Source organism: Equus przewalskii, chromosome X (assembly GCF_037783145.1).
Source record: "Equus przewalskii isolate Varuska chromosome X, EquPr2, whole genome shotgun sequence".
In the NCBI taxonomy this organism is placed as follows: Eukaryota; Metazoa; Chordata; class Mammalia; order Perissodactyla; family Equidae; genus Equus; species Equus przewalskii.
Window position 1 is genome coordinate 109,136,279 of NC_091863.1, and position 144,179 is coordinate 109,280,457.

General features: G+C 44.0%; 2 protein-coding genes and 1 long non-coding RNA gene across 31 annotated transcripts; 1 reads left to right on the top strand and 2 right to left on the bottom strand.

Moving 5' to 3' along the window:
- Window positions 1-7,272: 7,272 nt before the first annotated feature.
- On the bottom strand, window positions 7,273-10,555 carry LOC139081010 (uncharacterized). Its single transcript, XR_011535941.1, has 2 exons — window positions 8,752-10,555; window positions 7,273-7,967 (listed from the first exon to the last, which is right to left on the bottom strand). It is a non-coding gene; the product is annotated as an uncharacterized lncRNA (long non-coding RNA).
- A 1,716-nt stretch (window positions 10,556-12,271) lies between these two features.
- On the top strand, window positions 12,272-71,182 carry FHL1 (four and a half LIM domains 1). Of its 24 annotated transcripts, none has more exons than XM_070604401.1 (8): window positions 12,272-12,488; window positions 33,378-33,448; window positions 66,197-66,378; window positions 66,884-67,058; window positions 67,676-67,845; window positions 68,318-68,504; window positions 69,065-69,264; window positions 69,658-71,182. In XM_070604401.1, the coding sequence occupies exons 3-8, from the start codon at window positions 66,223-66,225 to the stop codon at window positions 69,739-69,741; spliced, it is 972 nt and encodes a 323-aa protein (XP_070460502.1). In that variant the 5' UTR covers window positions 12,272-12,488; window positions 33,378-33,448; window positions 66,197-66,222; the 3' UTR covers window positions 69,742-71,182. The 24 variants fall into 24 exon arrangements, with proteins under 24 accessions (XP_070460502.1, XP_070460508.1, XP_070460517.1 ...); XM_070604402.1 differs by lacking the exon at window positions 12,272-12,488 and adding an exon at window positions 13,362-13,529; XM_070604403.1 differs by lacking the exon at window positions 12,272-12,488 and adding an exon at window positions 31,707-31,792.
- A 4,435-nt stretch (window positions 71,183-75,617) lies between these two features.
- MAP7D3 (MAP7 domain containing 3) lies at window positions 75,618-107,603 on the bottom strand. 6 transcript variants are annotated; one of them, XM_070605890.1, is made up of 19 exons: window positions 107,191-107,603; window positions 100,627-100,725; window positions 100,452-100,532; window positions 99,168-99,331; window positions 96,087-96,201; window positions 95,146-95,250; window positions 92,289-92,384; window positions 90,776-90,901; window positions 87,795-88,531; window positions 86,827-86,951; window positions 86,344-86,549; window positions 84,973-85,105; window positions 83,582-83,720; window positions 82,494-82,598; window positions 81,435-81,488; window positions 80,051-80,153; window positions 78,821-79,016; window positions 77,632-77,903; window positions 75,618-77,026 (listed from the first exon to the last, which is right to left on the bottom strand). In XM_070605890.1, the coding sequence occupies exons 1-19, from the start codon at window positions 107,255-107,257 to the stop codon at window positions 77,019-77,021; spliced, it is 2,931 nt and encodes a 976-aa protein (XP_070461991.1). In that variant the 5' UTR covers window positions 107,258-107,603; the 3' UTR covers window positions 75,618-77,018. The 6 variants fall into 6 exon arrangements, with proteins under 6 accessions (XP_070461991.1, XP_070461994.1, XP_070461992.1 ...); XM_070605893.1 differs by having other exon boundaries at window positions 88,251-88,531; window positions 107,191-107,562; XM_070605891.1 differs by lacking the exon at window positions 81,435-81,488.
- Between the last annotated feature and the right edge of the window lie 36,576 nt (window positions 107,604-144,179).

Genomic DNA, 144,179 nt, shown 5'->3' on the forward strand with positions numbered 1-144,179 from the left:
AATGATTTTATAACCACCATAGCAATAACTGATTCAGGCAAAACTCATCAATGGATGCTAAAACCATGAGGTGAAAGCATGTTGAGGAATAGGATATTCACACAGTCTCAAAATATCACTTCACAGTTTCCTTATTAATTACAAGGAGAAAAGGAACCCTTAAAATGGAAAAGTCTGGTGGAAGCCACCTGAACCAAGTGATGAAACCTCACATTGCAATAAGGAGACAAGCTGACATCATGTGCCTTCTGATGCGATGGACTAAGAAGAACACATCACGTAGGGACATTGTATTCCTGCCAAAATGTAAACAGTCAGGCAAATCCAAATTGAGGGACATTCTAGAAGAAAAACTGACGGGGACTCTTCAAAATGTCAATATCATGAAAACAAAAACAGGGCTGGGAAATAATTCTTAATCAAAGCAGACTAAAGAGACATGACATGCAATGCTTGATTCTTGATTGGATTCTCGATTAAAAACAGCTATAAAGGGTATAATTGGAACAACTAGGGAATTTGATTGTGGCTACAAATTTAATGAGATTATATCAATGTTAAATTTCCCAAGTGTGACGATAATTGTACAGTGATTATGTAGGCATATACCCTAATTTTTAGGAAATTCATGTTAAAGTATTTAGGGGTGAAGTGTCATGTCATCTGCCACTACAACTATCAAATAGTTCAAATAGATAGAGATACAGACATCTACAAACAGATAAAGCAAATGTGGAAAAATATTAGCAACTGATGAATCTAGGTGAAGGGTACACGGGTTTTCATTATACTGTTTTTGCAACTTTGCTAAAGGTTTGAAATATTTCAAAATAAAAAGCCAAGAAAAACAAACAAAAATACAAAAAACCCCAAAATTTCCAAAGATAAAAAGGGAAATTAGCACACATATAACTATAATAATAATTATGAAATCAGAACATGCAATAAGAAATCAATTGAAAAAGAGAAGAAACCAATTAGACAAAGAATAGAAAAACAATGTAACAAAACAAAAAGACATTTCTTTGAAAATATCAACAAAATTTAAAGCCTTCAGTTGGACTGACCAAGGGAAAAATATAAAAGACTCAAACTACTAAAATCAGAAATGAAGGAAGGTACATTACTACTGACCTTACAGAAATTAAAACCATTATAAGTGACTACTGTAAACAAATATATGCCAACAAATTAGATAACCCAGATGAAATAGAAAAAAATCTAGAAAGACACAAACTACTAAAACTGACTCAAAACAATGAGGAAACTTGAATAGAGCTATGATAAGTAAAGAGATTGAATGTATAATTTTAAAAATGCACACAAAGAAAAGCCCAGGACTAGATGGCTTCACCACTGAATTTTTTTTTAAGATTTTATTTTTCCTTTTTCTCCCCAAAGTCCCCCAGTACACAGTTGTGCATTTTCAGTTGTGGGTCCTTCCAGTTGTGGCATGTGGGACGCCATCTCAGCAAGGCTTGATGAGCAGTGCCATGTCCACGCCCAGGATTCGAACCTGTGAAACCCTGGGCTGCCGAAGCAGAGCATGTGAACTTAACCACTCAGCCACGGGGCCAGCCCCTTCACCAGTGAATTTTATCAAACATTTAAAGAAGAATTAATATCAATTCTTCAGAAACTCTTCCAAAAAATAAAAGAGGAAGAAGCACTTCTTAACTCATTCTATGAAGCCAGTGTTAGCCTGATAATAAAGCCAAACAAAGACACCACAAGTAAAGAAAACTATACACCAATATCTCTGATGGATATAGATGCAAAATTCCTCAACAAAATCATAGCAAAGTGAATCCAGCAACACATAAACATATGAAAAGTGTTATACACCTGACCAAGTGGGATTTATGCCAGGAATGCAAGGTTAATTTAACATCAGAAAAACAGTTAATGTAATACAACATATCAATAGAATCAATAGAATTGATATAGAATATATCGATAGAATACAGGATCCACGATCATCTCAATACACTCAGAAAAAGCATTTGACAAAATCCAACATCCCTCATGATAAAAACACTCAACAAAACAGCAACAGAGAGGATCTTCCTCTATAAAAAACCCACAGCTAACATTATACTTACTGGTGGAAACCCAAAAGCTTTCCCTCTAAGATCAGGTACTGGACAAGGATGCCCATTCTTACCACTTCTGCTCACCGTTGTACTGGAGGTTCCAGCCAGTGCAATCACACAAGAAAAAGAAATAAAAGGAATCTAGAATAGAAAGAAAGAAGTAAAACTATCACTACTTGCAAATAACATGATCTTGTATGTGAAAGATCCTGCAGAATCTACAAACAAACCTATAAGAACTAATAAACAAATTCAACAAAACTGAAGGGTACAAGATCAACATGTAAAAATCAATTGTAATTCTTCACACTAGCAATGAACAATCCAATAGTGAAATTAAGAAAACAATTCCAGGGGCTGGCCCCATGGCCGAGTGGTTAAGTTCGCGTGCTCCGCTTTGGGGGCCCAGGGTTTCTCCGGTTCAGATCCTGGGTGCGGACATGGCACCACTCATCAGGTCATGCTGAGGCAGCATCCCACATGCCACAACTAGAGGGACCCACAACTAAGAATATACAACTATGTACCAGGGGGCTTTGGGGAGAAAAAGGAAAAATAAAATCTTTAAAAAAAAAAAAAAAGAAAACAATTCCATGGGGCTGGCCCCATGGCCAAGTGGTTAAGTTCGCACGCTCTGCTTTGGTGGCCCAGGGTTTCACTGGTTTGGATCCTGGGTAAAGACATGGCACTGCTCGTCAGGCCACATTGAAGCAGTGTCCCACATGCCACAACTAGAAGGACCCACAACTAAAATATACAACTAAGTACTGGGGGGATTTGGGGAGAAAAAGGAAAAATAAAATCTTTTAAAAAAAAGAAAGAAAACAATTCCACTTATAACAGCAATCACAAGAATAAAATACTCAGGAATAAATTTAACAAAAAAAAGTATAAAACCTACATGCTGAAAACCATAACATAGTGCTTAAAGAAGGCCTAAATAAATTGAAAGACATCCCATGTTCATGGATTAGAAGACTTAATTTGTGAAAATGACAATACTTCCCAAATTGATCTACAAATTTAATACAATTCCTATCAAAATCCCAGCTCATTTTTTTGCAGAAATTGACAAAAATTATTGGTCATCAGGGAAATGCAAGTCAAAACCACAATGAGATACCATTTCAGACACACTGGCATGACCACATTAAAAAAGACAGACAATAGTAAGTGTTGACAAGAATGTGGAGAAATTAGAACTCTCATACATTCTGTTGGGTACGGTACAGCCACTTTGGAAAACAGTTTGGTAGTTCCTTAAAAGCTTAAACATAGAGTTACCATTTGACCCAGCAGTTACACTCCTAGGAATGTATCCAAGAGAATCGAGAACATATGTCCATACAAAAACCTGTACACAAATATTCATAGCAGCATTATCCATAATAGCCAAAAAGTGGAAACAACTCAAATGTCCTTCAACTGATGAGTGGATAAACAAAATATCCATACAATGGCCTATTATACAGGAATATAAAGGATGAACCTTGAAAACATTATGCTAAGTGAAAGAAGCCAGACACGAAAGGCCACATATTGTATAACTTCATCTATATGAAACATCCAGAATAGGCAAATACACAGAGAGGAAATGTAGATTAATGGTTGGCAGGAGCTGGCAGGGGCACTTGGGGGATGGGAACTAACCGGGGAAGTGACTCCTAGCGGGGCTTCTTTTTGGGTGATAAAATTGTCCTGGAATTAGATAGTGGCGATGGTTGCACAATTCTGTGAATATGCTACAAACCAATACATTATATACTTTAAAAGGGTGAATTTTAGGGTAGTTTAATTCTATCTTAAATAGAAAAACAAACAGGTGTTAGATAAGGCTGCAATGGCAATCATATTGCAGTACATAAATGTATCAAGTCAACATATTGTACAAAAGCAACATGCTGTGCAAAACAAAATAAAAAACTGGAACGAAAATCACAAACAACAAAAACACGAGAGCAGGGGGTGGCGGTGGGAGACAATGTTTGGGAGGAGGACAGAGATACTCATTGCATTGGGCTAAATGATATAAATAGAATGTATAACTTGTAAAATGATGGTGGCGGGGAGAGAAAGAGAGGAATAAATAAAGCCGTGATGTTGAGTCAAACGGATAAAACTAAGCTACAGAATGATATATACTAATGGCAGCAGTAGTGTACTTTAAATATAAAATCATAAACAAAACCAACTCATAATAGCTGTTGACTCAGAACTGGGGTGGAACTGAAGGCAGTGCCAATATTAAATATTTATCTGTAATATTTAATTTTTTATTTGCCAAAAGAGAGACCTAAAGTAAATATGAACTGTTAACAGCTGTTAATTCTGAGCTGTGGGAGCATGAGTGTTTGGTTTATTATTCTTTGTACTTTTCTTTTTTTAACGTCTGAAAGTTAAAAAAAATACAGAGGGAAATGTCCTGAATTAGATTTTCAGCCCACTTTTATTGATTTCATGTGTAGTCTTGACGAAGTCACAAGCTTTTTTTAACATGCTTTTCAGACGGTAAAAACATTATCAATTGTACTTGTATAAAAATGGGCATGTCAAGGCAGAAAGGTGGGGAAGGAATCAAATATTTGCTGAATACCCAGTATATGTCTGACATCGTACTAGGTACTTTACGTGTAGTAGGTAACATAATTCCATCCTCATATTAATCCTGTGATTTAGATAATGCCAGTCCAAAATTGCAGATGTCGAAACTGGGACGAGGTAAATTAAGTCAAACTAGGTTACAAATATTATTGGAGATACATGAAGACTTGCCAGGAGTCTGTGGGCAAATTCAGTTGTAAAGAAAATTAATTTCTAGACAGGCAACTTCTTAGAATTGATCTCCTGAGAACACTGAGTCTCTGGCAAGCAGGTTCTCCTTTTCCACCTCCTTTTTCTCAGCAACCCTTCTCTTAGTTTACAAAAGAAAGACAATCCTCTCCCTGGTCCCCCACCCCCACTCCTCTCCGTCGCTAATCTGACTTTGGTGCGTTGCCGCGGGGCGCAGAAACCTTCGGGTACCAAACAAAGGGACCAGCCAAAAGAAGGGTGTTGAGGTGGAAAAATGAATGACCCCACTCATTACTTAACGAGACCTTTTGCAACACAGGTGGTTTCTAATTCTTTGCTTTCAACACAGTTGCTGAAGGATCTAATGGAATTGTCAGCTAATAAATCATTAAAATTAATTTTTGATGACAGATCACGATGGGACTTTTGGTACATAACTCAGAAGAAATACAAAGAATTGTGTGACAACGCTGTGAGAAAAGTTTTTCATTTCCTTTTACCTATTTCTGTGAACAAAGCTTCCTAGTGTTTACATTTTTAAAAAGTAAAAAAAGAATCAAAATAAAATTGACACCAAACCCTGTCTCATTCTAGCAATAAGTAATATTTATCCACAGATGCATGAACTAAGTGAAAAAACCTTATTCATCTCTAAGAAATACATTTCCAAAACATTTTTACATTGTATATTTAAATTGTATTTCAAATTTTATAAAATATTTAAGTTCTTTTGATCAATTGTGTACTAAGGATAACTTTATCCAGAAAGCTTTTTTTTTTAACACAAAGAGCCTTATGGTGATAGGAAATTTTAAAAATTAATTTTAATTGCTCTGGCTATTAGTGGGAATGTAAACTGGTGCAGCCACTGCGGAAAACAGTATGAATATTCCTTTAAAAATTAAAAATAGGGGGCCGGCCCAGTAGCACAGCGGTTAAGTGCGCACATTCGGCTTTGGCGGCCTGGGGTTCGCCGGTTCGGATCCCGGGTACGGACATGGCAGCGCTTGGCACGCCATGCTGTGGTAGGTGTCCACATATAAAGTAGAGGAAGATGGGCACGGATGTTAGCTCAGGGCCAGTCTTCCTCAGCAAAAAGAGGAGGATTGGCAGTAGTTAGCTCAGGGCTAATCTTCCTCAAAAAAAAAAAATTAAAAATAGCACTACCATACAATCCAGCAATTCCACTTCTGGGTATTTATCTGAAAAAAGTCAAAACACTAACTCAAAAGGATATATGTACCCCATGTTCATTGCAGCATTATTTACAATAGCCAAGATATGGAAACAACCTAAGTGCACATCCATTGATGGATGAAGGGATAAAGAAAGTGTGCTATATACCTGCAATGGAATATTATTCAGCCACAAAAAAAGGAATGAGATCTTGCCATTTGCGACAACATGGATGGACCTTGAGGATATTATGCTAAGTGAAATAAGTCAGAGAAAGATAAATACTGTCCGATCTCTCTTGTGGAATATAAAACAAAACAAAACAGAAAACCAAGCTCCTAGATACAGAGAGCAGCTTGGTGGTTGCCAGAGGCAGGGGGTCAGGGGTGGGAGAAATGGGTGAAGAGGGTCAAAAGATAAAAAGAAAAACAATTAATTTTAATTTATGTCCATATTTTTGTTGCAGAGAAGCACATAGAGTGATCACAGACTCATAGGCATAAAGTACATTACACTGGGACAGAATTCTGTGGAAGAAGTGTAATGGAGATATGAGTTTAAGGAGAAAAAAGGAATGATGTAAAGTGTCCAACTTTAATTTTCCAATTAAAGACATTAATCGTGTCTTTTTTAAATAGCTGATGGTAGGTATGAAATGACGATTGTATTCAGATTCAATTGCACGGACTCAAAAAAGTGATGTAACCATTTTATTTTGGAATGTCAATATTTACTAAATACCACAAATAACTTGCCAGGTAACTATTTAAACACGAGATGAAAATGTTTAGACATCAATTTACAATATGTGAGGGGTAAACAGGTTTTCAAAATTATTTTAGGGAGGATGTGAGCAAAACTTTTTTTTCTTTCTAATCTTTTCTTGTTTTCATTTTTACTATAGTCAACAGCGAAAAAGTTTGAAGACAGCTGAGTTTATAACTTGCCCTGGGCCACACAACCAACAGGTGGCCTAGTTTAGACTTGAATCCATGTCTGCAAGATTCCAAAGCTCATGATCCTTTGGCTATCTTGAGGGGAGCCAAAGGATCCTGTGAATATTGATTTTAATTAAATTCCATTCAGTTTAGAAACAATTTATTTGGTTGCCTAATATGAACAAGGTCCTGTGCTCGGTGCCACTAGATACACAATAGTGATTAAGGCATTTTACTTACTTCAAGGAGCTGAAAAAATTATACAAGAGATAGGGTGTTTTCCCAAAATCTTTAATATAAGATTAAATGTAATAACAGCAAGAGATCTTTATGAAAAATGCTATAGGAAAAGAGAGAGATTACTTTGAGCTGGGGTATCACAGAGAAGCTCGAGCAGGTTCTGGCATGAGATAGATGGGTCTTTGTAAAATAGAATTTGCCTGGGGGAGGTGTGGGTGACAGAAGGTAGGGAAGATTCATTCATCCACTCATCCATCCATCCATTCATTGAGCCATTAACTAGAGACAAATCAATCAAATATAATAAAAGAGGCTTTAAAAATATCCTGGTTGGAATAGACAAACTGTAAAATACATTTGGGAGACATCTGGGGAATTCTAAATCCTGAGAGGGTATTTCTTGATATTAAGGATTTTTAGTTCATGGCTTTGAGGTGTGATAATGATATTGCACTTACGTTAAAAAAAGAAGAAAGTCTTTCTCTTTTAGCAGTATATACTCAAGTATTTCTGGATGGAATGATGTGATGTGTTACATTTGCTTTAAAATAGGCCAGGGCTGGCCCAGTGGCACTGCAGCTAAGTTTGCACGTTCCGCTTCTCGGCGGCCCGGGGTTTGCCAGTTCAGATCCTGGGTGCGGACGTGGCACCGCTTGGCAAGCCATGCTGTGGTAGGCGTTCCACATATAAAGTAGAGGAAGATGGGCACAGATGTTAGCTCAGGGCTGATCTTCCTCAAAAAAAGAAAAGAAATATTAATTTAATGCCTACCACGTGTCATGAAACTGGAGGTAGAAACAGGAAAGACACATTGCCTGCCCTCAAGAAGCCTATGATCTGATGGGGAAATAGACCCCTGAAATCATCAGGTCTGTAGATGATTACCTGCTGTACTAACAGCATAAACCAAGTGCCACGAGAGCAACTAATTCTGTCTGAGTTGGTCAGGGACGACTTGGAAGAGGAGGAAAAATTTGACTATTTCACAAATAAAATTTGCAGGACCTGGGGATCTTTTGGATGTGAAGAAGGGCCCGAAGGTAAGGGAAGCTACCACCTTGGGCACCTGGGCGGGTGGCATGCTATTAATGGAGACAGGAAGTACAGGAAGAGAAACAGGTCGGGGTGGAGGCAGGAAGCGGGGAGATACCCGTGAAATGAGGAGATGTCCCGGAAGTCGCTGAAACTGTGTTCTAGGAAGAAGGAGCCCCAGTAACAAAGGTTTCTAGAGGGGAGTGCACAGGATGCGTGTCAAGATCCTCCTACACCCTAGGCTGACGGCCCATAGGGAAGAGGTGGGAAGTAAGGCTGGCCGGAGAGGTGCATGTGTTCAATGGCAGTTGCGCAGGGCTCCACCATTGCCACCATGTGTGACGAGCATGAAATGGAATAATTGTCTGTAGGCTTGAGGCCCCTTGTAGGAGGAGACACTTGAACTCTGTGGGTTCCATTGACAGTAGTAAAGCCATTGAGAAGAAGGACTCAGCATCACTTTGAAAAAAAAAATCACTTACCAGAAAGAAGCAGCCACTTTGGAGGACCGCAGTAAAAGTGATGAACAATTTGGAAGCGTAGTATATTGGTTTGCATTGTGGGCTCTGGAGCCATGTTGCTTGGTTTCAAATTCTGACTCAAAGTTACTTAACCTCTTTGAGCCTCAGTTTTCTCATCTGTACAGTAGGGATAATAGTATCTGACAGGAAGAGTAAATAAAACGAAGAGTAAATAAAATGATGCATGTCTGGTTAAGTAACACACTTTCAATCACTTAGAATCATCTGTCATCATGGTACTTTTGGAAGAGGAGGCAAAGGCCTTGATTACTTTATATGCTGATAAATGCTTCATATTTCCTTCTAAGGGTGCTTTAAATTCTGTTAAAATCTAAGACCCTCTCCTCATGTCTATTTTCTTACTCAAACAGAAATGAAAAAGATCAGATATGAGCTCATACCATCTGATTGTAGTCTATTTAATTTCTTTTTGCTTCTAGATGCTAAAAACATTACCAGAATGTAGCACACAAGTTCCCAATTTGGGCAGCCTCTTTCCTTTTATCCGTTTTGCTTAGTCTGCAACACAGTCCCCCATATATTTCAAGTGGAACCATGTGTTTCCATGACCCACAAAAGTTGAGTTCAAATCCAAGGAGATGAACTGTTAAGAGGCAGATGGGACTGGCCTTGGGTGTAAACCAAGCAGGGGCCAGGTGAGATCCGTGCCTTGAACCTACTAGGAACACACTGGAAATATCTGCAAAAGGGAGGAAGAGAGGAAGGAAGTGGGGGAGGTGGGAAAGAAGGTGGGGGGCAGAAAGGACGGGGAAGTAAAGACGGAAAAGGAAGGGGGAGGAAGAAAGGGATCTTGTGAACAATGAGCCACAACTAACACCGATTGAGCACCAAAGGATGGACAGAAGGTTCCCTGGGAGAGGGCCCTTCATGCAGAGCCCTCCATCTTGGGATCTGGGTGCTTCTTAGCTATTTTGGGGCAGGGCACTGGGCTGGTATTCTCTTCAGGGAGTTGCCTGAAGCGGAGCTGAACATTCAGAGCCTTCTCGAAATCAGGGTGGGGCACACGGCCTTCTTCTTTTCCTCACAAGTGTGAAGTTCTTGCCATCCCCCAAAACCAAACTTCACTGCTGCTGAGGGCTTGGAATGGGAAAAGGGAAGGCCCAGGCCCCTGGTGCCAGGGAGAGAGGAGGGAACTTTGCAAGGGCTTATGCTCTCTCCTAAGCGAGGCCAGTGCCCAGTTTGTGCACCACAGGCGAAAACAGGAGTCATCAGACTGGATTCGCTTGATCTATACATACAGCCGGCCCCCTGATCAGCATAGACATCCATGGTCCTTACAGTGAAAGGCCTTTCAGCAGGTGGCGGGCCTATCCTCCACGTGGAATCCAGCTCTCATTTCATCTCTGCTAGGCAGGGACTCGACTCCTTTAGTAAGCCCTTCTCTCATCAGCAGTCCCACCCTACTGATTATTCCTCAACAGGCTCTCATCTCCCAAATTAAAAGAGACAGGAACCTCCTGTTGTCTCTACTTCTCCTTCTCATTCCGCTCCACTTCTATTCACCTCCACCATGAAATGTCTCAAAACAATTGTCTACACTATGCTGCCTCCACTTCAACTCCGATTCCCTCTTCAAACCTGTTCCAGCAAATCTTTCCACTTCCCTCCACAGGCACCATCCTAATGTACACCATCAGCTTTGAGAGGGACTATTGGGCAAGCCTCCTAATTAGTCCCCCTGTTTCGATTCTCAGTCTCCTCTGGACCTTTCTCCACATGGTAGCGGCAATGGTCTCTTAAAGATATAAATCAGACCTGGAATACGACTCAGCAATAAAAAAGAATGGACTATGGATGCAACAACTTGGAAGAATCTCAAGGGAATTAAGCTGAATGAAAAAAGCCAATCCCCAAAGGTTGCATACTGTATGATTCATTTACATAAAACTCTCGAAATGACAAAACTATAGAAATGGGAGACATTAACGGTCACCAATGGCGAAGGACTGGGGAGGCTGAGGAGCTGGCTGTGGGTATAAAGGAGCAACGGGCTGGATCCTTGTAATGATGGAACTATTTTGTATCTTGACTGTGATGGTGGACACATGAGCCTACACCACGTGATAAAATTGTACAGAATCATACACACACACACACACACACAGAGTACAAGTAAAACCAGGAAAATCTGACTAAGATGGGTAGATTTTACTGATGTCAATATTCTGGTTGTGTTCTTGTTCTAGTTTTGCATTGGGGGAAACTGGGCAAGGGGTACATACGACCTCTGTATTATTTCTTACAAATGTGTGTGAATCTACATTTATCTCCCAAAAAAGAAATTCAAAAGAAATATAAATCAGATCATGTCACGCCCTGGGATAAAGCCATTCAGTCAATGGCCTCCCGTTGACTTTGGAATAAAACGGTCTGCTTATTGACTAGGATGTAGTCCACGATCTGGTCCCTGCCAACCTGTCCAGGCTTACAGTATGTTATTCTCCCCTGCTCTCCTGGTGCCAATCACAATCACCACCTCTTAGTTCCAAGGCATCAAGATTGCCCACTCCTTCTGGCTTTCATACAGCTGCTCCCTCTTTCTGGAAAGCTTTTTTCTGGCTCTTCCCATGGTTGCATCTTTCATAACTTTAGGGCTCAGCTTAAATGCCACCTCCTCCTTTGCTAACTACACAATTTGCACCCTCTTCTTTCCTGCACAGGCCTTATCCCAAATGTCATTATTTTTTCAATTCTTTTTCGTCTGCCTCCCGCACTAGATTGCAAGCTCCTAGGGCAGGGTGAATAGTGTTCTGCTGGACTCTGCTCTGTATCCCCAGCACCTGGCACAGTGCTTGGCACATGGTGAAGGTTCAGTAAACTGGCTGCTGAGTGAATGAATGAGTAGCCACGTGCCGCTTTGCCATCCGTGCTTTTCTGATGTAAAGCCCTCTGGATGGTGGCGTTGGGCTTATGGATGGGACTCCTTTCACTCCCTCCAGCTTGTTACTAACGGGAAGGGTGGCCGGTGGGTCCTTCGGCGCTGCTCCAAACCAGGGGGCTCCGCAGTCGGGGGCTGAAACGGGATGCGCTCCCGACCCAGGCCGATTTGCAGGGAGTGCGCAGGTTAGCCGAGGCCCCCGGAGAAGCCACCTTCGCTCCACTGTCTTTGTTGCTCCCACCTCCCCTGCCCCGGCCGCCGCTGCCTACAATGACTCGTGACTCCCTGCCGGCCTCGAAGGCTGCGGCGCGAGGGAGGGGGGCCCCGGGCGCCCACAGCCCGCCCTCCTCTCGGCCTCCAGGCGGGAGCCGGCCCTCCGGGAAGCGCTCGCCACCGCCAGCTCGCAGCCACCTTCCCCGCGCGCCCGCGCCTTGCAGGCAGCCGGGCTGCTCCCGAGGCGGGGGCGCGTGGCCGCGCGGGGTGCGTGGCGCCCCCGCCCCCGGCCGGCCGGCTCCCGCGCGCGAGCCCCGCACCGCAGCCCCCGGGGGCAGAGCCCGGCTGGCGCGCGCCCCGCCCCGCCCCAGGCCCGCCGCGCCCGCCCCCGCCCCCGCGCGCGCGCCCTCCCTCCCCACCCTCCCCGCCTCCCCCGCGCGCCCCTCCCCTCGCGCCCCTCCCGCGCCCTACATCCACCGCCCGGCCGAGGGGGCTCAGTCCGCAGCCGCCGCCGCCGCCGCGCCTCGGCCTCGGTGCAGGCAGCGGCCGTCGCCGAGACAGCTGCGCGGGCGAGCATCCCCAGGCAGTAAGCCCGCTTTCTCTCCGCGTGTGCGTGCGTGTGTGCTCCCGCCCGCCGGCCCGCGTCCCGGGGGAGCCGCTGCCCTCCTGCCCCGCCGCCGCCGCTCCCGGGCTGGCCCCCGCCGGCCGGCTGCCCGGCCTGCCAGGGCGGGGTCCCTGCGGCCGCGGCCGCGGCCTCGGCCACCGGGCGGGTGTGGGGGCTGGGGGGCGCACCGGGCTGCGGGATGGCCGACCGTGGGGTCCCCGTGGTGCGTGCCTCGGCCTCCCGTGGGCTTTCGCCACTGGGGTGGCGGGCGATGGGGATGGGCAGCGACTGGGGAGGGAGAAGGGTGGGGTGGGGGGGCGTGGGAGTGCAAAGGGGGCTCTCCCTGTTTTCCACTGCGGAATGGTGGGGAGTGGGATGGGAGTGAAGGGGGCCCTTGGCTTTCTCACCAAGGATGACGGGCAGTGGGGGTGGGGCGAGGTGGGGGCGCCTCTTGGTTTTCTCAACCAGAAGAGCTAGCGGGGGTTGTGGGGAGTGAGTGAAGATGAAGTGGGGGGCTCCCCTTGGTTTCTCATCCAGGATGGCGGGGACTGGGGAGGGAGTGAGGGGGGCCCTGCCTTGGTTTGCTCCACGAGGGTGGCTGGGGTCGGGGATGAGAGGGAGTGGAGGCGAGGGGGCTCCTCTTGGTTTACTCGACGGGGATGCAGGGGGAGGGCGGTGGTTGGAGGAGTGGGGGTGGGGTGCAGAGAGAATGAGGAGGGAGGGGGAGGGCCCGCTGTGGCTCTTCTCTCTAAGAGGGTGGTGAGGGGTTGGCGAATGGGGGTGGGGAGAGCGAGGGATTTCAGCTCCAGCGTGGAACCTAGAGAAGCAAGAGGAAGGTTCTATCACGTGGGCTGAGCCTTAGATGGTGGATTTTCAAAACTACAGGGTGTGACCTCTCCGTCTCAAAAAGCACGCAATCCCTCCAAGGTGCCGTCTGTTCTAGGCTCTGGGAGAGAGGTTTCTGCTTTCGAAGTTTCTTTCTCTTCCGTTCCTCGCGGCCTCTTCTCAGTCGTCCGGGACGAGGTAGAGGTTTGAAAATCAGCGAGGGAAGACTGTGCGTGGCTCGTGTTCAGTGCTAGGTTATTTTCTGCATTTGGGACTGTGCGAGTTTCTCAGGGTTGTTTTGATTGCCCTTTACAACAAAAACCCTGTACGGGAGACCCCTTGGGAAAAGAAGAGACTAAGCTTTATTAAGGGGACCAGCTTTGGTTTTTGAATTTCCTGAAGGGCGAGAGATGCATCGCAGTACCATTTCGCTTGGCTTTCAGAAGAGGTGGAAATAGAATAAACGCATGTCTTTGCTGAAGTCCTCTATAGTCACTTAAATTATTCCATCGGGATTATCTGAGCCCCCTTTGATTTGAATTTGGAACAGATCCAGTTTTCCTAATTGGAGCCATCATTTTGTAATTGCCTGTAATTCTTCCCTGGGTTATCAAATCTATGGCAAGTTTATAGAGCAGCAGGAATAATTTTTTTTGTTTATCTTGATTAAGACAGTTTTAATGTAAATTTTATGTTGTTCCTTGGAAGTGGGAACATTTGCAGAATAGAAGTTTAAATTATGGGCCCCTTGGACGTTTGCAAAGCCTTGCCCTCCCCAGCTCACCTTCTCCAGGAGCAGAACCCTCCCGGTTCTTTACCCCGAGGAAGCGAGGGCTCCTGGGACGGAACTGTGGCCTTTGGAAACTCGTGCTCACATTTGCTTAAGAGGAACAAGTGTTAAAAAGGCCTAGGTCGTTAAGGTGGTGAGGCTATAGTGCTTTCCCATTTTGGTTACGGAAGGTTCTAACCCGGTCTTTATCTTCAGTCTTTAAAAATGCTTGTTTAACATTTTTAAGAGCAGAATATGATCTTTATGCACCAGGAAATTGGTCAGAGAGGTCATGATTTGTGCAAACCGCCTCGAAAGGTGTGTAGTCTAAGACTACCATATAGATTCTGTGAGCATAGATGGCTTTTGAAATTCCAAGCCTACCATTCCCATATTGAGTTTTTGGAGATGGAACACGTTTTTCTCAACCAAGTCTAGGTTTTCGAGTAAAACTTAAAATTTGTGTAAGATTTACTTGGGCAAAATTCCTCTTGTGTGATACCAGTGCATTGGAGCTAATTTAGTATGTATCAATCTAATGGACCGCTTAAATAAGATTATTTTATTTGTTTACTGGCGATGCTAAACTGGAAATACAGATTTTTGGTCTCAAAGATAGACGAAAATGCATTTAAATAAGCACTGTTGTATGCACCATTTATAATGTTAATGTGATACGCATTCTATACACACACAGCAATCTAAAAATAGTGCATATAAAAATACAATTTAAGTCTGATTGTTTTTCGCTTCTGAGTAGGATGCTGAGAGGGGTGAAGTCTTTTACAGAGAGAAGCCTGTTGATGAGTGGTGGGCTTTAAGCTTCTCCAGACAAAAGGAGTAAATGGCGTGTCTGTCACCCAGCTTTTTGAGAACCTGTTGTTTGCCCTGTGGGAGTGGAGGGAAAAAAGATGAACAAAGTTCAGAAATGAACAAAAGTGCAACCGAATATCTTTCAAAATATTCTTAAAGATTTTGCTACTATCCGTTAGAAAAGTAATTTGTAAATCAAGCCTCTGTGTAAGAAATTGACCACCACTCCTAAAGTTTTAACGTTTAAAAGCAATGACAGTTAGTGGGAGGGATGGAAGTTAACCCTCTGCTCCCGACTCCTGACTCCTGCGTTCGCCTACCTCCGGGTCGCCTTCCCCACCCCCCTGCCTCTTCCCCTCTGGTGCCAGCAGCTTTGGCTTTTATAACCTTGTGGGAGTTGAACAAATGTTCGTGCTCGCTTGAACTTTAGGCCTTATCTATTTGGCTGCTTTCCCCAACTTTTGCCTACAAAATTTTTTTGGTTAATTGAACTTTCCAGTTGTTTGGATTTGGGGTAAAAGAGAGTGGACTGTAATTATTTTCTCTTAAAAGATCTTTTCTTTCAGCTGCTGTTGGACCAGAGCACAGAAAGCTGCTTTTTTTGGTCACCGGAGTATTTAATTAAGCAGAATGTATGACCATTCATTTATTCAACAAACATTTACCGAGTGCCCGCCTCCGGTGGAGGCTGAGTGCTGGGTGCAGGATACGCAGAGGATAAGAAATGGCTCCTGCCTTCTGGTGCGGTTATGAAAATGGAAACTAGGCAGTGAATTTATTTGTTGTGAATACTCAAGAGTTGTCCGGAGTCTTTTCGACATTAACATAACACTTCACGTGCATTACCCATGCCTCACCCGCACAAACAGTGAGTCGCTTCTTTCCAGGGAATTATTCACTGCGTGTATTCTCTCTCACCTTCCCAACTAAGACATACTTTTTCATTTTGGGTAATAACGCGGTTTATAAGTCATCTTAAGGCCTGTGGCCTTTTTTGAAAAGATAAGTTTTATGTAAAGTAGATAGGACATAGCAGATTTCTTGAGATTTAAGTTCAGCATTTTGTGTCACTGTATTGAGCCATGAGAGGAAGATGGCCAGGCCAGCATTCCTTCCTATGACTTAAAGCGTCTGCTGACAGCAAATTGGGCCAAAAGAATTATTTTTCTGTGACCAGCTTTGAATTGTGGATAATAATGGGTGATGCAGGGGCCGTCCGGGTGGTGCAGTAGTTAAGTTCGCACGTTCCACTTCTCGGCAGCCCAGGGTTCGCCGGTTCAGATCCCGGGTGTGGACGTGGCACCACTTGGCAAGCCATGCTGTGGTAGGGGTCCCACATATAAAGTAGAGGACGATGGGCACGGATGTTAGCTCAGGGCCAGTCTTCCTCAGCAAAAAGAGGAGGATTGGCAGCAGTTAGCTCAGGGCTAATCTTCCTCAAAAAAAAAAAAAAAAAAGGGTGATGGAGCCCAGAGAGCAAGTAATACTAAATAGTAACTTGAGTGAACCTTTGCCTTCCTGCAGGGCCGCTTCCTGAGATCTTTGAGGGTTCCCCTGTTTGTGGAGAGTGCTAGACCAGTGATTTTTAACCAGGGCAACTTTGCCCCCCGGGGCACATTGAGCAATGTCCGGAGACATTTTTGGCTGTCACAAGCTTGGAGTGGGGCATGCTACTGGTGTCTGGTGGGTAGGGCCAGTGCACGGGGCAGCCTCCCACAACAAAGAATGATCTGACTCAAAACGTCAATAGCACTGAGGTTGATGTAATTTCCTCTACAAAATGCAGTAAAATGTAGGGGCCAGTGGCATAGTGGTTAAGTTCGCATGCTCCACTTCAGCAGCCCAGAGTTTGCGGGTTCAGATCCTGGGCATGGACCTGGCACCGCTCATCAAGTCACGCTGTGGTGGCGTCCCACATAAAGTAGAGGGAGATTGGCACAGATGTTAGCTCAGTGACAATCTTCCTCAAGCAAAAAAAAAAAACGAGGAAGATTGGCAACAGATGCTAGCTCAGGACCAATCTTCCTTAGGAAGAAAATGCAGTAAAATGTATTTTAGGAGAGTGGAAAACAATAACTGTCTTGATGTGACTGAGAAGTTGACTGGAGTCACTTCACTTGTCTTAACAGTAACTAGTTATTAATTAAAAGACCAATAGCAGCTATCATTTATGGTACTTGCTCTGTGCCAGGCACTTGTATATATTGTAAATTCTCTCCATTTTATAAATGAAGAACCAGGCTCAGAGAGGTAAAGTAACTTGCCCTAGGTCTCACAGCTGGTCCAGGCTGAAAGTAGACATCAAAGTGAAGATTATCTTACTCCTTAGAAGTTCATGGTTTTGAGCACAACATCATACTGTCTCCCTTGTGGCATGCTCCATTCAAAATTTTACTTAACAAAATTAAAATGACTGCATGTCCTATATACCATTGAGCTTGCTTGAGAGTAATTAAAACCACGAATGTTAAATTTGGTCATACTTGGAGTGAGTGGCCAGGAATAGGGGGAGAAAGGGAACGGACATTACTCGAAGGCCTACTGTAGTTCTAGAAAATATGCTAGTTGAGTTTACACTTGTTATGTAATTTGATTCTCGCAGCAACTCTGCAGGGTGGGTATGATGCGCATTTCACAGGTGAGGTTAGTGAAGTAACTTTCTAAGATTGCACAGCTGATGCGCAGCAGAGCTGGGATTTGAACTGAAAAGTCCCGCGACTGAGCCACTGTCCCTGGCTGCTTGCTCTAAAGCTTGGGGGTTGCCGGAGGGGGTTGAGTAGAGGAGCATGCTGCAGAGAGCTGAGTAATTGGTCCTGGATAAAAAGTAATTTCAGAGGTGACGTGTGGGAGACGATGGAGTATACGCCGGGAGAGAACGAATGGAGAGGTGAGTCATTGCACCTTCCTTAACTGGTAAGAATTGAGTTCCACGTGGACTTTGTTCTAGAGATCTCCCCAAATTGAGACCGCGATTGTCACTTTGGAGAACTTCATTTACTATCGTACTTGAATTTTTCAAACACTGTTTTGATGACCGTGAACCTGAAAGTTAATTGACTGTGTGTGTATCCTTCCAGCAGCTTCCCCTTTACCTTTTTTTACGACTGTCCCATAGAACTTAGTGACGACAGCATTTCGTTTTGTCGTCTTTTTACACATTTTAAACATTTGTGTTTGCCATGTCAGTTGTTTTTATAATAAACGTCATCAAATTCATACTTGTGTTTTCCATATGGGGGATGTGTTTTGTTTTCAGAGCTAAATATTTACTTTAAGTTTTGATGTGTTGTGTTTTACAGCATAAAAAGAGGAAAAATAAAAAGCCCAATAGCAATCATATTTTGTCTGGCAAGCTTTTTTTTTTCTTTTTGTGGGTAGAAGAAGGACCTCATGTTTCATTTCATTTACTTTAAATTGTGAAGGAATTTTAACCATGATTCTCAAGGGCCAGGATGCTGGGAAAAAAAGAAATGTTATTTAGATAAAATGCGTGCTTTGATTTCCACACAGGACTGTGAGCCCTAGATTCTGATTATAATAATGGTTCCGACTGCAGCAATCAGCCACTTGGGTAATCAGCCACTGGGTATGGACACGCATTGTGATACAGCCTGATTTTTTACCCCCACCAATGATTTTAGAATAGACTTGAGAGATCTGATAAAACTTGCAAGAATGCACTAATCCTTTTGAAAATCTAACTTTTTAATGATATGAGTGGTACTTTTTCATTGGAGGGCAATTCAGAAAATACAGAAAAGCCTAAAGAAGAAAATAAAAATGAGTTATAATCCGTCACCCAAAAATTAGTGACAGTGTTTTGTATAGTCATACGTTGCTTAACGATGGGAATGCGTTTTGAGAAATGTGTTAGGTGATTTTTGTCGTTATGCGAATGTCATGGAGTGTACTTAGACACACCTAGATGGTGTAGCCTACTGCACTCCTAGGCTGTATGGTACTCACTTATGGGACGACCATCGTATATGCGGTCCGTCATTGACCGAACCGTCGTTATTCAGTACATGAGTATTCCTTTTTAAAATACAGTGATTTTTTAAATGGTTGACTCAAGTCCATTGCAAAATCTCCAACTTAGAAATGTAGTCTATGTTATTTTTTTAAAGTTTACCAAAAGATTTTCTGACTTAGTGCTGCATCTCTAGATTGAAGACAGGGTCACAAGGAGTGAAATGGGAGGCCGCTGGGAAGTTAGAAAACTATCCTGTGACCTCCTCAGGTGAGCTCCTTAAAATTCCTCCTCCTCCAACTTGAGTAATAGAATTTCAGTGCTAGAAGGGGCTGTCAATCCGCACCCCCCTTCATTTTACACGGGAGGAAACTGAGGCTCCAAGAGGTCAAGCCCTTGCTCCAAGGTCATAGTATTTGTTAATGACGGAGTTCTGGTTTGAATGTTTAGGTCCTCCATACCTAGGTAAATTTTTATTTCCTGATTAAAAAGTCGTTACAATCAAGAACTTTTTGTTGGCCTGTCCCTCAAAAGAACAAGCTTTCACGGTGGAAGTATTTAACTATACTAAAGGAAACCAAAAAGGCCAAGTATTTCCAAATTTCAGAAAATGACCAGAGCAGTTGCGAGCCGTGCAAGAATTTTTCATATTATTTGCTTTATTGAAATTGAACTTTCGTGGTAGGGAACCTCTTTCGGGCATCTAGCCCTCAGTTTCATTTCCTCCAGCTCATGGGGCAAGAACCACCTGTAGTCACAGAAATGAAAAATGACTCTCTAAGAGTCTTTACACGTGCTAGCCTGGAAGACCACGATTAGAGCTATTCCAGCATGAAAGTATTTTTTTCTTTATAAAATGAGGTGTCTGTTAAAATTGTGGGCAAGAAATTTTAAAGATTGCTTCTGCTTCCAAACTTAGAAAGTTAACAGATCGTAGCCCATGCTGGCACTATGATGCCATTAAACACACACATACACATGGTGGTGGTTTTAATCTGGCACTATTAAAAAATAAGTTCTTAAACTTTCCTCCCTTTCTTTCCCTGCCCCTCTTTGTTTCTTTCTGTAGCTGTGTGGGTCATTCTCTCTGTGTCTCCTTTGTGTGTGTGTGTGTTTGACTCTGAGTCCCTCTTTTTCGGTCCAGCTGACTGCCCGCTTTCCTTTTTCCGGGCTCTGGGTGTATCCACATCATCATGTGCATCTGCTGGTACGTCTTCCCCCGTCCCCATTTATCAGCATGACAGTTACCCCAGCCTGGACTGGGGCGGGTCTGTTTTTCAGCCTAGGATGGGCAGGAAAGCTGTTCTCCCCCGAGCAGGTGTGGGGTGAGAAGAGCTGGTGTTCCTTGATACGGAAATGTCACTGATAGAATAGACTTAAACAAGATATGCACAGAGATTACACAGGCTGCATATACATGTAAACCTGTGAACACAAAATCATCCCTTCTCTGCAGCCAGGGCCCCAGCAAATGCTAAAGCCACGTGAAATAGTGAATATGGATGCTCATTGCCAAGGGCTTACTATTCGAACAAATGAGAAAATTGTAGCCTCGCCTAGGGGTGTGTTCTTCAGTAGGTTTCGCTCCTGTTCTTCATTACTGCCTGCTAACAAATATGTGCACTGTCAGCGAGCAGCGAGCTCTTCCAGCTTCCCCTACTACACTGTCTTTCTCTTCTAAAAATGGGGTATCCTCTCTATTTCAACCACTGGGATTTGCTTGTACTTCATATTTGAGCTACTACGGGTATCCAGTGCACCGATAGAAGATACAAGTGTACTGCTTTTTTTAAAGCAGTGAAACCTAGAAGAAAAGGACTATCAAACTAAGTCTTTGCTGTCAGCATTTTGCTGCTTGTAGAATTTATATTTTATTTTTCCACATAAAAACTCTCTGGATCTTATATATATTCCAAGACATAAAATGTTCCATGGACATTCTAATCAAAAGAATTCGTAATATCCACAAGGTTTTAAATTGACTTTTCAATACTGAGGGAAGTGTCTGCTAGCAGGGAACGCAGAGGTTTATCATCAAGGTTGTATTGACTAGGATGGTACAAAACTAGATTTCTGTACTTCATAAATAAGTTTTGTCATTCACTTTCAGTTTTAGAGTGTGGGTGAGGCTGCTTGACTCCTATCAGATTTCAAATGTGTGATTTATTAGGAGGACGTTGAGGATTGGTTTTCCAGTGAATCCATGCCAGCTCCGGTTTTACACATCATTCTTGTTTGTGAAGCTGATGGCTGGCGTCTGCCAATAGACATAAGCAGTTGTCTGCACTTGCAGCTGGCCAGGTGGACTGAAGTCACAGGTGTCCCCCCAGGTTTCTTTTTTTTTTTTTAAGATTTTATTTTTCTTTTTTCTCCCCAAAGCCCCCCGGTACATACTTGTATACTTTTAGTTGTGGGTCATTCTAGTTGTGGCATGTGGGATGCCGCCTCAGCATGGCCTGATGAGTGGTGCCATGTCCACACCCAGGATCCAAACTGGCAAAACCCTGGGCCGCCGAAATGGAGCGTGCAAACTTAACCACTCGGCCACGGGGCTGGCCACAAACCCCACCCTTCTCCCGGTTCCTTAGGGACTAAACAGTGTGCACAGACATACACAAACAAATTATAAAGTCTCCAGATATTTATATCACTAAGCTATAATATTGGATTTAGACATTTGAATTAACAATTTTTTTGTGTTTTTCAACAGCTTCAAGAAACACCCTGTAAATAATTGTAGTTTAAAATACATAAAATGATAAAGCCCTTGACCAGATAGCTTCTGGAACCTAAGGAGACGCTAAGTTCCTTGTCACAGATTCTGCATCTCCAAATGCCAGGGTCAGTTCACATGTTCACATCCTAGGCCCGTCCCTTCTAGGCCACAAGATGCTCTGGCCCTTGTAAGAAAGGAACTGGGAAGGAATTGTCCAACATAGTAAGCACACCTAACCCCGCTAAAGAAAGAAACCAAGTGACAAACTAATAGGAGGCGGAAGTTTATACTTGCAACTCTAGATAAAGCAGTCAGTCGGCCCTGGTTAGAGCCACTTCTTCAGTATCCACTCCCCCCACTTTATTAAGGAAGAATTACAAATATAATTGTATGTATTTGAAGGGTACAATGTGATGATTTGATTTACATTATGGAATGATTGTCAAGATAATTTAACGTCAACTTTATTGCGTATTGTTTATGTACAATAAACTGCATCCGCTTAAGGCATACAATTTGATGAGTTTTGGCAGGTGTATGAACACAAGAGACCACTGCCACAGTCACCTGTAGAAGATTTGGATCACTCCCCCGAAGTTCTCATGTGGCCCTCTGCACAGGGCCCTTCTTCCCTCTGCCCCATCCACAGGCCACCAGTGATCGGCTTTTGTGGGAGAACGACATTCTAAACTTAGATTTGAAAGTTTGTGGATCCTTCTCTCTCCAAAGACTAGATGTATATCTAAAATGCAATTTTCTTCTCTATGTTTAAGACAAAATAGTATTACAAGGAGATTCCAGGTAGGACTTCCTAGAACCTTTTCCTGATTGCCTAAAGATGAGTACTTAAGAATTTTGCCTGCAAGTAAACTACAGCATCCTTATTAAACAGACTCATTACATACTTGGATGGAGAGAAGCAACTCTGATAAAATGGAAAAGCGGTATATGTTCTTCTGAAGTAGTTACAGTGAGATGTCAAATTCCCCAAGAACAGGACAAATAAAATAATTTGATTTGTGCTTCACACTTATTCATAAAGTAAAAATGAAAAATGAGAATAAATATTTTACATCTATATATATCTATACCTCCAGCTAGCGTATGCGTATAATCATTACACAGGAATAACCCTATCCCTTGAAGCTTCCAAAAGATTTGAAACAGGTTTCTGTGGATGGGAGGTGTACCATCTTTGCACATGTGCAAATCAAGCTTTTAATATGCTAAATGTGGGGCCGGCCTGGTGGTGCAGCAGTTAAGTTCGCACGTTCTGCTTCTCGGCAGCCTGGGGTTCGCCAGTTCTGATCCCGGGTGTGCACATGGTACCACTTGGCAAAAGCCATGCTGTGGTAGGCGTCCCACGTATAAAATAGAGGAAGATGGGCATGGATGTTAGCTCAGGGCCAGTCTTCCTCAGCAAAAAGAGGAAGATTGGCAGTAGTTAGATGAGGGCTAATCTTCCTCCAAAAAAAATGCTAAATGTTACTTTCTCATTGACATATCCAATTGAAGGAATAATTAGGCAATTTAAGGGCTATAGTATTGAGACGCAGTTTGTCCCTTCCTCACTCCCTCAAAGAAATTCGTGTCACTGTTTTTTGTGTCTAGTTGGCTCTCCGTGCCATTGCTGTTGCTGTGTCCTGCATCTAGTCTCCATGTGTCTTCCTGATTTCTACTGTTTCTGCCCTCCCCTGTCTTCCTTTCCTGATTTTCTTCCTCTTCCTTTCTTTTCTTCTCCTAATGCTACTTCTCTTACACTGCTCTGCTTTCTCCCGACAAAGCTGTTTTTCTAAACATCTTCAGACCGAGCCATCAGCAGACAAATTCCAACATGTCAGATAGCGTCTTGGGGGCTCTTTTCCTTTTTGTTTTGTGGTCCAGTAGTTTCTTGAAACTCCTTTCAGGTTTGGAGCTGTGCTGGAGGTTTGAGAGTTGTGAATCGTTGGTTTTCAGATTATCAAAGTTAAGTATGTTTGTGGGGCTGTGTTGTAGACAGTCTTTAAAATGGTGAATCATTAAAAAGAAATGAATGGGGAGCCGGCCTGGTGGTGTAGTGCTTAAGTTCGCAGCCTCTGCTTTGGTAGCTCAGGGTTGGCAAGTTCGGATCCTGAGCACAGACCTACACTGCTTCTCAGCCATGCTGTGGTGGTGACCCACGTACAAAATAGAGGAAGATTGTCACAGATTGGCTCAGGGCAGACCTTCCTCACCAAAATAAAAAGGAAAAGAGAAGAAAAAGAGAAAGAAATGAATGATTTACATTATAATGTTCCTGTGATAATTCCTTTTACAAAACTAAAGCAATTAAAATTGTATTGAAGTAAGGTGATTTATTGCTCCTCAGAATGTATTGTAAAGGGTTTTCTTAAAACCCTTCAGCATTTATCAAAATCTATTGAACGCACAACACAGAGTGAATGCTAATGTGAAGTATGGACAGGTCAGCGTGAGCACTGGGTTGGGACTTCATCTGCCACCACTGGGGCATCATGCCATCTTTGCGGTGGAGTGGAGCCCCAGACTTGACAAATTCCCTCCCCTACAACCCAGTGAGCTCTTTTGCCACTCTTGCATTTGTGGTGACACTAGCAACAGTGACAGTTGATGAGCTCATGCCAACTCTTTGAGCCAATATCCAGGTCGGAGTTTGATCGCTTTGGGCCAAAGGCTATTGCATAGCTGGTAGTAGCAGAGACCTAACACCAGAACTCGGTGTAGCCAGCTCTACAGTAGACCCGTGTGAAAAGATGAGGGTTTTTAAGGTCTTATTGTAAATAGTTTCTGTATATTGGAATGGGGTGATTATTGTGAGCAACTACAAGTATCTGTTACTCTCTTGAGCTGCCTGTGAAATAGAACATTCTTTGGTAGGCGGTGGTAAGCAGAGAGGGAATCAGGTCTGAGAGGAATGTTGAGACTGAGGGAGACAAGCAACCATTACGGTGATGATAAAGTCCCTGGAGGAGAGAAAACTGCCAAGGCACCAAGGGTTGGAACATAAATGAGGGCGATCGCTCAAGGGGTGGATCTCTTGGGGATGTGGTTGCTCATGGAATGTGTCCCTCCGGTCTGCGGTTAGACCCAGGCTGAAAAACTTCATCCAGTTACCTGAAAAAATACTAATAAAAGGGTGAATTGGTTATAGAGTTCGCTTATTTAACTTACTAAATTTCCTTTGTATATCAGAATTCAACTTTTGTGTATGGATCTGTTATGTATACTCATTGTCACACCCGTTATTAGACAAACTTTTATGTATTTTTTCTTGCTTTCACTGCTTGCCTGATTGACTATGCATGTGGTCCTCCCTCTGTTAGAGTCCGCGGACGTTAACAGGGGAAGGAGAAGAGAAGGGACAGAAATAACCTCTCCCTCGAGTCACAATCCATGATGGAGGCTGGGGATTCCAGTCCCATTGCCAAGATCACGGGTTACTCTGTGCCGGTGGTGAACCACACGGTGGCACAGCCAGTGCATTCCTCGTGGTCGCCTTCACGATCGACACCAGGCTCTGCAGCTGATTTCATTGTGCAGCAGCTCCTGTCCATTGCAGAGAGAGCAAAGGTCACGGTCTGACCAGATCATAATGTATTCGCATCACAGGTATAGACAGGCTCAGTCAGCCATGAGGCCTGGCATGGTCGTGCTCCTTCTCCCCCCAGTCAAGCTGCTGGAAGGCCCGGGGAGGTCTAGTGGCAGTGGCATACTGTGCAGGTATGTGACAACATCCTCTTGCCACTTGCTGCTCACCCAACTGCTTCTCACCACCCTTTGGCCCCTTTTTGTCTCTCTTCCCCTCTTTACCTTCAGTTCAGTTACTTGTGTATTTTCTGTTAAGGAACAAGGAGGCAGAGCCTCAGCACAAAAACGTTGGAGGACCATTGGCCTAAGTATTCAAACCACCAGCGAAGTGTGCTTTAGACTTTCCTAACTGCCAGGTTTTTACTGCTGCGCTGGCTTGTTAGGTGTAAAATGGAACTTAGGGTACTTTGTAAACGTTTTCTGACACACAACTTGGAAGTTGAATTGTGTCACCTTATAAACATATCACTCCTTCTACTTTTGTTTTTTTTTTTTTTTGGTGAGGAAGAGCTAACATCTGTGGCCAGTCTTCCTCTTTTTGCTGACACCACGACAGCATGGCTTGATGAGCGGTGTGTAGGTCAGTGCCCAGAATCCGAACCTGTGAACTTAACCACTGCACCACCGGGCTGGCCCACTCCTTCCACTTTGAAAACTCCTGTAATTTTTCTTCATGTGTTTGTTAGTGTCCCTACAGCAGATGCAGGCAGCGTGCGTGCTGATGTAAAGAATTTCCTCTATGGCTAATGGATTGGAGCAGGGCTGCCCAATTGCCAGCACTTAAGGAAACAGTTCATGCAGTGCCAAACCCAGCTTATAAAGTATGAGGCTGAGAACTTCATAAAATGAGATCAGCACGTTTATTGAGTACTTACTCTATGTGCAAGGCACTTTGCTAGGCCTGCAGGATGCTGTGGGGAATATTAAAAGCAAAAGTGATCTATTCAAGCAAGGAATGTCCATTCTAGTGGGAGAAGCTGTTAGAGACGCGTTAAGGACGTGGTAGAAAGAGTCCTGAACTGAGGGGGAGGAGGAGAGTCAGGAGTTTTGTATCTTAGCCCAAGTTCTGCGAAGAACCATCTGATCCCTTGGGCAAATCACTTTCTCTCTCGGGTCTCAGTTTATAAAAAGGGAGTCGGACTAGATAATCTGTAAGACACTCTGTGGGTTGGTTCATAAACAGATGTGTTCAAAAGTTAAACAACAGTACAAGGTCATAATAGAAGAGATTCCAGACCATGGCACATTCCCTTTTGCCAAATGAAGTGTACATGTAAGTTATTATTAGACATATATGGTACATATATTTATACTATATCATTATGCTAATTACAACTGAAGACCAGTAGTTCTCAAAGTGAGGTCCTTGGACCAGCAGCATCAGCATCACCTGGGAGCTTGTTAGACCTGCAAACTCATGGACCTCACCACACACCTACTGGATCAGAAACTGGGGGGATGGGGCCCAGCACTTTGTGTTTTAACAACCCCCTCCCCCTAGGTGATTCTTTATTTTTTTTATTTGAGTAAGATTATCTCTGAGCTAACATCCACTGCCAAGCCTCCTCTTTTTGCTGAGGAAGACTGCCCCTGAGCTAACATCCATGCGCATCTTCCTCTACCTTATATGAGGGAGGCCTGCCACAGCATGGCTTGATAAGTGGTGTGTAGGTCCGCACCCAGGATCCAAACTGGCGAACCCCAGGCTGCCTGAAGTGGAGTGCATGAAATTAATCGCTACACTCCAGGCCAGGCCCCCACTAGGAGATTCTGATGCTCCCTACACTTTGACGGCTGTGGGCTGTGGTAATTTGGGGCAGTGGTTCTCAAACTTGGCTGCATACAACATTCATCTAGCGGAGCTTGTTGCGGGGGGGTGAGGGAGTGCACCCAGATGTCACTAGTGGCTCTGGCTCCCCGGGTGCAGCCAATTTGAGAATCGCTGGTTTAGGGGAGGGTGGCATGAGCCAAAGTACCTGTATTCTCCAGTGGTGACAGACCTCAGAGGCAGGGAGGCAGCCAACACCAGAACTGAGTATGGGGAAGCTGAAAAGTGGGTTTGAGTCTGATTGGAAGGCCTTAAATTTCATGCCAGAAATGTGGCCTTTAGATCACATTGGAGGGAGGTTAGGGGGAAAGGGAGTGATCTGTTTGAAAGATGATTCTGGAAGCTATATGAAGGAGGGCGCATGTCCATAGTTAAAAAGGCCGATGAAGTAGTCTAGGTGTGAAGTGATGATGGGCCAAATTAGGATTGTTGAAATGAGATTATAAGGAAGGAAAAGTATGAAAGCTCTTTGCAGGACGAACGGACAAGATTGGGTGATGGTTTGGGAGTGAGGGCCGGGTTAGAATGTCCTTGGCTGAGGGGTTCATCTGAGACTTCTGGGGTAGCCGGTGCTGTCTAGATGCATCTGTCAGAATTGTCACGTTCTATGGATCTGTACTCATCCTTTGTCCCTCGTTGCTTTGATTGAGGAGTTCTAATTCGGGGAGCGGGTAGTCCCCAGTGAGTTATATAAAAATACAGAATTGTATTCACCCAGAAAGCTACCCGCGGTCATCATGGCAGGGAAAAATCCTGTTTCCCTTAACGAAAGAATGCTTGGAGCTGTGGGAAAGTTGCAAACTTGGCAATGACTAATTCAAGCCTATCAGTCAATTAAGTGAATTTTTATTTTGTCATTTGTTTTATTTGGGAGCTGCTGTAATAGTCATTGAAAGGACATCAATCTCTGTATTTTTAAAACAAAACAAAAATACCACTGAACATTAGGGCAAAGGACAAGAATTTCAAGGTTTTACCTTTTGACTTTAGCAAATATTTGCCGCTCCATTTTTCTTGCTGGGTTTTGCCATTTGGTTTGTTTTTTTGTGTTCTCATTTGTTCCTAATGCCTGATAATTTTATGTTCCTCTATTCTGTTATTGATGGCTTTTTTATTCTTAGGTATTCTTAATGTTGTATTTTTTTGCTTTTCTTCATTCTCATAGAGCTCATTAGCCAGCAATTATGCAACGAAATATATGGAAAAGTAACTATAGTCTTTTTTTTTTTTAACCTTTTGCCTCCCTTCACCCGTTTCTCCCACCCTCCCGCCTCTTGCAACCTGTTCTCTGTATCTATGGGCTTGTGTTTTTTAGATTCCATATATAAGAGAGATCATACAGTATTTGTCTGTCTCTGTCTGACTTATTTCACTTAGCATAACGCCCTCGAGGTCCATCCATCTTGTCCCAAAGGACAAGATTTCATTCTTTTTATGGCTGAATAATATTCCATTGTATGTATATAGCACATTTTCTTTATCCATTCATCCATCAATGGACACTTAGGCTGTTTCCATATCTTGACTATTGTAAATAATGCTGCAGTGAACATGGGGATGTATATATTTTTTCCAGTTAGTATTTTCGTTTTCTCCAGGTAAATACTCAGAAGTGGAATTGCTGGATCATATGCTAGTTCTATTTTTAGTTTTTTGAGGAACCTCCGTACTGTTTTCCATGGTGGCTGCCCCAATTTACATTCCCGCCAACGGTGCACAAGGATTACCTTTTCTCTACATCCTCACCAACACTTGTTATTTCTTGTCTTTTTGATAATGGCTGTTCTAACAGGTGTGCGGTGATATCTTACTGTGGTTTTGATTTGCATGTCCCGGGTAATTAGTGATGTTGAGCATGTTTTCATGTGCCTGTATGTCTTCTTGGGAAAAATGTCTATTCAGATCTTCTGCCGATTTTTTAATTGGATTGTTTGTTTTCCTGCTATTGAGCTGTATGAGTTCTTTATATATTTTGGATACTAACCCCTTATCAAATATGTGATTTGCGAATATTTTCTCCCATTCTGTAGGTTCCCTTTTCATTTCGTTGATGGTTTCCTTTGCTGTGCAGAAACTCTTTAGTATGATATAGTCTCACTTTTTTATTTTTGCTTTTCTTGCAAAAGTATTCTTAATGTTTTAATACTCCAGTTAAAATATAAACAAATATGTTTTTATTTCTTATCCCCCCCTTTATGACCAAAAACTTATTTAAATCTGCGTCCAGAAGTGGCTCATCGAAAGAGCTTCTTAATGTTTGCTTGGAGCACAGTGGGAACACCGTTCGCCTTTCCACCTTGTGTTAGTTCATAGCTTGTGCCATATCCAGAAGGAAAGACACTTGTTACTTACTAGTTTGGAAACCTATGAAAGCAAATTCAATATTTTAAAGGGCTATATATATATTCCAATGCAAGGTTTAAAAATGGCTCACCACTCTAACTCAGGTAAAACTCTGCTTTTTGGATTTCTAAAGGAACTGTAAAAATCTAGACAGATCACAACTTTAAATGTGTAGTATATCAAGTAGATACCTTGTAAAAGTATACCCTGTCTTTTCCCAAACTGAATAAGGATAAAACCTTTCTCTTTCCAAATTGTGAAGAAGGTTATGATTATATTATATAAAATTAAATGTAGAAACTTGCACAGAATAAATGATCTTCCAGACGTACTATAGAGTATATCTGGTGATATACTCAATATTAAATCTTAATATAAGAACATAAAATTAGATTTTATTGTGTTTCTGTAACATAATATCCTTTTGTTTTTATTTATTAAGTTAATATATTGTTAAAGATTTGATTATGTTGCAGATCTTGATTATTTTGAAATTATTAAAAATGTATGTTTCATCTGAACCATTTATTTATACCAATAAATCATTTTGCTGAATGAGAGCCAGTTTATCAGTTGTTCTGCTGAAGGAAATGAGCCAGTGGCCATCTCGTTTGTATTTATTATTGTGTTTTATCATAACATTTAAATGTGTTTTGAATGGTGCATATACCAGTTTTTCTGACTACCACAGTAGCGTAAGCATTTGAATAAAAGTATGAAAGTAGGAGAAATGAGAAGTCTGAGCCATCCGTAACCATCACAAGTGTGCCTAATTAAGAAGATATTTGGGCTTCACCACCCTTTGGTGTCTTAGGTGGGAGAAAATATTCTGAAGGACATGATTAAGAAACGGTTACCATGACAATCACATTCAAAGAATTTAGAGGAGTTGATGAATCTGTGGGGCTCGTCCATTTTGATTGATTCATCTGGTCTTTTAGGTTCATTCAAACAGCTGCTGTCTCTGGGTTTTATTTTTCCACATAATTCGCCCAATTGATTGGTGATTTGGAGATTGTTTAAGCTTGTCTGTCAGTAGTGATGGGGTCGCCAGTGTCTGTGACCACAATACTGTTGTTAAACCTGAAAGAGAACATTGTGTATGTTAAATGTCGCTAGAACATGGCTACTGGCTTCTGGAATAATGTAAATGGTTTATCTAATTTCACTTATGATAATTCTGTCAGGGTGGGATGCGATTAACATGATTTATTTTAAAGCATGACCCCGACCCTAAAGCGTTTGCGTTTTATTTTGGATTTCTTTGCTGTCATCATGTTTTACCCAGTGTGTTTGGCTGCTGTTCTGCTTTTATTCTTTGACTTGCGCAATATCGTCAGCACAATTTGTGTTATGTCTAGTCAAAGCCACAGTTACACACTGCAGATCGAAAAGTATACACAACTTTACCTGCCACGAGTGTCTTGATCCTCCCAACTCCAACGAAATGTTAAGTGGGCCACAGACAATAAAGTGAAACGGAGATACAAATGCTGGTAAAATCTCGCTGTACGTTTTTATCGTTCTTTGTGACTAGTTCTTAATGGTGAATCCATGAACTGTGGAACACAAGACACCTCTGACAGGGTCCCAAGTTGGACCCCAGTGTGAGAGCTCTGCCCGCTCAGCCTTTGGGCCTTTCTCTCTTCTGCCCTCTGGAGGGTATCAGGGAACATGACATGCAAGGACTTCCTCTGGAAAGGAGAGCCCAGGCTCTTGGTGTGGTTACTAAAAGACAACTTCTCTGCCCCTTCCCCCGCTCCCCACTGCCGAGGGACCTCGCAAAGCCTGGACTTGGAGAGGTGGGGAGCAGACAGAGAGGAGACGGGAAGGTGCTGGCAGGGCTGGGCTCTTAGGAGGAAGCCGTTCTCCTTCTTTAAGTAGAGGATGGGATTCCTTCAAGGAAAACCCGGTAGGGATCAAATCTATCTCCAGGAAAAGTCAATTCTGGAAGGGTGAGCAAAATGAAATGGTATATTAAGGGTAGAGTGTGATGGAGTCAGGTTTGAAGTTCCAGTTGCATTGAATCTACAGAGGGGTATATTTGGTGCCAAGTGTTTGTGGCAGCATGTGAAATCGTTATCCAAGTTTGATAACATTTTTCTGTGAGCCTGCTATAATAATAGTGATGATTGCATGTCTGCTGTTCAGTGAGTACCTTTTTTTTAACTTTTTATTAAGATTATGATAGTTTACAACCTTGTGAAATTCAGTGAGTACCTTTTAGCGTGGGGCACCGGGCAGTGCTTACAGGCGCTGCCCTCTTGTCCCCTCACAGCCTGTGAGGTCGGCTACCATTATGAGGCGAGTGTGAGGCTGAGGCGGGGCCAGTCTTTGACCCCCGGCAGTATGCCTCTGGCACCCTTGCTGTGAACAGCTGTGCCATGCTGCATGCTCGCCGCAGCTGCATGAAAGGGTGTGGCACCTTCTAGAAACAGTGAGTTCCCTATAAGTGGGGTGTGGGAGGTGGGAGATAAGACTCGGAATAGCCTTTTGTATGTACATACCATGCTAAGCACTGGGAGATAGAAAATAAATAAGGGATTGCTGCCCCTGCCACCAAGAAACTTAAAAGTCCTGTGAGACCAAGGAGACCTAACATGAAATAAATAGTGCATGTTCATATGATAGAATATGAAAGTATTATCTCTACTTAAGTAAAGGTGGGAAGAGGACTAGAAGGTGTTCTTTTGAAGTCAGTCACTTTTAAACATTCGCTTTTGAAAGTTAGCTCTTCGCTCCTGGCACAAATTCGACTTCCCCTGGGCTTTTGACCTGGCAGACAAGAACCCTGTCCTTATCGTCAGCAGACTTGGCCATTTTGAGTTCGGAAGAGTTGTTTTCAACTATGACAGTTGTCATTAAGCTCTCTAAACAGATGAACTCATTAGCCTGTTGAACTAAGTGGCCCAGCTGTTTCTTTTCCAGTACATTAACATTTTTTTAAACTCTAACCACTGCTTGTTTGATGATCAGCCTGGGAGCGGTTGGTTCGGGTGGGGGGCGGCTGTGAGCCTGTTTGTCCTCCTTGGCTTACGTTTGTCCTGTTTCCTTCCATAGATACTCCTTGAGAGCCTCCTGTGTGCCAGGCACTGTTCTGGGCATGGGGGATAGAGTAGAGGACAGCACAGAGCCCCCCCCCCCCACCCCAGGGAGCTGTCTTTCCCTCAGATTTCATTTGCTTGTGTACATTTCACAGTTGATATGAAAGTGCTTTTGGTATGAGTTTCAGGATCTCACACGTTGGGCATAATACAGTGATCACACTTCCCTTCTCTTTAGCCCCAGCCAGTCCTTTCTGAATAATGGGGGGCGGGTGAGGCAGTGGTTGACTGTGCCGTGGGGAGGCCCCGTGGACACGGGGAGGGCAGCACGTCAGGGTGTACTGTCGTTGTCGGTGATGGGAAATGCACAGGGCACACCTGTTTCCTAGTGATGCCGAACCATCCGCACCAGGATGAACCTGCCCAAGCAGCCTGCATCCTAATCCTGTTGTTGATTGGAGATAACTTCAGCAGTCACAAGGCACCTCGTCTCCATGGCAACGCCTCTAAATATTCCTCTGGTGACTTGTGCTCTACATTTTGTCTGGATCTGAGCCCTCCTGTGGCAAAATATTCTAAAGATGTTAAAAGAGGGGAAAAAAGGGCTCAACTAATAAATCTATTCTAAACGACTGAGTCATTTGTTTTGATTACCAGGGTGATTGCCAAATGTTAATTTAAAACCGAAATAGGCCATGAGCTCACTCCGCTTAACAATGCTGAGTGTTCGAGCTAATACAGCTTGATAATGAGGGGCCAGATCCACTGCCGGGGCGAATGTTATATGATAAACAGACATTTGGGGAAATACGCAGAACATCTTGGCAGTTTTCCTTTAACTTTAAAAGTTGTACATACAGGGTAGAATGTGTTCCCATGAGCCATTTCAAAGGAAGTTGACTGATTTTTCTTCGAATTTCTAACTTTTCTTCTGAAAAGGTAACTTTGCCTCTTGATTCTCGTTTTTTTCTAACTTAGGCACGTCGGAAGTTGTCAACCGTATCCAGCCCTTGCAGAATACATCCCATTCTCCACACATCCAGTGTGAGGTAAGTTTTACTAATTGCCACAAATTCCTCCGCTGATCTCCAGCCTTCCAATTTGTGGTGTTAAGGTCGAAATTGAACGAAAAGCTTTATTTGTACAGTAGTTTAGGAGGGTTCCTTTTAATTGACCCAACCAATATCACTGTTTACCCTAAATGTTAACTCTCTGGGGGAGGCCTTTTCAAAGGAAAAAAAAAAATCTCATTTGCTTTTAATTTGAGGGCATGAAAACTGAATGTGCCAAGCACAACAGAACTGTTAGAAAGTCTGCTTGAAAATAAAGCTCTGCTCATGTCGCAGGCTGGACAGTAGGGAGCAGGAAAGCTGCATGGAGCAAGTCCTGGGGTGGAGGGAAGAGACTGCTGATAGCCGTGAGGAGGTTGGGCTCACCAATCAACTGTCAGCAACCTGTATGCCTCGGGGTGAAAGAAGCCAAGGTGTGGGACTGCCACTGCAAAATCTGGTGATGGGAACCCAAAGAGTGACGTGAGCATGGGCCAGCACGGTTTTTTCAGATTAGTGCTAAAGTTCAGGGCATTGCTGCTCTCACTAGAGATTGAGCAGCCCTTTCATTTGCCATGCAGTGGGTAGGCCTCCTCTGTCCTCTTGGGTTAGCCACAGTGGCCTGTGGATACTCCGTGACGCTTGAGGGTTGCTCAGGTCTCTCTTTGAGAGATGGGACATTCGCCTTTGAAAGTAATGAAAGGAGGGACTCGCATCCAGGCACAACGTAAGGGGCCGCAGTCTCCATGTATTTACAAGACAGGGTGTACCATTTGCCAGCGCCAGACCAGTCAGCATTCCCAGTTTCAGCCGCCAAAAGGTGGCTACATTTGTGCCTTCCGCTCCACCCTGCCCCACCTCCATGCACAGTCCCTCATTCAGTGTAGGTCTTTTTAGTTCTCTTACGGTGGATGCTCACCAGGTGATGATAATTGGCTTTGTTACGTCTGCTTGCTGCAGAATTCTTCACAGATTTTAAAAATATATATATTCAAATACCTAAATATATTAAACCTTAAAGAGTAAAAAAACGTAGGACAGATTTTTGGAAGTGTTTAATCTGAGTTTTATCGGTCTCATCCATGGTGGGGGTAGTCAGAAGTCCTTCCCAGAGCCTGGAGCTTAAACTGGCCCGAGGACAAAAGCTTCAGCAGTTTCGTTCAGCTGCCAGAGAGCGACTCTTACATCTTGAGGTCTAAGCTGTGACATAGCTATCCGCCTTTACGTAAAACGGTTGTTTTCAAACTTTTTTTTTTTTGGTGAGAGAAACCTGTCTTCTGATCAAAGCTCACACCTAACCCCAGCAGAGAACACCAAAGCCGAAGTGCCGTGGCTCGAGGAGGAGGCTGTGACGCGCACTCCTCGGTGGCCCTAGGGCACAGCTGGAAAGCACGGTGCTCTGTCTAAAGAGCGGAGGTTTCAGCTCTGTGCCCTTCAGCCCTTCCACAGCTCTTATTTTGATTTTTCCACGGAAACAGGCTAGATTGTTGAAGGAGATACGCAGAAGGGTAAAACGTCCTCCCACCACCTTCGTTGCAAACGCTGGCCGGCGGACCGAGGCCATTCACGGGCGTTGTTTGCCCTTAGTAATTCCACAGCCATCTGTAGCTTTGACACACTTCATCAGTAGAAAACTTCGATAGAAACTGTGTGTACAAGACTGTATTCTTGTAAAATGGAACGTTTCAATTGAAGTTTTTTGAACACGTTTGAAGCGGTTTTGTGATACTAAGAATACCCCAATGATAGCTTTAATTTGACCAAAATTTAGCATCATTGGGTTTTCTTTTAGAGCAGTGAGTTTCTCAGGGGAGTCAGTTAAATAGAACCTGTTAAATTCTGTTTCCCCGTGACAGAGATGTATGGAACGGATGTAAAATGGTTCAACAGTCACCATGCCCTTGTAGCTTGAGATCTTTCTTCCTTTTAGTTATTCATTCATGCAGCCCTACTATGTTCCAGGCCAGGAATGTAGGAGTGAGCAAAACAAAAAGAGTAATACATTTTGGTCTGATAGTCTTCAAGTATAGGGCATCCCTAGATTATTTTCCCTTTGGCAGATGAGGAAACTCAACATTGATTTTCCTTTTTTAATTAAATTGCCCAGTATTGAGCACACCAGTATGGGTTCATGGGTACAATTCAGAGTTCCTGTCTCCAGTGTGCTCTTTGAGCCTGTGATGTATGCCACCTCCATTTAAGCATGTGCAAATAATAAAATATGCGATAATTGCTGGGGATGCAGCTGTGCCTGGCACCCAACTGCTCCGCACACAAAACCAGATGTAAGCTGTGTATTTCACACTCTATTTTTTTAACGTTTGTTTGGAATAATTGAACAGTTTAGGGAAATGGACTTTGCGGTTTCCGCATGAGGATATTTTGGTTTTTTAAATGATAACGTATCCCATTCTGTGTTTAATGCAGCGTTTATCACAGGTAAACTTTACAATTCAGGAACATGAAATTATTCCATTTGGCTGCCCTTTAGCTACGGAATTATTTGGAGCAAAAACTTGAACACAACGTAATTCTTAACGCATACTTGAGCTGGGCGCTCTGTGTGTTTGTTTCTGTAGTGGTGAAATATTGTTCATTAATTGAACAGTCTTCCACACCTGGGAAATATTTGTATCCCTGACATATGGTCAGTTTCATTATTGATTTGACACTTTTTAATATTCACAAAACACAAAATTTTAAAATACAGTGTTCATAGTGATTCGACTTGTGCCATTAATATTGAGGTGACCTCTCTTCTTGGTGCCCTGGCAGTAAGCATGAAAAATCTGCACAGATGGTTTGCCCAGGCTTAAAGAGTTTGGAAATCATCAGTCTAGAACCAGGGTCTCAAACTGGTGGGCTGGATCTGGCACGCAGAGGTGTTCTTTTAAAATTTTAAGTGAATTGCTAGCATTTAAAAATTGAGAGATGTCGCATTTTGAAGAAGTCCAGGTTTTCAGCTTCTCTTGAAATATCAGAAGATCTGGCAATATTGAGCCTGTGTTCCTGTGGCAACAAAGGCTGGAGCCAAATAGCTGCTGTAATTAGATGGAACGTGAACTCTGAAATGTGCCACAGTCTCCACCACTCTCTGATACTCCTTGACACCAAGGACAGGGTCGCTTGCCATTATCTGAATGTTTTACTCCTTTATAAGACCTGCTTGGCTCTTACAGGCATGCGAGTTTTCAACCCCAGGTCTAGATGAAATTGAGGCTGCAAATTAAGAGCCATCCTTTCTCTCAGAATACCTGCTCATTGGAGCTGGCGTGGTGCTGTAGTGGTTAAGTTTGTGTGCTCTTCTTCAGCGGCCCAGGGTTCAGAGGTTCAGATCCTAGGTACAGACCTACACACTCATCAAGCCATGCTGTGGTGGTGTCCCGCATACAAAATAGAGGAAGATGGGCACAGATGTTAGCTCAGGAACAATCTTCCAAAAGAAAAAAGAAGAAGATTGGCAATAGATGTTAGCTCAGGGCCAATCTTCCTCACCAAAAACAAAACAAAACAAAACAAAAAAACAACCCCACACAACTTGTTCATACTCAGGTACACGATGTTGGGTGATGTTCATTTTAAGGGGGTGCATTCAAAGGGTCGAGGGTAAACATTTGAGGAGAGGGATCCCTCCTGATGATGTCTGATTCAGAGAAGGAACATCAACAGAGTTTGGAGGAATCCTGCGGTCTACCCCAGTGCTTCTCAAACTTTAACATGTAGATTCTGATGCAGCAGGTATGGGGGAGGGCCTAAGAGTCTGCAGTCCCAACAAGCATCAGGTTCGCCCACTACTAGTCTGACGACCCCCCTCTCTGAGTAGCCAAGGGATTCGACCCTAAAGCAGTCCTAAGAAAGAGCAGTCATGCGGTGATGGTTGTAAATATCTTTTTCTTTGGCCTGAGACAGAGGAGAGCCTAGCCAGGCTATTTTGGGTTGAACCATCATAGATAAACCTGAGTTCAGTTCTAGTTGCCGCAGGGTAAGTTAAAAGACTCAATTATTTTTAGTACAACCAAGCCTATGTAAAAGATAAATCTAACTTGTATTTTAAAACTTGTTTTAAATTCAGGGCTTCTAGTAAAAAAGCTAGATGTGTTGAAGCTCAAGAATCACGAAGTAGGGATTAGAGCTTTCAATTTTATGATTCTGGGAGAATATATTTATGAGACTCTTAGAAAACTTACAGGGTAAGACCACAGAAAATAGGATAATTATCAAATCCTTGCATATGAGATACCTTGTAAGCTACAAAATGATAGAAGAAGTCAGAAAGGAAGATCAACAGGTTTAAATATATACCAATTTGCTATGAGAGTAGATCTCAAGTGTTCTCACCAAACACGCAAAATCGGTGACTCTGAGGTGATGGACATGCTGTTTAACTCGATTGTGGTAAGCATTTCACGGTGTATACATACGTCAAATCATCACGTTGTATACCTTAAATATATACAATTTTTGTTAATTTATACTTCAATAAAGTTGGAAAAAATAAATAATGAAAACACACCAGGGAAAGTTTGCGGTAAATTTGGCAAGATAATTGATTTCCATATGATGCACAGAACCCATATAGATTGTAAGGCCTGGCACATGGTAGATGCTTCATAACTGTTAGCTGAATGAGTTCTTCAGTAGTTGGGCCAGTAAAAGACATTCATGTTTTATCACAAAGTAAGTAAATGCATGGAAAAACGTTCAGCCTCACTGGTATGCAAAGACAAGCATATTCAGACAGCAACAGGGTACATTTTTCAACTATTAAATCAACAAAAACAAAAAAAACAATGCTAATATGATAGCCTTGAAACTGATAAACACTTACTCATTGCTGGTAGCATTATAAGTTGATAAAAAAGCCTTTTGGAACATTATTTGGCAATATATGGCGAAAGTCACAAAGATTGGTACCCCTTGATCCAGTCATCCTATTTTGGGAAATGTGTTCTAAGAAACAAATTGTTCTAAGAAAAGAAGAAAACAGCTGTCTGTTATGGGTATTCCTCACAGTGTCCTTTGTAAGGACAAAAAATTAGAAAGAATTGAAACATCCAGCATTAGAGAAATGGTTCGTTTATTCAATAGATATTTTGAGTTAAGTAATTATGATACATCTCTGTGGTGGAATTCCACGAATCTGTTCAAAATTATAATTTTGACACTTACAAAACAATATGGAAGAATTTGTATAATACAGCCTTACTAAAAAATGCAGGATGCAAAATTGTATGTGTGCTGTGATTATAACCTTGTAAAGTGGTAGGTACATATGGACAAGAACTAGAAGGCACGTGGACAAATGTAAGTAATACTTCATTTAAGGTTTTATTCATATTGTTTGTACGTTTGACCATAAGTGTATGCTCGCTTAGTGGTTGGGAATTGTCAGCTTCACCTACTTCACTCAACTCCATTTCGCAAGCAATGATATTCCCACTGCTCACACAGTAGGCCTGCAGTAAACCACTTCAGGGACTCCTGCCCAGAGCGTCAACCTGGAGTTCTGACGATACGGTGCCCACTCGCTGCTTTGTTCCATCATCCCGAGCTCCCGTTTTTCTTCTTCTGTTTTCTGTGGTTGGGAGGGAGGCATCCTGTTAGCCCGCGTGACAAAGTAGAAATATCTGTCTCAGAGCTTTCTTGAACGTGTATCGGTGCTAGGGAATGAATCTTCGCGTCTCTGGGTGCTGTGTACACTTAAGTAGAACCTTAATGGAGCTGCAATTCAAGGGCAGGGCCTGTTTCATCTTCTGGTTTCATTTAGATAAGTAACAAAAACTCCCTTTCGTGCCCTGAGCCTTCTGCGGCCTCGCCTCCCCTCCAGTTGTGTTCCCTGTCTCACGTATATTTGTTTCCCTGCTATAAGTATACTTTTATCCTTTAATTAGGTCAGTTACTTCATGTCTGTTTTTCTTTTTTGACATGGTTTCCTCTGGCTTGAGCACCACATATTTTCCCCATATGTCATTGCCTCTGGAGCTTCATGTTGCAATCGTTTTTCAAGGGGAACAGAGAGCACATTACTAAGGGGGTAGCTCTTGACTCCTTGCCTGCCCTTTGCCTGCGTGAGCGCTCCTATTTCTTTTGGGCCCAGTTCTGTTTGGTTTTGTAGTCTTCATCGCCAGTTGTGTTTGGACTCAAAGATACTTAAGTAAAAAGCATGGTAAGTCAGAGATATATCTGGCAAAGGTGCCGCGCAGTTGTTAAGGTTACTGGTTTCTTTATCTTCCCTGTCTCCATGGTGACTAAAGCCGGGCTGGGATTTAGTGGACTCATTTTGACCTCTGGTACATCTCCTAACTTTCCCAGCCTCTGAGATAGAAGGAATTCATTTTGACTTTAGAACAGAAACTGCCTCACTTAGAGAAACGGTCCTAACCAGGCTCTTGCAAAGTGGAGTCTCCAGAATCTTGATTCGTATGCTGTCTTCACTCAGAGTTCATATAGCGCTTGTAAAGAGAGCTGAGAAGTCGTTTAGATAAACACACACGTGCACACAACATTACTAATGGCCACAGGAAATGATTTTCTTGTCAGTGAAATAAAGTATTGTTTAATTAAGTGTGAATGAACTGTCCATGAGAACTTTTTTTTTCCCCAAAGATTGGCACCTGGGCTAACAACTGTTGCCAATCTTTTTTTTTTTCTGCTTTTATCTCCCCCAACCCCCCCTGTACACAGTTGTATATCTTAGTTGCATGTCCTTCCAGCTGTGGGATGTGGCACACCGCCTCAACGTGGCCTAATGAGTGGTGCCATGTCCGCGCCCAGGATCTGAACCCTGGGCCGCCACAGCGGAGCGCACAAACTTAACCACTCGGCCACGGAGCCAGCCCCATGAGAACTTTTTATAAGAGGACCTTTTGTAAGAATATAAATCAATGGAGACATTGATGGGATATTATAAATTTTTTTTTATTTTTAAAAAGTAGCTCCTTTATCCATTGCAGGATTATAAATTTGTATGCATCCAAATGTGCAAGCCATATTTCAGAGTTCAAGTGCATTAAACTGTGCTGTGGAAGTCACAGTAAAGGCTGGGTTTGACTAGGAGTCCCATGGAAGAAGTGAGATTTGGATCTTGAAAGTCAGATCTGGTGTTCCATCTCCGCCTGTTGATGTGAGATGAAGACGGGTATCTGACCTCTGAGGTGGCTGGCATCAAACCATCATGGTTCAAATGACCCTTTAAAGCTTTTTATCCTCTCCCATATGATTCTTTGAGGCTGTATACAAGGATTCTCCAGTTTTAGGAAATTTAATGATTTATCCAAAATCAAGACAGTGCTTTATTTAAGGCTAGTGTATACTGTGTTAGTTTACTCATGGATAATTTATCTGTTTGCAAGTCCTTTCATCTTCTGTAGGAGCAAACTCACATATGTGAATTTTCTTTACAACCAAAGCAAAGGAGACAGTAAATGCTTAATAGGGATACACAAAAACTGAGACGAGGGAAGCAACATAAGTGCCCATACATCCTTATTCCCCAAGAAGATATTAGAGTTCAGATCAATCATCAAGTTCAGCTCAAGTCCAGTAGGAACTTGTGAATACTTAATGTTTTTATTGAGATTTTTTAACATCATAAAACTCAACGGATAAGGTGTTCTAAGGTTTTTTCCATCGTCAACTCTTCTATCTATAGGACAGACTTGAGAAGCCCAACAACAGATGCTCACTTGTGAAAGAGATCGATCTATACTTGTGAGATGAATGTTGGATACTCATTAAGTTCTGGGTTTGAAACCTTGACTCATGTGTCGTATAACCGTGAACTTAGACAATTTATTAGATTAAAGTCATAGCTAAATCATATAAATTTTATTATGGTCAGTACAGTAAGCATAGCTGAGGTCAAAGGTTTTACAGAAGTCAAAACGTTAAGGCCTGAAGCCCTTAATGATGCTTGGGAAAGAGTAGCACTTTTATCATCATCATTGTCATTGCCATCATCATCATCATCATATCAGTCTTATGTGTTGAAAGCCCAGTGTGGAGAACTGTGCTAATAATAGTTATAGTTTATTTCATTATTTGTTTAATTTTTAATGTTTCATTTAAACAGCTCTAGGGATCAAATCAATTTAAATAAAACAAGATGAAATCTATAAAAATATATTTAGAATAGTAACTTCATTCTCCTCGCAGCCAGATGAGCTTCACACTTTGTATGACATCTCTCACTGAAGGATATCCATTTATTGGATGAACTCTTAGCTTCTGTAACGGTTTCTCACCTAAGTAGTAAAGCAGTGGTCCTTAGGTTAGTGAGAATTTGTGGTCTCTGTGAGTCTGTGGACATCTCTTAAACTGTACAATATGTGTATGTGCTGTGACCACTTTTATACATTCTTCAGGGCTATGAATTAATAATTTACTTAAGATATTCCAAGTGTTTCTTTCCCAGAACCAGTGGAGCTTTTCCTGTGGATTCTGCTGAGGAGTCTGCACACGTAGCTGTTAGTGTACATGGGCTAGGAGAGTCGTGGTCCACAGTGCCTTTTGCTCACTAAAGTGGTTCAAATGCTGACTAATTGGAGAGGATGAGTTCCACCCTTGGCAATGGGCGCACATGACTGGTTTGAGCCTGGAAACAATACAACATGTTCCATTATTTTTAGCCCATCCTTTATGTTCCCAGCTGCGTCCTCCGTATTGTCAGTCCTCACAGACTTTACACAAGATCTTGACCCAACTCCTGTGGTCCTTTCCTGGGCATTTTCAATTTTTATTGCTGGGACAATCTAAGGCACAAAGAGAGTCAAGGACTTGGTTGGGGTTACTGTCTTAAATTGTTCTCTGCTTTCCCCAGGGAACTGGAAGCTCCTTGGGAGCTAGAATACCGATGTTTTCTCTGGTGTCCTCCATATCATTTATTATTTAGTGCCAGAGGCTTAGTTGGCATTTACTGGAGATACAAACAATTGAAAGAAAAGCATTTTATAAGTTACAAACCATAGTATTATTATGGTATTACACAGGACAATCTGAAGATCTTTGTCTAACTCCCTTTTCCTCTAATATCAGTATTCTTGACATCACTGGAGTATATTCTCAAATAGAAGAGTCCCTCTGACCTCATTATAGCATGGCATCATTTTTTCCAACATCTTACTATAAAGTTTTTCAAACAGAGAAGTTGAAGTTATACAGCGAACACTCATATTCCCACCACCCAGATTCTACAATTAAATGTTTTACTGTATTGGTTTTATCACATATCCACCCATTAGTCCATGTTAATTCTTTGGCTGCTTTTCAAAGTAAGCTGTAGGCATCCGTACACTTCACCTCTAGACACTTCAGCATGCATATCATTATGTGGTTTCAACTTTGACATTCTTAGAGCTGCTGTCAGATTTGCTAAGATTCCAACATTTGTTTTGGTGGTGGCCAAGAAGAGGTGGTAAGTTGAATGTGAAATAAGGTCCGTTTTCAGATTCTGGGAAGTTTTCGTTTGTTTCTAACTACCAGCAAGTATACAAGCACACATATATCACTGCCCCTTTCCACGCTTCTTACACCATCACGTGCTTTGTATTGTTGGAACTTGGAAGGCCAGCCTAGGAAATAGACTTGAGGGGCTTGTTTATGTGAGTAAAACCAGAGAATTGAGGTTGAGGATAGCGAGGCAAAAGGTTAGTGTTGGATACCGTAAGGGATGGGGAAAGAGATTCAGAATCAGGAAGTTATCAGCTTGAGAGCACGCACTTACGCAAAGTCTAGAGAGAGTTCGGTGGCTGTTTACATTACCTCAGGGTCATAGATTTACTAAACACTAACAGTACAAATGTAAGGTTTTCACATTATAGTCCATGGAACCCTGGAACTCATAGAAATGTTTCACCGATGTTTGAATTAGATTTTTTTAAGTGTATTGAACTATTAAAAATGATGAAAAACAGTAGACATAGCCAACTGTGTTTTGTCATAAATTTTAACCGACTGGAGAAGACTTACTGATTGGCTTTAAGTAAAGGTTGTGAGTGTCAACTTAAAATAAAATTTTGAATGACACTTATCTGTCATTCATCAAAGCTGGGGTAGTATTTCTGTTGTGGGAATAAAGACAAAAGGTCTTCAGCAAGACCATTACACTAAAGCCATGGTGTTAAGGCACTGGCCTGCCAGAGCTGAAGTTACACTTTGGTTTCTTGTTACCATGAGCACTTACCCATCAGTTATATTTAGATTTTTTTTTCTAGGACCTTTAGGAATCTGGAAACAGATAAGTGTATGCTTTCAACTTGAACGGACCATAAAAGGGGAAAGGTAGTTAAGAGGCTGGAGGCTGGCTCTGGTGTCATCCCTCAGCTGGGGCCGTGCAGATGGCCTGGGGAACCTTCAAGAAGGCCCATAGCTCAAACTGCTCAACATAGGTCTGCCAATGTAGGTGTGCAGTATTGCAGTGCATCATGAGATTTTGGGGGCTTCTTTGATTCTGCCTGAAAAGCCTTACAATGGCTTTAGCAGATTTCTTTCGCTTGGAGGCTGTGCTCCTCACTTTGGTCCCTTTGTTCTGGATTGTGCCACATTCTGTGCCCGTAGTCTGAAATGCCTCTTGGGAGCCAGTACTTGCTTGGGTGTAGCTGCAGTCAATTTTGAAAACGCTTGCTTATCTATATTTCATTTTCCCCTAACATTTTACTGTGAAGATTTTCAAAGTTGAAATAATTTTGCAATGAACACCTGTATTCCCATCCTCTAGAGTCTACCATTGACATCTTACTCTACTTGTCCAATCACAGATCTATCTATCCCTCTACTTATCCATCAGTCCATAGTGTTTTGGGATGCATTTCAAAGCATATGTAGTAGATTTCACCAGTTAAATAACTTCATATAGTTTACACACTTAGAGTCTGACTTTTCGAACATTACACAACTGTGCATAAATTGGCATAGATTCCTGTGAAAGAAGATGTAAAATAAATACCCCAGTTTTACTGGGAAAGCATTTATGAGCCTTATTTTAAAAGGAACAGATTTTTTGGCATTCTGGCTTGGAGTTAAAAAAGAGTACTGGCTTATTTTTAAATCTGAACTTTTTCGTGACTCAGACGTTGCTGACCCCTAATAAAGAGAGGGGTCATACTTGTAAATTTGTTTTCATCATTGAGACAGGAGCCAGATAACTTTCAGTTCTTATAGAGAGGCAGGATCATCTTTAAAAGTGTTATAAACATCCAGTGTTGCTCACTCCAGCAAAATCTATTGGCTTTGGAAGGCAGAGGAGCAGTTAACTGAGGACGAAATTGGTCTATGCTGGATCCGATCCCAAACCCTGGTGTCAAGGTGTTAAGTGCAAATTATTTTTAAAAAAACCCTCACTCTTGTTACAATTGGAACAGTGAGAGCGGGATGGAGATGAAAGATTTTAGCATATGGCTCTTGCCCCTGTTTATGTGGAAAGCACGCCCTGCATTCTTGCAAAGCTGTGTTGTTGTTCCCTTTATTCTCAATCCCCAGAATTGCGTCCAAACGCTCGCCCTTGGCCCAGGGGGTTGGCTGGGTATATTTCCTTCTGGAAATCTTCACTCGCACTCTTGAGTTAGCTGGCAGCAGAGCCCTTAGAAGCATTTCCAAGCCATTTCCCCCTCCCTATAGGGGCTAATCCTGTAGTTTCCACGTCAGTTCCAGCTGCTGTTGCTTGGGTGGCAACAGGTCTCTGCTCTGTTGCCAATCTCTGGACCTTCTCAGAAAATGTAATGTGTAAGAACAAAAAGTTAGGATAGCAAATCTTCGGGGCAGGCATTCAGTGGGGGATTTGCTGGGAACTGGGTGATCAGATATATTTTCAATATGTCAATAGAACGTAAGTTTAAAAAAAACTATATATTGGGAGTTGTAAAAAAAAAAATTACCCACCTCCTCGGACAGACACATTACACTTGAAAACCCATAAGAACTCCTTGGCACCATGGAAGAGTATATCCTTCGGTCTTGGAAGAGACTCTTAGGTTGCAAAGGTTTTGGTTCCTCCCTCACTGGCTTACTCTCTGATCTCAGAATGTGACTGACTTATTCTGTGATGGTTTCATAAGCGCCGATAATAAAACTGATTTACTGTATATAGTACAATAGAGGAGTTTAAAACTATATCTGGTTTCTGTTATAGCCCCAGATTTTAAGTTATTAACACTTAGATAGTAACATTAATCAGATTTAATTTTATTTGGAAAAAATCGTTCTGGGTGTGGCTGTATTCTGTAGTTCATATGTACAGTACCACCTTTTATTATTAGGTGATATTTTCACAAATCAGTTGAGAAGATTAATTTTCTTACTGCAAAATGTATGTTTCAAACACAGAAATTGATTAGACTATATACTTATTGCTAGCGGGAAGGCGGAAAGGTTTCTAGATTTATGATTGGGACAGGTGACAGTATTTGAGCTTCTATTCTTAGTTTGACCTCGCCCCCCTCTCTTAAGGCAAGACACTTAATCTCTTTAATGTCTCAGTTTACCAATCTATAACACCTGTAGTCTTATTTCATGAAAACAGTACCTGGTTTACATTTGATGGCATTTGCGGACTTGATGTAGAAGGTGGCACGGAGGTTCAGATTACTAAGTAGAAATTATTTGTATGTTGAACGATAATCTTGACAAATTACTAATTGCTACATTTAGAAAGTTACAACTCTGGAGGGAATTGATATTTGATATTGTTGTCCTGTGTTTTCTAAGTTACCATCATAACAGTAGGAAAATAAACCCTGTCTTGGCCGTGTTACAAAGGGATTAACTCACTTCTTCAAGTTGTTACTAAATCTCTAGCCCTTTCAACAACAGAAATAAAAAATGCTCCTTGTTTCGTTTAATTTTTCCCGAGTAAAAGTCTTAAAGCTAACCTAGCTTAATTTTTTCTTGTGTTGAGAGCCTTCCAAGTTGCTCTCTTTGTAAAGAATGAAGGAGAAACCATGTCAGTGACTAAAGCAACTGAAATACGCACTACAAGTGTGCAGAGGAGGATGCTTTTGATTTTCAGATCAAAGCAAAGAATCAAGATTATGTAGAGCTTGCTTATTATACGCTTGTTTCCAGCTACTTGTGCCTTTGAAAAGAATTAAATATTAACTAAATATCAAGAGGATTAAATAGCTAGACCCTAAGAAAAACTAAAATACCCATATTACTGTTTTCTAAATTCTGTATCCTTGAAAGTTGGGGCTAAGGTGAGAGAGAGAATCCCTATCATGGAGATTATCAGGCTTTTCACAATGCTCCGCCACTAGATTTTATGGTACATGATAAATGTGTGTGTGTTTATTGCAAAAATGCGTAAATCATGTGGAAAATTAAATCCACTTGAAAAATTAGAAGACACTACCAACTTAGGTACAAAGCCTGATTTATGTATTTTTTTTCTTTTACAAATATATTCTCTTGATATAACTTTTCAGTCTGTACAGTACTTGGACACATACGATTTAATTTGGACCCTAAAACAGTTCTATAGGGAAAGCAGGTCAGGTGTGAATGTCCCCATTTTCTTGATAAGGAAGAAAAATTAACTTGGCTAGTGAGCATCTCAACAGAGTCAGGGCTTCTGTCCAGGATTTTTGATTCCACGTCTGTTGTTCGTTCCTTGAGCTATAAAACAATAAAGTCAACAAAAAACAGTCACTGTTCTTTTCATTAAACGAAAGCTTAAAATGAGTTTAAGTTTTATACTGTTGTCTCAATTTATTTTTATAAAGCTAACTTGTGATTGACTTTGAACTTGCTAAAAATGTCTTAAAAGTAAATATCCTATTTCACAATTCCTGAATTAATCTCTTCTCTGTACATTTTGTAGTCCGGTATGATCATTTATACACAGGCTTTAGCATTTATTTGTGACATTAAATGAGTAGACAGTTTGAAGTGGATTAAGATTAATTAGGTGGTGTGATTTTTATAATACTCCTGGTTTGCCACACTGAATTGCCACAGTTGGGGCTCCCTGTTTTAACGTCTAACAAAAACAGCTGGCAGACATACTTTTAAAATGGTTTACATCCACTGAGCTGATTTATAAACATCAGCCCCTTTTCCTGAAATCCAGTTACTTTTTCACCTGTTCTCTGTGAGATTGGAGTAGGGGTGCTAGTGACATTTTCTTGTTTATCCATAGCAACAGGAGAGTATAGTCTAAGTTGGTAAATTGGTGACAAATTGATCACGAGCCGCCTGGCTTTAGTTAGTTATTCGACCTTTACAGAACAAGTGCCCATTTCAGAAAAGACTGATTTTCAAGACCACAGACATTGGGCTACTCTTCTGCTTCAAAGAAGGAATACTGACAGGGTGAATTTAAAACTCTGATACCGATATAGTTGAAAAATCCCCGACAGGTTTCTATAATGAACGAGTATGGTGTTTTGTTTTCCCAGCATGCAAAGTGAAGGTCAGCCCTGTGACTCAGAGCCGTGCACTCCGTTGGTGTATGTGTCAGTGACATGTTGCCAGTCTAACAGTCCCAAAGGGCTTGTGCCCAGCTCAGGTTGCTCCATTATAATCCGCAGCTGAGAAGCCACCTTTCATTTTTTAAAATAGATAAGGAAGAGAACACGAGCATTTGAAGGTCAAATACCAGATGTATTTTCTAGATTTTCAGCCTAAAGACTTGATGAACACTAAGTGCCTCCTTAATTTCAAGGCGTAAACCGTCCAGGGCCACTGACCCATCATAGTGCAGCACTGCATGAGCATGTGTGTGTTGTCAAGAAAAGTGTTTTACTCAGTTTATTGTTTTGTAATTCATTGGCCAGGCATTGTGGTTTGGTGCAAAGAGCACTAGACTTGGAATCAAAAGCCACTTCCTGTCTGGGTGGCTTATTAACTGAGGGTAACCTTAGCATAGTTGGTGTAGGATTTCCAGATGGTGTCTTCTCTGCCTGAACAAAAATAATCGGCTATTTCCGTAAGCTTTGGTGGGTGCTGCCTGGTTCACTTGAGATCCTTCCATCCTGATCCTTTTCCTCTCCCCCTTCCCTTGTAGATCTTGGCTCTCGCCTCTTTAGTGCAGCTGACCTTTGTTGGGTGCTAGAGGAAGGCAATCTGATTAAACTGACTTCCTACATTTTTTTTAGTGGTTCGTTCCATTGTTTTAAACTTTGTGTGTTTCTTACAGCATTGTTTGTAGTAACAGACTGCAAACAGCTTAAACGTCTGTCACTAAGGGCCCGGTCAAGCCAACTGTGGCATATCTACACAGTTGAATATTATGTACGTGTTAACAAAGTGAAAGCTCTTTATTTACTGACATGGAAATTTTTCTAAAATCATGTTAAATAGAAAAGGCAAGATGTAGAAGAGAATGTATGGTGTGTTTCCATTTAGGTTTTGTAAAAAAGAAAAAGAAACAGTGTATATAGCCTCCTGTTTTTCGTATGCCCAGTATCTCGGGAAACATAAAGAAGACACTGGTGTCATTGGTTACTGATGGGAGAAGTGGGTGTCTAGGGACAGGCCAGGGAAGGAGACTTTTCGCTATATATTCTTTTGCACCTTTTCAAAAATACCTATTTAAAAAATCCACACACAGAAAAGAATGTTCACAGGAGCATTATTCATGATAGGTAAGAAGTAGAAACAACTCATGTCCATCAACTGATGAATGAGTGAACCAGGGTGTGGTGTGTCCATACAATGGAATATTATTTAGCTATGAAAAGAAATGAAGTACTGACACATCTGCAGCACGCACAAACCTTGAAAACGTGATGCTGAGTGAAAGAAACCAGGCACAACGGTCAGCCACTGTCTGAGCCCGTTTATATGAAATGTCCAGAATAGGCAAATCCATAGAGACGCAAACCAGATAGTGGTTGCCGGGGGCTGGGGGGGGGGAGGAATAGTGACTGTTAAGTGGTCCAGGGTTTCATTTTTGGTGGTGAAAATGTCCTTGGTTATGGCCGCACAACCTTATGAATCTGCTAAAAACCGCTGAAGTGTACACTTTAAAAGGTGTACACCTTTTAAAGGGTGACTTTTATGGTGTGTGAATTATATCTCAATAAATAAAATAAAGTGAAAAACAGCTTGGTGAGGTCATGAACGTGGAAACTTTTAAGAACCACCGTGAACGTGTTCAACAATGGACAACTTGTTGCATTTCCACCTGAGACAGATTCCCATTGTAAAATATTTTTTACACTAGTATCGCTGATAACGCCAGAGACTTCATATCCTTTAGCTCCTTTCACTAACACCAGTGATCTTTTCATTTTATAGGAGGATATTCTTAACGCAAAGGAAGCCTTGATTGATAGAATCTTAGGCAAATTAACCAAATAAAGCATTTTCAATTATATGGGATTGAGGCTACAGGCCTTCCCCAGACCCTGCCACTGGGAGAGAGGGATGTGGGAGTTTTCACGGGAGTCTCAGAGAACCTTTTGGACCAGTCTGCCCTTCCTCTCCTCACAGCCGACCCCAGAGCCGCCCCTGCTGCTATCCTGCCGCCGTGGGCCCGTGAGCTGGCCCTCTCCCCTCCCTGTGTTCTCTTGGGTTGAGCTGAGTCACAGGGTTTAAGGAGCCCTTCCTAATCGGAGGGGATTAACTTTGGGGCCCTGGGATGAGATTGGTGGACCTGGCAATGTAGCTTCTCTTCTAGTCCCTAACCGTTCATGGCAGCTGGGTCATTGTGGATTGTTGTCCAGCAGGACAGTTGCCGTCATAGCATCTGGCCTGTCCATGGCTTGGTCGGATGACAGTCTCCTGTCAGTCTTCCCAACTCCAGGTGCTTTAACCTGAATTCATCTTGGGGTGGGCATGGGGGGTTGACCACAATATACCTGTGGTCAGGAGTGGGGTAGACAATGCGTATTTTGCTTCTGCCACCCCTGAGACCTTAGGTCTTGTATTCCCTGTGCTCACTCAGGCTAAGTCTTTGCAAAAGCTTTCTTACCTCACCTGAGCTGCTGAGTCCTTCCTGTAAGTGGCCTAGTAAGACAGGGTCTTTCAGATCCGTGTCCTTGGCATCCACTCAGAGTTAACTCACATTGTGGAAAACTAACCTACACTCTGGCTGGAGCTGCTGTCCCTGATAGTGTGGATAGCCTCTTTTCATTGTTGGTCTTCCTAGGCCAACCTAAGATCAGAGATGCGAACCATGGGTGGCCTCCCTCATTAATTAGTCTCATCAGAGCAAGTCCTTATTCGTCGTGTTGGAAAGTCTAGTCCATGGGGCTCACTGGGCCCTTACTCGGTAGGAGGGAGCTAGCGAAGATCCTTCCCCACTCCGAGGCTGAGCACGTGACCTAGGCCTAGTGGGTCTTTTATTTTCACTACAGGATCAAGAGAACAGAGTTTCGTTCTCCCTACGTCTCTGTCCTCTGTTCAGAAACCCTCCTCATCCATGTGGGATACACAGCTCTCCCCTCTGGGCTGTCCTGCTTCTAGAGGCTGATTCCTCTGAGTTCTGGGACTTTCAGAATTGCTCTCTGATGCCCCAGTCATTCTCAGGCCCATAGTGCTTACAGCTGTGGTCTTGGCTGAGAGCCTGAGCGCTTCTCTCTTTTCCGTGTATCCCCTGTGAGCTGGTCAACTTGAAGATAAATTCAACTTTTGCGGGAATCTGCTGCTTGCGACATGCACATTTTCAGAGTGTAATTGAATAAATAATAATATATTGTGCTTACCGTGTGCCAGCCACTGTTCTAAAGGTTGCAAATATTTACTACTTCATTTCTCATGACAACCCTATTAACATAAGTTCTATTGTTAGCCCCGTTCTACAGATGAGCAAACTGAGTCACAGAGAAGTTAAGTAAAACTTGCTCGCATACAACCAGTAGGTCGTGGAGGCAGGATTTGATTCTAGACATTCTGGCTCCAGAGTCCATGCCCTTAGCCACCACACTGTATTCCCTTGAAACTTTATAAAATGGATATATCTGTGTTAAACTCAGGGCAAATTCTATATTATTTGTCTTAGAACAAGGTTCGTTGTTCAATCTCATATAAAATTAAGATTTGAATTTTTTTCACGGAAGCCTTCAGAAATAGTTATGGTCCAGCCTAAACCATGTTATCTGAATTCCTTTGAATGCAATAGAGTAATCACCATCACTCTTTGTTTAGTTTTCCATGCCTTAGATAATCTGGTCTTATTTACACTAGGTACATACTCAAATATTTGTTCTCTTCGATTATCACACTGCTTGCAAATGAACAAGAAAGGTTGGGATTTGTGGTAAATGTGATGTAATCTTTCTGATCGCATGACCTGTGGTGGCTTCTGCCACTCTAGTTGCAGACTCCTCGCATTCTATTCGCTGGACTTCGTGTTCCTGTCATTCTGTGCACGTACTCGCTGCCTGGCATGGTGAACCTATTGCTTGGCTTCAAGAGCTTTGAAGCCACTCACTTGTGCTCTTTGAGTGTCAGCTGTGTTAGGCAGACCTTCCGCTCTTCCATCAGCCTGGTCCTTATGTCTTGGCTGTCTGTCACTTACTGCTTCCCACTTATCTCAGCTCAAGTTTTTGGTCTCTTTGACTAGACTCTTGGACGAGAGAATCTACATAGTGTTTCGTCTGCAAATCACACCGACTGTCCCTTAGTCTTGGGGTCTGTGACCCAGACACCTAGCATCTGCTGATGATTATCCAAAGTCGAGGGACCTTGAACCCCAGTTACCATAAATCGCATTCCCAGGTTTACATTGTCATGAGTAAAGAGCCCTCAGTGGAAGCAGCTTGATAAGGGGCAAGGAACAGTGCCTTGGGAGTCCCGACACCCGGATTTAGACCTGCAGCTGCCATTAATGCAGTGAAGCAGGTCATCTTCCCATCTGTCTGCCTCAGTTTTCCCATCTGTAAAACGAGGTGGTTGGAGTAGACGATATCTAAGCTCATTTCGCACTCTATCATTATGCAGTCTTTATGAAGGTGGAAACACCCACAGACCCCACCCATTGTACTTTGTCCTCACCATGCACAGCCTGGCAAACGGAAAACAAGGAAAACAAGCTCCCCTTTGGGGCAGTAACGCATGGCAGGCCACACCCAGTAAGATAACACTGGCCTTGACTCTGCTCTTGCTGCTGGGTTTTCACGCGGTGGGCCCCGTCCTTTGTGAACCGAGTGGCCCTTTCCACAGACACTTCATCCTGTTTGCTCTCAGACAGGAATCACCATGGACCACCACCCTTCTGAGTCCGCCTGTGAGTATCTGCTTCGAATCTGGATTGAGACACTGCTCAGCCACACAGATAATGGCCCTCAGGGAACCTTGGCAGATGGAGACCAAGTGAGGTTTTCACCTTAGGTACTTTCAATCCTCCAGAACTCCGGATTGCCCCTGCTATCGAACAGTCAACCTTATTGCCTAACAACACCTAGACTTCCTGAGTGACACCCAGGTCACTGCTTGATCTCTTTCCTCCTCCCATGCTCCCACTCCCGCGTCTGTGCTCCGTGACCAAATGCCACAGACCACTCATGAGTGTTCCCACTTTTACCCTGAATTCTGGGCTAGCCCCTGTTTGGGAATTGAAAACACCAGTGCATAATAAGGAAAGTAGTAATCACAGTCCTTTGGTGAGTGAAGACAGGTTATATGTTACTAGTTGAATCTCTGACCAGGAAGCAGGGCTCCTAGGGTATTATGATAGCACCTCTGGTCCAGGCAGTCGATCTCAGCAGTTTTAAGAATAAAGAGATGGAAGCTTATTTGATTTGTTCTTCTTTCCTGTTATGGATATTAATCAGCTAGGCAAATTATAGACTACGGTCCTGGAATGTTTAGCCCTCAAGCATCTATCAGAGGGTTGAAATGTCCATAACAGGTGGGCTTGGTGGACGCCAGGACTTAGCATGATTGAAAGGGTGTTATGAGTCATGGCACATGGCAACATGGAAATAAAACCGATATCTCACAAGTGGGTGGTAGAAATAGACTGGAAGAGAATTTTAACACCTAAAATATGACAAAGATTTATCCCTTACCAGCTTCTCAGTTTCATGAAACAACCATTTTTCCCTTGACCTGAGATTCCGTATTCGTAGTATATATTTCCTTCTAAAACTCTTTCTGCTTTCTCTTTTTCTTCTCTCATTTTTCTCTTTTAAGTGCCACTTCGAACTTCTTTAAAAATCTGAGATCATCGTAGTGGCTTGCTTTGAAAGTCATTTATTCAGTGTTGTCCTGATGGTGATTTCTGGTTAGAGGCCCATAAAAATATCTATAGGGTGTGGTTGGGATCGTTCCTACATCTTGGTGAGAGTCTAGTGGCAGTATGGGAAGGGGCAAAATTTGGGGACAGGAGACATTTAAAACTGTTACTAATCGTGGAATGACATTTCAAATATCAAATGGCAGAGGCCATGGCACGTGTTTAAATTCTTAATCTCTGAGTGAGTATTAGAAGGGAACCTTCTAAGCCCTGGTTAATTGTCAAATGAACAGGTCTTCATGGAGTGAACTAGCCTTTTCAAGGTGCTTTGTTATTTACAGGGTCTTCTATTTCATGTATCTTACCTCATTTGTAACAGGTCTTCTCTCATAGCGGCCCTTTTCCTTGCTCTGAAATTCAGAGACCCTTTGGGGAGGAAGAATTCCAGGTTTGCTTTCATTTGGATCTTGCATGATGAAATCACCCCCATGTGGTTCTGGGGGGGCTCTCTCGTTTTACTCTTTGACGAGTATGTCCTGAATTGTGACATTTAAGCAGTGACTTTGCAAAATTTGATTTGTCAGTAAGAAAAGGTACTCTTCTCACCCTAAAGATTGACAGGAACATGAGATGGTTGAAGCCGTACTGGGTTTTTTCTGGCAAGAGGACATAGGACAAGCAATACTCCAGCAGGCTCAACATTGAATCACGTGGCCAATGCCTTAATCTTGCAGTTGGAGTCACTCAGTGAAATTGTTGGCGGAGGGACTAGTAGCCTGACAAAGTTATATTGAGAAAAAACTTGCAGTGTATTAATTTATTAGTAGTACGCATGAGGAGAAGGAGAAGAATGTAAAGGAGAAAAATGAAGATGAAACCACAAAGACCCCACTGCAGGCTGTTATCAGTCTCCTGCCTCCGGCTGTGACTAATGGCCAGTTAATTATCTGAATAAGTTTTCAACCATTTGGAAATTTCTTTGGTAGAAGAAAAATATAGGAAAGGGAGAAGGGTGACCACAAGCCAAGCTGTGAACGAGGAACTCCTGAGCTGTGGGCCAACTGGGTCACTGAATTTGCCGGGTTTGACTCTTAGGTTGCACCACTTTGAACTTTGGAATTTTGATCCTCCCAGTGGGGCTTCTGAGGGAGAGAGTCTGGGATTAGATTGCAGTGAGAGAATCCCCACAAACGTGATTCCACCGTAACCTCACCATTAGCCCTATTTCTCTCTCGACCTGATAGCTTGGATCCCACTAAGGAGCTTAGTTATTGACGTCTCAGAAGAACCTCGTTATAAAGCCCCAAATAAAGTGCCACTCCTCTCGCCACCAGCTCCGCCTCCTCAGTCCCCCATCAGTTCCCCGATCACGCAGAATCACAACTTCAGAGGGGTCACCAGCTCCCCCCCTCTGATCCATCTAACCTGTCTTTTCAGTGCTGCCCCACAGTGTCCCCTACATCTCTTCTTTCCTTTCAGTGCCCATTGCCATTGTTGCTCTCATTCCTTCAGTCCTGTCTCATGTCTCGTCTGGACAATCGTAGTACCCTTCCAGACTATCTCCCCGCCTCCAGCCTCCCTTCCTCTGAGATCCACCCTTCTTATCACTGCTTGCATTACTCTCATCTCACCCTTCCCTTGCACCAATTGCAAAAAGGCCCTCTCTGCTCTGGCTTTCCCTTCCTTTCTAGCCTTTGTGCCACTGCTTCCTTATCCTGTGCTCCTACCCCCACTCGGCTGCCTCCTGCTTCTGGGGCAGGCCCTTCTCATGCCTTTGCTCACTGTATCTTTTCTTGGAATGCCCTCTCTCCTTCTGTTGTGCTCCCCTTACCCATTCTTCAGGGACCAAGTCAAATATCATCACATCCATCAAGCTTGTGTGCTCCGCCAAGCCTTATATTCTCTCTGCCTGGGGTAAATCTCCATACCACCTCATGTCTCTCCTGTAGTACTCGCCATGTCTGCCTTGCATGGTAGTCATTTGTATATTGACCTTGGTACACTCGGAAGGACGGACTGTATCTTATTCTTTGTGACCAGCAAAATATCTTGCACTACATAGTAGGACATCTGTTCAATAAGTGTTCATCTTCTAAAATAAATGAATGGGTGGGGTGGTATCATCTACAAGTGGAGCCCAAAGGTGGGTTAAAATATAACTGCAGGGTAGTTGGAAGACGTGAATGTGTAGATAATGGCTGAAGTAAATGGTTCTCAGAGGATCACATGCAAGAGGGAACTTAGGGGCTTTGATGCGTAACACCCGCTGAAAAATCCTCCTGATGCATGTACGCTAGAGCGTGAGAGACTAATGGTCTGAAACGTGGCCTTCAGACACTGAAGAGCTCTGTTCACCAAACACCAGCCAGCCCCAACAGCAGTATATCAAGGCGCTCTGTAAACAGTGCAGTGATTACTAAGGACACTGTTAAACATTGTACTGTTAATGTGTAACGAAGTTGACTCAGACGCTAACGAAACCATCTGTTTCAGTGACCGCTCGGGTGTCTGCTAAACAGCCGTCAAGGTTTCTGAACCACTGATCCAAGACAGGGCAAAATTACCAGCTCTTCTCACCGAGCAGGGCTTTTTAACCTTGCAAAGGGCCTTTGCTATCTTGGTTTTGTGAAAGGTGTAGTTTTATGGCTTGAGGACGTGGGCAGAGGGGACAAATGTCAGAGCAGGCAATGGCCGTGCTTCGTCAAGTTTTTAGGAAGGCAGAGTTAATGGTTGCTGTAAAGTGCGGATGAAGTCAGTGTGTGTTTATACCGCCGAGCTCCAAGCTCACACTGGCTGCTCCTTGTTGACTAGTGAATTAATGGTCAGAAAGTTATTCTCTTGGTTTTGTATTTTCTCTTGTGTTTCAGGCAAAATCGATTTATGTTTATTTGCTAACTTCGTAAGGATATGAGTCTGTCCATATTCTGTTGTCACCTTTCAAAATGGTCAGACAGCTAAAGGATCGACTATACTTGGCAGAGGAACGCTCCTCCTGATGTCCGGCTTGAACTAGAGTTGACTCCCCCAGGAGAGCATTGGGCAAGCTCTAAGCTTATTGTTCAGAGCAAGCCCAACAAGAGGCGCATTTAAAAATACCTTGTCTCTATACCTCACCACACTCTAAAACTTAGGGTTCATAAAGGTTAGTTATCTAATCAAATCAGTGCATTTCCTCTACGTGAAAAGCTTAAGTTTATTTTAGGGGTGCGATAGTGTTCAAACGGGGCTCACCTCCCTGCCGTGATTTATCAGGCTGGATAAGAAAGAGGCTAGAGGGGTGTGGAGGAGAGCACCGTATCGCTTCCCTTCTTTTCCCAGTCTTATTTTTTGCCCTTAATATGTAATAAATTTGCCTGAAACATCCTGGCTTGGATGGGTAAGCAACTCCAGCTAACTAGGAGTTACTGACAATTTCGGCTGTCTTTGAATAGCTTTTCATTAAATGTTTGAAGAGCATAAGAATTGTGAAGCTCGTTCATTCATTTATCTGTGAAGCATTTATTGCTTACCTCCTGTGTGCTGGGCATAGGAAGACAGGTAACACGTGCCCCTGGCCTTCCCCCTGGTAGGGGAGAGGTGTGAAGAGGGCCAAAACCCGTGACACGCGCTAGGCAAGACCCTGTGTCTAAGGTACTGAGCCCAGGGCCTGTTCCAGAGTGCAGGTCGGCTGCCCTCCTTGAAGTTCAGTGGCCAAAGCCACTTTTAGAGTTCCAGGGGGGACTGTGTTTGGTTTTGTATGAGGCTCGATTAACACTTTCTGCTTCTTTTCATTCTTTCATCAAGTAGTTATTGTGGCGAATGAATTGAGGAGAAGGGTAGGGAAGCGGGAGCGAGGAGCACGGTTGCAGTATTAAATAGGGTGGGCAAAGACGACATCACTGGAAGAGTGACTTGGAGCGAAGCCTTGAAGGGAGTAGAGGAGCAGCCGTGCAAGGCACTGTGCTGAGGAAACCGGGGTTGGGACCCTAAGGCGGGGTGTGTCTGGAGGGTGCGGGGGACAGTGAGAAGGCCAGTGCGGGTCCAGCAAAGGGAGTGAGGGGGGCAGGGATGAGGCCAGAGAAGAAACAGAGCAAGGGTCATGGAGGGACTTCCAGGCCATCCTCAGGACCTCGCCTTTTCCTCGAGCTCCTTCTGGATGACCAGCCTCCAGCCATCAGGCGGCCAGTTGAGCTGTTGTAACGTGTTAGGTTGCCGTCTTCGTTTTCATCCATATTTTTACTGTTATTCCTGACAGTGAAAACCAGGAGGTTTGATTTGTGGGACAAAGTATCTTCCTTGTGTACGTAACGGGTACATGTGTGTATGTCTCTCTGCCCTGTCCTGCTCTGTCTGACACTAAGGTCCATCTCAAGGAGGATGTGGATAATGCCCTGAATCTCTGTCTTCATCGTGTCTAATCCCTTTTAATTACACTGGTAACATGTCTATCTCTTATAGTTACTTTTATTATTGACGGCACCAAAACAATTCTTCATAGGGCCAAATACAAGCTCTTTGGGCACATAAAGTGGATTAATAAGGGTGGCTCAGCGTTAAGCTATGCCAGAGTGGAGTCCAAATTTTATTCTAGTACAGGGATGACTTTCTATGTGGCCTCTCTGGCTCTGGAGCTAATTTGGATGCTGAGTAGGCCCACAGGTATTTATATGTAGTGTTTGGTATTTTTACTGGGTCCTATTCTTCTCCCTTGGATCACCTAAAATGGTTAAGAATTTTCTAGTGGGATTAAGGTTGTGATCTCTGGGGAGGGGTGGGCCATCTGCTCTCGGTTATTTTTGTGTTAGCCGCTTCCCCTTAAATGTATGTTCACAAATGAGCCACAGCCTTATCAGCTGGGGTCAGGGGAAGACGGGTATAGGTGCTGCTCCTGAACTTGCTCTCTGAGCCATGGCTTCCCACAGACACTCAGGTAAAAGCTGCCTGTTCTTTGTCTTCTGTCGAGCACCGTTTTGTTAGGGCAGTGAATCCATCATTTGCCTAAAAGATACTTTGTGATGAAATGATTTTAGTCTTGGCTAAATAGTAAGTCACAGCTTGTCTCTGTTCTGTCCTTGCCTTCGAACGCTGTTTCAAAGACAAAAGATTGTTCTTATTGAAGGAAAGTTAGCAGTTTGAGTGGCTTATTTTCTTAAAAATAGTAGACATATTACTGTGTTGTACGTTTTTCAGGACATCTTATGAAACTGTCAGAGATTGTGTGAGGAAAGAAGGTGTGTGTGTGGGTTTTTGCTTAGGAATTTTTGGTTATTTATCAGATACAGATCTTCATCTTAACAGTGCTTTAAAGCAAATTTAAGGTGTTTAGAAAAGGTCAATCGAATATGGAGCTGGAAGGAGGAGTATTTATAACTAAGAGAGTCCATAATCACTCACCACATCCTCCCTTTTTCTGAACAGTGTTTTTAGTCTTCCTGAAGAAACAGCTATGATCTTTTCAATGTGACAAGGAGGTTATTAATTGTTCTTATCCGAAAAAGGGGCAAAGTTTTGGAACCTCTCGACCATCATTCCCATGAGAGTCTTCCCCTTGTTTTGCAACCTGGCACTAAGGAAGCCCTTTGGCCATGGACAGACAGCCGTGGGATGGGGGCCGCGGGACCGAGGATGGGCGCTTTCCCCAGAAAGCCGGTCCTCCGCAGTCAGCCTGCTTCCCCTCCGACGCTGTCGCTCTCTTGCTCCAGTGCCCTCTGCCTGAGTAACGGGCCCTTTGCTTAGAAACCAGGCGCTTTGCCCTGTCTCCTGGCTTTGAGGTTAAGGGACAAAGTAATTGTCGGTGGCAGTCTTTTGGAAGAATTATTTTTGAAAACTTGTAATTGCCTGTCGATATTTAAATAATGGGAATACTTTTTGAAATTTCTTGTGTTGTTTTAAAACAAGTGTACTGCAATGGAATTCCCTGCTTTAATGAATTTGTATGCAACGTCTTTCTGGTTCCCGAGTGTTGAAGAGCTGTATGGTTTTTCCCCTCACCGCCCAGGAGCCGTTTTACAAACATGGCACCACATGCCTGAGACTGTGGTAATTGGCCACCATACACATTCTCCGGGTGTAGGCAAACTATTCAGCTGTACCAGTTGTTCCAGTGGACCTTGAACACATGTTAACTGGTAGAGTAACTCCCCATTTTATTTATTAAATAATTGACAGAATAGGGAAATGCATTTAAAAGGTGACATATTTATAGTACACTCAACCTTGGGTTTTAAATTGTACCAAATCCTGACATTATTCTTGCTTCTCTAAATCTGGGGGCATATAACTGTGACTAAACTAGACAGATTATTGACACTTTTTGGATGATTTTTAAAATCAGGAACTATCATCTTGTATTGCGTTAGCTTCATAGGCCCATGAAAGCAGATGAGAGAAAAGTCCTCACAGGAGGAAAATCCACATTGCTCTGAAATGGGCTTTCTATGGACAAAATAAAGGCTCGGGGAATTGGATCAGAATCCGTTTTTAGTGACCATCCACATGCTGAGAGGACATTCAGAGGGCAAGAATTTATACTTGCGTTATTGAACACCTACAGTCTGCAAGATTCTATGGATTCAATTCCTTTAGCCTTTGGCCTTTCACGTTGAGGACCGGGTTGTGCGTGGGGGGGGCAGTAAAAGTGTTTGCCGTGTTATCCAGCCATGATTCCCGTCGCCAGCGCTGCCCAGTGTTGTTACACACGCCCGGCAGGCTTTTCTCAGGCCAGGGATGGAAAATGAAACGGGAGTGAGAGGGAGTAAGCACACTGGACTGGCTTCTTCAAGTAGCCGACAAATGGTAGTCAGAAGATTTGATCGAGGGTGAAACTAAACGTTTTGTTCTTTTACTGACCACCAAACGACCACCTACTACTTCACCACAACTGGAGAAACTAAAAACACGCGTTCTGTTGCTGCCAGGTCAGAAGCACTTTTTTCCCTATATGACAGACAGAACGTGCTGCACGTAAGGTGTGCAACGTTAAGAAAAGCTTCATCTCTGGACAGAATGGTGCTGGAATAGAATCTGGCTTGGCGGCAGTTCACCGGCACATAATTTTTCATGTAACAATCTCTATCCAACCCTCCTGTTACCAGATCGAATCTAAAACTGTGGTACTTGTATATCAGAGACCCAAGAGAGATTTATAGGGCTTTTCCTAAATGCAGCGTACAAGTGAAGTTGCTAATAACATTGCATCATCCTGTACATGTTGTGTTTTTAAGGGGCAAAACACTTTCTGATTTTCTATGAAACCCTATGAAAGGTGACTTTTCAGCTGTGACTCATGAACTCCGTCTCATTGCAGCTACTTAGGTATTTATTCCCAAATGTCTGCCGACACCTCCAGGAGCATTAGCATGTCTGCTGCACAAGTGTCCTATTCATCGGCTAAGGCTTCGTTCCGTTTGTTGAATGTTCTCAGGAAAGCAACATACCCTTTCTTTAGAAGCCAGTGTTTATATGTGGAATGACTAACGTACTGGTATGTTGGGTTTAGCAATTAACAAACCAGAAATAACCTGCCCTTTTTTTTTCCATTTGGGTTGCTGGTGATTGTTTACACTATACGTTATACCACTTAGGGAAAGCACATCGTTAGAAAAATGCTGCTTAGTCATACTATTCACTTTTTCCTCAAATATTCTTATTTTGAGCCACTTGGGCACAAGGGGAAAAAATGAACATTAGCAAGACATACATGGGAAAATATACATAAAAACACAAGCAAGATTATTAACTACAAATTGAATCTTCTCTGATGAGAGTTTATAGTACAAAAATGAATTTTGCAAAGTGATATTTCTCATACGTGTATGTGATTAAATCTAAAGCCACAACTTTTTATTGAGTTACGTGTAGGCACTTCTTAGCATGTTGGATATAGTTTAGGAATTTTCTTAAAGAGAAAACTTGTTTAGTAAGTGAAGGATGGTGCGTCTTTTAAAGCAGGTGTAGCAAGAAAGGCCGCCTACCGTCTTGGAATAAATACAGTCACGCACCACGTAATGACGTTTCAGTCCACCACGGACCGCACATACGACAGTGGTCCCATAAGGTTAGTAGCATGTAGCTCAGGTGTGTAGGAGGCTATACCATGTAGGATTGTGTCAGTACACTCTATGATGTTCACACAATGACATCACCTGACAGCGAATTTCTCTCCGAAAGTATCCCCGTCGTTAAGCAGTGTATGACTGTATCTGAAATTTGATCACCCGGTCACATTTCCCACTGCATTCTACCGTCCTCACTCTCTAAAGGACTGTGGGTTAGATGTGACCCACATCAGCACTTGAGGGTCACAGGAGCTGTCCCCTGATTTTCTAGACAGAAATCTTTATTATAAGATGCTTTTAATAAAAGAGGTTTTAGAAGCTTAATGGTGGTGACTTATCTCCAGCTGTCAATCAACAGGCACATGCTGTGTGACCCATGTATACAAGGTTCCCGGGGCTCCTAGTGTATTCGCAAAGTTTTCTGTGGTTGAGAAACCACATCACTACATAGGGATGAGGGCCACGCTGTGAGGTTAAAATGAGTCAAAGGGCTACCCCAGGGCGAACATGGCCTGGACAGAGACAGGCGGGAAGGGAAGTGGCGTTGTAACTATATGGATCCAGAGTTTCATTTAGTGATTGATGACATGCCCTTTCCCAGGTAACAGCAGTAGGTCAAGGCAAACAGATCTGGAAGGTTTGGAAGGTTAAAAGGCTTCATACTTCATGTACTTAGAAATTGCTAAGGGGATAAAAAGTTGTTCCCTAAGAGAGAAATGCCTAAGTATATGTAATTCAGTAAGATTAAAGAGTGCCCCAAAGAAGAAGTGAAATGCCAGCTTCATGTTTCTCTATTCTCTTATTTCTAACAAAGGGAAAGAAAGGAGAGCGCAGAAGTTTTTTATCCTCATAAAGTTAAAGCTTCACTGTCGCTCATTTTGGTGGAGCCCACAAATCAGGGTATTTGCTGTCTTTTAGGAGCTTCTGTCTGTCTCAGCGTTGTCTTTTATAACCTGTTTTCTTAGAGTTGTTAACCTCTTTGAAGATAAGTACTCACAAAAGATTTCGCTGTTACACACATCGTCCATACCTTATGCAAAGTTTGGCATGGTCGCTATTCTCGGCAGCAGGAATGTGTTGCTCAGACTTCATCCTAAGCATATTACGTGGAGGTTTGAAATAGTTTTGGACCAAATAATCATGAGGTTAGAAAAACACGAAGTAGGCTAATTCAAGTTGCCCAAAGTTCCGCTTAATTGGATTTATTGCCAAAAAAAAATTACTAAAGTTCATGCATTTGACATCGACATTGTTAACATGCTTTAAGTGTTTCCAGCCTGTTTACTTATTAGGCAATAAAGCCAACATTCCTAGAAGTGCCTACTTTATCTTGACAAATAAGTGTTTCCACTCCCATGAAAAAGGCTTGAGTCAACCGTGGAAATCAGTTCTGAAAGGATCTGCCCTTTGAAATCTGTCTCTCCATCTGGATGCAGACTCTGGGTTTCACTATCAGTGGTAGGGAATGTAAGATGACCCTGGACTTTTCATACTACAGAAAGAAGAAACAATGCCTAAAGCTAGGACTTGAGGACACCGAGAAGTGGGACTCTCCTTGGTGGTACCATTAATTTGGAATTGATTCATTTAATTTTCCTTTTGCTTGGTTTAAGACCCTGTACTATAGGAATGATAAAGTGGTGAGCCACTTCATTGCCTGACTCCATTTTCAACACACTCTGGTACTTCCATGTTCATTGGTGAGCCATGGATTATGTCATCATCTGGATGCCTAGAAACTCTTGAGTGAGTCATGTTCTAGAACTATGAAAGTGACCGGTGAAGAATTGGCATGGGTGAAATAATGGTTTGAAGGCATTTGGTTTTGAAGTGGGGCAGGCTTGTCAGGTAAGATCTCTCTGGTACTCTGAGCCATAGTGGTTTTCCTTTGCTCCGAAACCTCTGAATCCCTCTAAAGCAAATTCACTGTGTTTTCTAGTGGTTTCTTCTTTGTGTGACACTAATACCTGTATTTTTATCATAAAGCTAAGACTTGAAAATACCCCGAGATGGGAGTCCCCTCAGGTGGGACTCTAGATGGTACTTTAAAATAGAAATATTTGAAATTCATTTCTTCTTCGAAAGACATCAAAAGAGAGTGATATTAAAATGAGTAGGGTTCAAAGCTTTATTCTAAACAGAGACTTTGGTTAAGGGAGAAGGAGGGCTTTTCAAGTATGGTCCAAGAAGATAGTCTCTGAAAGGCGAAACCAGCTGTGGTTACCAGCCACGCAGGAAGCCAGGACTGTCTAATCTTACAAATTCTGATTTCCTGCCAAATGGCATTTAGGAGCCACTGATAATTTCATTTCCTGGCATTTACTGTAACGGGAGATTTATTTGGTTTCTCTACTCAGCTCTTAACAAGAAAGTAAATCTTTGTTGAGTGCACAGTTTCAATATGGAAAAGCTAATAAGACAAGGATTTTATGTGACATGTGAAAAGCCAGCAAGAATGAATTGGGGAGAGTGAGTCTCAACATGCCTTCACTGTGGCAGGCGCGTTTTTGTGTATACACAGAGGGGCTAAAGGCAGTTTCAAAGCTGCCGTACGTAAACAGTGTGTAGTTCAAGGAGACAGACCCTGGTTCATTGCGTCTCTGCTTTTCTTTTGTAACCCACCTATGTAAGGGAACATTCCAGTTTTCTTTTTGGGCAGAAGTACCAGTAAGAACCATTCTCTGGGCTCATTAAATCTCTGAACTGTGACACAACTGTCCCAAGCAACTGTCTTTGCACAGGACTGTCGCTCCCTTGCTCCGATGGTCAGGTTTCGGGAGACGAGGGGGTCTGTGTGTGTGTCAACACGAGCAGGAGCCGTGGCTGGCCCGGGTGTGAGGCCGCTCAGTGGTCTGATTCCCTTTGATCGGCAGCTGCTTCTGGAACGCAGGGTCCTGAGTGAGAGTTCACAGCCACAGCGAGGCGGCTTCTGAGACACGGGTGTGGTTTCCTTAGCTCACTCTCTGCTATTTGGTTGCCTGTGGCAACAGGATCCAAACAACTTGGACATGTGTTTGTATAAAAAAAAAACCTGGGAATGGGACCCAAAGTGGGAGTTTGGGGCCATTCAGTTAGTGGAAGAGCTGCGGTGAGTATGGGGCAGCCGCTCCTTTGTTTCCCTCGTTCTTGCTGTCAGTGTCGCCGTGTCGCCAGGGGTACTTGCTAGCACAGTAACCGTGGGAGTGGGGTGGTGGTGGGGGGGGGGGGTGGCTGGAGAAAGCAGTGTCCATCCGCGTGTTTCCTGCGCGAATTCAATAATTGCTGTCTGTTTACTCGTGTAGGTTTCTTGTTCAGGGAGAGAGGAACAAATTAGCGTATGTTTGAAGATGTTGAGAGCTAACAGAAGCTCACATTTGGTACCTTTTTGGTGGCAGGATTCACCAGCCTTTGCAATGCTGGTGATCACGGCCATGTGGTCTGGGGTTGGGGCGGGTCGGGGACAAGGGGAGTTGTTCATAAGAAGGCAGTGAAAGGGGGTTCTTGGAATAATCAGCGTAACAGTTTTTAAAAGTCATTTTTCTCCCCAGTTTATCCTTTAAAATTGCGGTTTTTAAAACAGCAAATGTCCTAAATGGTAACACCTCATTGACTGTGTCGATCCTCACTTGCTTGAACAAAGGGGGATAGATTTTGGCATGTCACAAAACTGCACGTCATTGTGACAAATAATTCACAGTTGCCAAACTTGCGGGTCCCAATTAAGAATGCCATTTTTATAAATCCTCTCTTGCTTCATTGCTCAGGCCTCAAAAGTCAGCAAACTGTCTGGGACAAGACTCTTTCGGATCCATTCAGGGATTTAGAAGTATTCTGCCAGATTTAAAGTAAATGCAGATGTTTTCAACAAATTAATAAGGATCGCTTACATGCCCAGTGTAGTCTAGAGTCAGTAGTAAGTTTTTGTTCAGACGAACTGAATTCTACAGATAGGAGGAAAGTGAGGTCTCAGGAGGATGCTGCCTTATCCCCAGTAAGGAGTTACAGAGGGAGAGCCAGAAGCTGGCAGGGAGGTTTCTGGCTCGCCATCTAGAAGGCAGCCCTTGAAGCAGAGGGTCTGGGCACCTCCTTCCTCCACGAGCCAGGGTGGGCCCGCCAGCCTGTGAGCGAGCGGAGCAGCTCTCCTCCGAGGGGCTGCCGCGTGCGGACAGTGCCCACAGCTGTGTGTCCTTCTGTGTAAACCACTGCTTCTCTCTTGCCTGCTCCATTACACACCTGCACTGGTTCTCATCACTGCTCAAAGCCACCACAACCCCAGAACCCCTGTCCAGCCAACACAGGCTCTGATCCACTTGTCCCCCTCAGCGCCCTCTGTGAAGCAGTACAGTAGGATGTCCCAACAGGGATTTCTCCCAAGTCCCCAGGGACTCACTGGTCATTGGCCTTCTGGCCCCTGGGGAGCTACACCCAGGGGCTCTTTATTCCCAGGAGTCATAGTAAAGTATCCGTTACCTTGGCACCCGTGGCCAGCCAGGCTCAGGTGGCAGCTGGACCCTGGCCTTTGGGCCCCATGTGGGAGGGCGCAGCTGTCCCCAGGAGCCTCTACGGCAGAATCTTCTGGCCTTTCCATTGGTCATTTGTTCTGCCTGCTTGCCCCCACAGGTCCCTCCAGCCACAAGGTGGGCACCATGGCTGAGAAATTTGACTGCCACTACTGCAGGGACCCCCTGCAGGGGAAGAAGTACGTGCAGAAGGATGGCCGCCACTGCTGCCTGAAGTGCTTTGACAAGTTCTGCGCCAACACCTGTGTGGAATGCCGCAAGCCCATCGGCGCGGACGCCAAGGTAACAGTGGTCCCCACGTGGGGACGGGGCAGGCCGGCCTCGGGAGTGTGGTTTTCCTGCAGCTGAGACTACAGCAGCCCGCTCTGTCCTTCCTTCTCCTCATCTCCGTGGCCATCCGTGTGGAAGGCACGCCAGGCAGTGGCATGGAGATGAGGAGCGAGGCCCTGGCCGAGGAGTGAGATGGCCCTGCTCCTAGTGCCGTTCCCTGGCCACACCCCGAGTCGGGGCATTGCTGGCTGTCTAACGCTGGGCTGGGTGGCAGGGGCGTCAAGCCCTGGCCAGCTGTGCTGGTCGTGGTCTCCCCCTTGTTTCAGGATTGTGGGTCTTTCATCCTCACCTCAGTGTCCCTCGTGTTACTCACAAGAACGTTCACCTCAGGGCATCCCCGGGTGTAAGGGACTGTGTCATCTCAGTAGTCCGCCCTGGGAAGTCAGCCTTGATGGGAGGGCTGCTGCCCCGGCACCCCAGCGCCCCAGCGACCCACTCCCTTGTGCTTGGTTTCCAGGAGGTGACCTATAAGAACCGCTACTGGCACGATACCTGCTTCCGCTGTGCCAAGTGCCTTCACCCCTTGGCCAGTGAGACCTTTGTGGCCAAGGACAACAAGATCCTGTGCAACAAGTGCACCACTCGGGAGGACTCCCCCAAGTGCAAGGGCTGCTTCAAGCCGATCGTGGCAGGTACTGCCCACGCTCACCCCCGGGGCGGCCAGGGAGGAGGCCCTGAGGGCAGAGATGATGCAGGGTTGCTTGTGATGATGGGGCTAATGCTGCTGTGAGCTGCTTTTAGATTTTAGCATATATATGCACGCATATATATACCCGTATATATGCGTACACATATATGCTCGCACACACGCACACACTCGGAAACTAAAGAACACTGGAGAGAACTGTCTGGCAAGAGAAAGAAGTGAAAAGTATGTAGCGCTTTCTCATTTGGGTATAGTAAGTGATCAAAGCATGCTTCTTCCCTAGGGTGTGAGTGTGGGTCAGGTAGTCCCATACTGCATCTCTGAGTCCACGAAGGGGATTGGAGGGGCGTGGGGAGTCAGGGATCTGATCCTGAAACACTGCCGCTGGGGTCCCCTCCCCTGACAGAACTGGGGTTGGCACAACCACAAGGAGGACATTGTAGAGACCCCCCCCACCACCACGGGTAGGGGAATTGGAAGCGTGAGGCCAGTATCTGCAGGGCCTGCATTCCCTCCGCTCTGGCGGGCCCAGGGCAGGAGCCGGCGGATGCAGCCCCCTGCAGAACACTGTCAGTGGGGCTATCCGATCGCTTCCCCCCGCAGGAGATCAAAACGTGGAGTACAAGGGGACCGTGTGGCACAAGGACTGCTTCACCTGCAGCAACTGCAAGCAAGTCATCGGGACTGGAAGCTTCTTCCCTAAAGGGGAGGACTTCTACTGCGTGACTTGCCACGAGGCCAAATTTGCCAAGCACTGCGTGAAGTGCAACAAGGTACGTTGTCAAGGGAGTTCTGCATTGACTGTTGTTTCTAAAAGCGTTTGAGAGTTGGCAGAGCACTTGCACACACACTATCCCATTCCATCCTCACGACAGCCCTGCGACGTAGGAATTATTATTCTCGTTTTACAGATGAGGAGACTGTGGTAGTAGAAAGCAGTGCCCGGGCCAAGTCAGGCCGTCCGGGGATGGCCTCCCTCCCCTCGGAGGCGCGGGTGGCCCTGGCTCGAGAGGCCTGCCTCCACCGCCTCGTGGCTGTGTGACCTCGCACAGGGGCTCGCCTTCTCTGAGCCTCGGTGTCTTCATCTGTAACTCGGGGGTAATAATGGCACCTGCCTCCCATGGCTGTTGTGGTGATTAAATGAGATACTGTATACCCAAGCGCCCAGCACAGTGCCTGGCACGTAATAGGCATTCAACAAACTGGTTGTTGAATCTGAATCCGGTGCTACACTCCCTGGTCTAGGCCATCACATCTGGAGGAATCACTTACCAGGATCAGCCCTGGCATGCCGAGTGCTTTGTGTGTGTTACCTGCTCTAAGAAGCTGGCTGGGCAGCGTTTCACCGCTGTGGAGGACCAGTATTACTGCGTGGATTGCTACAAGAACTTTGTGGCCAAGAAGTGTGCTGGATGCAAGAACCCCATCACTGGTAGGCTTAAAGAGTCCTTGCTAAGTCTGCCAGGCTAGGTTTTGCGCATGGTAACCATCTCTCATTTTCCTCCGTCGTCGGTTTCATCCACAAAGGCCCCACAGAATGCCCTCTCCCCCTGCCACTGTGCTCCCGAAGGCCCCCAAATAGTTTGGATTCTCCCCCAGGCCAGGTTAGCCTTTGCAATACAGAACACTTCTGACTGCTGCTGACTAACGATGCTGCCGGCGTTCACGAGCCTGAGACCCACGGCCACGGGCAGGCACTGCGCGGGGCGTCTGGGGGGATGGGGGGGAGGGCAGGGGTGGGGGTCGGGGAGAGGAGAGGGGAGGGGAGGGGCGGCTGGAGAGCGATAAGGTGGGCTTATAGCACCCCATAGCGGAAGGCTAGCTCAGAGGTGCCTGTGGGCAGGTGTTGGCCATCAGAAGCCAAGCTGATCACTTCATTCCTCATCTCGCGGCCGCGATCCACGTGCCCTGGGCCCTTCCCCCGCCTCCAATTTTCCCATCTCCCCGGGGAGCCTTGAAATGTACATTTGAGAAGACTTTTGCCATCCTCAGGGAAAAGGACTGTGTCAAGAGTGAGCCACCCAGTCTCTAAAGCTAGGAAGCCCCCAGTGTGCCACGGGAAACGCTTGCCTCTCACCCTGTTTCCCAGCGCCAACCTCCGGGGCAGGCATCCGGGTGGAGAGAGGACTTGTCCCTCGTGGGTGGTGGTTCTTTATAGAAAAAATCGAAGCTTAGCAGCTCCTCGAGGCCCGGTAAGTGCACACCCCACAAACAGCCCAAGTTTGCCTCCTGGTGGCCACTTTGATGCCATGGCCCTGACCTAAATCAAAGAAACTGGTTATGCTGGGAGGTCGGTGCGCGTCACAGGGCGATAGCGGTGGCATGGGAGTGTGGGTTCTTGAACTCGGAAGCCCTTGGCTGAGCTCTGGCATCTTCTCAGGTCCTTGAGAGCCGTAGCAGGGTCGCGGCGGCGTGGGGGACAGTGCGCGGTGGAGAGGGTGGCCCGGGGCCAGGCAGACACGGCCCCTGCGTGCTTGTTGGCTCCGTGAACGGGCAAGGCGGCGGCGGCGGCGGCGGCGGCAGCGGCGGGGCTCGCACTGCGTTCACTCAGTTGTCTCTCTTCTTTTCTTTTGTTTTTTCCACAGGGTTTGGTAAAGGCTCCAGTGTGGTGGCCTATGAAGGACAATCCTGGCACGACTACTGCTTCCACTGCAAAAAATGCTCCGTGAATCTGGCCAACAAGCGCTTTGTTTTCCACCAGGAGCAAGTGTATTGCCCCGACTGTGCCAAAAAGCTGTAAAGTGACAGGGGCTCCTGTCCTGTAAAATGGAATTGAGTCTTGTTCTTTGTGTCCTCGCCCTCTGCCCTGCACCATCCACAGGGATAGAGTGGCCTTTCACCTCTTCAAAGTTGCTCCTTCTGTCTTTTCTCCCATTTTACAGTATCACTCAAATAAGGGCGCACAGTGATCATATTAGGATTTAGCGAACAGCGACGTCGCAGCCAAGTTCATTTCTCCATAGCTGCAGTTAAAACCGAACACTTAGGTAGATTGACTCTTCTGCATGTTTATCATAGAGCAGAAAAGTGCTGACCATTTAGCCGCTTAGTGATGTAAGCAAGAAGCGTAAGAGATGAAGCCCCCACTGAGATGCCTCTCGTGGCTCAGCTGGGACCCCCGTGTCGGCGGGACACGCAAGAGTTGCAGCGGCTGCTCCAACTCGGCTGCTCACCCTTTCTGTGAGCAGAAAGAGAACTTACTGAAATGCATGGTTTAACTTCCTCATCAAACCTCCCTTCTGTTCTTTTGTGCTTTCAAATGACTAATCCGAATTTCCAGAAAAGTAACATTTGAACTTAGCTGTAATTCTAAACTGACCTTTCCCCTACTAACACTTGATTTCCCCGTGTGGCGTGTTTTCTGAGAGTTCCGACCTTCAAGCATGGAACGTGCAGGTGATTTGGGAAGTGTAGGCAGATCTGAGAAAACGACCCTGTGTCAGAGGAACATCGTCACAGTGAATACTTCTGGAAGCTTAACAAAACTAACCCAGCTGTCCTTTTTCTTTTTTTTAATTAGTAATGTTTTTGTTTTAATTAATAGCAACATAGTTTATGGGTTTGGAGACTTGCATGAAAATATTTTATCCCCCCCCAAACGTTCCTGCGGTTTTGAAATTCATCCTACAGAAGAAACCATAAAACTCTAGAGGAGTAGCTGAGCAGGCACCAGGACTGTCATTGACACGGGTATGACATCTCCCAACAGTGACGAGTTGACTCCCTTGTAACATAGTAGTTGTCTGCTCTGTGTCCGTGTGTTGAGGAGGCCTGCTAAGTCCCTTCTCTCGTGATTCTTAGGACTGTCCCTCAGGAGCTTAGCTGGATCTCGGGGGGAGTAGGGAGGCCGCCATCCTCATAGGCAGAACCGGATTTCCACGTACTGCTCCCCTGGGATCAGGAGCACCCACTTACTGTATTCTGTCTCCATTGTTATATGCCATAGTATAATGAGACGATATCAACAGTAAACATGTAATGACAGTACATATTAACATTCTCGTAGGAGTGGGTAGAGAAGCCGACGCCTCATTTCTACAGTTTGTCATTAGCTATCATCATCTAACTTTTCAGTGTATCCATACAGAAATAAAGCAGCATAATCAATAACTTGCTTCCTGTCTTTTCATTCTGCCGGGTGGAATTGCTAGAGGGTGATACTCCTGATCCGGAAACTGGAATCACTTCTGTTCTGTCCTTCAAGGACATACTCAGTTCATGCAGTTGCGGGAAACATGGGAATTAGAAACAGAAAACAAACCTAGAACAGCACTTGGATCCGGTTAAAAACAACGACAGAAACCCCCTCTGACCCAAACTAGCGTTTCCCAGATGTTCACATCCCTTAAAAAGAGTAAATTGACTTTCTTTGGCCAGGGAGGTTGGGGCGGGGAGGGAATCGCAGCTGAAGCGTGTCATCAGGAAGTCATGACGGTCCCTCTTTTCTTGGCTGCCCTTTCCCTGTGCGCTCTGGAGCCCCGGATCCACGTCGAACACTGCCATGTCCTCAACTGCCACTCCCTCCACCGTCGGGCCTTCGGGACAGCCCTGATCCCCTTGTGGATGGTGCTTCCTTGGAGGGCCCAGATGAGGAGCCTGTTAGGGGTCAGGGGCACAGGGACAATGTAGGCAGAGGTAGAGGTTGCAGCTTCTAGATCATTGCCACACACCTCTGAGGCTCATGCTCTCGGGCCATCCACACTGCCCACACCCACGTGGTCGTTTCAGGTGTCTGCAGCAGGCCATTAGGGCACCTGGTCAAACAACATGTCAGCTGAAGGCCGAGTTGGGAGGAGAGGGTGTTAGTCTTCGATGAGACTCAGGCCCAGCGTAGGAAAAGCGAAGAGCGGGACCCCTTTGGTGCTAACATTTGCCATGTCGGAAGGGAGTCAAAACCTGTCCGCGAGAAGGCGTGAGCGTTTTTATGAATGGGGAACATCCCCTTGTGTGTGTGTCTGGCCCTAGAGGAGTTAGCAGTTAAAACCGTTAAACAATGAGAAGAGTCTCTCTGGTCATCTTCGGGGCCCCCAAGGAAGTGGATGGGGTGGGGATTGAGATGGCGCCCCTTCACTTCCCGAGGGAGCAGGCTGGGTTACCAAGACTGCGGTTGGGGTCGAGGGGCAGAGCCCAGAGGGGATGAGCCTGGGATGGAGAGGGGGGACCCCGCCTTCCCGCGGGCCTCCGTTGCTTCTCTCAGGACTCCTCCCCAGGGAAAGACTGTGACACACCTCCGGTGCCCTCCACGTCGGCAAACCCTGGACTCTCTCAGCATCCGGACTCACCTCTCTCCCCACGTGCTCCTGCCCTGCCCAGTCCTCCCACTGATTCTCACCTTGCTAGTTCTTTGCCCCTCAGTCCACTGACTGCTCCAATTTCTCCTCTCAGCCCCTTCCCGCCCTAACTTCCCTCCTTGCTTGCCCTGGATTCTCTGCCCTAGCACGTCAACCCTTCTTGTCCCCCCTCGGGCCTCTGACGCTTTTGCCTTCCTATCCCACCTGGCCTGCAAAACCCCAGCCCACGACAGGGGCAAAGAGCTCTGCTGAGAAAAAGCCACGCAACTATAGACCACAGCCGCCAGCACCGTGTGAACTCCTGCCAGGGCCTCAACTCTGCCTAAAGTGCCCTGGATCACCACTCCACCACTTCCTCGATATTCCCCGAAGACTGCCTCCTCCGCTTCCTCACCCAGGAAACGGGCCCATCAGGGGCCAGCCTCTAGCTATGGCTTGCCACACGAGGCCTGCCCTGAACACTTAGGCATCTTGAGAAGCAGGTACATTATACACGTAATATCTAATCCTCGCAGCCAACACTGGCGGCATCATCCCCATTTTCCAGATGAGGAAACTGAAGTTCGGAGAGGTTAAAGGTCACACAGCTAATGACAAATCACCACCCTGGGCACACATCTAGCCTATCATTTATGACATCACATTGCCATAGAAACGGTGAGCCCCTTAGGGCAGGGACAGTGTCTGACACATCACAATGAGGAAATTATCATGCACAGTGTTCAGTACTTAATTTTTTTTTAATTGCCACCTGAGCTAAGATCTATTGCCAATCTTTTTTTTTCCCTTCTCCCCAAACCCCCCAGTACATAGTTGTATATTCTAGTTGCGAGTGCCTCTGGTTGTGCTATGTGGGACGCCACCTCAGCATGGCCTGACGAGTGATGCCATGTCCGAACTGGCGAAACCCTGGGCCGCCAAAGCGGAGTGCACAAACTAACCACTCGGCCACGGGGCCAGCCCCTCAGTACTTAAAGAGTAACAACCATAAGACTCCGGAGGAAGGAGGAGAAATTCCTAGTTACTGAATTTTCAGCAGAGAACCTTTTTCTCCCTCATAATTAAGGGGATCAGCTTATCAAGAACATGCCTGGGGCCGGCCCCGTGGCCTAGTGGTTAAGTTCGCGTGCTCCGCTGCAGCGGCCCAGGGTTTCGTTGGTTCGAATTCTGGGTGCAGACATGGCCCTGCTCATCAAACCACGCTGAGGCAGCGTCCCACATGCCACAACTAGAAGGACCCACAATGAAGAATATACAACTGTGTACCTGGGGGCTTTGGGGAGAAAAAGAAAAAAATAAAATCTTTTAAAAAAAAAAAAAAGAACATGCCTATTTGGGCTTAATAGGGTAGCTTCTGGAGCCGGACTGCCTGGCTCCAAATCCTGGCTGCTTTGGCACTTTCGAGTTATGAGAATTTGGGCAAATTACCTACCCTCTCTGAGCTTGTTTCCTCGCCTGTGAAATGAGACAGATTTCCTACCCTACAGAATCACATGCAGATTACATGATACTACAGGTGCTTAGCAGGGCCACTGACACCCAATACAAGTGCCCAACAAATGGCAGCAATTACTCTTATCTCCAGCACCAAAGGCGGTCTATTAGCTACCACGCCACAAGCCACTGTCCCCAGTCCCGGAGCAGTATGGAGTGTTGCCTTTAGAATCAGACAGACTTGCCTCTTTCTGCGCGACCCTGAACGAATGCCAAGCTCCACAAATCTGTGTCCTCCCAGGTCAAAATGAATCCCCACACCTCACAGGGTTGTCATGAGGGTTTAGAGCGATGCCACTAGTACCTGTCGTACGGTACATGTACTGTAACTACAGTTATTACAAAACAGTTGGGGAAATGAGGAGACACACCCATCTGGAAACACTGGAGCTGGACTGGCGGGGAGAGCGAGGGCAAGGCGGCCTTTCTGGGGCCTGCTTCAACCAACCAGGCCTACGGGGTGCGGAGGGCACTGTGGCTGTCAAAAGGCCTCATTCCACTCTCGGTGTGCGAGATGACACAGGTGTAGGCAAAGTGCTCTTGTGCAGAATCCACTGACAGAGGCCAGGGACCAGTTTCTCTGGGGAGAAGGCACCAAGAGGCTATCCAGAGAGGAAGGGAAATTGAGGCCACTGATGTGTCCCCTAACAGGTTCAAGGGTACCAGCCCAGGCAGGAGGGGGAGGCTAGATCAGTGTCCATCACTTTGGAGCTGTAAACAGGGTGCTTTGTTTCAGGCTGCGTGCACACCAGGGAATTTCCGGCTCAACAGCTCCAATGGCTGCACCAACAGTACGTACGGAATGCTAAGTGGAGAATGGCTGCCGCCGTTCTCATAAGCACCAGACCCCAAAGACTGGTGGTAAACGGGGAACTTGCCTTACCAAAACCCAAACCTAGTGCAGTATGTCATGTTGCAAGACTGGAAACTAAGCATTTATGGGCAGGTCAGAACATCTATCTTGCCTCGCACAGCAAGTGATGCCGTGAAGAGATGTGTAACAGAGCCCGACTCCTGCCTGAGCACACACTCAGACTTTAAAAAGCAAATGTGTTTTCCTCATCCTGGGCAAGCACCCCATGTGCTTTTTTTTAAGATTTTATTTTTCCTTTTTCTCCCCAATGCCCCCTGGTACATAGTTGTATATTCTTAGTTGTGGGTCCTTCTAGTTGTAGCATTTGGGACGCTGCCCCAGCATGGCCCGATGAGCGGTGCCATGTCCGCGCCCAGGATCTAAACAGGAAAACCCTGGGCCACCAAAATGGAGCGTGCGAACCCAACCACTCAGCCACGGGGCCGGCCCCCCAATGTGAGGTTTAAAGGGGCTGGTGGGAGGGGGTAGGGAATCGGGAGTGACTGCTTAAAGGCTAAGGGGTTTCTTCTTCGGGTGATGAAAGTGTTCCGGAACTAGACACCATTGTCAATGTACTAAATGCCACTGAGTGGTGACTTACGTTCTGTGCGTTTTACCACAGTAAAGACACTTTCATCACTGGCCTCAAATGTAAGTCAGAGCTGTCAGAGGGAAGAGTAAAAAGCATTGAAAGAAGTGCAGGAAGATGACTAGAGTATGAAACTTCTCATCTTAATGTCCCACAAGGGGAACTCTGCCAAAGCACCAACTAGCAGAAGACGGCCATCAGAGGATTTGATGACTATTTACTGAACTTGCCAGCTGCCTGTGTTCACAGCTTGGTTAACAATTGGTGTCAGCTTTTATACCACCATCAGTACATGTTTTATTATAATGAGAAGAAAACTTGCTTTATCTGCAAAGTTTATTTGATAGAGCACACGTTTATAAGGAAGTGTAACAGAGTGTTTCAACATGTGACATTTGTGCAGAAAAATACCAGAAACTCACGTTAGGATGATTGTCTCTGCTGTCTATATAAAAGACCTAGTGTATAAAAATAGTTTCAAAATCTAAGGCACCAAGCTCTAATCTATAACAAAGGTACAGTACTCTGAATAGCAAAGAACTAGAGAAATCAGAAAGAATAATTCCTTCCTTTTAGTAACCCAAGACTGGTGGCTAGAAAGGAACACGGCCCTGCTTCAAATTGTTTGTGGTTCACCAGGAAACTTATTACCATTAGGACAACTAATTTGCATTCAAGTTATAGTCAATGGTTTAAGCAGGATTCGATGGAGTTCAGGAAACATATATCCTGTGTGCACACGTGTGTGTATATGTGTCTGTGTGTACAAGTGTCCATCTGTCATGGGGACTGAAGAATTACACTGCTCCTGTCCTCACTTGCAGCCAGTGGCTAGAGAAAGGCAAGCAAATTTGGGGGCCATATCCCAAGGCTGAGTGTACACTGAAGAGCAGGACTGGAGCGCACAAGCAGAAAAAGATACACAGTAAACGTTTCGCGGAATCAAACTTGGCCCACCAGACAGCAGCCAAATACGGCTTTAGGCACACAATAAAAAGAACCCATGTTTTGGTAAATAGACCCCAATGTGTACTTCGAAAGGAAACACTGACCAGGGCACGAAAGCAGCTCAGTGTTCCAAGATCATGCTTTCTAGGACGCCCAGCATCGGGGGCATCAGCACCTGCACACTTGGCTGGCAGGCGACGGCAATAAAAAATATACATAATGGTAAAATGTGACTTCCTCTATTTTGCAATATACAAATACAGAAGTGTTTGTATACTAGAGACAATCGAACAGGGCTCTTCTGTGTAACCTGGAGTCCCTCACATAACCTATTATGTTCTCTCCAAGATCAAATGTGAGTTTTTAATTGCTAAATTAATGTCATTGTTAAACAGAATAAACACTAGTTTAAGATTTCAAATATGTACTGAAAGAAAAGTATTCCTTTGGTAGAGATTCTTTCAGAAACTTGTAAAGACACCCTTGATGCGCACTTGCACACGTGCTGGCAGGAAAACATACAAATGAGACAAGGGCGATTTTTATAGGAAAACAAAAGGGCCTCTTTACTCAGAACTGTTGCTTGTTGGCAGGAGTCAAGATGGTATAAGCATCTTCTGAGATACATTAAGGCGACTCTTTGATGTTTTCTCTTTTTTGATGGTCATTTTCTTTGCCAGGTTCAGAGCAGAGGTGGAAAAATTGGGGGAGGTGGGCCTGGAAGTTGAAATCCAGAGTGGAGGATGAAGTCTCTTCCAGGCGGCACGAGGTTTACTTATCTGAGCAGAGGGAAAAAGCAAAGAAAGATCAGTAGAGAAGATGCTGGTCTCACAGCAACTGGGCCCTGGCCTCCTTCAGGTCAGGCCCGGGACCCTCGCCAACCCCCCTGCAGTTGCTGACACATTGGTGCTCTTATAAATATTCCCCACATCCCCAACTCCAAATGGACCCAAGCTGCTGCTCAATTTCAAAGAGAGCTTCTCAAGGAAAGAAAAACAAAGGCCTTTTGCTTTTAGAAACACAGGTTGAGCGACTAGTTCCGAAGACCTCACCAGCCCTCTGCCCTAAATGATTACGTGTGGGCTGAAAAGCAGCCGGCAGATCAGGATCTCAGGAATCTGAGGCATCAGGGGTGTGAAAAGAACCTACTTTGTGTATCTGGCCGGAAATGCAGGACATACAAATTAGAATCAAGTCATTTACTCTCTCAAAACTAACTTAACGGAAGACTTCGAAATCAGCCTAGCCTTTGGAGCTACCACTGTCTTCTCCCTCGCCTCCAAAGCTACCCGGGGCCAAGATGGCCCTGGGACAACCACCAGGAGCAAGGGAGGGCTTAACGCCAACTGCCTCTCAAGCCAAGTGAAGATGGATGAGGCCTTACGTGATCGAGCAGAAACAGATTTGTTTCTTTTCTTGTCCTCTAAAGGCCTCTGGGCACTTGGGTGGAATGTTATGGAACCTTTCGGATGATGTCTTTGGTTCTCAGGGGGGCCCGTGGACATCAGCGGCTCTGTCATGCTTCTCCTATCCATCTTCTCAGAGATCCATTCCCGCGCCTGCAAATGGAAACTCCTGGAAGCTCCCATGGTGTTACTGGCTTCCTTTGTCTTTCCGCTTTTTGCTGCTCGGCTTGTCGTTCTTTTGGTGGACAGTCTGGAAAGAGATGTTTTGGTTAGAGTCCTGAATATCCCAAAACCAAGGCTTTGTCCTAAAAGAAACTTTATCCTTTAATTAACTTCTAAGAAGTGCGGCAGAAGTAAATGAACTTTCAGAATCACAGAATGGGAAGGCTGGAAGGGACCCTGGAGGTCACAGAGCACACTTCCTTCCCACTTGGGTCCACAAAGTCCTAGGGTTCCATGGCAACGCCAAGAGGGGCTAGGAGCAGTTAAGCGTGCAGGGCTCTGGGAACCCTACCCCTGCCTGAAGCTGACCCCAGACAGGCGAGCAAGGTGGAGTGACGACCACGGGGGGTGCTCCAGCTGCAATGCTCTTTCCACACCGTCACTGTGCCTCTCACTGGATTCTTGTTTTCATGGGCCTTGTAGGTTAATGTCTTTTCAGACCATGGCCCAAGGAGCCTTCTTTTCCAAGAATCTGTTCCTGTTCTTTCAAACTAATCTCTGATCCTCAGTTTCCCCATACGTAAAATGAGGACATTAACATCAAACTCAAGAGTGGCCATGAGAACGAAAACAGGTAACGTAAAATGCCTGGTACACAGCAGCCACTCAGCGTCCCCTTCTCCGGTTTATGAGACAACACTGACCAGCGTGAACAAAAGCACAGCTTGGAGTCACGTGTGTCTGGATTTGAATCTGGGCTCTGCCCTTTAACAGTCGACATTGGGCAAAATAAGGCCCACAACCGCTCCATGCCTCAGTTTCCTTGTCTATAAAGATAGGAATGCTGACCCGTACCCAGCAAGGCTGCCGTGGGGATTAGCTCGTTTCTGTAAGCCACTGCTCACTCACTGACCGTGCGTCCCTCTGAGAACGCCAGTCACACGCCCCACCCCCCCCCCCCCCCCCCCCCCCGGCGGACTCGGCCGGGCTTGCCGAGGGCCTCACCTGCTCCCCTTGTCCTGACTCAATGGGTCTTTCATGCTTTTTTGTCTGAAGGTTTCCGTGTCGCCGTTAAAACATGCTTTTGTCTCTTTATGGACTTGGCCAGAAGTGGCATCTAAAAACACCAGCTTGGGAGTGTTCTTCACATTTTTAAAATGTGTTTTGAGTCTTCTGGATGCATCCATGCCATTGATAAAGGCTGGAAAAAAATGAGAAAAAGATTAAACCTGGACTTTCAACAACAAAGACAAGAAAAGCGGAGAAGGCTGTGGTGCTGTCGCCGACTCTTTCTGCCCTCGAAGCACGAAGGGTCCCCTTTCAGGAGCGCGTCCCCTGTCTTCTGCCAGGCAAGACTGCCAGGCCAGGGCAGGCCGGCGGCGTGCCCCTCACCCTGCTCCTGATTCCCCAGCTGCCAACACGGCCTCGCATTTTCGTCTTGCCTCTAAGGCTGCCTCCTGCCTTACCTGTTCCTCAGCAGCTGACGGCAGATGCACACCTACCCCACCCTCCTGCTAGGTTCTCCTGGCATTTTGACCAAACTTCTTTTCCTGTGACCAGCTTGTGGCAGTCTCACCATTTGCTCATATGTCTGTCTCCCCACGGGCTACAGTGACTCTAGGCAGAGAGCCACTGTCTCTCTCTATCTCCCAAGTACCGAGTGCCTGACGTGTGTGTCCAGTACCCGCTGGTGGGATAAATGGGGGACGAACAGTGTTTTCTCAAATGCCAATTCCTGCTGCCATACTGGCTCCTGCTCACAAGGGAATCAACAATACATTTTAGAGGGCACACACATCTTGACCTGATTTTAATTTTTCTCAATGCGGTGGAAAGCGGCATTCCACCTGTGGTCAATCTCGCATGCATTATGAGGCCCAGAGCTATGAGATGGCGAGGAAGCCTCACATTTGGCTAAGGGCTGCCAGCTATAGTCCATCAGCACAACCTGAAAGATAGTAACAGCAGCAGCACAGCAGCCAATAGTCACTGAGAGGTCACTATGTGTCAGGCACTATTCTAGTATTACACGGATTGTCTCATTGAAATCTCATGCCCACCCTAGGAGGAGGACATTAGCTTCCCCTTTCTCAGACAGGAACACAGAGCACAGAGAGATTAAGTAGCTTTCCCAAAGACATACAGTGTACAAGCAGAGAAGCTCCTGGGGGAACCCAGGCAGTGTGGCTCCTGAATCGTGACTAAATTGTGACAGCACTCAAAATGCAAGCAAACCTGATGGACGCATGTCATCGAAGGAGTCCTCATCACTTTCTGACTCCTCCTCATCATCTGCCTCGTCCTCATCATAAGTGTCATTGCCGGATGTGTCTGCAGCCTACGACAAAAAACGAAAGTCATGATTACACCTAATACTCAATCATCCTGACTTAGTTATTTCAAAGAAGACAGATTTCATGGCTGGACTGAAGGCTAATTTTCATCATTTCAATTAAAAGGTAAAAAATGTAACCTCTTTGGCCCCAAGAATGGGCACGGGACAGGACAAGTGGCCCCCGTTGGGTCTTTCAGCTAGGGAAAGACACTCAGGAATGAAAGACTTCCCTGAGTGGGAGCCAAGGGACAACAGCTTTGTTGGCACGCGGTCTCTGCCTGCTTGGAGTCCTAACTACTCCAAGGTGGGGCCGACAAGTGAAGAGCTAAAAAAGTTCTCGGCCACTGCTTGAGGTAAAACTCCTCAGGCCAGTGGGCTACAGGATCTCTGAGATTGGTGACTCCCAGCACTTTTCAGAAAGGACATTTCGAAATTTTCATAATGATACGAATGACCACTACTGGGCAAGTGTCAAGAGGCAAAACATCAGTTTTGTAGCACAGAGGGTAAAGAGTACAGAATCTGGAGAAAAATGGCCTAGGATCATGTGATCCATCCAAAGACAGGATGCTGGGGTAAGCAAATGCTTATGAGATAGACCCAAAAAGCACTAACCAGAAAGGAAAAAAAAGGGCTCATTTGAGTTCAGTAAAATGAACTTCTGTTCATCAAAAGACCTTAGGAGAGCATGACGCAAACCAGAGTGGGGGCCTACACCTGCAACGCACACATCCAGCAGGCTAGTAACCAGAACAGGCAGAAACTCCTCCAGCGCAAGAAGAAATAGGCGGGTGACCAGACACGTGGGCAAAGGACTCGAAGAGGTAATTCACCAAAGTGAACTTCCAAATGGCCAAGAAGCATATGAAAAGGCACCCAGCTCCAATAGTCACCAAACACACTGATAAATTTGACGATGTGAAAATTAAGGGCTTCTATGCAGCAAAGACAGTATTAAGACAAGCCAAGCCAGAAGCTGGGAGAGGGTCCCTGCCACACACATAAGCAAGCAAGCAAGCAGTAGCATCCAGAACGTTTACAGAACTACAAATCAGTGAGAAAAAGACAAAGCAGCCCAAAAGTTTTGGGCAAAAGATCTGAACAAGCATTTCACACATGAAAGCTAGCTAAAGATGTGAAAACGTGCTCAACCTTTTTAATAATCAGTGAAATGCCAAAGTGATACTTTATTTCATTACCACCAGACTGGCAAACATTAAAAAGCTGGCAAGAACGTGAAGCAACAGGCATTCTAGTCACTGCTCGTAGGAGCTTGGGGACTACCTTTGAGGCATTCGAATCTGTCTTTCTTGTCCGCTTCATAATTTCCTCAATTCTCTATTTAAAGGAAAATAAAAATTCAAATATGAAAACAGATTAGAAACAAAACAGTGGTCCTGAAGAAGTTGATTGTCTCCATTTTCCAGAAGAGGACAGTATCAGTGACTGCTCCAAAGCCACAGACTTAACCAACACAAGACCTGGGGGGTGGCAGTTGGGTTCTTCCTTCCAATCCTGGTTTCAGTCATCTAGAAAATGCCTTGAGGGGTGACAGGTGTACTTGTTATTGTAACACAGAAATCCAAATGACTTCTCACCCCTAATTTTGCAGACTTGGAAATTCATTATTTAGACAAAGCACGTATGATTGCAAACCAATTAGAACTTTTTAACAGAGTTTTAGTCTGAGCAGACCCTGACTGAAGCCGATGTTAATGAAAAGAATGCACCCCAATGATGTGATCCTGTCAGAGGTTTTGTTACTAGAAAGAGCACACGCAGGAGAGATAAGAGTTCTCTCTCCAGTGTTACACTTCTCTCCCTGAAGTGAAGAGAACGGCAGCTCTCTGGCCTCAGGATGAGCGATCTCCTGACCGAGGCCTTGCAGCACCTCAGCCTGGCCCGGCACTTCCCTTGCTCCCAGAAGAGTGAGGTCCTATCTTACAAACAGCCTGCAGCCCAGACTCTCAGAGGCACCTGTGCCTTCCGCTTCTGCCCACTCAGGGGCTGCAATTCCCAGCTCAGCTCAGAGAAACTCTAACTTTCTCCAACCCCCACCATGACCCGAGTAGTTCTGCTGAAAGGGGCACTGTCCCAGAGGTTTGCTACATTGAGGCATCACTGTCATGGCCACCAGCAGTCCATGAGGGACAGGTATGATCAATCAGATGAGACCCTTCTAGGAAGGAGAGGTCAGATCCCTGGGTAAGGCAGAGAGTGTAGTGGGAAAACAACCAGGGGCCAGGGCATCACTTACTTGTGATTTTCAAAAACACGTTTGGAAACCACGTGCCCAACATTGTTTTACACAAAGAACCAAACCCCCCACAACAGAGAAAGTACCTTTTTCCTCTCTAATCTCTCCTGCATATTCTGCAACATAATTCTCTCGTGCTCCTTCTTGCGTCTGTCGGCCTCCTCCTGAGCTTTTACTTTGGCATCCCCTTTCTAGGAAATTTATATAAAAATATCATTTAATCGCAATGTATCTGAGTGACATTGGGGAGCATTAGTTTAAAAAGTTAAACAGTAAAACGATATCCAGCATCAAAGAATACAACCTTTCAATTGACAGTACCTATATATACAGCATTCATGGATTATCAGTTTTCGAAGCATTAGCTACAAAGTACAAAACGGCTATTACCTTGAGGACCTGGAAGGGATGTTATTAGCCCCCTCCAGGACCCCTGGGTTGTCATTATAGGGGTCATCAGACCACTACAGTTTCAAAGCATGTGTGTAGCTATCCATCAACATAGCAACAGGAGCCAAAAGTCTTACACTTCTCTAAAGCACCAAGGAGATTCTTAAAAGTATCCTCTCAAGGAATACAAATGCACGCAATCATTTATGTAACACATAACTGACACTAACAGTGGAATATAAATTAGGCTGTGTTAATAATTCAATTTGAGCCTAGCCTGAGCTCAGTTTGGGGATTTACTGACCCGGTGATTTGAATTTACACGGGCAAGACATTCTTATTGGTAAACCTGATACCTGACACTTGTAGAGGTATTCCTAATTTTTATCTTTTCTGTCGGGGGGTGTGTGGGGTGCAGTTGTGAATGTCACCACAGACTGCAGGATTGGGAAAACTCACATAGGACATTTGACCTGTGTGAGCAATTTGGATTTCCTGAAGCCAAGCTGCAATATTGCTTGCGCAGGCAAACTAAAGGGCTGCTAAGCTCTAACGTGCTGCCTTCTGCTTTTGCTTCACCTGGAGCACATTCTAGGATTTTGCCGAGGGGGACCGGCAACGGCTTTCAGCCGTACTGGGTACCAGCTAGACTGCAATGGAACACTGCAGCCGGAGAGGGCTGCATCTGCGCATCTTCGTGCTTGGAGAAACACATCTCTGCTTTGGGTTTCAAGTGCATTTTATAATCTGGTTCTCATCCCGAGAAAGTGCAGAGCCAGCAAACCTGCAACAGGCCCTCCTGCTCTCCTTGATCCTGACATCCTTTCTTCTTTATCTCTTTTTGTGGTTGCCCATCTTCTTCAGATTTTGAGAACTCCTCCTCTTGGTCTTCAACTGCTTTCTTCGCCAGGTCTTTCATCCTCCTAATGATGAAGAATATTTACATAAATCTTAGTGTGGGTCTTGGCCTCTACCATCCACAGCTCACAGTAGTATGTACATTTTTATAGTGAAACTGCTTGTGTAAACACAATTTATGTTTATACCAGACTCACTACATTTTCTGGGTTGTTACTACACCGGATTTGCACAATTTCACCCTTTTTAAATGGAGGAAACTAGCCTTTTGGATCGGAAAAACATTTCTATCAAGTAGTGTAGGCTACTTTGCATCTTAAAACACACACACACACACGAGAGATATTATCACTCCTTCTTAACTGTTTCAGACACATGGGACCCTGCAAAATGTCTCATTTACACGTGCTCACACCCAATCTCACACAGGCGTGTGAGAGGGGTAACTTAGTGGAGGCTCTGGTGGTACCCAGAAGAGGAAAGCCCAGGTGGCAGTGACCAGTACTCAGGGCTTTTAAAATTAGCTCTGTTTACATGAAACAATGAATAATAGTCTTCAAGTCATAGTTTTTAGCTATTCACAATATCCCCTTCTCCTTTCTCCCAAACCCATATAAAATATATGGAAAGCGTGCAATTATATTTCAAAAACACTTAATACTTAAAAACAGTCAGGACTGTAGTTACTCTTTGTAAGCAGTGGACAGGGGTTTACAGTACAGGGCCCCAAATCAAATAGGCCTCCAGGTCGAGGATCAAGAAACCTTTAGATTGAGTTAGAATGCACACAACTGTACGTGAGATTTGCTGCCCACGGGAAATCCTTTCAGCAGTGACCGATGAGATGCAGGCGTCACGAAGCTCAATGGAAAGCACCCCTAGTAAAACACGAGGCAGTCCACTTTCCAGGTTTATAAATTCGAAAGTTACAGAAACCTTCTGAAATACAGAAAGAGGCTGACACCAGTGAATGCCAACAGAAAGCATCTTGTGTGATCACTCAGGGGCTGCTGCCGAGGAGTGAAACCCTGACACGAGTCAGCGTCTCTGTGTGCATCTTTATAGCACACCTTACTGGCACACAACTCATGGAGACCAAAGAGGACGATACCATCAGCTACATGCCAGTGTCCCCTCCGCCTGAAATCCTTCCAACACATGCCCAGAAGGCAATGAGTCATCTTTGATTCACACTGAAGAAAAACTCAGTTACTCTTTGATAATTTATAGGATATCTAACATGACGGTCAATTTTGACTTGCAAAATCTGGGCCCCTATCAAGATTTATATTATAGAAAAGAGGATTTTGTGCTGACCTTTGTTCTATTTCTTTTCGTAGTCTTTCTTCTTCTTTTTTCCTTTGTTCACGAGCAAGGCGTCGTTTTTCTGCCAAGATCTTTGTTGCCTCCTCGGCATTCATAGTCACTGCTACACTTTTATTGCCAGATTCTAGTTTAAATTCAGACGTACAACAGTTATGAGGGACCTTCCTGCCTCTCAGTCCAACACAGAGGCACGAGACAACCAACAATATTAAAAAGCCCAACAGTATAGACAAGGTCTGAAATTTATACACAAGCAATCTATACATGATTATATAACAGATTTTGTTCAAAACCCCAACTGTCTCCCCAACAACAGAAGTAGCACTTTGTTTCTTTTTAACAACTACTTGTTCCAAAATGAAATAATGTACTCCAAGTTTGGTTTAGCTGTTCTAAGGAACCTGAGTAAACTGACCCGATGAGAAAACAGATTAAGATGGTCTGAATACAGAAAAAGATCAGCTTATGCTTGGTCCAACTGAAGTATACAAATCTTAAAACTCAACCAAACAAAAAGAAATCCAACATACATTTTGAAATTTGTGCATCATTTTTACTAAATAATTACTGTTTAGCTAACCATTAATAATAGTATATTACTACATTTGGTTGATCATAAAGTGGCTAACTATAGATAACCAAAGAAACCAAGACTATCAGTAAAATAAGGTGAGCACGTGGAAGCATATTATTTTAGTCCATGTGACTAATTTCTGTATTTTTAAATAAACCACATAGGAAGATGAGGATTTTAAGACACCAGGAATGAATAATTTATAATAAAAAGATTATTTCTGTTACAAAGAATTCACTGTGGAATTCCTCTAAAAAGCAAAATTTTGTAGTATATTTAAAATTAAATAATGTCCATGGAGATTAAGAAGGCACGTGACAGGCAAAAGACCTATGCCGCTTTCAGGAATCCATGTACTGCCCGGACACACGTTATGGCCTATGTACAGAAACTGACTGACCACCCCCAGTGGAAACCTGCTCGGCCACAGAGGACTAGATGTGCTCTCTCCAAGGATGGAAAACAACTTAGGACCACTCATAGAACCAGCCGCAATGAGAGCTGGAAGCAACCGTAGGGGTCACCTAAGACGAATGCGTTCATCCAACCACTACTTTTATCATCAGTTCCAAAAATGAATTTCCAAAACTATGAGGGTAGGGGTGAGTAAGAAGCTCTGGCAAGGAAAAGTAAGCAACGTGCCCGTGATGGGTTAAGCTCTCTTCATCTAAAAGAAAGCTCACTCCCTAAAGTTCTCTGACTTGGGGAACAAAATGAAGTTGACCATTCCCAAGCTACCTTGAGATTTTCCGTGTTGCCAAAATAAACTTCTTAGTAAAGGAACTTACCTTCGGAGGCCACAGGCTTTTGACTCGCAGCCTCAGAGCTGTTAGTGGTTTTAGCAACTGCTCCTCTCTTCCTTCCCATGGTACTTGATGCATGTTGTACAAATAGGGGCGCCTGAACAGAAATTATTCTGTAGGAAGGAGAAGACTGTCCTGATTGTTTTGACGTGATAGGTGAAGGTGACGGGGGACGATTCTTTTGGACTTGCCTGTTGGGAAAAAGTAATAGTTAACGGGGAAAATCAATATGGTTTTGTAATAAATATGCGCTAATTAATTTTTAGTGTACCATTTCATAAAATATAAGGTCTTGATACTATAAGATAATGGTATTTTATAATAGACAAAGGTAAATCCATTTTTAAAGGGTTTTTTCTTTATATTGAATGTTACCGTGCATAATACATTATTTCACTTATGAAGCACTGACAGGAAATTTACCCTGGTAAAATAACTATCAGGAACAGTTGCAAAGAAGCGACTTACTTAGCACTGATGGGCGAGGGTGGATGCAATCCGCTTGCAGGAGATGACTGTCTATACGAAGCTATGTGCAACGATGGGCACTTCTCGGTAACAGAGTCTGAGGCCTGTTTGTCTATTTCCGGTTTCTGAACAGATCAACACAATCAGATATGAAATTACTAGCATTTACCTTACTGCAGCTGGCTTTTCTTTTTAAGAGAAAAATATTCTGAATAAAGTACAATTGTAGCACCTTAAACTCCCAATTTCCCTTTCATGCAGGAGAATTAGGTACAGAGAGACATTCTTCCAGACTAATAATTCATATCATACAATTCAAGAAAGTCATGGGAAATAATTAACTTAAAAAAAAGCTTTTAATTCAAAACCTAATTCTATTTCTAAATCCTAACTAACGGTATACAATAGTTCTCAAAAACTTTTTCTTCAGAATTTAGAAACATAGTTCATATAAACTGTTACATTTTCTCCCTTCTATTAAAAATTAATATTTCAGCTTTGGGGCGGAAACTCTGGGACAACAAATAGCAGAGAATTTTAAATACTTAAAGTGAGCTATCCTATTTTATTAATTTTCTTACAGAATGCTATAAATAATGATTAGTCGCGCCAGCCCCAGGGCCAAATGCTTAAGCTCACGCGCTCCACTTTGGCAGCCTGGGGTTCACTGGTTCGGATCCTGGGCGTGGACCTACACATTGCTTATCAAGCCTTGCTGTGGTGGCGTCCTACATAGCAGAACTGGAATCACTTACAACTAGAATATACAACTATGTACTGGGGCTTCGGAGAGAAAAAAAAAAAAGAAGATTGGCAACAGATGTTAGCTCGGGGCTGATCTTCCTCACCAAAAAAGCATAAAAAAAATAAAAAGAAGTTGCTTATATTGTGAAATCTGCCTATCATAATTTATACAACTAAATACAGACTTGAATAGAAAATCTGTCAATAAAAGGCACTTGACAAACCTGTGGAGAGCCTCTCACTTCCACTTTGCAAGAAGTTTCCTCGCTCCCCTCAGGGGATGCCTCAGGGGGCGCTTCCACACTCGCCTTGGGGAAGGCTGCCACACTATCCTCAGGGGACGCCCCCACGCTCGCCTCAGATGACGCTTCCACGCTCGCCTTGGGGAGGGCTTCCACGCTCGCCTTGGGGAGGGCTTCCACGCTCGCCTTGGGGGACGCTTCCACGCTCGCCTCAGATGACATCTCCATGCTCGCCTCGAGGGACGAGTCCATGCTCACCTCAGGGGATGGATTCACGCTCGCCTCAAGGGATGAATCCACACTCAACTCAGGTGATTCCACGCTCGCTTTGGGTGATTCCACACTCACTTTGGGTGATTCCATGCTCTCAGGGGCCACTTCCACACTGGCCTCGGGGGCCGCTTCCACACTTGCCTCTGGAGCTGCTTCCACACTTGCCTGGAGGGGTGATTCACCCCTTGCCTCGGCAGTTGCTTCCGTGCTCTCCTTGGGGGGAGCTTCAACGCTCGTCTCGGGGGGCGTCTCCCCACTCGCCTTAGGGGCCGCTTCCATGTTTGCCCCAGGAGGTGCTTCCAGGCTCACCTCAGAGGGTGTTTCTACTTTCTGCTGAGGAAGCACTGCCCATGTTGACTTGCGAAGCACTCTGGTCTTCCTCAATTCATCACTGCCATGGTTATGCAAGGGCACATTTACATACTGGATCAAAGTACTGTGGATGCCTGTGAGTAAATGAGGACAGAGAGTAAAATTCCATACAGTCAGAAAGCAGACAAGACAGAAACGTACCATGTATAAGAACAGGAAGAGAAGAGAGATTATTAGGAAATCACAGGGATTACACACAACACAGAAGTGTTTAGTGAACTGAATCAGACAGAGGACAGAAGCATCCCAAAGCTGGTATTCAAAAGCACCACCACCAACTGGGAGGCGTTGTGAAGGCAACAGTCCACTACAGATAAAAATAAGATGCTTCTCCAAAGTTGATGTTTGCAATCAGCCATTTCTATTTTAATCACACTATAGTTCAGAATGATTTTTATGAAAAATTACAAGATATTTAACACTTTTTGAAAGTAATCTAAACAACTTCATGAAGGCCAGAGATTTTATCATTATAGATGATTACAGAAGACACTCTACATGATTGCTTTAGAATACAATGTAAGAGCGAGCATCTTCTCACCCATACTAAAAATTGCAATATTAATCAGAATGAGCTGGATCTCCAAAGTTTCTTCCAGTTTTAACAATCCGAATATTGTTGCCTGATAAATGGACAAAAATGATAATATTCAGTACCAGCTAAGATGGAAGAAAGAGCTAATACCAGTGTTGGGAACCAGGCAACCTCATACGCTGCTGGGGGGAGTGTGGATTTATACATGCTTCCTGGGGGGCATTTGGGCAATAATGCATTAAAAGCCATTTTAAAAAGTACATACTCTTTGTTTCAACAATCTCACTTCTAGGTTTACCCTTGGGGAAAAATGAGATAAATAAATGAAAATGTATGTACAAGGTTACTTATTACAGCACTGTTTAAAATATTGAAACAATTGAAAATTTAATTCAAATATTCAACAGTAAATTTGGACTACACTAAGGCAGTCATTAAGAGAAAGAATATGTAATTTTGGGGCATAGAAAATGGTATATATTGAATTTAAACAAAAGCAGGTTTTGACCCCATTTTGTGAAAAAAGTATATAAACACAAAGAGAAATATTCAGTTATTAGTGAGTATTGGGATAATAGGAGATTATATTTAAAATGTTTTACACTAAATATTTATTGCTTGTATAATAAAGTAAACATTTTTAAAAAGGTAACTGGTGGTGGCTTTCTTAAGACTTGGTAAATTTATCTGTCACCTCATCTTTAAATATGAGTGGTAAATTTTTACATGATCTCATCAAATAACTAAAATAGAACAAATTACCAAAGATTGACTACCTATGGATAAAAAAATCTGACTAAATTAAATGTTATTTTGTAGTCCCTTGCTTTTGGTGGAGAAAGCATTTTACTTACATATCTGCATGTGCCTCAACAGTCATTATTTCACACCAACAATTTGTGCTACAAGAAATATATTAAGTATAATAACTACATTTCCATTACTTATAGAAATTTCTGACAGAATATTGAGTTCTTTGAAGGGAGTAATATATTAAGCTAAAATGAAAGTAATTAGAAATATCTTACAATAGATTAGGGGGAGACTGGCAGAAAATAATCTGACATACATATAAGTGGGTATAAACAAAGTCAGGAATTTGAACCAAAAAAAGTAAGGCTGCCCATGAGAAAGTCTGTGAGAGCATTTCAATTTATTTTACTAATTATATGACTATTGACAGAAAAACAAGTCAAGGGGGTAGATATATTCTGGAAAGGAAAAAGTGGAGAGAAAAAGAGAAAAAAAATGATGGGAACAATGCATTATTAGAGCTCTCCATTACTGATGACTTCTTACTGTCCCCAGGCGTGTCTAACAGTCTATAACCCTGAAGATTTGCTTTACTTTACTAACAATCTTTGCATTCTTAATTAAAAGCCTAAGAGCGGTTCAGTGTTATCCTTCCATATTTTAGGGAAAAAAGGAGGGTGCAGTAGGAAGCTTTCTCCCTAATCATTGAGGTTTTTCTATATTCTTAAAATCCAGTACTTTTTACAGTACTGTGCCACATTTTAGCACAGGTCAAGAAATCCACAGAGCTTTAAAATTCAACAACAGCCATTATTACCTCCCTTATCCTATAAATTACCTATTACCAGATAACTACTCTACCATGCTGGAAGTTATTAAATATACAACATAAAATGTTGGGTGGAATCACTCATTTGGAAACTATTGATTCGAATTCTTTTTACGCCTTACCACAATAAATTAAGTGATGCAATCTACTTTTTAAGTGCAAACACTAGCCCTTCCAGGCTTTCTACCCTATGCCTGTTACCTGGAGTATCTCTTCCAGGGACTGATAATGAAGCAGCACTTCTGCTCCTGGCTATTGAAGCTTTTGTCGGCGCAAGCAGGCGAGTGATTAAATTATTCTCCCGAACATTGGTGTACAGTTGACGAGCTAAATAACAAGAACAAACAAAAAGGATTCAATTTGAAGTCTCACAAATAAACTCAAAGCAAGAAAGAGCAATGTGAACTGCTGCAAATAATTCTCCTAGCCTAAAAGTAGAGGCAATGAAACCAACACACACTTAATAGGACTGAACACTGCCACCTGATGGAACGGCACCGTCAGGGAAGAGAGGAGCTGAACAAAGGGGCGACGACTCCAGCATCCCAAATAATCCCAGTGAAGGAGTCTAGGCGATACACTTAACAGAACCACACCCAATGTATGGAGACTCTGCGGAGGAACTCTCATATGGAGAAAAAGCTGCACATGACAAAACAACTTTGACATGGATTCCTACAGATATCTGCCACTGACAGTCGTACTGGTCAAGGCCATTGCCAAAAGCTGCAAGGGACTGACTAAATTCTTTTGTTCAAAGTGAATCTTGTTATAAATATCTTGCTCCAGGGGCCGGCCCCACAGCATGGTTAAGTTTGGTGTGCTCTGTTTCAGCGGCCCGGGTTCACAGGTTTGGATACTGGGTGTGGACCTACACTCATCAAGCCATGCTGTGGCGGCAACCCACATACAAAATGGAGGCAGACTGGCACAGACGCTGGCTCTGTGACAATCTTCCTCAAGCAAAAAAGAGGAAGATTGGCAACAGACGTTAGCTCAGAGTGAATCTTCCTCAACAACAAAAAAATATATAGTTATATCCAAAGTACACAAAATTTGAATATATTAAAAAATATCTTGCTCCAATAAATTTTTATGTTCAGAAAGCTCCCTGTGACAATGGCATCTGTTATAATAGGATTTGACATGAATCAATTAAGTGGAGAATCTTCTGTAAATGAATGGTTCAGTATGAAACAAAAAGCAACAATCACGTTTGACAGGGAAGAGTTAGGTGAGAAGGTGTTACAAACTACTTTAAAGTACTCTGGTGATAATTATGAAATTTGGCATGCAATAATCAGCAGGGAAAATATGCACAAGGGAGAGATGTAGGTAACACTATGAAGCAACAGAGCAAAGCTTCAAAGCTCAAAATGTGGCCAGTAATTTAGAACTTCTAAACGCAAACTGATGCAACATTTGAAGGGCATCGAGCCCTCCAGTACAAATCTACACCAACATTCTGTGATCTAGTTGCTCAGTTTCATTACAGACTCCTTCCTTGCTCAGATGATGGCACAACGATCTATTTCATTTAAAGACAGACTCTTCTGGCTTCAGCCAAATAAGCATGGCACCAAAGTACATTTTTTAGTTAAACGGGATTATTTTGGCTTCCAATTTTAGGAATGACTTTTCAAGCAACTGAATGTCAACATAAATACATCTCTTTCAAACCACTATTTAAGATTGGTACTCAGAAATAACTAACCAACTGGTTTTTCTTCTACTTGTTCTGTTTCCGTAGATGAATTTAGTTTGCTATATCTTCTATTCAAAGACGAGCTTCTTCTCTTTTCTGTTTTTTCTGGAGATCAAGGGCAAAGAAATATTTTTTACAAACTGTTTAAATATATTATTTCAGGAGTAAGCCACTCCTTTTTACAAACATTTTTTAATCTTCTCTACTCTTGCTTGTAAGAATTTATTTACATTTCAAATATTATATAGAGATTCCAAGTCCCCAAACTTAAAAACTAGTTCACTCTTTAAATAAGTTATCTGAAATGAAATAAAATTATTTAGAATACGGTAAAAACTAAGAGGAAAAATGTCTGATACTATCTGACAACACCCAAGTTCCCAAATTAGAAATATACAACTTTTGATCCATGACATCGATTACTAAAGTGATTTATACTTTAGTTGTCACTAGTATTTTTTAAACAAAAATGGTCATTAACATTTGGTATAGATGTCACAATTTTAGCAACTCAAACTATTCATAAGGGAAAATAATCTGTTTTCTGTAGACACTTTTCCATTTCACTGATTCAGAATACTGAGGAATGTCTGTTTAAAAAATAACTTCTCCTCCGGGCATCTGTAAATTAAAGTACATATGGACAACACAGCATCATTTGAAAATTCTCAAATTGCTAATGTAATTGAGCAGCATGAACCACAGAGGTGTATTCAATTCAATCACGTGATTCTATCCCATATCCTTTATTATCGTAACTGCAAGAAATGACAAAATAGTGTGAGTGGTTATTATGAGTCAGCAATGAGCAGAAGAATAATAGATTTGAATCAGCCAAGATTTAAAACAGGGCTATTGAAGGGATTTAACAAAGGTAAGCCACTGCCAACATTGATTTAATTTTCCCTGGAATCATTAATTACAGTATTCATCATTTCAGAGTGTGCAATATAAGCAAGTTATTTCACAAAGTATCTTCCACACAAACCTTCTTGTATTAAAAACCGGTAAAGAAATCATCTAAAAAGTTTCTTGGGACTGCTCCTTCAGTGCAATTTCACTAATTACTATCGCGAGAGTCATCACCTGTCCATTCTCTTTACATGTCTAACTAATACAAGTAGACATATTAACGAAAGCATACTAGTGTTTGCTCATTATATTACAAATGTAATGTCTGTGGAAGAAATCTGTGCTAATTCCTCAAAGCAAAGATAGGAAAACATAGTCAATGCTTGCAAAACAATCAAGGTATATTAAAATGAAAGTATATAAACATGACATTGCCATGAATGTTATCTCATTTTTCTAAAGGGTTGAGTTGGTGAATAATTAATTTTACCATATGTCAAGCAAAGTGCTAGAGAAAAATCTTCCCACATGAATCTGTGAATGAACCCAGGCTATATATAAAAGTGCTTGCGGAAAGCATACTGGGGGGCGGCGGGGGTAAGCAGATCAACTTTTATTAGACCTTTAGAAGAGAAAATGGGATGCACCCAGACTGACACACAACAAAATATCTCTGAAGCTCAGCATTGGAAACTCTAAGAGTCCTGAAAGTATAAGTGACACAGAATGTGAGTATGAACAAAACAAAAATCCTTTAACATAGGAAAGCTATAACGTTTAGACAAAAATGGAAATCCTTCACACTAAGTTAACCACTGCTGCAATTATACTTTAAATGAGATCCAGGATCTTTTGCTGTAATGGAATTTTATAGCAATCAGATTGCTCAAAAAAATGTCAAGTTCCCTAAATAATACAAAAGAAACATTTTTAAATTCAGACTATAATTATGGTTTTTTTCCAATTCACAAGGCACCAAAAGTACTATTTCTTCTTTATTAATGTTTAAGTTTGAGGGAATGATGTGGAATATGTTTGCCATGTCTTTTTCCTGTGAAAATCTCTATTTTTTCCTCTGGAAAGAAAAAAAAATCTTTTTGACTGATGAGTATGGTTGCCTAATTCATTAAAACTATCAGTGAGAAGCACCATGTGCTACGAGTGAGAAATGGGCATCGACACACACTCAGGGCAAGACTTTTCAAATAAGGAACACTCATTACAAGGGCAAACACCAGGAGGAAAAGGTATTTGAAGTACCCATAATAGATAACTTCATTTTACTTTAAAGAACGTCGCATCACCACTACAAAGAGTTATAAAAAGTGGAGCTTCTCTCATTAAACACTGTTATCACTTTATTTGCTTTGGGGAAAAGCATGTGCTTATTAGTGAAATGTTATCATTTAAATATCATAATCCATCTAGCAAATGACCAAAATATAAATCAAAAAAGCATGGTAGAACGGAAATCATTGAATTTCTTGGGGTCTTAACTATAAAACCAGGAAGGTAAGTATACTTGCCCATCAACTTTACAAGGTTGTTGTGAATAACAAATATGATACATGAGAAGCAGATCAACCCGTCCACTGCTATATGATGCTTTTATTTTCCTTAAATTAGGTAATATTCATGAAACTTAATGACTAGCCTAACTAGTCCCTAAAGAAAATGATTTCATTTATAGGTTATACAGAATATGGATTAATTTTAAAATAAATTATTGTGCCACTTAATGGTAACATCTTCTGGTCAAAATGTTTCAGTTTGGGCTACCTGAGCCTAACAAACCCATCTGATACGATCAATACACAAATCACCAAACACGGATTTATACTGATGAAAATACAAAATAGTAACGACCATTCCTACCTACTGTAAAACAATGTGGTGCTCTTCTGAAATAAATCTCAATGTTCTACAATCTAAATAAATGATATTGTAAAAATCCATAGTAAGAATTGATTTCACTGGTTTTAAATTCAGTAGAATACATGAAATAACTACTTACTCTTGGCAACAGAGTTTTGAAGACCTGCAGATGACGTGGCCATTTGTTTGTGTACACTGGAAGCCTCCTGTTCAAGTTTTTCAGTAGATGCAGAACACTTATGGGCTGAGAAAAAATACAGTATTTACTGTGCTTGTATTTAAAGAAAGCATCATTAGCTGAAACACGATGAGTCTGCGATGTAGTTCTATGGCACGTAAATGTGCAGTAATTAGGTACACAATGTTCATTATCAGTCATGTCTTACAAACCATATAAATTCCACTTATGTTGTATGAAATTGTGTAGAATTACGTTCACACACAGGAAAATTTACAGTACATGCATAGTAAACAGGGCAGGCAATTTATTTTTAAAATATGCATTGGATAAAGCTGTGTAAAGCTTACTAATTGTTAATCATTTTTATACTGATAAGTTTAAGTGGTAAGATTTTGGATATACTGGATAAATAATGTGTAAAGCTTATTAATTAATTATTAACAATTTTTATACTGATTACAAGTTTAAATGGTAAGATTTTTGGATATATTGGATAAAATAAAATTATAGGGGCCAACCCTGCGGCCTAGCGGTTAAGCACAGGTGCTCCACTTTGGCGGCCCAGGTTTGCAGGTTCTGATCCTGGGCGCAGACCTAGACCACTCGTCAGCTATGTTGTGTTGGCGACCCACATACAAAATGGAGGAAGACTGGCAATGGGATGATAGCTCAGGGCTAATCTTCCTCAAGCAAAAATTATAAAATGTCACTTGTTTCTTCTGCAATCTCACATGACACAAATGTAAATGTCAACTGACTGTGCATGCAAAGAATACATGGCAGCATTTTCATTTAAGGGACAAAGCTCAAAACCTTGTCGTAAATGCAACCTTATACTAACAGTCAATATTTAAATATGAACATGAGTGAACTTGAAGTTTAACAGTTGCATTGATTACCAGTTTTACTCTCAGAGTTCATCGTCATAGAGCCTTCCCACGACCATCTTTTTTGACGATTATCCACTCGGTTGCTGCGTTCCAATGTACGATAAAGAACAGCTTTGAATTTCTCCTATTTAAAATAAATGGCAACAAATTATCACACATTCATTACATTGGTTAGTATAATTTTGATCTGTGGGTAATAAAACAACCCCATCACCATATTTTTGTATCAGGCAAAATTTTTTTTGTACCTGGTAAAATTTTAAAAGAATTGGAGCCATGTCTCAGGTAGCAATCACTATCAGCGCTTCTCCTGAATAACCCAGGTTTTATCTTACGGACCTGAATCGAGGAACTGACCATGAGGCTCCCCTCTTTGCTTATCTCATTAGGAAATTTAGGACCAAATCTGCAGCCTATTTCTAGCAACTATTCAAAGACTCAGTGGTACACTTTGTGTATGCTAATCATACCTTATATTTTATTATCTTCCTACTTTAATTTTCCCCTCTGCTTGATTCCCTCAACCATTTATCTTATCATCTGGTTCTGGTATGTGTTTTTTAAAATACACCTTAAATTCTTTGCAGAATGAGGCAGGAAAAAAATCAACGAACATACATATAACTGAAATCTATGCCAGAGTTACCTATTATACCCACAATGTAGCATCTGGAATTCTGGTGTCAACTGATAAAGTTTTAAGAAAGATAATCGATCTGTTTGTCTCGGACTAACTTCAATTTAAACTGCTCATGATGACAGCTATACAATGTCAATGCCACAGTGGCAAAACAACTCCACTGCAGAGAAATGAGTGGCAGTTTTCCTTTTGAAGGCATTTCTCAGCCCTGTGCGGCAACAAACCACGGACTCTATCAGCTAAGCAAATCAACTTCAAGGCCAGAAGGTTTTCCAGTCTTTCCTGACAACCGTTCCATAGCAACATCGCCCTTACAGTGTCCCCCCCCATTTCTCTGAGGGCAAACATACCGGGTAAACATACTGGAAAGGTGGAGAGTCATCCACACCCTCTGAGGAGGAAAGCAACTGCAATCCTTAAAATAAAATGTTCTCTAATGGCAATATTTTAAAAGTATATTTTCTAACAGAAAGTAAGTTGTTCTAAATTACTTATAAACCCAGAAAGCATAATAAAGACTAAAAACAGATGTTCACCTTGTCTTATTAAAGCATTTCAGATTCATAAGAATTTCCCAATGCACGGGACCCTCTGTGCCGTCAGGCTCCTTCCTGCGGCTCATATGTAAGCCACTGTCCTGGCTCAATGCATCTCCTGTCCACACTCGCCCCTCCTCCGCACCCGAGTTTGGGTTTTTTCCCTGCTCTATGGAATTATTCTTTTTTCCTACGTGCAGCCTACTCACAGTGTCCCTGATCCCTGCTCCGCCTGGGGCTCCCCTACACGAACCCTCTGGGGTTGATTCCCTCTTGCCCTCTCTCCTTGTCTTTCTGCCTCTTCCCCCACCACGTCTCTGGTTCCCCTTGGGTCTGCACTGTCATTTTGTTACATTCTCTTCTTTTGTCTGCGTTCGCCCTTTCAGGTTCCTCTTTCTCTAAGATGCGCTTTTTTTCCCTCAGTCCCTGGAACTGCCTCTCTCCACCAGGGACCCTCCCCCACTCTGCACACATAAGTTTTCTATTTTACTTTCCCTGGTTCTCTGTCTTAGCGCATTCTCTCTCTCTGGTCTTCATTCTCTTTACCACAGATAAGTAAATTAAGAAAATGTTTCACAGAGGAAGACAGAGAGTGATCGAAATTCTGAATGAGAGTCCATCAAATACTCAATGTGAAAGAGCATAAACAACCACAGCAAAAGGCTCAGAAAGACAGAAAGTGGTAGTGGACCATGGACGGGAAAGAACTGGAAGAGCCTCAGATGGATGCAGGGGCTGGGGCTGGGGCATGCTCAAGAGCAACTGTGTGCACAAGTAAGGAGGAAAAGTGAGCACCACAGAGAAAGATGCAGAGAAGGTGGCTCATGGGGAGAAATGGAAGAAAAGAGAAAAGGAGAGAAAAAGAAATTTAAAAATGAGAGAAACAGAAAAAAAGAGAGGCAGATTAAAACACACACACTGAGAGAACAAAAGGCAGAAAGTCCAAAGATGGGGAGAGGGAAACAGAGAGAAGCTAAGACAAAGAAAGCAGAAAGAACAGTGAGGTGCCTCAGGTAGGAAAAAGTCAGAGTCAGAAAGAACCAGAAGACAGAATAAGACATTTATGGACACTTGAGAGTCACAGAAATACAGAAAAAGAGAGAATGCCTGTGGGAAAGAGAATGGTGTCACAGAGAACATGCCAATTTCAGAAGAAGGAGTCAAGGACACTGAGGATGAAGCAGTGGAATGACCTACAGAGCTGCCAGAGAGAATCATACAGAATGCGACAGGGAGCCAGATGCCCAAGCATAAACAAAAAAAGACAAACTGACTGAAGAGGGACAGAAGGGAAAGAGAGAGCCTACCACAGAGTGCCAAAGACACCAAAAAAGAGTCTGGAAAGGAAAAGAGAGCGGCAGGGCCACAAAACAACAGAGAAAGAAAGCGAAGGTGAGGAACAAGAGGGAGAGGAGAGAGCCAGCACACACGAGGAGCAGCCAGGGAATGAGGTCAGGGAGAGTGAGAGCTCGGATTGGGTAGGGTGGGAGTCAGTCAGCAGTTAGAGGAGTCGTGGGAAGTAAGCCAGGCAGATGGGAGCCTATCACAGAGGGCCTGACGCAGCTGGGAGAATTCCAGGCAATGGGACAACACCTAAGGCTTTTTGGTAGGATAGAGAGCCACTCGGAGGAAACCCCAGGCCACAGGCACCTTGTGTGCCAAGTCCTGAAGGTAGAGAGGGCTCTCTTCTTGGATGTGCAAGGCTTCTCTTCACCTCAGCTGCCGAGTCTACACTCAGGGATCTGATCAGGACAGGGCCAAGAGCCTCAGATGTGGGAGGGAAGAAAGGAAGAATTGGGATTCGGTCCCCTTTCCACAGGTTGGACTAGCAAAGGCAGACAAGGGCTAAGAAAAAAGTATTCTAGACCCAGGCAGTATTGTATCATCTGATTAAGAGGCTAGAAAAATAGGTACCCTTTCTTCCTCCAATTTTTGTTTTCTTTTTTCTTCTGCAGATACTCTCCGCTGTTCATCCTTTTCTTTTTGTTCTCTCAGCTTTCGTTGCTTTTCTTCCATCTGTTTTTCATAGTAGATCTTGGACTTTCTTTCTTTTTCAAGTAGTTGTATTTCTTTATTAGCTGAAATATTCCACATACAAGGTGTGAGAGCCAAGGAAATATTTAAGTTTTCCACATTACACACAGAGAAGGAAAAAGTTGACACAGCTCATTCTCTTTCTTAAAAATAATATAACCTGTGCTAATAACTAAAGACTTATTATATAAGTGAAGAGATGGCCACCGCAGAATCATTTTCACTGGGTGTTCATTTAACTCGAGAACTGAATTGGCATAGATGTCTCTCATCCTGTCTGAACTAAAATTCCAAATTAAGAAGAAATATTTTCTCTCATGTGATGTTTCTGTCGATCTGAGGTGAAGTCAAACCTCACCAGGTTAACACGCTGTACATTAAAGAATTTAAAAGACCACATGGGCAGAATCTATCTTCTTTTTTCCCTTCTACTAGGAACCTTCTTTCAAAGGCCTCATCCATACAGACCATTATTAGGCATGCCCGTTTTACATTCCTGAGCTTCGTTCCATACCACATTACCGGAACAGCATGAAGTTTTTCTGTATTCAGATGGCCCCTCACTAAAGCCTGGAGAGCATCTATGCAGTTGTAAAATGCTCTCCTAAAGAGCTACAGGAAGAACCAGCTCCTCGCCAAAACAAAGACAGTGATTTTCCATTTGAATGAGGTTCAGCACCAGTTCTCTGACTGGATTCAGAATCCCAGAGGAGAACAATGCATGGTTGTAAAAGCATTCTCTCCAGGTGTAGAGAGATTCTTCTTTTAGATCCTAATTGATACAAAGTTATCCTAGAGAAACACAGCAGTCAGTGAAAGATACTGCATCTGTTACGATTATTAGCACTGTCATTGCCATTTTTAGAATCATTTTTACTGAAAGCCCATTCTGCTCGTTTCCACAAATGTTCAAGAAGTTTTCATACCTTAATTTTCAGAAAATTAAAGCTAACAGAAACTACTGCTTCAAAACTTAAACAATTTAATCAAATATTTTTCACAGGCCATCTTTACCTGATTTAGTATCGCATTTAATCCAATATAATACATACTATAAAAAGTATAATCTATCATATAAACAGATTAGGAAAAGTAAAACCACTTGGGAAATATATAACCTTAACATAAAATTCATTCGATTTTTTTAAAAAGTCTAAAATATACCATCTTGTCTTTTCTTCTCTTCCCTGCGTTCTTTCGCTAACCTTTGTTTTACATCATTTTTAAGCACAGATCCATCTATTACTGAAAAAAAGAGAATAGAGTTAGATATTAATAGGATATCAAATTTTAATAATATGACACTTTGACATCTATCAACACATTCTAGAAGTTATACCTGGTTTAAATGTTGATCTTATATTTGAGGATTGGGACGGAAGAGAGCTAAGGCCACTCTGATTCCGTCTTTCTTCAGCAATGGCGTGAGCAGCAGCAACTAAAATACAGGGAGATAAAGAAAAGGTATACAATATTAAGAATGTAAACAGCTAATACAGGGGGCGGCAATATACAATGTATCTTTGATGATAAAGGACAGCATCTCTGCTATAAGGCAAAATCATGACAGATTAATCTGGGTCAACAAAGACATACTGAGTATCTACTATGTTCAGTAATAATTTGACAAAGAAAAGTGTTTACTGTGGATGTTCCAGCATATCTGTGGACATTAAGAGTCCTTAGTGGGAGTAGCAGCACAAGTTTGTAGATGAGTAGGAGCTAATGATTAATAGCTTCAAAAATGCCTCAGACAAGACATTACACCAAGTACAAGAAAAACTGAGCTGGCAAGGAATTGGAAAAGATGTTTCGCCACAAACTGGGAATTTAGAAAAGATTTGGAGTTATGGATCTGAATTTGGAAGCAAAAGTGTCAACAGTGACATCCAGAGCTTGGGCCCAATATTAAGGAGTACATTCATAAATTACCTAGCCCAGGGGCTTTCTATCCCGGATGCAGACTAGAGGCGCCTAAATCGCTTCAAAAAAATTAGCAATGCCTGCCCCTCCCTGCCCCCACTCTCCGAGGGTGGGGCCCAGGCCTTTTGCAGTTGCTAAAAGCTCTATTTGGATGCACAGTGAAGGTGGAAAACCACTCAAGGCATTTCCAATGACAGGGGATTATTGTGGGGAGAAAAACGTCAAGCAAACAAGCATAAATTATACAATATAAATTTACACGTCTTGTGTAAACAAGGCAGAAAAGTGGTAAATAAACTTCAATAAGATTTAAATATAAGTTTAGGGGAACGCAAGTTGAGAGAAAGTAAGAAAAACTAAAATTCCAGGATGATACACATATGAGTTATTATAGGGGATTCCCTGAACCCTTTAATTCCAAGTATGGCTGTATCTAAAAAGCCCCACAATGCTGGGCATCTTCAGGAAGGATCTGAAGAATAACACTGAAAACTGTCTTCTACCCTTGTATAAAAGCACAGGAAATACGCCCCTGCGATACCGCATACAATTCTGGTTTCTATATCTCAAGAAAAACATATCAGTTAAAGACGGGTAAGTAAAATAATTAAGGGATTGGGGCCAGCCCGGTGGTGCAGCGGTCAAGTTTACACGTTCCGCTTCTCAGCGGCCTGGGGTTCGCCAGTTCGGATCCCAGGTGAGGACATGGCACCGCTTGGCAAAAGCCATGCTGTGGTAGGCATCCCACATGTAAAAGTAGAGGAAGATGGGCACGGACGTTAGCTCAGGGCCAGTCTTCCTCAGCAAAAAGAGGAGGATTGGCAGTAGTTATCTTAGGGCTAATATTCCTCAAAAAAAAAAATTAAGGGATTAGAGGTGCTGTTGTACTCATAGAATGAATGGACTCTGAGCGTTAGTTGTTACTGAGGAAAGATGGCCAGGAGTCATTTTACAGAGTAACCTTGACAGTGACATCACAATTGCTGCCATAAGGTTCGCCATTTCAAAAGGAAAAAAGGACTTTTTTTTACTGCAGAGAACTGACAGCTCAGATAATCCATGACCTAGCTAAATTTGAAGATTAGAGTTTTCTCAGCTTCCTTAATAATTCATCTACTGGCAATTTTGTGGACCACCAATTGTTCTCTGAACTTGAGTACTAGTGTATTAAGAAAAATTCCTAAATATAGTCTATAAATTAATTAAACCCTCCTACATACACCCCTCCCACTCACAACATTTCTATGTGAGCACAAAGAAAACAACAGTTGTTTTTGCACATTCGGTTTTCCTACTTAGAAGTCCTAAGGAAAGTCCATTATTTTGGCACAAGTTAGCTGACCATAAGGACAATTTCTCTCAAAATGCATAATTTTACCAGATTTAAAGGTTCTACTAAACAGAAGTAACCTTATAAGTAGCTGTAGTGGGAATAATGAACCAAATCATATAAAGGTTAAAGTGGTCATAATAACAAGTCTGATTTTTAGAACTTTATATCCAAATTCCTACTGGCAAGAAATACATTCACCAACAGGACAGGCTCTAAAAATTATTTAAGATGCCCAGGCAACGGGGGAAAGCTTTTATGTCTGACCCTAACAAAGTGGCCATCTTCTTCAACTCCACTGAATGACGGAATTTACTGAGCATTCATTTGAAAGTAAGAGTGAGCTGCAGTAAGTGTACTACAGTATTTCTGTAGTTGTTTTACTAATTCTGAATCTCAAATTAAAGTTAAAAGTTACCTTTTGCCCGGAGATTAAATACGAAAATGTGTAGAGTTTCTAAATAAAACTGAATTATGAACCTTAATCTATATTTATGGTACTTTCCTGAAAACTGCCATAACATATAACATGTATCACTTCACCGCTTACGAAGTTCTTTTCATTTGTATTAACTCATTAAGGTCTCATAACAGTTCCATAAAGTGGATATTATTTATTATTATCCCCCCCCCTTTTTTTTTTTACAGATGAGAAAACTGAAGCTAAACACTGCTTTCCCAGGTCACACAGGTAGTACCCGGTGAAGCCAGAACTTGATTCACTGGTAGATTAAGAAGCAACTTTACTTTGAAATATTACATAATTATCAAGAACCAGACTGCACAAAACCCACTTTAACTCTTATAGGACTTAATTCATTATTCCCACCTCAGCTACTTCTAAATTTACTTCTGTTTAAAATATCACAAAGAAGGAATCAAGGTCTAAAAGCACAAAGTTGACTCAACAATAAATAAATGAAATATATGGGTTTTGCTTTAAAATATACTTTGAAAATACAGCAACGTAAAAATTTTTAAATAAAGTATTTACCATTTTTTTAAAGAAAACACTACTATGCCATGGCTACGGAAGGCCTAAGTTTAGAGAAAATGTGTAAGACATTGTAAGAAGAAAAGCCTTCTCCTATGAGGGGAAAACTTACAAATTCAATCATCCTGGTTATCTAGCCCAATAAAAGCCTCAGAATGAAATGAACAAAAGCAGGGGCCAACTACGATGCCAAAGTTAAGGAATGCTTTACATTTAAGAGATTTTTGGGGGGCCAGCCCCGTGGCCAAGTGGTTAAGTTTGCTCGCTCTGCTTTAGCGGCCCAGAGTTTCACCAGTTCAAATCCTGGGCGCGGACATGGCACCGCTCATCAAGCCTTGCTGAGGTGGCGTCCCACATGCCCCAACTAGAAGGACCCACAACTAAAAGTACACAAGTATGTATTGGGCGGCTTTGGGGAGAAAAAGGAAAAATAAAATCTTTAAAAAAAGAAGATTTTTTTTAAAAAAAGTCACTGAAATTTTGAGGCTGCTTTGGGACATAAAGCATTTTAGCTCATTACTGACTTCAACATAGTGTAAAATTTCTACCTCTCCCGGTCCCCACCTTCTCCAAAACACACACACACCCCCAATCTGTGTCACTAGAGCTCCACTCCACTAGGGCAAGCTAAATGTTGAAGAACACTTCTCCATGACAAATAGTTCAAGAATAATAATCTTCCTAAGGCTGCGCCAAGCACAATCACCCCAAAATGCTAATCTCACGATAAATACTCTTCCCAATACTTCAGCAACTCTATCTTGTCTGCCCCGGCTGTTGCTCTTGAAATCACTCTCAGAATTCCACATTGAATCTGTAGTCCCAGCTCTCCATGACCTTTCTTCCCCAAGATCCTTTCTCCTGTACTCAGAAATATTAGATCGCATAAACTACTATTTTCATTAAGTAGCAAAGGGCGTAGATTGCAAAAAATGATTGAAAGGTTTTATTATTAGAAAAAGGGCTATGGTTGTGGCAGAGAACAATTATACTATGAAATCAACTGTGGCAGATTTATAGATTTAGTGTTACTCACTGTTATTTGGATAACAGAAGAAAGAGGAAATTGCCACAAGGTCCTGTCTTGAGCTGCTGGGTGTAGTGCTGCGAAGTGCCCGCTGGGGGGCCTGGCAGCCTCTTCCAGCAGCCCAATAGCTGACCTTTCCCACAGCTGCTGGCCCTGTCCTGGATCCACCCTCATTCAAAGGAGAGCAGTTGGGGGTAGCGTGGTCCCTGGCAGATCCATTCCACCCATACCAAGGATCTCTCTTCATGGCCTTATGTCGGTTTGCCCGTCATTAGGCCAGGGAGAGGGCAAGAAAGCATTAAGAAAAAAGAAGAAAGCAAAGAAATCTGCAATCAGGGAACCACAAAAATAAGGCAGATTCACAGAGTTTTGCCTAAAAAAGCAACAAAGTCAAAGGGCTGAGAGAAAGTTCTGGAAAACCCCTAAACCCAATCCAAAGATACCGTGTCTTGAAGAAAATGAGAGACACTTTCCCACCATTTACAGCTGTCTATAATGGAATGGCTACTTGGAAAAATATTAAGCTCCCCATTAGAGCACATATTCAAGTTGCAGAAGCTGCCCAGGATTTTACAGCTGGGACTCTGGATGCTAGACTGAATAATCTTTAGGTTTCTCCAGCTCTAAAATTCTATGATGATCTGGCTGTCAATCTTAGTACCTTTATCTGCATTTGCTGGCACGTATTGTTTGAATAATTTATTCTAAACCGAGAAAGGATTTGCGAATTTAGAAAAACAAGGGAAAGGTGACGAGTCAGGAGCGGCATTTCTTATGCTCTTCTGGTTGAAATAGTCACATAAACTTTTATTTTACAACAATTCGGTATAAAAATACAAAACACCTTTTGTTAAAATAAGTGTACTTCTTTGGTACACTACAATCTTAGCACAGCGCCATGCACAGAAAACATAACAATGAAGGTATATAATAAATATATGTAGATTGCAGTGTGCGCCTAAGGAAGGTACTTATTCAGGACAGTGTTTTAACTCTTGCAGCCAGGCTCCCAGGAGATGAAACTGAGCAGATTAATAGATTAAGTGCTGCTCACTGTTACCTAGATAGCAGAATAAAAAGAAGCAATTGCCACAAAGTGGCATTTCATCTGCCACAAAGTGGGCAAAACATTTCATTGACTCCTTCTCCCCTTCAGGAAAACGTTGAGACCGTGAGGGCAGTTCTAGTCAAGCTGGTGCTCTGTGAAAGTCTAACAGGTGACATTTTCAGTTCCTAACACGAAATGGGCAGCAGGGACGTCAAGAAGCATTCTGGGTTAAGCCTTTTTTGCATGGCTTTAAGTTTTTGGTTTGAAACACTGTGGATTCCAGCAGCTGTCCCATACAAAATTTTAAGATACTTGTCAACATTCAAAATACAAATGCTTTTGGGGGTTATCCAGAATGCTGGTTAATTTAAACCACTGAAATAAACCAAAATCAGATAGCCTTAGGTGTCAATAAGCAATAAAACGACCTTCATTAATTGCAGACTCTGTCTCTAGGTGAACCGTCACAAGGTAGAGAGACAGAAAAAAAAAGTTTTTCTCCCTATGAAATGATCAAAGTGTATTGGTTTCTGACACATTCTTTGGGGAGTTGATTCAAAGCATTCTTAAGTAACATACAGCCTCTCAATTGCAGCCAATCTAATTTTTCAACTGCAAATGAAAAAATCTCTAAAGATTTCAATAAGATGATTTTATTCAAGCTCATATAGGAGGAAACTACCCTGAGAACAAGCTAAAAGCAACCTCCCACAAGCAAGAAATACATACTATGTCCCTCAGGTAGTGGGGCAATCTCCTGGGCTAAGCAATGCGCCGCCCAATTTTACAAAATTAACAATTTTAGGGGAAAATAGCTTTGGGCGATGGGATCAGTTTAGGAGACACCACTCTGAAGTGCTGATTCCCGTGCAGCTCAGCCTAGGGTCTGTAAGATGTCCCACGGAAGGTGACATCTTGGCGAAGTCATGTGCTACAGCAGGCAAATCAGGAGGCGCAGAGAGCTAAGTTTTACCCCAACTTTCAAAGCCACGGACTCCCAAGGCGCCCTCCTCACTCGACCTTGAGCAGGAGGGCGCGGAAGGGAAGCCTTTGGGAAAGAGGAGCGTTGCGATCGTGGGAGTGGAGGAAAGCGCGAGCGCCCCGGGCAGAATCCCCCCCGCTCCGCGCCTGGAAGGGCTGCCCCGCCTCGGGGGCGGTCCCCGCGCGGGCTCGCGGCGGGCGCCCGCACATCCCGGGCAGCGGAGCGTCCGTTCCGGCGGCTGCGCGGGCGGCCACCGCCCCCAACGCCAGGCGGGGCTCGGGGCGTCCGCGGGGACAGGGGTTCCAGGCCCCCCCCGCCCCAGCAGCGCCCGTTAGTTCTCTCGCGCCCCGCCTGCGGGGTTCGCCCGTTGGTGGCAGTTGGGTTGTTGGCGGCGCTGGCCGGCCGTTTCCCCTCCCGCCCCAATCCCCAAACGGCTACCCATCCCGTCCCAGGGGGTGAGGGGAGGACCGGACGGCGCGGGGCGACTCCGGAGCAAAGTTTCCTGGCGCCCGCCGCGCTGCTCCAACGGTCCCCAGGGCCCCGGGAAGCCCGCCCCCCAGCGCGACCCTGAGCCCCCCGGGAGCTGCCGGCCCGCTCACCCATCCGTTTCCGCAGCCCCTTCAAGGATGTGCTGCCGCCGGCGCCGGCGCCGGCGCGGTCCGCCATCTTCCGAACAGCCGAGCCCAGAGCCGCTGGCAGCGCTGGGGGCCCAGTGCGCAGGCTCCGGCGAGGCCGCCGCTGCGATCGTGGCCGCGGCGCCCGGGGGCGGGGCGGGGCGGGGCCCAGGGGGCCGCCCCACCCTCCTTGGACCCTCAAAGTCGGCAGCGTCGCTCTCCACGCACCACGTCGAAACGGGCGGGACCGCGACCACCTTGTCTAAAGCAACTCTCTCCTACGTTCCAGGCCTCCCCCCCATCCCAGGGGCCAGCCAATCATCACCCGGCTTGCGCATCCAGCGTTCCTTTTTCTCTGACCTCGCTTCTCCCTGGGAACCAGCAACGTTCGTTCCTCTATTGATTCATTCACTCACTTAGCATTTACTGAGTGCCTCCTGGGTGCACTTGTATCATGAATTTGCTAGTCTTTGAAACACTACAGAAAGAAAGGCCCAACTTGGGGGAAGAGGCCCGGGGAGAGGTCCGGAGAGAGAGAGGTTTCTGGAAGGTGCTAGGGGCCCGATCATGAGTAGAGTCTTTCTGAAATTGTTGCAGAATAAATCATGACACTTAGGTCTCAAAGTGTTGCGAGTTGTTTTTAGGGTGTTTGTGGGTCTGTAAAGTGAAGGAGAGGATTTCCTGGCATTAATCTCCCCAGATTTTGGAGGGGCCCTTCGAGGTTGCAGAATGTTTTCCCCATTCACAAGGAAAAACGTAACTGGCCTGAGGCGCCTTTGATGGGGGACATCCCTTCAGGAGTGCTTGCCTTTTCGGAGCGGAGTCAGCCCGTCCTTAGTGCGGCGTGCAGTTTCTGGATGGGGCCGTAGCCATGGTGGGGAGACTCCTTGTGGGACGAGCACTTTGAGGAGCCCCTGTGTCTGAATATTACATGGGAGCTGTAAAACGGAAGAAGCTAAATAACAGCAAACACTGACTCTTACTATTGCCAGGCGCTGTTCTAACTGCATTATATATTAACTCATTTTATCCCCCTACTACCTATGAGGTAGGTACCACTAACACCCTTATTTTATGGATGAGGAAACTAAAGCAGAGAGAGGTTAAATAATTTATCCAGAGTCACATGGTTAGTAAGTAACAGAACTGGGATTTGAACCCCAAACATCTAACCACTGTGTCTATGTGCTTAGCCTTATGTGATACTGTTTCCCGAGAGTTGAGATATATACATAATTGATAAATTAGTATCCAGAATGCATAAAGATCTAAAAATACATAAGAAAAGGACAACCTCCAGGGGCGCTCGGGTGGCATAGTGGTTAAGTTCCTGAGCTCCACTTCTGTGGCCTGGGGTCTGCTGGTTTGGATCACGGGGTGGACCTACACACCACTCGTCAAGCTATGCTGTGCTGGTGTCCCACATATAAAATAGAGGAACACTGGCACAGATGTTAGCCCAGTGACAATCTTCCTCAAGCAAAAAAAGAGAAAAAAAGGACAACCTCCAAAAGTGAACAAAAGGGGCCTGCCCCGTGACCGAGTGGTTAAGTTCACGCGCTGGGCTTCAGCAGCTTCAGTGGCCCAGGCTTTCGCTGGTTCGGATCCCGGGCTGGGACCTAGCACCGCTCATCAGGCCATGCTGAGGCGGTGTCCCATATAGCACAACCAGAGGCACTCGCAACCAGAATATACAACTATGTACTGGGGGGCTTTGGGAAGAACGGAAAAAAAAGTGAGCAAAAGTCATAAGCAGGCTTTTCACAGGAAAGAAAACACAAGTGGTCAATATACATAAGAAAAGGTGCTCAAATTCTTTAGCAGTCATGAGAATACAAATGAAAACCACAAGATATCATGTTACGCCTACAGATTTAGCAACAATTAAAGAGAAGAAAATAAGTGTTGGTGAGATTGTAGATTAATACTAGTGGGGAAGAAAGTGGCATTAAAGTGCCCATTATAGCCATTCTAGCCCTGCTCCTGTGTATGTACAGAGACCACTGGCCAGGATGCTGCAAAACGTAATGTCAGGAATGATTAAAAACAAACACACGCAGGTGTTCCAGATCAGAGGAGGCTAAAGAAATCAAGCCACGCATGATCCTTGATTAGAATCTGAATTTAAAAAGTAGCTTTAAAAAAATAGCTTTAAAGGGCATTCCTTATTGGGACAATTGGGAAAATTTGAATATGAACTGTATGTTAAATAATATTGTTTGTAGCAAGGTCAAAGTTCTTGAGTGTGAGAATGTTATTGTGGGCATGCAGGAAAACGCCCTTTTTTTAAAGAAGGAAATGTTGAAGAATTTAGGGGTAAAGCATCATAATGTCTGAAACTTACTCTCAAGTAGTTCAGAGGAAAAAACTGCAAATATCACAAAAAGTTACAAACTGGTGATTCTAGATGGTTACATAGATGTTCATTTTACTATTCTTTCATCTCTTCTGTGAGTTTGAAGTTTTTCAAAATAAGAAGTTGGAGAATTTTTTTTTTTAACCTAGAAAGTTTGCCTTCAGCCTACTTGTCGGCACCACTAATTTGAAAGATCAAATTTGACTTGGAATTACATATGGGGAGGCATCCTCCAGAATCTCTTCAACATTTAGTCTCTTAAAGGCCTGAATCCGGCCCAGGTGTGTGGGGACGAGGGGCCATAAGAGGTCTAGGAAAACTCAACACAGGCAGCATACGCTGGGAGCTGGGGGAGTAATTAAAATGTATTCCATGAGCCCAGAGGGATGAGAAGTCACTCCTGGTTGGGGTGATCAGAGAAGCCTTTGTGAAAGAACTGGCACTTCTTCTGGCCCTGAGGACCGAAAGAGGGCAATCACTCCTCATTCCAGCCCAAGGTAGCTGAGTGAGGAGATGGACCTTCTGTGGCCAGATCTTCCTGTTTTTCAAAATAAGCTGGAAATCTGGATTTTAATGTAAAATCTCTTTTTTTTTTTTTGGAGGAAGATTAGCCCTGAGTTAACATCTGCCAATCCTCCTCTTTTTGCTGAGGAAGACTGGCCCTGAGCTAACATCCATGCCCATCTTCCTCTACTTTATCTGTGGGACACCCACCACAGCATGGCTTGTCAAGCGGTGCCATGTCCGCACCCGGGATCCAAACTGGTGAAACCCAGGCTGCCAAAGTGGAACGTGTGCACTTAACCACTGCACCACTGGGTCGGCCCCTAATGTAAAATCTCTTATTTTAAAAATGTTGACAACATTAAAAGTTTTGAGGGGCTGGCCCAGTGGTACTCATTAAGTGCACGTGCTCTGCTTCAGCAGCCAGGGGTTCTCGGGTTCGGATCCCAGGCATAGACCTACACACTCATGAAGCCATGCTGTGGCAGCATCCCACAAACAAAATACAGGAAGATGGGCACAGATGTAAGCTCAGTGAAAATCTTCCTCAAGCAAAAAGAGGAAGATTGGCAATAGGTGTTAGCTCAGGGCTAATCTTCCTCATCAAAAAAAGAGAAAGTTTTGAAAAACATGGTGCAGGGTAAATCAAATGATCAAATATCTAATCAGTGTTCAAGTTTCTAAATTGTCTCCTTTTTTATGTTTGAATAAAAATCCTAACAAGGTCTACACATGGCCTTAATTGATATGCCTTTTAAGTCTCTTTTACTCTATCAATCACCCTTAGTTCTCGCTAACATCTTTGACAGATCCTGTGAAGTTTAGGACTCATTCATTCATTCAGCAGGTAAGTCATTCAGTGGAACTTTTACTGACCACCTACTCTGTGCCTGGCAGGTTGGGGAGAGAGACAGGGAAGTAACCCTGCCCTCCACTGATTCTAAGCTAAGGATTAGACGCCAGCACCCCCTTACATGTTTCCTTGGGGCTAGGAGAGCTCCCTAAGGAGCCCCCACAAGACTGTCTGTACATTTCTCAGAAAAATGTTGGAACTGAAGGCTGCCAGCTTGGGGAGAGTGAGTCTACTCTGAAGAAAACCCAGACTCAGAGCTGGGAAAGAACCCAGGAGGCACCTCCTCGCTCCTCCCGTATTGGAAAGCGGATGTTCTCAGTGAGCAAAAGAGAACTGGAATCCTGCTCACTTTTTTTCCTACTTGGCTATTTTTTTCCCTTAAACCTGACACCCGCAGGAAAAAGACTCAGAAACCACAGTCGTAATAGGTCTAGGAATTGTCACATTTTTTTTCTATTAAACGATGAAGTCTTAAAGAGTTGAATTCGCATGTAATAAACACTTGGTGGACTTACCAAGTCTAACAAATGTGCATTTCAACTGCCAGCACGACAGCACCGTACTAGGAGTTTGAAGCTCCACAGCCATGAGATGGCTCTTCGTCTCGTTCCTGCACTACCTGTCAGATTCATCCGTCATGCACACAGCCGAGCCGGCTCTGGGTTTGTGTTCTCTCCTCTCATTTCTGCCTCTTGCCTAGCATCTGCTGCAGCTTGGCTGTGATGACGGAGGAGAGTGATGTTTCACTCTGGACTCATCTCTTGCCAAATCTACTCACATTTTCCTTTCTTTTCCCAAATCTGCGCTTTTATTCTCTCCTAAGTTACAGACTTACCTCAGGCTCTGGTCATTTCTCGCTTGGTTGCTGGCAGCCTTCCCAGCTCTGGATTCCCACTGCAGCACCGCACCCCATGCCTCCCCTAAGTGACCCTTCTGTACCCCTCCTCCCAAACCCCCTCCCCTTTGCATGAAGGACCAGGGTGACCTTGCTGTCTGTACCCTTTCCTTTTAGGGAGGCCCTGGTCTTTCCTGCGGTGGGGTGGGGTGCTGATTCTCATGACCTGAACGCACCAGGCTGGGGGCAGTGAGCTGAGGAGAGGAAGAAGAGGCCACCACAGCCAGTCTGGAGGGTATTTCCAAACCCTGAGAAACCTCAGAGGGGAAGGGTGTGGTGGGCATGGTGGCAATCTGCTTGGAGCAGTAGGTGGGTCTTGGATACTTATGGGTATATAAGAGCTGTCATTCATCCAGTGCCCCACTCCATGGCAGGCACAGTGCTAAAGGTTTTACATGGATTATTTTATATAATCCTCACCATGACCTTATGAGATAGCTTCTATTATCATCTTCATTTTACAGATGGGGAAACAGGCACAGAGAGGTTAACTAACTTGCCCCAGGTTAGCACAGCCAGGAAGTGGCAAAGCCAGGATTCACGCCCACATAGATCCAGTACTCCTTCCACTGTGACTCTCAGTTTACCAGGTGGTGAGCCCTAATCCACTCTTCATTCCTAACCCACGTCTTCCACTTCTTCACTGATCCAGTCCCTACACTCAGGCTGATACAGCGAACCTTTTCAAAGTTGCACTTTCTATAACAGGCAGGGTCTTCCTACAATTACATCTCCCAGCACAAGTATCCGGATGGCTGTCTCTTGAGCCTTTAATACAGTTGACTCAAAGTATTCAATAAGAAACCATTGAAAATGGGTGTTTATGGGGCCGGCTCCGTGGCCGAGTGGTTAAGTTCGCGTGCTCTGCTTCAGCAGCCCAGGGTTTCGCCAGTTCGAATCCTGGGCGCGGGCATGGCACCACTCATCAAACCACGCTGAGGCTGCATCCCGCGTGCCACAACTAGAAGGACCCGCAGCTAAAAATACACAACTATGTACTTGGGGGGGGGGGGGGCTTTAGGGAGAAAAAGGAAAAAAAATCTAAAAAGAAAAAAAGAAAATGGATGTTTAATATATGTCTTGCAAAGGAGATAAATATGACTCCTCTTAAGCAACCTTCCTTCTAGAAAGACTCAGCAGAGTCAATAAACACTGAGTACTCCAGACTGACTTTGAAATGAATGTGTAAAGGAAAACGTGCTACATCTATAGCACTGTTTATCTTGCATCGAGTATTTGTTGAATGAATGAAAGAGAGTACTAAAAGCCCCACAGTACTGAAGGAGGAAGAAATGAAAATATTTTGGATGGCCACCGGGGTGTTGAAAAGGTCTAGAGTTAAAATTATTAAAGGGCAAGAAAATGTCCTCATTTTTTTTTTCTTGACTTCAAATAAAGTAGACCAAACATGGTCTGTGCCTTCTCGTTCTAAATACAGGTCTGTAATATAAAGGAAGCTTTAGAGGATGCCAAAAAAGTATCAAATAGCAAGGAATGCCCTTTAAAGACACTTTAGAATTTCGAATAGAGCTAATTGGTAAAATTCAGATGGGAGAAAATGAGAAGAAAAGAGGGGTCGAGATGGTTTGCTAAAACACAGATTGCTGGGCCCCATTCCCAGAGTTTCTGATTTTATAAGTGTTATTAGTTGTATAACACACACCTCCAAGGAAATGTACTGAATAATGTCTCGGGCGATGTCAACTACAGCTGAGTACGTAATACCACTACAATTCGATGATGATAAATATTAAAAATTCTAGTACAGATCTAGTGTCATGTACATCCTGATACTTAACATTTTTTTTACTACGGGCAGGCAGATGCTTTGCCCTAGGGTGTATTGAAAGCCAAGCTATCACCAAGGCTTTGCCGGTGAGCATCCCACGCAACGAGGGGCATCACAATGGAGGGAGGAGCATCACCTAAGAGAGGCATGGCAGGAAAGCCTAAGGGCATCTTATACCACAATTTCCTGTGACAGAGTCTGATACACACACGGTTTTCCTTCTCTTTTCCCAGTATCCACATACGCGCCTACATTTTGAAAGGAGCTAGTTAGGTGAATGAGGGGAAAATAAAGACATCCAGATCACACACAGGAAGTGAAATGCAGAAGAAACTGCTCTCCTGACGACCCGAGAGAGACATTTTCCAGGGAACTCTGGTCAGATTTAGGGTAGATCGTGTCCCTTCACCCACTACACTCACCCCCTAGTTTGGCGTGTTGCAAACTCAGATGCCTCTGTGGCAGAGAGAGGGCTTTGTTGCTTCGGGTATTAACCTAGACATTAGAAGGTTGTGCGGTTGCAAGGAATCTCATTCCTAGTTATACATGGCACTTCATTAATCATCAAGTTCTATCTGGGACCACATGGCATTCTAAGACGTCTTAGGTCTTTAAGATTTTGAGACTCAGGATGAAACCATTTTTAATGGTTAAAAACAAAATCTGTCCTTAACTCTGGCTCTTCTTGAGAATTTCCCTTTGCAAAACTCAATTGTTTGTTAATGGGCTGATGCAGTTGTGTAGTCAAAAGCCTGCACTGTAAATAAACCTCATTGTTTCTTCATGGCCAGCTCACAGATCTATTTAGAGAATGTGTACTTTGAGAGAAAAAAGGGCCCGAGAGTACAAAGGGACCTGTGTGCACACTCTCCAGGGCACGCGGGTCTATCGGAATGCACACATGGGCAGCCGAGAGCCCAAGTAGGCTTCACCAATGGGTTCTCATCACCTCTGCCTGCAGCTGGGGTGAAGTACTCAGCAACATAGAACAAAACTTCTAAGGGTCAGGTTAGCCTAACAGCCAGCTCCTCCAGGCCCCCAAGAAGAGAAAAACCACAGGGTATCTCTGAGGCCAATGGGGAATAGACCATATTGCTCTGCTCTCCTGAAAGACACATACCCCTGACTTTGCTTTTCTTTAGTTTCCAGATACTACTGTCAAGGACAGATCAGGGAATGTGAAAGCTAGGAAGGATTGTCAGGGCCACTTAGTTTAGTCCTGTCATTTTCCCCTGAAGCTCAGAGAAGCGTGTTGACTCAAGTTCCCACAGCTGGAACCCAGGTCTCCTGATACCCTATCTAATGCTCTTTCCTCTACATACATGTGAAATGCTGTCCAAACAATCTTTAGAAAGAAAAAAAAAAAGTGAGAATTGCTGATCCAGGGCTGGGAACCATTATGTAATCCAGCTGGAATTTGACCTATATCCTCCCAATGAAATTGAAACGGAGATGGGAGGGAAATAGACGGACATAGCGCTAAATGTGAAAGGCACACTTAAAGGATGCTTCGCAACTGTTGTTTTTGGGAAGGGTCCAATACGAGTTGGCCCTTACCTGCTGCTCTGGCCTCAATTTTCCCTACTTCCTCCCAGGAACCCATTTCTGCAGCAGTGAAACTAGGCGATCACCTTGGCTCATGCATGCCTCTAGGTCTTTACTCTTCCCCCGCCTCACAGAGGCTTGACTCAGATTCAGGATAACCTGACTCCAGAGTTCTCAAGCTTTCCAGAGGTACGAGGAGCCAGAGCAAGAGAGGGCCACTAGAAGCAGTGCCTGGCAGCCCACACCAAGGGCTAAGAGAATGGCAAAATCGAAATGCTAATTGAATCTGGGGGTGGGGGTGGGAATGAGTGAGATGGCCAAACGCTAGCGTAGCCCTAGAGGCTTCCTGGAAGAAATGGCTCCTAAAACCAGGCTTTATAAACGGTCGCTATTTATTGGATGGTAAATTCTTAGATGTCTTATCCTCAGGGCTCTCTAGAGGGTTTGTGTTCAATGTGTTTTTGTTGTTGTTGATGACATTTATTATTATGCTTGGGAAATAATTAATTCAACTGAAACATACCCAGGAGGAACCGTTCAGTCTTCTGGAACTAACCAATTCTTTTTTCTTTCTAAGAGGACGAGTGTGGGTGCCAAATTCGCGTTCCTTCTGGATGTGTGTACCCTGGGATACTGCAGATGGGGCTGACTTCAGAAGGAAGGTGTGAGAAATAAAGCACTGATTTCCATTTTAGTTCTGTAGAAATATTTGGGAAGTCTGCTTGGTGGTGTTTTCATGGTTGAAAATGACCCGGTGCGTGTGCTTGACAGGAACGTGGGCCACAGCAGGCCTGACATACGCTTTTTCCCATCTCCATATGTTTCATTTATATCTTAATCCACAGCCTGCTGGGAAATTGCTGGGTGAGATAGCACTGTGGGGACTGCTGTCAGTTCGTCTCATGCTATTTTCTTAGCCTATGGTATTCACACATCCTCCGCTATGAGCTGGAATTTGGCCCTGGGCCTGTGGAATTGCCATAGGGCTGCCTGAAAGGGAAAGAAAATTCGAAATGTGAAATGACTTTGTTCAAATGTGAGTCAGGGATGTGTTCGGTTTATAGAAGGAGGAAATGGCATTTGAAGCAAATTGGTTCAGGGAGAAATGCTGTCATTATATAAGCATTCGAAATTGAGTAACAGACTGGCTAACTGGTAAAGCTCCCAAACACGCCCTTGACCTGTTGCAGTGTGATGAAAAAGGCACGGGCTTTGGGGCTCAAGACATCTGGGTTTGGGTCCTAGGCCTGCCACTCAAAAGACTATTTGACCCTGGGGCTGGCCCCGTGGCCGAGTGGTGAAGTTCGCGTGCTCCGCTGCAGGCGGCCCAGTGTTTCGTTGGTTCGAATCCTGGGCACGGACATGACACTGCTCATCAAACCACGCTGAGGCAGCGTCCAACATGCCACAACTAGATGGACACACAACGAAGAATATACAACTACGTACCGGGGGCTTTGGGGAGAAAAAGGAAAAAGTAAAATCTTTAAAAAAAAAAAAAGACTATTTGACCCTGAGCCTCAGTTTCCTCATCTGTAAAATGAGGATGATAATAGTTGCTTAAAACTGTTTTATTGATCTTCAAATGAGTTGACATAAAGGATCAGGAACATGCTCAATATACAGTAGGAGCTCAATATAAAATAATTAGGAGTAATAACAGCAGCTAATATTCTGGAGGCACGAACTACACGCCAGGCACTGCAGTAGGCATTTTTTTCATATTGTCTCACTTGCTCTTGACAATGATGCTATGAGGTCAGTAGAATTATCCTCTAAAATGTCTAATACTATTAATAATGATAACATACCACACAGCTTGGCTTGAAATAGCTAATTCTATTCTTTCTAATCTTGCTTTTTCTCCCTTGCCTCACTCCCACACCTTCCCCCACTGTTTTCACCTGCGGCCAGAGGGCTACAGAGTTTTCACCAAGTGATAGAGAATAAAGACAGGAGGTCAAGAGAACAAGCACTTTGCAACCCAAATGCTGGAGGAGGAGTTTGCTGTCAGAGACAAGAGATCAAGTTTCCATGCAAAGAATAGTAATTGTGTGTAACTAGCTAACAAAGAGGCTTGTTTGGGGGGAAACAAACAGAGGAGTCATTCATGTACTTGAAATCGTTTTAAACCAGAATCCTGGCGCTTCCCAGAGTGTCAGTACCCTTTGTGTTCCTGCGCCCCACTTCCTTCTCCGCTTCCCTCGGCTGTTGGGGAGAAGGCCTGTTTCAGAGGGGGACAAGGTAGGGCCTATTCCTTTGAGGTGGCAGCAAAGCACATAGTGTGGTCACAGACCCACCCGCGCCCACCCCCAGGCACACAAGGCAGCAGATACAGTCCTAACCTATAGATTGCAGCCATGAGGATGCTCGCGCTCTCCTCACGTCCCACAAATGGGAATGGCTTATGGGAAGTTAGATCTTGCATGAAGAGACCATCTCTCTTAAGAGTAAGGCAGAAGCTGAAGCGCCATCAAATGAGAATGTGAATCAGACGACCACAGTCCGCCTCAGCGGTTTCAGGCAAAGAGGGGAGAACGTGGCCCCAGGGCTAGGAGGGGTTAACCCAGTTCACGTGGCTAAACACACTGCTCCACCCACCTCAGCAGGACAGCTTGCACTTGGGGGAAAGATTGCTTCCTCCGTGGCAAGGTTTTCTTAATGTAACTGAAAACAAAGCAGATTCAAGTTTCCCTTTGACCTCGGGGATGCCACAGCGCAGAATTTCCAACATTTTTCACTTACACGATCTGTGCACGGTTCCAAATTCTCTCTGAGTTCGCTTCTCCCTCTGCCAATTGTCTGGGTGTGGTAGAAAGGGAGCACTTTCAGTCTGCTCCCCCAAATTCATGGAAATACGGATGGTAGTAATATAATATTTTGAGTTGTGTGTTGTTTTAAAACAGGAAAATCAGTTACTCTTTTCTCCAGCGGCATTTTGCACCATACTTTTCAAAACAGCATGTTGTTCAGGGACACTTTGGGGTGGGCATTCTGAGCGAGGATTCTCAGAAGCACCAGAAACAGAAACATTGAGATGATGACTTATTGGATAGCTCAGAGACACTCGATTTGGGGAGCTAGAGATTTAAAATTTCATCAGCTTTCTCTTCATTTTACAAAGGAGGCAACTTGGAGGGGGTGACTTGTCCAAGGTCACACAGCTAGTAAATGGCAGAGCCATGTGTTTTGAAGTCTCATTTTCAAAATGCTGCTATACATGACCCACATTATGGTCCCAGCAGGGGGATTTTTGTGTGTGTAGAAATGGACAAGATGATTAGTTGTCATGAGGAGTAAATGAAGTAACGTCTGTAAAGTGGCACGCACAGCAGCTAAACAACACTCAATTAAAATATTCTATCCACTACACATTTTCTTTCCTTTATATTCATGTCCATATTATATTTTAGGTTTACATAGTTGTAATGTTTGTGTCTATACCACACTGTGATCTTCTTTTTTCACTTAACACAGCCTGCATGCTTGCCATTTTAATGCCCAAAGAACATTCCATCTGGTTTGTAGATTCTACTTTTTTTAGACACTCTACGATTATTGAACATTTGGGTCGTTTCCAGTTTTTCACCCTTATAAATAGTGGGGCTTGGAACAATCTTACAGAGCTCGCCGCCCTCCCACCCCCGTCCTCCTTTTGGGGTTGTTTCTTTGGAATATGTTCTTAAAAATGGAATGAGACATATAAAGAGCTTTCAAACCCGATTGCTCTCCGGAAAAATACCATCAGTTTACTGTGTTTGTGTGTCACTAGTGATGAAAGACTGCACCAATGGGGGGAAAAAGTGGTTTAACTCTCTTCTCTAGGCGTAGAAAAGGAACTGAGGGGTTCTCAGCTGAAACTTCCTTCCCTGCCCCCACTCACCCCACCCTCTGCCCTTGGCAGTCTTCGTGCTTTCCTGGCCTTTTTCTGACTTCCTCCTTCTGTGGAGTCTGGGAGCACAAGTGACCATGCTAATACAGAACAGGATGAACAGTTTCTGTATCAATCCGACGCAAAATCTAACAAAAGCAACACACGGAAGTGTGACTATCCTGAGTGCTTCACCAAATAAAATGCTGGAGATCCACTTGGGAATTTCCATCATGGCCAAAAGGGTGATTTTGGTTTCAAAGATCAGCTGATAAGAAAAGCCTGCCATTTCAGAAAAAAAAGGCTGACTGTACATCTATGTATCCATGTGTTTGAATTGGGACATTTGGCCCGCTGGACTTGGGGTACCTGTTCTGACTTCTGCTGCTTACAGTGCCTCATCTCATTTAATCCTCACAACCACCCTTGGAGCAGACACTAATATCATCCCCATTTTACAGATAAGCAAACTGAGGCTTAGAAACATGAACTTGCTGGAGCCACACAGCTAGGAAATGCCAGAGCTGTGACATGAACTCAGGTCTGTTTGATTCGAAGGCCTTTGTGCTTGATCTCGTCTTGCCTCTCATACTCTTCTCACTTATGAGGTAGTGACTTATCTGCCATACTGACTCCAGTGTTGTTTCAAGGATCAAATGAAATGAAAATCCCTAAGTCCTTTGTAAAGAGGAAACAAAACGTTGTCTCGATGTGTAGGCGTTTTATAAATGTGAGGCGTTGTCGTCACCGGGATGTAAGGTAGCGACAGCGATTCTCTGCGACTCTACCAGGCCACATTACCTGGCCCGGCCCCAGGCTTTCTGGAGAGACTCAGTAGTTTTATCCTAAGAGCCATTTCTGAGAAGTGGGTCCCCGATTATGGTTACACTGTGATATGTGCAAATGCAGTGCTCCCCAAGTCGAGCTGGAAGGAGGAGGGCGAGACTCACCTGCTTTGATGTTGTTCCTTTTGATGGGCTTATGCATGTTTCAAAGAGGCAGATGACCTAGACTGGGCGGGGTGCCCAGAGACTTCCCACTGCAGTGGGCGGCCGAGTGACGGAGCTGGGGACAGCGAGCGAAGGAGCCGCTGCCACTCACTTCCCCTCTGGAGGGAGAAACCTGGAGTTAGACACAGTTCACCTTAATCCCCGAACCAGAGACAGTTGGGAGACTCTTAGCGCTGAAAGAGGCCTTCCATGTCTTCTCTTTGGACACCGACCTCTCCCATTTCTTATTTCCTGAATACAGCTTTACTGTTTTTGTTAAAAATGTATGCACTGTCCTGGGTGGGGAAAAGAAGAAGAAAACCGTGTATGTGGTGTGTTGTATCAGACTCTGTCCCAGGAAATTGTGGAAAAAATGCCTTTGGGCTCCCCTGTGTGTGACACACCTGCCTGTCTGTGACATGCCTCCCTGAGTGTGATGTGCCTCCCTGTCCCTTACATGCATGGTCTCTCATTCTAGTAAAACCCTCTGAGGTAGATATTATAATTATGCCCATATTACAGATGAGGAACTCGAGGCCCAGAGAGGTTAACTACTCTGCCCTAGGGCACACAGTTACTGAATGAAACTATTGGGCATATTCACCTCCCAAACCAAGCAAAGGGGGAGAAACTGGGATTAAGAGGCTCGAGTTCTAGTGCCCACCCTGCCACTACCTGCCTGCATGACCTTGAGCAAGTCACTCCAGTTCTGTTTCACCCTCTACAAATTAAGGAGTCTTACTCAGTTCTTGCTTCGGTTCTTTCCTGGCTTTACATTCCATGCTTTTTCCTGAACTCTGTAGCATTATTTGCGATTACTTCTCGTTGGAATGACACTTGTTTAGTTGCTCAGAAAAATAGAAATAGAAATAGAAATACGAAGGATCGAGGTGCTCCCAAATCAAACATATAGATGATAGATCATCACAGAAATGACACAGAAAGGACACTTTTTCTATTTGGCAAAGCTAAGTGTTGCTGCCACCTACTGAGGAAAAGGAGCATGGCTTCCATGCAAGGTCTGGTCCTTCTGTGGTGGCCTAGGGACAAACTACCAGAAATCATCCAGTTGACCAGATAATTTATGAGACTTCACTGATATGTTAAATCTCACAGTGTTTCTGCAGCCTATCTCTTTCCCTTTGACTACAATGAGGTTGGGAGAAGAGCTTCTCTGGGCAGTATTTTTTTTTTAAAGATTTTATTTTTTCCTTTTTCTCCCCAAAGCCCCCCAGTACATAGTTGTATATTCTTCGCTGTGGGTCCTTCTAGTTGCGGCATGTGGGACACTGCCTCAGCATGGTTTGATGAGCAGTGCCATGTCTGCGCACAGGATTCGCCTGCAGCGGAGTTCGCAAACTTAACCACTCGGCCACGGGGCCAGCCCCTGGGCAGTATTACTAAGGAGACCTGACCGGCCGGTCTTTGGCCTCCTCCAAAGCTGTATATCCTGTGACCTTTCCCACGGTCCTCTCCCTCTCCCAGCTGGAATCCCAGAAATCTAGAAAGTCTGAGCAGGAAGGAATCATGCTCAGAGAATTTCTAGGGCAACTCATTTCATAGTACAGAGGAAAAGTGTTTTGACCAAGGTCATATAGGTAGTTAATGTGGGCAAGGGTGACAGCAAACTGGTCCCAGAACTCTAAAGACTGGTCCGATAAAATCCACCCAGAATGGACAAGATTAGATATTTGCAAAATCACCTTCAGAAGAGAATACAGGAAGGAAGATTAGGAGATGTAATCAAGGATATTTACATATACAAAGGAAGGCTGAGTCTTCCCGGTGGGGAGGAGTGGGTGGTCTGGCCAGAAACTTGGAGGAGCTGATGCTGAGGGGAACTTCAAGCGCTAGAAGGCACTCAGTGCTGGGGCGGAGGAAGGGCTCGCTCACCGGCCCCAGCCTGGGGAGCTCAATCTTCCTGAGACACATTCCCACCCTTGGGGGAGTGCCTGGGGCTCCCAGTGTACCACGTGTAATCTTACCTTTTCCTCTGCCAGCGGGAATGATCAGAAGGGAGAGGGAAAGCAAAAGTTACTGCTGGATAACTTGCATCTGCTAGAACGTATTTTAAAAAATCGAAAGCTTTCACTGCAACTACAATAAATCACTTGCAACAAACACAGCCCCTGCTGGAGGTGATCCAGTTACTCTTGTAATGATTCTTTGCGCAGTCAACAACCTTTCATCATCATCATCATCGTCATCATGGCTGACATCACCAAGGGCATCCATTGAGTCAGGGGCTTTGCATTCATTATCTCATTTACATCTGACAAAAGCCCAATGGGTAGTAACTATGATCCTCATTTTACAGCTGAGTAAGCTGAGCCTCAACTCAGTTTACCCAGAGTCCTACGGGCCCCCTGACTATCCCAGCCCTTAATCCCTACCCTGTCCCACCTCCTCCCCGAGAGCTCGGCCTCCCCGAGGCGCTCATACAGGAAGCAGGAGGTGTGCGGGGACACTCTGGCTAGTGGACATATACATTTCTATCTCTAGGAAACCACCCTCCTGGCCACCCAGACCCCAGTGTAAGTTAACACAGAGGCGTTATAGTCCTACAGCCTCTCCTTGGGGAAGTGATCCGTCAGGTGGGTAGGCTAGTTGCCTGTAGGGGGAGAGATTACCTCGGGAAAACATGTTTCCTCATTTACAACAAATTGTTTGCTGGGCAGGGGTTGAGGGGGAGACAGACCGTAGGAGAACAGGTGACTAATGAAGGGAAAGAATTTTTGATTATCTGTTCTTTCAGTGTTTCAGAACAATTGCTTCTCTCTATTAACATGGGTAATTAGGAACTGACTGTGTATCTGAGTGGTTCAAACCTGCCTTTCTCACACACAAAATTCTTTTCAGTAATAAACAAGCATGCACAGAATTATTCACTGATTGGGACGGACTTCCTTGCAGTGTTTGTTGTCAAACATGATCCCCTCTTCCTCCCATTAAGTTATCAATTAGGTGAAGAGGTGCCTTGAACAAGACTCTGTCTATCATCTCGCATCTAGTACACGTAAATCTGTGCAATATGAGCAGAATATACACAACAGTGGTTGACTCCTGCCCCACTCCTCCCCATTTTAACTGTTTTTCTGCTCCTTAGGCTAAAAATATATGCTAAGGCTTATATAACATTTTATGCTGTCTCTCTACAGTTTGTTTTAAAGGCAGAGAATAATAAACAAGGGCATTTAGAAAATGCGAACAGGAAATAGTCGAACACAAGCTGTGAATGCTGTTAAAAAAGAGGAAGTGAGGCAGACGAAAGGAAGGTTTGCGTGGAGGGTCATCAAAAATGAAAGGCCCATAAAAATATAAAATAAAGGCCTCGCCTCATGCCTAGACTCCATACCCCAAGTCTGGACTATAAGCAAAAACTTGAGAGGCTTCCTGAAATAAACCCAAGGTGCAAGCAGACCACCAGCTGCCCTCTGGAGGTTGAGATTATGTCTTATACACCATTAAGTTGCCCCAGGTTGTCTGGCTTAGTTTCTGCATGTGCTGCCAAGTCGATTCTGACTCCTACTGACACCGCGACCCTGCGACCCTGTCCGGTCCTTCTGCCCCATCCTCTCACCTTCCGGAGCTCTATCAGATACTGCTCTTCTGCTGTTCATGGGGTTTTATGGCTAATTTTTTGGAAGTGGGTGGACAAGTCCTTCCTCTTAGTCTGTCTTAGTCTGGAAGTTCCGCTGAAACCTGTCCACCATGGGGGACCCTGCTGGTATTTGAAATACTGGTGGCATAGCTTTCAGCTTCACAGAAACACTCAGCTGCCACAACCGACTGATATGCGGTGTGGTTCCCTGACCAGAAAACGAAACTGGGCCACAGCAGTGAGCGCCAAATCTTCACCGCTAGACCGCCAGAGCTGTCTATATTTTCGATGCTCAATAAATATTTAGTGAGGCAAAAGAGACTTTGTAATCAGGTTCCAGGCTTCAAGATTCAAGCTGCCTTTTTGTTGTTAAACAGCAAAAGAGATGGCAAAGTGTGGAGACTTCATTTCAGAGCGTGAAGCGGAGACTGTAAGGAGAGTAAATGTCCTCGTCTCATTTTATATGAATCATAGCTGTAATAATGCAGCCAGCAGCGCGTATGGGGGCAGTTCTTCAGCGCCTTGTTACAGCTGCCTGCCAATCTAGCTGCCTACCTTCACTGTACACTTCACTGACAGAAGTTTTTAATTAAAAAAAGAAATTGCCCCTTTGTGTGTGTGTGTTTGTGTGTGTGTGTTTCATCCAGAGAAGCTAGTGTTGAAGAGACTTTTTAGAATGCGGGCAACTCTTACTACCAGAAGCCTGTGGTCGCTTACATGGTGTGGTGTGTGTGAGAAATTCCCAGACACACCCCTCGTCTCCCTAGCTCCTCCATGCCTTTCTCCTTAAGCACACCACTGCTACTTAAAATTCTGAGTGGAGAGGTAAGGTCTTGTCTCTCAATGGCCTCTGTTAAAATCATGTATTTGCAAAGAAAGGAGTGGAAACCACCTGAAACCTTGGAAGGGAGCAATTATCATGCACCAGGAATAATGCTGGCAAATTCGCACATGAAAAGATGCTCGACTTCACTAGCCATTAGGGAAATGCAAATTAAAGCCACAGTGAGATACCACTGCATACCAATCAGGGCAGCTGAAACAAAAAGAAGGCAAAACCAAAACTGATACTATCGAACAGCGGCAAGAATGCAGAGGACTTGGGCCTCTCGGATATTGCTGCTGAGATGAGAAATCTTCAAGAAAGGCAGGATGAAAATGTGTAATAATTTGGTCTCTAAAAGAAAGCATTGTTATAAGTAGGTCCTGACAGGGACAGTAGCCAAAAACAGTAGTGGCCACGTGTTATGTGGTGACTAAATCATTCCAGAGTAAAATGAAGAACCGTCAAGAAGACTTAAACTCATGATCTCGGCCCGAAGCCTGGTCCAAAGAGTAGAGTTTATTTGACATTCTTTCTATTAAGATTACACACTTCTGGAAACCTAATTCCCACCGTTGAGAGAATCCATGTCTTCTTTCAATCTTAAGAAATTGGTCACTTCTTTAGATCCCTCCTAGTAGCTAAGAGCTTGTAGAATTAGAGAGAGACATTGAGAGAGAGAGAGATTGTGTGTGTGTGAGAGAGAGAGAGAGGAGAGAGAGACAGACCTTGGTGACTACCTGGTGTAACTCTTCTTCTTTTGCAGAGGGACCTAGTGAGGCGGAGAGGAGAGGAGAAAGGTCTTGCCTAAGGTTACACAGTGGTGGAGGCAGGACCAGCGCCTGGGCCTCCGGGTGCCCGGTCTAATTCAGTGCTCCCTCTAATGACTGCATCATGCTGCCTTTGGTCCTCAGGTTTATGTACGAATTTGCTGTGTTCCAAATCAGTCCCAGCAACCTGAGCTTCCCAGGACTGGTGACTCTTGGAGAACGTCTCCTGATAAGGATATGCATGTGGGCACAGGATTTACGTACCTTTCATGATCAATACGGATTACTTCCCCTCATTAATGGCTTCTGCTTTCACTAAGAGTAGGGCACCTCCCCAGTTCTGTCATTTCCCCAACAGCTATGAATTATAGTCAAGGTAATCTCTTATCTCCACCTGACTCAAATCACCCTCCAGGCTTGGGAGCTGTGGGCAGCACACTAGACAGAAGTTGCCATGGTGGTGTTTGCCTGACTACCTGCCAATTTGGTTAACGTAGACAAATAAACTTATGCTCTCTGTCTTTTACCTCTGGAGGGGACCTGTCTGGAGTTAATTGAACTAGAGAGCGTCAAATAATCTGAGTAAATATACATTGTGTTACACAGGGCAACTAAATTAAGCTGAAGAGTAATCTAAAGTGATGACTACTATAAGCCAGAGTCTATGTTGTTATTACGTGCCTGAATTGCTCACGTGGGGGTTATTTTTTTGGACTAGAAAATGACCGATGATTGTACAATCAATGGGATTGCCATCTGGTTGATTTTATTCCGGTTAGTTTGGCCGAACACCATCCACCAGAAAACAATCCATCTGACTGTGGTCATTTCCAAGTGTTCTGACAGAATTGACTGATGGAGGACTTTTTCATCCATGGAAACAGACTTGTTTTTGTATGGTTTTGATATCTAGGAATTTGGAACCCTTTCCCTCTATAAGTGATTCAAAAGTTCTTTTCTTTTTCTTAAATAAAATACACATCTGCCTGAAAGCTGAAAGTTTGTACGTCACCTATTACTTGTATAATGAAATCATTGAACACTCTGAAAATGGTCTTTCTCTTCACGTCGAGTCCTGCAACATCTTGGGAGTGACTTTAATATCCACATCCCTCTCCACCTAGAATACTCTATGACTCCCGGCATCTCCCAGCACTTATAGGAGCCTGTTCAAATGAAGGGCCCGGGAGTTTACCTGAAGCTTCATTAACTTTTTTTAGCATTATGGTAAAACTGCTTCTACAAAGCACCTATCTTAGTTTTGAGTTATTAAATCATTAATGCATCTATTTTATTGATATCTTCCTCCCCAAGTAGACTAGGTTTCATGAGAACAGGGACCATGTCTAATTTTGCTGATCATTAAATCTTTAGTATTTAGTGTGGTGCCTGGGATAGGACAGGCACTCAATAAATACTTCTTTGCCTAGCACAGTGCCTGATGGGGCTCATTGCTGGGCTGAATGAAACAGTTAAAGAGAATAGTGAGAAGCCCTAACTTCCCAAACTTTCTGTAGGCTGAATGCCAATCTCCAAATAGTTGATGTCAACAAAGGTGTCTGGGCGTATTTATGAGAGTCGGGGAATGGGGAAGGGAGCAAATAGCATGCTTAGGCCAGCCAAGATTGGACTAGACTGACCTAGACTGGGAAGCCAGGGGTGTTAGTGAGTGGAGTTGGATCTACCACATTTTAGTGCCTACCCTTTCCCCTCTAAGCCTCATGGGGGATGGGCAGGAGGCTGTGCACAACAGCAAATAGAAGGGACAAGACAGAGAATCAGAATGCAGTCAGTGAGCATCATTAGAATGAGCTAGTCATGATCATAATAACTGCCATTTACTGTTTCAGGCCCCATGCTCCATACTTTCCCATACATTTTCTCATGTCTTCCTCATAAGGAGTCTGTGAGAGAGAGATTATTTCCATTTCATACTGTGGAAACACAGTGTGTGTTTCAAGTCGGGACAGAACTTGGCAGTGTTCCCACAGTAATCCAATGCACTCTAGCCCTGATCTTTCTGAGTTCAGAGCCAGAACTCCCTTTTAACAAATACACTATTAGCCAAAAGAAGAGTCTAGAAATATGCAGAGCCTCCTGTGAGTGAGGGTCAAAGTAGCTTCCAGGGTGCACTTTGGTTAGTTGCTGGACAACTAGACAGAAGAGATTTCTTGCCCATTGGGCAGGGGACCTGTGGGAACAGGATTTGGCTTGAGCCATGACTAGGGCTGGAAGCAGGGTGGGAGCAGGGAAGGACGAGGCCAACCATAATTAAAGGAAAATATCCAGCACCTAGGAGAGCTCCAAATTTGCTGCTCCTCAGTGGGGCAAAGCTGGACTTGGCAATGCTATTGGCCCTCCCATTTGCCCAAGGACCCTCCCCAGGCCAAATGATGTGACTGGGTGGCATGTGCTGCTGCTGTGGGCGGCTCACAAGTGGGAGCTATGTGTTAAGGAGACGAGATGTGTGCTAGGTTTCTAAGTTGTAGCCCAGCTAAGCTCCTGAAGCCGGCTCCTGCCCTAAATTCTTGAGCAGTGGAAACAGCAGTGACAGCTGTGAAAACAAGCAGGCTTGCTCTTCTTGGCATTGAGTTATAGAGCACATCATGATTATGGAGGGAATCAGTAACATCTGTCTTTCCTGGCCCTTACTTAACTTATGCTAGTTATGAACCCTCTCCATGTTCCCACTCTGTAACTACTGTAAATGATGCACAAGAGGAGCGAGAGACAGGGGCAGGAAGAGTGAGGGAGAATTAATCTACCACTGGGTGAAATGAAAATGTACCGAAGTGTAATGGAATTTCATTAACTTCGGAAATGGTGATGAATGCTGTCCAAATAATTCTTACTAATGCATAATTCACAGCTGAAAATAGAGCCAAACTCTCCTAAAAAGCACATCCATTTATGCCCCCAAATTAATTTCGTGTGTTATTCAGGATGGTTGACAGGATAAAAGATCTACTATGAAATGTAATCATCTATTAAGATTGGGAATCTATGAGTCTTTCTAGTTTAGTAGATGATGGTAGCTGATAACAAGTGGCATCTTGAGAGGCAGACACCCACAGTTCTCATTCTCATAATTTGAATCTCCCCAAAGACATCATTTCAGACATAACCACAGAGAAGTTAGGATGAGCTTTCAGATCTCCATAGCAACCATGGCCCAATTCAAATATATATCCCCAAAGCAAATTAAAATCAGTTTCAAAAGATTCAAATGGGGTCAGGAAAAGGCCCATACCTTTTCTGACTGGCAATGTTTTTACATTATATGTTTATATAGTATATAAATTATATAGACCATATATTGCATACATTTACATAGAATTACGCGGAAAGATTTAAAAGTTCCTTTCCTACTTTGTGTAATACTGTCTATCCTATTCCACAAACTCTCAGTGACATTTATCACTTAATGTCTCAAGACATAATAATCCCTTCATTAAAACTCGCTTATGCTTTTTGTATACTCAGGAGAGTGGTAATGGGGGAGAGACCTTTTCACCTTTAGATCTAACACAAACCCCACTATGATTGGCAGAGAGAGACTATTATTAAGGAGGAGGGTAGCTACTGGCTCAGCTTCCACCAATGGGAATACATAGCTTCAGAGGCCAGTCGATACCTCACAATGGAGGCATCATGGCTCTTCCCCTCATGGGTCCCTTCAGCCAATTAGAGAGAACCTTGGTTAGACATGTGAAGAGTAATGTAAGGGACGACTTCTGGAACTCTCTGAACTTCTTCCCATGGGTGGATTGCACTGTGTGGAGATGGAGGTGTCATGGGGGATGCACTACCTTCCAAGGCACCCCTATTTGTCTTAATGGCCAGACCTTGTGATCTGGGGTGCTGGGATGGTAAACAAGCACATGGGCTGCTGATACAGAGTATGTGATTAGGTAGCAGGCAGCCATTGGGCCAGTATCAACCAATGGGAAACCTTAGTTTGCAGGACCATCAACGCCTCATAATGGAGGTGTCATGGCTCCTCCCATGGGTCCTTCAGAGAGCACCTTGAGCTGACATAGGAATAGTGATGTCAGAGATGACTTCTGCTATCCTCCAATCCTTTACCTAAGACTGGGTGCACTGTGTGAAGATGGAAGTGTTATGAGGGGAGTACTAACTTCTAGGGCCATCCATATTTCTCCTAATGGCCCTAAACTATGATATGGGTACTGAGGAGAGAATAAAACATATTGGTTACTGATATTGAGGATGTGATTAAGTAGGAGGCAGACATTGGACCAACTTCTACCACTGAGAGACCTTAGTTTGAGAGACTCTCAATGCCTCACAAGGGAGGCATCATTCCTCCTCCCTCACATGGGTTCCTTAGCCAATCAGAAAGCACCTTGTACTGACATGTGAATAGTGATGTCAGGGACAACTTCTGCTACCCTCTCAAATCCTTTTCCTAGGAAGAGGTCTAGTGAGTGGAAGTAGATGTGTCTTGGGGGAACTACTACATTCCAAGGCCACCCTATTGCTGCTGATGGCCTGACTACCAATATGGGGTGCTATGATTAGAATCAAGCACCTTGGCTGCTGATATAGAGGCCTTGATTAAGTAGGAGGCAGCACTGGGCCAGCTTCCACCAATGGGAGACCTTGGCTCAAGAGGTCATCAACGCCTCACAATGGAGGCATCATGGCTCCTACCCTCTCAGTTCCCCATGGGGCCCTGAGCCACTCAGAGTGTGCATATGAATAGTGATGTCAGGGATGACTAATGCTACCCTCTATTCTTTCCCCTAGGCCAGGGTGCAGCATGTGAAGATGGAAGTGTTAAGGAGGGAGCACTACCTTCTAGGGCCATCTCTATTTCTCTTAACAGCCCTACTCAATGATAGGGTTTTGAGGTGAGAATCAAGCACATTGGCTGCCAGTACAGAGTCCATGATTAAGTAGGAGGCAACCACTGGCCAGCTTCCACCAATGAGACATCTTAGCTCTAGAGACCATCAATGCCTCACAATGGAGGCATCATGGCTCCTCCCCCACCATGGGTCCCTCAGCCGCTCAGAGAGCACCTTGAGCTGACATATGAATAGTGATGTCATGGATGACTTCTGCCACTCTCTATTTCTTGCCCAAGGGCAGGGTGCAGTGTGCGAAGATGGAAGTGTTATGGAGGGAGCACTACCTGCTAGGGCCACTTCTATCTCTCTTAGCAGCCCTACCCTATAATATGGTTACCGAAGTGGGAATCAAGCACATTGCGTGCTGATATAGAGGCTGTGATTAAGTAGGAGGCAGCCATTGGCCATTCCCACCAATGGGAGACCCTAGTTTGGGAGATCATCAATGCCTCACAATGGAGGCATGATGGCTCCTCCTCCCACCCTCCATGAGTCCCTCAGCCACTCAGAGAGTACCTTGTGCTAACATGTGACTAGTGATGTCGTGGATGACTTCTGCCACCCTCTATTCCTTCCTCTAGGGAAGAGTGCAGTGTGATGTGGAAATGTTATGAGGGGAGTACTACTTTCTAGGGCCATCCCTATTCCTCTTAATGACCCTACTCTGTGTTATGGGTTCTGAGGTGGGAATCAAGCTCATTGGTTGCTGATACTGAGGATGCAATTAAGTAGGAGGCAGCCATTGGCCAGATTCCACCAATGGGAATCCTTAGTTTTCAGGATCATCACCACCTCACAATGGAGGCATCATGGCCCCTCACGCCCATGGGTCCCTCAGCCACTCAGAGAACTCTTGAGTTGATATGTGAATAGCGATGTCAGGGATGACTTCTGCCACCCTCTATTCCTTTCCCTAGGGCACGGTGCAGTGTGTGAAGATGGAAGTTTTATGGGGGAACCACTACCTTCCAGGGCCATCCCTATTCCTCTTAACAGCCTTACCCTATGATTGAGGTATTGAGATGGGAATCAAGCACATTGGCTGCTGATACTGAGGCTGTGATTAAGTAGGAGGCAGCCATTGGCCAGCTTCCACCAATGGGAAGCCTAGTTTTCAGGACCATCAATGCCTCACAATGGAAGCATCACGGCTCCTCCCCATCTCTGCCCATGGGTCCTTTGACCACTCAGAAAGCACCTTGTTGCTGACACACGAATGGTTATATCAGGGAATGTATCTCTCCCTCTAAGCAAAGCTGGGGGCAAAAGTGCAAATACAGAAGGCCGTCATTAACTAGGAGGTCCCTGAAGTCTCTCTATCCCATCTGGTCTCCCTGGTCCCCTTGTATCCCCATCCAGTCTCCCTGATGCTATTCTGTGTTGTCATGGACTCCTTACATCACAATAACCAGGTGACCCTTGTTAAAGACACTTGTCCCTGTCCCTTCCCATACCTAGGGATTTACACACAGTCACATTGAGACTCATCATTTACCTTATTATCCAACACATTTGCTAAGGCACATCTCTAAGTTTTCCACACTTCAGAACCTTTGAAAACTGCTGAGTACTTGCAGCGGAGCCCAGTCATGCTCCTCAGCAGGCATTCAGGACCCTGAGGATTTGTTGCTTGTTCCGCCTCCAGCCCCGTTCACCTCCCAAGGCTCCTCCCCAACATCTCTGCTCTAGGACGCAGTTGTGGTGTAGGTATTAGCGCTTACCCCCGCCTGGAATGCTTGTTACTTCACCTCTACCCAAATGAACGTCACTCATCTTTCGAAGTCTACATCCATGATCTCCTTTGAAGCCTTCTACCCCCTAGTTTAGATGCTTCCCTTTACTGCTAGTTTGATTTGAGACCCAGCGTCGGAACTAGATCTTTACCTTGCTCCTGGCTTAGTATCTTTATTTCTTCGCCCTCTGTTTCCTACTTTATTTAAAATTTGTTTAGATTTCTATATTGAATGAATCCTTGTAAGCTGTCTCCAATTCTTTTTGGAGCAAATAAAACAAATAAATAACTAGTCTCTCTCAGAGTCTCACCTCTAAGCCCTAGCTTGGTGACCACTCTGCTCCTTGGTCAATGCGCCCATCCACCACACCTCCCCTTACCTGGTTCTTTTTCTCTTTTGGGACAAGTCTGCTTCTTCTGATGGGACTTGATTGATGGCAGTGTAGCCGCTCGCCTGGTGGGTGGGTGGATGTTGGTAACTGTCTGGATACGAGCCTCGCCACGAAGGTGGGTTTCTGATGTCTTCATCTAGGCTCCTCTCCAGCGTCTGAGCTGTCCCATGGGCGAGTCTGTGTTTATACCCTGGCCTCACCCAGGTTGCACTATTGTGTGTAGTCAACCTACTATGACTGGGCCTGAACTATGACATAAGTGGACCAGGACTGGGTTATATATGAATATATTTCAATGATTGAATACTTTTCAAGGTAGAATATAGGTGCAAAGACTGATACAACAGCTGTTTATCACTAAGTGTTTCCAGAATTCTAGATTCACAAGCCCACTGCCGCTTTTGTTCATAAAAAATCTGAAAGGGGCAAGAGGAATACTGCCTCCGTTACATGGGGCTCGTCGGAGGCCTATTGCTTATTTCAGTCTTTCATTAGACCCAGCAGCCAAGACATAGCCCTCTCGTTTAAGAGCTATAACAGCAATAGCAAAGCACGTGAAAGCTTCAGTTTACTTCTAACTAAGCTTAGTGGTTCTCCATGCTGCAAATCTCCTGTATTAAAAAAACGATGTTCACTTGCTTCTTTCTTCCTCAAACATCACTGTCCACAGCTGCAACAGTATAAACCCGGCCTCTTTCCTTTGCCTGAAAAGGGAAACCTCATAATTGCTTACCTCTGTTAAAAAAAAAAAAAAACTATCCATAAACTGCACAGACCTTCCAGAGGCTTCCTTGAGTAACACTAATTTCATTGTGGGTTGTTAATTGTTCACAGATAAAAAGTAAAACCCAAAATTGACAAGCAGGATAGGCTATCGCGAACTTAAATTTACTCAAAGTATACACTTCTCGCAGACATTAAATCAGTTCAGGTGGTTTAATTGGTTGCCCCCGCCTAGACTTAGCAACTGACAAAAGATAAAAGAATAAATATTTATATTGATAGGAAGTGTATGGTTTTAGGTTGACCTGACTTCAAAATGCTTTGAAACAGAGGTCTTCTGACTCTGACAGAAACATTTATAAAAATGAACAAATTAAAGAACTTTTAGAAGCTGTTAAGGAAATAGCTAAAAACAAGGTGGAACGTCATTCAAAGCGCAGGGATCCGGAATCTCGTGATGAAACCGTAGCTGACCGCTATGCTAAACATGCAGCGTTCGCCAAGGTAATTCCTCCTGTAATTATTCCGAAAGGGGAGACCATAGAGGAATTAATAAATTCCACAAAGACTGTTGTTAACTGTCAGAGCTTGTTGTTAACTGTCAGAGATAATCCCCTAATTTGAAAAAAGATATCTGGGAAAAGTTTGAAGGCTAACTGCATAAAGACAATATTTGGCACTCTCAGGATGCCAACTGGTTGCGCCAAATCCTTTAAAACGGACTTTAGCAAGAATTCTTCATGACTTGATCCACAACAGAAGAGATGAATTGGCCGTGATATTACACTAACACTGATGGGTAATTTTAGAGGGATTGTCAAAGATGCTTCCCAAACATGTCCTGCCTGCTAACAGCCCAACCCTGGTTCAACTGTCAGGGTGGGTCGTGGACAGGAGCCCGAGCCTGGAGCGCCCTTCAAACACCTCCAAATGGACTGTATGCAAATGTCTCCTCAATAGGCTATAAATATGCCTGGTCGTTATTTGTTTTCAAGGTGGGTTAAAGCTTTTCCTGTCAGAGGGCTGCAGCCCTGTGTTACTTCGCTAGGGCTACTGTAACAAAGGGCCGCAAGTGTGCGGCTTAAACAGCGGAAATCAATTGTCTCCCGGTTCTGGAGGCTGGAAGTCTGAAGGCAAGACGTGGGCAGGGTTGGTTTCTTTCGAGGGCTGTGCCAGAAGGATCTGTCCCAGGCCTCTCCTTGGCTTGTGGATGGCTGTCTTCTCCCTGTGTTTCTTCACATCAAGTTTCTTTACTATTTCCAAATTCCCAAATTTCTCCTTTTTATAAGGACGTGAGTCATATTGGATTAAGGCCCACCCTGATGACCTCATTTTAACCTAACTAATTGCATCTGCAAAGACCCTAGTTCCAAACAAGATCACATTCTGAGATACCGAGGGTTAGGATGTCAACGTATGAACTTTGGGGGTACACAATTCAACGTGTAACAGGCCCTGACTGTAGCAAAGATAAAATCTTGATTTCATTTTTGCCAACCTGGGGAATTACAACTTAACTCTCGTGACAAAGGAAATCTTTTTACCAGCACTGTTCTTAAGGAGCTCTATAATCTTCTCCCTTTTACCCAAAAACTACCCTGTCTTTATCATCCAGTCTTCATAAAAAGTAGAAAGAATTAGGGGCTGGCCCGGTGGCGCAGCGGTTAAGTGCTCACGTTCCGCTTTGGCGGCCTGGGGTTCGCTGGTTCGGATCCCGGGTGCAGACATGGCACTGCTCATCAAGCCATGCTGTGGTAGGTGCCTCACATATAAAGCAGAGGAAGATGGGCGTGGATGTTAGCTCAGGGCCAGTCTTCCTCAGCGAAAAGAGGAGGATTGGCAGCAGTTAGCTCAGGGCTAATCTTCCTCAAAAAAAAAAAAGTAGAAAGAATTAATTGAATTCCAAAACTAGCAAAGCTCTCAGAAATCCAAAAACTTCCATGGTTTAAAGTATTGCCATTAGCTTTACTGTCTGTAAGATCAACCCCCTCTGGGACCCACAAGTTATCTTATGAATTAATAGCAGGTCACCTTATGTGTTTGGGAATTTCACCCTCGGTCTCAGATTCTACCCAATAAAAACAGGTAAGATTAGTTAATGCAGGGACTCATATAGTACCTCCAGCTTTATCGCCAATGGATACAAGCTGCATTTCCAAAATATTTACCTAAACGACCTCTGCGTGCTCTGCAACCTGGAGATTTCATCTTCTAGAAAAGAGAAAAAACTGCTCCTGAGCCTCAGCGGGAAAGATCCTATGAGGTGCTGTTAACAAGTGTCATAGCGGGTACAGCTCCCAGGTGTTGGGCCTTGGATTGATGGTTCCCAACTCAAAAGATTTACGTCGCTTCTCCTGATTACTGGGCATCCACTCCACTTGGAGACCTTAAGCTTTGGATTCTTAGGAATCTTCCAGAGGCTGTTGACTTCAGAGGTGGACAGCTTTCGCTCAAGATGACAGAACAACATCAGTTTTCTGATTCTTCAACCCTCTTTTGTCTGTTCCTTTACTCTTCTGCTAATCTTGCCTACTATTCTACTTTGTTGCCCTCTAGAACGCTAATGTGACTTCTCTTATTTCCGTCTGATTATTTTTGCCTCCCTGGATCTCCTACCACTTAAGGAAAAACAAAACTCTCCTATGTGTTTTTCCCATAACCACCACTTTGAATTTAACTGACTGCTGGATCTGTTACCCCCCGTCGGCCTCTGCCGGCAAAAATTTAATAGCTGTTCCTTTAAACACTTCAGGAGGTGGATTCCCTTTTTACAAGTCCCTTCTGGCACTTGTTTCCCTCACAGCATTGACCCCAAACTTTGGTCTTGTAAAAATTGGACCTCGACCTCACGTCAACAAAACACTTCTGGGGTCGGTCCGGTGGCGCAGCAGTTAAGTTCACACGTTCCATTTCTCGGCAGCCCGGGGTTCGCTGGTTCAGATCCCAGGTGTGGACCTTTGCACTGCTTGTCAAGCCATGCTGTGGTAGGTGTGCCACATATAAAGTAGAGGAAGATGGGCATGGATGTTAGCTCAGGGCCAGTCTTCCTCAGCAAAAAGAGGAGGATTGGTAGCAGATGTTAGCTCAGGGCTAATTTTCCTCAAAAACAAACAAAAGTGCTTCTGCTGAAGTGATTATAATCCAATCAGCAAGGCCTGGTAAGTCAGGTGTAGACACTAATATTGGGGCTATCCTGGTTGCAATGGTCTGTTTCTTATCTTCAACCTGCTTTGCAGGAACTGTTTAACTCCACTAAAGGGACTTGTCCATCTCGAGAGACACAAATTGGCTCACTCTCATTGTGGTAAATGATAGTTACCCTCCTAATATAATACTCCTAATAATCCTAATCTGTGCTTCGCTAGGGTGCTACTTCTTATGTGGATGTCAGCCTTATACCTTGGGAAGGACACCCAGAGGCCTCCAAAATGAGGCAATCACAAGGTATTCAAGAGAACTTCCAAGGGGGATAATTGAGTCCCTCTTGATGCCTACACTGTGCACTGCAATTCCCATAATGGGGATAATACAACTAGAAAGGTGGTCCGAAACTTGTCTCTGCCCCTACTAGAAGTCATAAACGACACACTTCTGCTCTGGAAGCCCAAAAATCTCGTCTAAATTCATTAGCTAGAGTTATCCCGGGCAATCACGTAGCCCTTGATTTCCTCTTAGCCAGCCATGGGGGAGTTTGGGGTATAGCACATGTTGCTTATTATACTTCTATAGGTATACGGGGCAGGAAGAAGAGTTTGTGGCCAGGCTAAAAGGAAAAGCCACTTGCTTTAAAACAGAGCTTATTGGAATCTGGGAGCTGTTTTCACTGCCTGGGTTTCATAATCTAGGCCCCCAACTTTGAGACCCGTTACCGATGCATGTTTCTGATAATTGCTTGTGTTACAGCTGGCTGATGCAACCTGCTCAGACTCTTGTTATACTCACTTCTTTCTGTGCAGCCATTTTTGTATCAGAGAATGCAGCAAGTCTTCCTGCATCAAGCAAGAGAGACCAACTCTAGTCCAGGTACAGACTATGTTTTCTAAATAAGCTCCTGATCAGCAGTGGGGAAATCTGGATATTACGGAGTAATGTCCTGCAGCCTGACTTCATCTGCCCCTGGCCAAAAGGGAAAGAAAAGAAGCAGCGTCTGACATCCAGGAAGTGGTCTGATACTCACAGCCAGGCTTCAGCGTTGGTATAAGCTGGCCTGGTGCTCAGAGCTAGACCACGTTGTTCTCCTGTTAGACACCAACAATCTTACAGAACACCAGTGCCAGACAAGGTTACTCTAACACCATGATAAAGTAAGACAAAACGAGGCTGTTTCATAATTTTGTCTAAGCAGAGACAAAAACAAGGTTGCCGTGCAGCCCACAAAATGCCAAACATCTCCCTCTCCTGGCTAATATGAGTGACTGCTACTTCTTTACCAATTATAGTATGTTTATATTTATCCTTGTTCTAGTCTGTCCTCCCTATAGATAAACTTTACTGAGATACCCGATGATAAAATTGTCCCCGCTGTGTGACAGCACCTAGTTTAAAGCAAACCCTTGCTTCCTTAGACCCTCTTTGATTTAACTATCCAAAGCCCAAATTCTGTAACACGTCTTTTCTAACTCCCTCTTACTGAGATGCCTCGTGGTTCCCCATGGTGTATGTTCTCCCTTGTTGCAATAAGCAGTAAACCCAACTTGTTCAACTACAGATGTGTTCTCCATGGTCTTTGACTGGAAGGCGTTGACATTGGAGAACTTTGATGGGACCCAAGAGTTGCTAATAAGACCCATCTCTGAGACTCTGAAGGAAATGTTTCGGAAAGCTAGACCTTTTCCAGAAGATTAACTTAAGGCGTCTTACACAGTTTTCCAGCTGATTTAAAAGGTGTGACCTACTTGGCTGACCTTAGCTCACAGTCAGATAACAAGAGGAAGGTCATTGATGGGCTCCGATAAGATTTGGAGGACACTAAGAGACCGGGCATGTTCTTACATAAGCCTCAAAACTCAGCTGAGTCATGCCTTCTAGTTAGCCAAGCCTACCTCCCTATTCCCTCTGCCCCAGGTTCCTTTGGATTCCAGCCTCCCTATATTGCTAGAGTTGTCTGAGCAGACTTCTGCTCTCCTGGAAGTCCTGCTACCCCTGTGTAGTCTCAAGGAGTCCATCATTCCAGCCTTGGGGCTTCACTTATATTATGGGGCCAGGCCCTAGTGAACCTGAGCTTCCTAGGGCCCCACAACAACAGGGTCAATCATTATTGTTGATACATTAGGACAAAAGAAACGCACAAAGGTGATTTTTCTCTCTCCTAGGAGTCCAGAAAGGTGACTGAAGGAGAGGCTGTATGTTCCCACAATGGTCTGAATGCTAGTTTATGCCTGGGAGGGGATGCAAGTGGAGGGAATGGCACAGGGAAGGCTTCACGGAGGAAAAACCAGCTGTGTCAAGTCTCGAGACTGAGTAGAAAATTGTCAGATGGCCAAGGTCAAGAGGGGCAGCCTGTGGAAAGACTATTCTAGGCAAAGGGAACAGCATTTGCAAAAGCACAGAAGAATGAAACAGCATGGTGCATTTTGGGCACTCTAAATGGTCCACTATAGGCAAAGTCTGGGATTTGAGGAAGGGGAGCAGTGGGGCATGAGGGGGACGTTTCTCCCTAGTCCCCTTAGAGTCAATTTTTAGCTCAGCAGCCTGAGTGATCCTCTTACAACATGTCGACTCACATTATTCTTCAGCTTCAAACTCAGGAATGACCCAGATCTTGGTTTCTAGACACAGTTATCCTCTCAATGGAAGCAGGGGCTCCTAAGAGAAATGGTGGATTCTAGGTCTGAAGCAGGCAAAATGCAAGGTAAACCTGGGATATCTTGTGCAAAAAGTAAGGAGGTGCTCAAAGAATCATGGGGATATGTCAAAAGGACACATGAGCCAGCTTGAAAGGGCTCCTATTGGACAATTTGTCCCATCCAGGACAATTTGAGCATCAAAATAATAAGGGTAATAGATTGTAACCCACTGGATAAGATAGGAATCCATGAGTCCATACTGATGAAGATGAACAAGGGGCTGGCCTGGTGGCATAGTGTTTAAGTATTTGCACTCCACTTCAGCGGCTCAGGGTTCGCTGGTTCAGATCCCATGTGTGGACCTACATACTGTTCATTAAGCCATGCTGTGGTGGCATCCCACATACAAAATAGAGGAAGATTGGCATAGATGTTAGCTTAGGGCCAATCTTCCTCACCCAAAAAAAAGAAGAAGAAGAAGAATGAATGAATGAATGAATGAGTGAATATGAGAGAAGGGAAAACTCTTCCTTCCTGTAGAAAGCTGATTAATAAATGTAGGGAAAATGATGGAAATAGAATATCACCATTTAGCAACCATCATGCAAAAATTAGCAATGAATGCTAACACTATTAGTTGAAGTTTTGAGGAGTGCTGTAGATTGAATGTGTTCTCTCAAAATTCATATGCTGAAACCTAAGCCCCAATGTGATGGTTTTAAGAGGTGGGTCCTTTAGGAGGTGAAGAGGTCATGAGGGCCCCGCCCTCATGGGATTAGCGCTCTTATAAAAGAGACCCCAGAGAGCTCTCTCACCCCTTCTGTCATGAGAGGACACAGCAAAAATATGGCCACCTTTGAACCAGGAGACGGGCTCTCACCAGACACCCCAAATAGGCCAGCACCTTGGTCTTGGACTTCCCAGCCTCCAGAACCATGAGAAATGAATGTCTGTTGTTTCTAAGCCACCCAGTCTATGATAATTTGTTACAGAAGTCTGAACGAACTAAGACAAGTAGGAACAGGATATTTACACAGACTCAAAATATTTACCCACAGATCACTTACGAATTGCAAATGGAAAAATTATAACTTTACAGTGGAGAAACCTGGTGGACGTCACCCTAACCAAGTGATGAGAGTTACCATTCTCAACAATGGGACAAACTGACATAACATGTGTCCTGATGTGGATGCACCAAGAAGGACGCAATATCACTTCTGTGCTATTCCTGCCAAAAATACATAACCTGAACTATGAGGAAGGATTATAGGGGCCCAGATTAAGGGGCGTTCTATTAAATAGCTGGCCTGTACACTTCAAAAATGTCAACATCGTGAAAGTCAAAGAAAGGCTGTGGAATATTTCCAGATTAAAAGAAACTAAAAAATAACGACAGCTAAAAGCAGTGTGTCCTCCTAGATTGGATCCTGGATCAGAGGGAAAAGTGTAACAAAGGACATTGGTGAGACGGTTGGCTAAATGTGACTATGAACTGTATGGGAGATAGCATTACATCAAGGTAAATTTCCTGATTTTGACAACTGTTCTGTGGTTATGTAGGAAACAATTCTTGTTCTTAGGAAAATGCCAGCTGAGGTATTTGGGGAAAGGGGCATAGTGTCTCCAATTTACACTTAAATGTTTAAAAAATATATGTAAAGAGAGAGAAGGCAAATGTGGCAAAATGTTAATTGGAGAATCTGGATGAAGGATAGATGAGAGTTCTTTGTACTTTTCTTATAACTCGTCTGTAAGTTTTTTTTTTTTTTAAAGATTGGCAGCTGGGCTTACAACTGTTGCCAATCTTTTTTTTCTTTCCCGCTTTATTTCCCAAAGGCCCCCCGCCCCCAAGTTGTATATCTTAGTTGCAGGTCCTTCCACTTGTGGAATGTGGGATGCAGCCTCAACGTGGCCTGACGAGCGGTGCCACGTCCGTGCCAGGATCCGAACCCTGGGCCCCCGCAGCGGAGAGCGCGAACTTAACCAATCGGCCACGGAGCTGGCCCCTGTAAGTTTGATATTATTTCAAAATAAAAAGTTTTTGAAAACCCTGCAATAGCTCCCCCATTTCTCCAGAATAAAGCCAAAGTTCTTAAAATGGCCCGCCAGACCCTTGGGTGATTTGGCCCTCCATTGCGTCTCTTACTTCCTCTCGCACTGTTTTCCCCTTCGCTCGCTCTGCTCCCGGCATACTGCCCGCAGTACAGCTCTACAAAGGCTTCAAGTGCCCTGTAATGCTCAGGGTATTTCCCTTTGTCCAGAATGCTCTTTCCTCGGGTGTCCCCATGGCTCACCCTCTCGTTTCCTTCAGGTCTCTGTCCAAATGTCATTTAAGCAGTGATGATGTCCCTGATCACTTTATTTAAAATTGCATTCCCGGGGCCGGCCTGGTGGCGCAGCGGTTGTGTGCACATTACGCTTCTTGGCTGCCGGGGTTTGCTGGTTCTGATCCCAGGTTGGGACATGGCACCGGTTGGCACGCTATGCTGTGGCAGGCGTCCCACATATAAAGTAGAGGAAGATGGGCAAGGATGTTAGCTCAGGGCCAGTCTTCCTCAGCACAAAGAGGAGGACTGGCAGTAGTTAGCTCAGGGCTAATCTTCCTCAAAAAAAAAATAAAAAAATAAAAAAAAATAAATAAAATTGCAGTCCCCACTCTTCTTCCAGAAATTCTTTCCCATTTCATTTTTCTCTATGGCATGTATCGCCTTTAGTATATGTTTTACTTATTTTTCTTGTTTACTGTCTGTCTACTCCCATTAGAACTTAAATTTCATGAGAGGAGAGAGAGTTATCTGTTTTGCTCACTGCTGAATCCCAAGCATCTTAGAATTATCAAATGTTCTTGACCAAATGAATACTGTTGAGCTTGAAAAATAAGTTGCAGAAGAATAGCTAATAGCTAGTACTTATAAATGTCTTATGTACCAGGCAGTGTTCTAAGTGCTTTACATATATTATCCCATTTATACCGTAAAAACACTAGAGGTGAATACCGTTAGCATCACCAGCATCCCCGTTTTGCAGATGAAGAAGCTGAGGCAGTGAGACATGAGGGAACCCAAGCAGTCTGGCTTCAGAGTCTATTTTATTAACTACTATGCTGTGCTGCGCTGCCTCTCTTGTGGTATGATACCTTTTATATCATGTTGAAAAGCATGTACATTTATGTGATGTTTAAAAACAAATGGTGTTAGGGGCTTGCCCCTTGGCCAAGTGGTTAAGTTCTCCACTTCAGTGGCCCAGGGTTTTGCCGGTTCAGATCCTGGGCATGGACCTAGCACTGCTCATCAAGCCATGCTGAGGCGGCATCCCACATAGCACAACCAGAAGGACCTACAACTAGAATATACAACTATGGGGGCTGGCCCGGTGGCGCGGCTGTTAAGTTCGCACATTCTGCTTCTTGGCGGCCCGGGGTTCGCCAGTTCGGATCCTGGGTGCGGACATGGTACCGCTTGGCACGCCATGCTGTGGTAGACGCCCCACATATAAAGTAGAGGAAGATGGGCACGATGTTAGCTCAGGGCCAGGCTTCCTCAGCAAAAAGAGGAGGACTGGCAGTAGTTAGCTCAGGGCTAATCTTCCTCAAAAAAAAAAAAAAGAATATACAACTATGTACTGGGGGACTTTGGGGAGAAGAAAAAAAAGATTGGCAGCTCAGGTGCCAATCTTTAAAAAGAAAAAAAGAAGAGAAACATAAACGTATGGTATCATTATACAGAATAATAATACATGTTGTTAAGGGATATCCACACGTAGCGTGAAAGTATGAAGGTTAAAGGTATGCATGGGAAGGACAACCCGTAGGGAATCAGTTGCATGGTGGTGTTTAAGGTGGCAATCAAATATAAAATCAAAATTGTCTTTGAAAATCTCTTGGGAAGTCACCCACACAGATGAGTTTTCCTTGAGCATCAGATCCTTTCACTGTTTTTATAGTTGAACATTTTTTTCCTCTTTTTTTTATTGTGGTGACATTGGATTATAACATTATGCAGCTTTCAGATGTACATCGTAATATATTTCGAATTCTGTGTAGATTACATCACGTTTGCCACCCAAAGACTAATGACAAGCCATCATCACATGTGTGCCTAATCACCCCTTTTGTCCTCCTCCCTCCCCCCTTCCCCTCTGGTAACCACCAATCCAATCTCTGTTGCTATGTGGTTATTTGTCATTGTTTTTATCTTCCATTTATGAGTGAGATCATATGGTATTTGACTTTCTCCCTCTGACTTATTTCACTTAGCATGATACCCTCAGGGTCCATCCATATTGTCACAAAAGCCGGGATTTCATCATTGCTTATGGCTGAGTGATATCCCATTGTGCATAAATACCACATCTTTATCCATTCATCCCTTGGTGGGCACCTAGGTTGCTTCCAAGTCTTGGCTATCGTGAATAAGGCTGTGATGGACATAGGGGTGTGTGTATCTTTATGCATTTGTGTTTTCAAGTTCTTTGGATAAATACCCAGCAGTGGAATAGCTGGATCATATGGTAGATCTATTCTTAATTTCCTGAGGATACTCCATACTGCTTTCCATAGTGGCTGCACCAGTTTGCACTGCCACCAGCAGTGTATGAGAGTTCCCTTCTCCCCACATCCTTTCCAACACTTAGTGTTTCCTGTCTTTTATTTTTGAGGAAGATTAGCCCTGAGCTAGTTGCTGCCAATCCTCCTCTTTTTGCTGAGGAAGACTGGCCCTGAGCTCACATCCGTGCCCATCTTCCTCTACTTTATATGTGGGATGCCTACCACAGCATGGCGTGCCAAGTGGTGCCATGTCCGTACCCAGGATCAGAACCGGTGAATCCTGGGCTGCTGAAGCGGGATGTGCGAACTTAACTGCTGAGCCATCCGTCTGGCCCCTCCTGTCTTGTTAATTATAGCCATTCTGACAGGAGTGAGGTGATATCTCATTGTAGTTTTGATTTGCATTTACCTCATAGTTAAAGATGTTGAACATCTCTTCATGTGGCAGTTGGCCATCTGTATACCCTCTTTGGAGAAATCTCTGTTCATATCTTTTGCCCATTTTTTAATTGGGTTGCTGGGTTTTTTTTGTTGTTGAGATGTATGAGTTCTTTATATATTTGGATATTAACCCCTTATCACATATATGGTTTGCAAATATCTTCTCCCAGTTGTCAGGGTCTCTTTTCATTTTGTTGATGGTTTCCTTTGCTGTGCAGAAGCTTTTTAGTTTGATGTAGTCCCATTTGTTTATTTTTTCTTTTGTTTTCCTTGTCTGGTCAGGCATCATACTTGAAAATATACTGCTAAGACCAATGTCAAAGAGCATGCTGCCTATGTTTTCTTCTAGAGGTTTCATGGTTTCAGGTCTTACACTCAAGTCTTTAGTCCATTTTGAGTTGATTTTTGTGCATGGTGTATGATAATGGTCTACTTTCATTCTTTTACATGTGACTGTCCAGTTTCCCTGTATGGTTTAACA

Bases quoted from the DNA above. Each gene is read 5' to 3' on its own strand.
- MAP7D3 (XM_070605890.1), bottom strand. From the start codon at position 107,257: ATGGCGGACCGCGCCGGCGCCGGCGCCGGCGGCAGCACATCCTTGAAG. The intron at 85,106-86,343 runs GTAAGTTCCTTT...AATTTAAACTAG, and splicing joins AAAGCCTGTGGCCTCCGAAG to AATCTGGCAATAAAAGTGTA. The intron at 80,154-81,434 runs GTAGTCCCCAAG...TTTTTGTCGTAG, and splicing joins CAGATTCGAATGCCTCAAAG to GCTGCAGACACATCCGGCAA.
- FHL1 (XM_070604399.1), top strand. From the start codon at position 58,449: ATGGCTTCCCACAGACACTCAG. The intron at 66,379-66,883 runs GTAACAGTGGTC...CTTGGTTTCCAG, and splicing joins CCATCGGCGCGGACGCCAAG to GAGGTGACCTATAAGAACCG. The intron at 67,846-68,317 runs GTACGTTGTCAA...TCCCTGGTCTAG, and splicing joins ACTGCGTGAAGTGCAACAAG to GCCATCACATCTGGAGGAAT.